The sequence below is a fragment of the Leptosomus discolor genome, chromosome 12 (genome assembly GCF_034619465.1).
Source record: "Leptosomus discolor isolate bLepDis1 chromosome 12, bLepDis1.hap2, whole genome shotgun sequence".
NCBI classification, from domain to species: domain Eukaryota; kingdom Metazoa; phylum Chordata; class Aves; order Leptosomiformes; family Leptosomidae; genus Leptosomus; species Leptosomus discolor.
In genome coordinates this window covers 10,041,298-10,158,458 of record NC_141402.1, presented here as the reverse complement: position 1 = coordinate 10,158,458, position 117,161 = coordinate 10,041,298, and the positions used below count along the sequence as shown (strand labels likewise).

Genomic DNA, 117,161 nt, shown 5'->3' with positions numbered 1-117,161 from the left:
AGGGCTCACCAGAAGACTTCGATGCTAAAACAGAGATATGTTTCTCCTGGTAAACTTGTGAATTTTCCTGCCAAAGCAACCCCATTGATTGCTGCAATGCTTTTTTGGGAGAGAAGACCAGCACCTTCTACTTCTTCATGTGCTGCTCATCTATGAGAAAGTTAATTCCCCCCCTTCATATGCAAGAAATTCCTCTTGATGACTTCACAGCACTTGGAGCCTTAACCAGAATCTGCCTCAAACTCACTTATCTTCTCCATAAATCTCAGCTGCCAACTTTAGAGGTCCTTCAGCAATTTCCAACTTCTCTGTTTGCAAAACCTCCCAGAGAGAGGGCATACGTTCCTACTAACCTCATACAAGCAACAACCTCATCCAGTCACATCCCAGACCCAAGCAACCTATAATTCCTGCAGGTTATTTCCTTTTTAGCTTCCCTCCACACACCTTACCAATCTCTTTATAATTAGGCCTCACTGCCTCAGGAACCTCCTCACTGCTGCTCCCTTAGTTGCTCCTGAAAACTGCCCTTTTCTACCCTCAGGCCAATATCTCCTCCAGCAGGAGCAGCACAGAGCTCAGGCTAGTGAGCCCAGCTGAGCTTATGAGCTATTTGCTCAGTGCTTTGCCCGTACCGCTGGCACACCTTGCCAGCCTCCAACACCCGCTGAGAAAAGATGAGAACCCTCCTGCCAAGAGGGATGGGGTTGGTTAGCCAGGAGACCTGTCCTCTGGGGCCACCCCGCTCTTCTGGCCACCCAGCAGGCTCACACAGTCCATCAGTCCGCATGCCATGCCCGCACTGGGCACCTCACTGGAAGATCCCCAAAGCTAACAAGTTCTGTTTGCTTATGCTCCTGGGTGACATGCCGTGACTGCTAGTGCTGGGCAGGTGGGATACAATATGTGAGGAGAGAGGAGGATGACCAGGACTAATACAAGCCCTCCCATGGTGGTGGAAGGGGTATTGCTAAAGCATTCAAGGCTCAGGCAAAAATCAAATGGGTTGGTGCCAAAGCTTCCCCCCATGCCTATGCTCTTTCCAGCAGGGCCACAGGGATGGAAGGAGGTCCCGTCCTACTCCCCAGCAGCTTTGCCTTAGAAATGCTAATAGGATCAGTGCTAGGAATGAGATTAGAAAACTGAATTTGAACATTTTGTTTCAACTAAATGGATTAACTTGTGGGTTCAGTACAGCCAAATATCCACGTTCACCCTCAGGAGCATAACCATGAAGTCATTGTTCAGAAGTGGTCCTTCCCTCTTCTTAAAGCTACTTAGTTTTCACAATTTTAATAAAATGTTGGGCTACACATTAAGTCATTAAAATTCTTTGAAGGGCTTTATTCTTTCCTGGACTATGAGGAGGATCAAGGATTTTGTAAGGGCTATGGTTAAATCAGAGGTGTTTGTGTCTTGGCTGACCTTACTTTACAAATGCTCATTTAGTGTTAACAGAGCTGGGGAGTCTTTGGTGCAAGGCACCCAATTGTCCCACTCTTTCTAGGTCTGTTTCCTAAGAGTAACTTGTCAGTGCTCAGAAGAGTTAACTACAATCAGATTACAACCGGTTTAGACTATGGCTTCATTTTACGCCTGAGGTGATCAAACAGCCAGATGTCACCAGTGGGGAGGTTCAGCTCCAGACCTGCACGCAGGTGTTCCCGCTGCCTTGTGGGCACTCGTGCTTCCCTGCTCCTGCGGGGAAAGCCAAGTCTGCAAGCTGGGCACACTGGAAACAAGTAGCTCTTCATAGGGTCCCTCAGCTAGGTTCCCCCCTGCCCTGGAGGGGCAAAGGGAAGACAATGCATTGGCAGGGACGGGACCATGGTGGTCCTGGCAGAACTGAAGCAGAAGCACACCCCACACCCTCACCACCTGACATGATGGCTATGCAGCAGCAGGTAGCGAGGAAATGCTGCTGAAAGGGCACAGTCCTGCCTCCCCTCCTCTGGTGCCACATCTAGCAATCGCAGAGCCATGGGGTGAGCTGGCTTGGCAGGCTATGCCACTGCTTGGGAAGACAAGCTTGTTCTCCAAGCTGCTGAGTCACAGCAGCCCCTAGGAAATGCTCCCCTGGCACCTATGCAGTGGCGGTCACCAGCCCCCACCAGCTTCAGGAGGTGGCAGCAGCTATGGCTGAGGGGCTCACCATGCATGGTGGGGAAACTTGCTCAGTGGATGCGATGATGGTGACTGAGTAGGCTGACTTTTTTTTTATTTGCATACCACTTGATGCTGAGGAAGTGGCTGACTCCAATGATCAGAGGAATCCATCAGAAGTGGCTGCCTCTGGAAGTGCCCCAGGCAGCAGCCATCGCCAAGTTAAGATTCTGACATTTGCAATACTAGCAACAACCTGCTTAGTAAACCACAATCAAGCTTCAGGTCTCAGACCATGCCTATGAGTTCTCAGAGTTTCCGTGCCAGCAATTAAATACTACAGCCACCCAAAGCAGGGTAGTTGGTGTTTTTTTTTCCTGATTTGCCTGTAATCATGGGTATAGGAACAGTGTGGAGGTTTTCAGACTTGCCAGGGATAAAGGGCTGGGATTTCAGTATTTTGCTTCTGGTTCAGCTTACTGTGTGACATCAGGCAAGCCTCATAACCTCTTCCTTTCCCCTAACTGTTCAATAGCTCTTTGAGATCCTCCTTGTAGACATGACGTGTTGCTACCTTGAGGTGGTAGTACCCTAGCATTACCAGCTTATAGGGTAATGGTGGTATCACCTGGACAGTTGTAGATTCAAAAAATGATTACACAAAATCAAGATTTAGAAACTTATTGACAGGAACTCTACAAAACAAAGACAGTGCCTGTGATGTCCCAAACCTTCCCAGAATTGAAACGGAAGTGATAAAGCCTTTAAAAATCAGATGTGTGCCAGTACAGACATCATCTTGCCCTTTCTGAGTTGAGAGCCAGGGCACATTTGCTCAGGATATAGCATGTGTCAACAGCAGCACAGTTTAACACTACTTTGTTGTGAAGACAAGCCTTATGCTTATGAAACCATACTAGGTAGTTAACTATTTTACTGTAGTAGCTGTTCTACACTCAAACCATCAACCCCCTCTCCGGATACTGCCTCTGGTTATGATCTCACTATCCTTTTAACAACCTAGTTGCTTGTCCTGAGAATGTCATTTAACATTGCACTCTCATTTATCCATTATTTAAACCCATAGACCATTCTTTCCTATTATCTCCCTGCTCACAGTTTCCAGTGTAATGTCTTTCCTACAGACCGTCATTGACAACTGACAATACAACCAGAACTGCCTCTATACACTTCATATTGTGAAGTCTCCATTTGCTGCAGTCAGTGCAGGTACTCACTGCTAGAACATGCAAGTGGCATGACATGAACAAAGCAAACCAAAAAACAGACACAGTGAAAGAAAAGAAAAAGGAGACAGCTAAAATAAATGGGGAACAAATACAGTCTAGAGAGGTTTCTGGACTGAGCACCAGCCGAAATCATGAAAAAAGAAACAATGTCCCGTTTCATGTTGATTATTTTGAGGATAAACATTTTTTTGTACATCTTACTAAATAAATCGGCTTGCATGAAAAAGAAAACAAAAACACTCTCTACACTAAGAGACCGAACTGTGCAGCTCTGTGCATCAGCAAATACGTTTAATGCTGCTGTGTTGTTAACATGTGCTTGCGACACGTTGAGATCACATGCAGCCATCGTTGCTGTAGCTCCACCAACTTATTCAGGCAGAACGAGACGATCATGTGTCTCAGCTGGCAGCCAACAATCTCCTCCTAACCAGAGGAACCCACTGGGCCCATGGCATGAGGAGGGTTTCTGTTCAGAGGTTTTGTGAAATAAGGACATGCCACCATATGCTGAAAGGTGACAAAAGCAAGGATGGCTCTTAGTAGGGTAAAGCATGCTGTGACCCAATCTTTGGGAGAACCAGTAACGCCTACAGAAAGCACAGGAACCAAAGCTTGCTCAACTGGTAGGAAAGACGTAGGAACAAAAAGAAAGCTGACGCTGTGTCCAGCCTTTTATGCAATGGGCATTATGAAACCAAGCACCTGAGCAGCTGGCAAGAGTTTCTGCTGTGTGAATGCCTGGATAAAACACAAAGGCCAGGACGTGTTAGCCTGTTTGCAGCTATTATAAATCTGACGGCTACCTTTTCTTTAGAAGCAAGCATCCTGTATTTAAAGTGATGAAAAACAGAGGAACCCCAAGCAACCTGTATCCTACTTTAAAGTTCCTGAAGACAATACCAGTGTGAAGTGGAAGATGTGGACTCCCTCTGATCTGCAGGCAAAATTCAGTCCTTACTCTGAGAAGGAGGGTATACATGGAAAGATAAGCACACAGCTTTACCTATTACCTTTGTCCACAAAACACCTTGAAGATGTTTTATGCAGAGACAGGCTCCCATTAGGACCCTACTCTTGCAGCCCAACATTTGAGCCCATTTCTAGCTTGACACACTGTTTCTCTCCTGAAAGAGATGCTCCTTTCTGAAGCAGCACCCTCGATATTTATGTCTCTGTGATATCAGTAATTTTGTTTTAATGGGAACAGATCTGCTGAATTGGTCATTATTTTGCAGTAAAACATAAGTACAGATGTACTGAGCTTAACTTTGTATGTCAGATGAACATGTGAAAGATGTGAAGATACATCATTCAAAGTAGAGTTGCTTTATGCTAGATTGCTGATTCACAATGAAGTCAAAGAAATGCATTGTTTTCCCCTTCCTTCAGTATAGGAAACAAACACAGTAATTGGTTCTACCCTTCAGTTTTCACGCACTCTACATGAGGCACCCACAAGAACTACCCTAGCACTAAACTATCTTTTCATCTCTGTTGTTTCTTCCTGCATTGTAAATAAATAAATAAGTCCTTGCCTTAACCATAACAGACCTGTTTCTCTTCTTAAACATGTTATGAGCAGTAACTATCAGAACTAATATATGTAAATATAAAAAAATCTCCTCATGCATGATTCACACTAACTTGTTATCACACAGGGCTCTCTGCCACCATTCACAGAAAGCGCACGCTACCCTTACAATGGGCAAGGCAAACACCAGCATGATGGAAAATTAGCTTTGGTGAGCCTGGACTTCACCATACCCTCTTCAGCTACTTGCTTACACAGATGGATGAGGAGCCGCCAACACCATGCTGCCATGGCGCTGCAGTGCCCCGAACAGAGCAAGCCTGTGAGAAAGGGAGTGTTTTACAAGTCCATACCAACTGGTAGCAACAAGCTTTCCTGGCTCTGCTACTCTGTTGGGAAGAGATGTCAAGAAGACGGGAGGTGCGGGAGCTAGGGCTTGCAGACAGCTGTTTCCTTGCGCTTCAGGAGGTGACTCACCCCTCTGGTGAGGTGGCCCCTCCACGCACAGATAGGCAGATGTATTACATACGTAAACACTATCGCTGACCTGAACCTTTTAACAAAATCCCAAACACACACAATGCAAAGGGCAGAACTGCCATGCTGGGTCAGGCACGGTGGCTCGGGCTCAGCACAGCTCCCCTGAGCTGCACCTTCCCTCCTAAGGAGACCAAGGTGGGGCTGGGGAGAGGGGACCAGGTGGCAACCAGGCCAGTACTGCTGCCCCAGGGTGTAACCAGACGTTTTTGTCAGCCCCTGCCTTGCTAGTGTCACCTCCGATCAGCAGCCCCCTCCCAGCTCTTTGAAAGCCACATGCAGCAGAAACCAGTCAAAACCACAATGAAACCAGGCAAACACCCATCAAAACCAGACAAAACCAGTTGAAACCAGACACGATGGTTGTCCGATGGCAGCTCTGCCGCTCAACAGATGAAGCACTATTGACCACGGCCAGGCGGTCTCCTCCGGGGACATCCTGCCAGTGACATTGTGACACCTGGAGGGCTGCCCTAAGGGGCAGAGGGGCAGCAGCTGCAGAGGTCACCACCATTTGGGGCACAGGTCATCGGAAAGGCTTTATGAGGGAAGGCCACAGGTGTCCCGGCTGGCCAGAACATGTTCCTGCCTCCAAGCCGCAGGGTGCCAAACACCACAGGAGTGGTGGCTTTTTGCCAGCCGTGGGGCACACGAGGCTGCCTGTTGGGCTATTTGCCACCCGAGCTCCCAAGCAGAGGTTCTGGCCAGGGGGGTCTGGCCAAGCAGGCTTGCGCAGCTGCCACCTCGGCCAGCAGCACTGGGGGCGACACGGTCGGAAGGCGGTGCAGGGCACCCCCGGGTTTCACACAGCTTTATTCCGATGCCCTTTGGTAAAAATACACCGCTAGTTCCTCGGTGGAGTTGGAGGCCCCGCGGGTGCCCGCACAGAGGCTCAACAAAAGGAAAACCGCACATCTATAGCCGGCGGGGATTAATCCCGCCACCTCACCCACGCCAAGCGAGCGCCCTGCGCTCCAACAATCTCCCCTCGTCATCCCGCCTCCCACTTCTCCCGCATGCGCTACCGGGCTACACCACCTCCACGCGCCACTAACTTGTTGCCAGGCAGTTTGGCGGCGACGCCCCGCCCTACGGGGCGCGGCTCTGCGCGCCGGCCAATGGCGAGGAGCAGGGGGCAAGGCTGCAGGGAGACCGCCGCCACAGGCGCCTACCCCTCCCGCCGCGGCCTCCTACCGGGCCTGAGCGCTGCCGCTCTGGATTGGGCGGAAAGGGTTTATTTTTAAAAGGAACCTGCTCTTTCTATTGGGCGAGGGAAACGCCTGTCAAGGGGACGTTTCCTTGTTGCCAAGTCGGGAAGGTGGGAAGGGAGATGCACCCGCTCCATGCGTTGACTGGCCAACAGACAGTCGAAAGCCCGCCTCCATCCTCGTTCGACCCTGTTGCAGTCGCGTAGCTGAGTGACTGACATCCGCCAGACTGCCAGTGAGAGGCCGAGCTCTGTACACAGCCCAATAGAAAGGCGTGAGCCGAGGAGGAGGGCGGTTCTGGGGCGGCATGATTGGCAGACGGGGCGGAGGGAGAGGAGGGCTCGCAGGCGCTGATATGTCCGCCATCTTGGAGCGTCGGTGATGGTGGCAAGCGGTGGCTTTCCCGCCTGAGCGGAGGCAGCCGGGGGCCTGTGGCGGGGGGACGCGCTTGCCAAGGTACGGGTTGGGTAGCGGTGGCCTCTCCCTGCCGCCGCTTCGGGCGGACCGGCGCGCCGGCGGCGGCTCTTCAGTGGTGGCGCGGGCCTGGCGCCTGCTCCCTTCCGCGCGGGGGGCTCTAGGCGCCGCCTGGCCGGGGCTGGGGCCTGGCGGGGCTGCTGGGGCCTGGCGGGGCTGCTGGGGCCTGGCGGGGCTGCTGGGGCCTGGCGGGGCTGCTGGGGCCTGGCGGGGCTGCTGGGGCCTGGCGGGGCTGCTGGGGCCTGGCGGGGCTGCTGGGGCCTGGCGGGGCTGCTGGGGCCTGGCGGGGCTGCTGGGGCCTGGCGGGGCTGCTGGGGCCTGGCGGGGCTGCTGGGGCCTGGCGGGGCTGCTGGGGCCTGGCGGGGCTGCTGGGGCCTGGCGGGGCTGCTGGGGCCCGTTGTGCGCGGTGTCCCCTCGCACCACTGAGCCCGGAGCGCCCGGGCCAGCGGCGGTTGCGGGGTGCCGCGGGCCTGGGCGCCACGGGTAAGGCCCGGGCCGCGCTGGAGGGAGCCTTGCCCGTCTGCCGCCTTTTTTTTTCCCGCGGCCGTGACGTTAGGTCCTTCGGCAGCTGCCTCGAAGCTTTCTCCTGGCGTCTGTGGCGCTTCATCCCGGGTGGGGAGCCGGCCGGCAGCCGCGGAGGGGCGGGGACGTAGCCGCAGGTCCGCGGCAGCTTTTGGGCATGGAGGGTTGGCGGCCTAGCGCGGCGCGGGTCGCGGCGCGGTTGGGTATGGTGGGCGGTGCATTGTTCCCCGGTAGACTGGAGAGGCTGCGAACTGGGTGAAGTGTTCTGTCGAAACGGGGGAAGCGAGCTGCACTGCTCTCCCCCGGCAGTCACTTGTGCCGTTATTGTAACTTTATTCTGGCTTCACTGTTATCTCTCGGTAATAAAACAGATAAGCCTTGCTGGTAGCTAATTTTGCGTTCACTTTCCTTCTTTAAAATCAGTGCCCCAGTATTCCTGTGAGGATGCTACTTTGGGGGGGGTTTTGTTGTTGTGTGGTTTGTAGGGTGTTTATTAGTTCTGTTGTTTTTGACAAGGAAGCTTCTTTCAATTATAATTTTTTAAGAGCATAGCAGTGTTTGGAAAGCTTTAACTGCTGTTAAATACATTTGGCAAAATCTGACTTTGAACCTGCCAATTCTTTTGATTTTGTTTTGCTTTAGTTATTAAGAACTTTTCGAAGTGCAAGAGGGAATTAGTGTTACAGGCTTGTGTCTTCTGTGACATAAGTACAGCTAAGGCTAAAGATCGTCTTCATCAGGAAAAATGTTATTTAAGTTAGAGCAGTACGAGATTTTGAATAGGTGTGTTGCTATTTTTAAAAAGTGTTCTGAGTGGAAGAATACACCAAACTTAGGAGTGGGTGCATAGCTTTAGGAAGTGTTCCTTGTGAGATGTTGACAACTTAAAAATGAAGGGTTGTGTTACTGCTAGTGGTGTTCCATAAGTTAAAAATCTTCAGTGAAGGAGTCTAAATGTACTCTAATGGTGTGTTTTGTTTGGTTTTGGTCTTGATGTTTTGTTTTTTTTAATTGGTGAATGTTAAGCTGGTCTGAAATTTCCAGGTAGTATGTAAAGTAGCTTGTGAACTGCACAAATACGTGTGCTCTTTTTATTATTTTTTTTGTTTCTGGCATGCTGGAAGATGGGAAGCCTCCCTAGTTCAGTGTTCCGCTGAACATGAGCCAGCAGTGTGCCCAGGTGGCCAAGAAGGCCAATGGCATCCTGGCCTGTGTCAGAAATGGTGTCAGCGGGAGCAGGGAGGTGATCGTGCCCCTGGACTTGGCTTTGGTGAGGCCTCACCTCAAGTGCTGTGTCCAGTTTTGGGCCCCTCTCTACAAGAAGGATGTTGAGGTGCTGGAGAGGGTACAGAGGTGGTCTGCCAAGCTAGTGAAGGGCTTGGAGCATGTCTCATGTGAGGAACGGCTGAGGGATCTGGGGCTATTTAGCCTGGAGAAGAGAAGGCTGAGGGGAGACCTTATTGCTCTCTACAGCTACCTGAAAGGGGGTTGTAGGGAGGTGGGGGTCGGTCTGTTCTCCCTAGTAACAAGCTGCACCAGGGAAGGTTCAGGCTGGAGATTAGGAAGAATTTCTTTACTGAAAGGGTTGTCAGGCATTGGAACAGCCTGCCCAGGGAGGTGGCGGAGTCACCGTCCCTGGGGGTGTTTAAGAGACAGGTAGATGTTGTACTTAGGGACATGGTTTAGTGGTGTTGGTAGAGCTAGGACAAAGGTTGGACTCGATCTTGGAGGTCTCTTTCAACTGAAACTGTTCTATGATTCTATGATTGCAGTTACTTGAAATGTGACGTTTATTTTCAATACCACATACATTCTGTGATTACTTAGCTCTGTGTTACTTATTTATGGTTTCAGTAGTGAGGCATGGACTAACTGTAGCTTGAAGGATAATATTTGTATGATCTTGTATAAAATACAGAGTTATCTTTCAACATGTAACTTGTTAACGAGACTTCAGTGAGGCAAATATGGTATCCAGTTGCCATGTTTATTTCTTGACAGTTTGTAGTTCTAAGTACGTGTTTAAGTTCACCGAAGTGATTTGTTTCCTCCGTCTATGATTCTGCTTGCACATAGGTGGTACTTCACGCTTGCTTGCTGTGTGACAACCAGAATGCATACGCGGTGTTGGATCTTGCACTTTGTGAGTTACTGAAGGAATTTATCTTCTAATACTACTAGAAGATTTTATTTTGGCCAGAGGAACTGCTGAAGAGGTCTGATTAGAATGAACTTAAGGAAGACGCTGAGTTAAAATGAAAGTTGTAGTTTAAAAATTCAGGAAAAGTAGCGTGTTTAACAGGAATGTCTTTACAGTTGTGCATTGTAGCTTCTTTGCAAGCAAGTTAATTTGTATGTAAACTCCTGTGACTGTAGTATCTTTGGATTCTTTTAAATGTGAGTCAACTAGCCATTTTTATTCCCTTGTGGAATTCAAGATGCTAAGTAGTTTGTGTGTCTCTTCACAATACTGCCTGCAAACTGTTCACTCTGCTTCTGTGGACTCGCTGAAGTGAGAAAACATGATTTTCCTTCGGAACTCTTCTCTTGCACTTAACAGAGGTGATACTGTAGCCTGTATACCCATCAGAGAATCAGATGGTGTTTTAAAAGTGAAATTCAAGTGAATTAATAGAATGGAATCTCTGTTTAGCAGTATTAGAGCAGATAATTATGTTTTAGTTCTAGTATTAACAGATGGTTAGAGAGTGAACTCTTGTTTGCTCAACAGCTTTGCTTCTCAGCTTAAGCTTGAAGTGCATATCCTATGAAGTGCTGAAGAGCTGGCTCAAAAACCACCAGTATGGGATTGAGACAGTGAGAAGGGAGAATTAATTTGCAGAACTGTCTGGTCCACTTTTCTTTCTCCCCATTGCTGTCCTTTCTTGTCCAGGTGCTTAAAAACCCTTGAAGTATTTCCTAAACTCTGCAGTTAGTTACGATCACTCTGTATCAGTATATTGAGGTAAGAGATCTCTAGCTTCAGCGTTCCAGCATACTGCGCAACATCCCCGTGGGTAGGAGGCTTGCATGTCTGCTCTCCCGTATAACGGGGTTGATTTGTGGCCTTGGGAAGTCACGATGGAAACCATGGCTTTTCTTCTTGGGCAGAAGAAGCACTACTATGAACATAGTGATCTGTTTCTGTAGTGAGGCAGGAGAGGTCTTAAGCATCTTGTCCGCTCTCTGGATGCGGTCTCATAGTAGCACCTTCATCTGTGACCCTTAAGATTGCTGTGTACTCCATATTATTTCATATGCTGGATTTAGGAATAGTTTGTTGTCTCAGAGTAGACACTACATCCAAATTCTAGAACACCAGATGTCTGATTGGATTGTCCTGAGAGGAAGAAGTGGAGCCATTGTTTTGGCAAAACCCTCTACAATAATAAAACAAGTAGGAGTAAATGAGAAATAATATCTCTCTTGTCTGAACTTATTTTGTCAAGTTGGAGGAGAAGACCAAAGAACTTGAGAAGCTATTTAGTGGTCACATTTGATCCTGGTGTTTTTGGGGTGGGAGGCAAGCCTGAAAGATTAATCAGAAAATAAGTACAGAACGTGAACATAAGGTTGAAAGCTTTACATAGCATGTTTAATTGTTTCTGTCGTGTGTCAGGGTGCCAGCATCTGTTTTAGAAACCATATGCTACTAAGCAACTGAAGGAAAATGTTTTTATGCTCTTGGATGTTACATGCAGCTCTCTAGCTAGCTTGGGACCCTTCTCAGGAAGTGGGATGGACTGAATGGATAGGACGGGAAGACATTTGGTGTAAGCTGTTAACAGCTTGCTTGTTTGTGGAATAGTTCTTCACACAATATTGGGAAAAAAATTGTTACTGTAAAATACAAGACTCGTCATGACCTTTGCTTATTTAATAACTTGAAACATGCTTCTTGGCACTTTGTGGAGGTAGTATATGTGATTTGGAGTGTGTGAAAATTTTCCCGACTAACCCTTTGACTGTTTCTTTCTTCTTGCTGTTGTTCTATATAGTCAGCCCCTAATCCTCTTACGTGGCTGTGTCTCTTTCTCTTCCTTGGGACTTAAAAACTTGGAATGCCCAGTGACAAAGTCTGTGCAGTGTGTTGCCTGCCAGCCATGGGTGTGAATGCCGAAAGGACCTCAGAGTACAACTGTGTGGAACCGTGAAGCTGTAACACACTCGCGTGGAGGGATGGGGTGCAGTGCTGGGCGAGTTGGCAAACTGACTCAGGGCAGCACCTCTGCGGTTGGTTAAAGGTCCGAAGGGAGGCGCAGGTTTGGGCACACAAGCAGAAACTGCCCCATAGTGAGATCAGAGGGTTGGTTGGTTTCCTTGGAGGGAGTTTGGAGAACCTTTCGTTTTGCCTGAGATGATTCCAGGCATTTATACACAGGCTCCAGTTGTGCATCGGCAAGGAGATGGAGTATGTGGCCTAGTGGTCTCCATCCTGCGTCCACTAGGTGTTCTGGAGAATGAACACTGAAAGACCACAGACCAGCTCATGTCACTTGTGCCAAAAGATACTTTTCAGCATGAAGAAAACTGAAGCCTTTTTAGGATGACCAGGCAGGTCCTCGGTGAGGCTGGCGAAAGGGCCATGTAATTTCCGGTTTCGTAACAAGTCATAGTTGGGATTGAGGATGAAAACTTCCAAGGTGCTTTTTGTTTGTTTGGTTGTTTTTTTTTTTAGTAAAAACTAGTGACTTTCTGTGTTCTACAACATATTTAATAAAGTCAGAAACAATTCCAGTACTAAAAGCATTCTCGTTGTTGCTATGTATCAAGTGAATCCTAGGCCTCTCCTATTCCTGCTGTGCAGCGGCACAGTCCCTGCTGTCAGTGGCTATACGCAGTATTTCTAGCTGGATCTGAGCATGTAAAGGAAGATTGTGTTGTGCAAATTTAACTTCTACTAGCGCTTTTTGACGTGAATCTCATTATTTTCCAAAATAGTAGTAGAGAGAAAGATGCTTTCTGTAGATGTACCTTATGCTGATCTAAAAGCGCGAAGCCTAACATATTCATTAATGGTCTTGGTGAAGGGACAGAATGCACCCTTAGTAAGTTTGCAGATGACACCAAGTGAGGTGGGAGGCTCTGCAGAGGGACTTGGACAGGCTGGGTCGATGGGCCAAGGCCACCTGTATGAGCTTCAACAAGGTGAAATATCGGGTCCTGCCCTTGGGCCACAACAACCCCAGCAGCGCTACAGGCTGGGGGAGGAGTGGCTGGAGAGCTGCCAGGCAGAGAGGGACCTGGGGGTGCTGGTTGACAGCTGGCTGAACATGAGCCAGCAGTGTGGCCAAGGCGGCCAATGGCATCCTGGCTTGTGTTAGGAAGAGTGTGGCCAGCAGGGGTAGGGAGGTGATTGTCCCCCTGTACTCAGCATTGGTGAGGCCCCACCTCAGTTTTGGGCCCCTCACTCCAAGAAGGACATGGAGGTGCTGGAGAGAGTGCAGAGGAGGGCAACCAAGCTGGTGAAGGCCTAGAGAATGAGTCTTATGAAGAGTGGCTGAGGGAACTGGGGCTGTTTCGTCTTAAGCAAAGGAGGCCGAGGGGAGACCTTACTGCTCTCTACAACTGCCTGAGAGGACCTGTAGAGAGGCAGGTACTGATCTCACAGGTAATTCTCACAGATCTCAAAGGTTTTTCCAACCTGAGTGATGCTGTGATTCTAAGACACTAGTCTTCGGTTAAGTGACGCACATTGCTCGCATGTAGTAGTGCCCTGATTGATAGATAAATCAAGGGTAGGTTGGTAACGTTTCAAGTAGCGCTTTATACAGTGGTTGTGCACAGTGCTAGTACAGATGTGATTACATTTTTTTTTTCCTCCATTGTGCTGTAACTGGTTTGAGCAGTAGAGTTGGAGCAGAAAACAAGGGGTAATAGACGTTTCTAACAGCTTGCCTTGCTTCAAATTGGTACTGCTTCAGGGCTGCTTGCACTGGGAAAGAAACATCAGCCACTGCCTCGCAGGGTGGATTTTTGCGTCTTTGTACCAGAGTGGTTATACAGTCAGTGTTTCTCATGTAGAAACTGTAAAAATACAATGCTGTTTGCTTTTATTTTGTGTAAGCGTAGTGGAAACAAGACTGATGGGATTTTTTTGTTGGATTGGTTGTTTTTGTTGTTTTGTTTTGCCTTTTTTTTTTATATATGAAGAGTTACAGTAAGGCAAAAATCATAGGTAGCATCTTGGTGGAAAAAACGCACTGTAACCTTCCCTCTAAAGCAGATGTAGGGTGCTCTTCATATTCTGTTCTTACTTACCACGTACTAGTTTGACCAGTCTCCAGTCTAAAGAGCTGAGCTGGAAACTTCAGGACTGGTTTGAACTGCAGTAATTCACATTACTTTTTCTGTTGCTACCTTGACAGACTTACCAGATATACAAGTGTCTTTGGAAGTTAACTCTTCTAGAAAATAATTAGTAGATTGCAATTTGCTTGAGAAGTTTAGCTGCTGTTACTAAACATCTTGAAAAAGAATGGGAAGTCTAGAGACAGAGCTGTTGTGGTAGCAGGAACAGACCCACTTCTGGGTGGGTGGGTTTCCTGCTGATGTTCTAAATATCTTGCACCTACAGGAAACTAGCTTTCATTTTGTGTTCATGTGGGTCAGCAGGTGTTCCTGATGGGAGTCCATTTGAAAATTGCAGCAGCCCAGGGGTTGTACTCCCATCTTCCGTGTTTGTGTCTCTCTGTTCTTCCTGGTGGTTACAAAGGAGGAGTTTGTCACTGCTCCTGGCAGTTCTGAGGGCTAGGAGTATATTTTGGTGTGTTTTCCTGCATGTGAGTGACAGTGTAGAAGTCAGACTGAACTGGCTATGAAGTCGTCAGCTCTTCCTTTCGGCTGTGGCAAGCAACCACTGACCAGAGGATCCTTCTGTTTGTGTGCTTGATGCTGATGATGGGCCCTCTGTTATAGCTTCAAGACACATTTAATGGCAAAAAGGTGGTGTACACTGAACACTGTATTTTCATGAAACTTGTCTGATAACAGGCGATAAGGTTAACATTAGTGAGAGTCTTACTGGTCAGCCTAAAAACCTAAGTGTGTCTCTTCATGCGCTTGCCTTTGCTGTAGTGGTTAATGTGCTGGTTTTGTTTCAACAAGTGGTGCTTCAAAGAAGGGAAACGGAGGAAGATTTGTAAGGGAATGCAGATAGAAATCCAGTAGTTGATGAAAGATGATGCAAGTCCACTGCAAAACTTGTTGGGTTCTGCAGGGTGTAAGAAGATAATTGCTGTCATGGCTGTAAGTTGTTAATAGCGTTCAGTGCTTAATTTTAATTAACTGTTAGACACTTGCAGAACTTCACAATTCTTTTTGACATCACAGAGTCCTTCCTGTTGCTTTCCTAGTGGTGTTATGGGATGTCTTTCCTCATTTAAAAGGGATCTACTTTGCCATCAGATTATGAAAGCTGTGTCTGTAATTCTGTAGCTGTATTGTTTTTCAGGCTAAGGCTCTCTTCTAGAGCCACTTATAATCCAAAAGCTTATAAATTTTGCTCTAAAACCAGTAATGTGTGATTTGGGACTAAACTTGCAACTTTACTCTTTCTCAACATATTAAAAATGTTTGATTGCTTTTATTTCCCAGTAGTTGTCTTATTAATGTGCAGGTGCAGTTGTCTTATTAATGTGATTTCAGTCATAGATGGACACAGACTTTTTTTCCTGTGTCTGTCTGTTCCAATATGCTCTCCTGCTATACTTAAGTATTACTTATTTATTTTGAGAGCAAAAAAACCCACCAAAACCAAACCTTGACGACTCTGAACTGAGTACCAGCCACACCTGGCTTGGATGCTTTGCTTCAAAAATGCAATTTTTAAATAGAAATTAATCCCTAACTCTCCAGTTACTGAATAGGGAATTTAGTTGCCCAGATTGAAATTGTGCAGATGGGATATTGAAGGTGGACCAAAAAAAAAAATAAATTCCAAATCTCTTACTTATGTGGGTGTCTGTGAAAAAAGTTTCAAAGTCTGAAAAACCCATAGGTTGTTTGATGTCTTTTGTACTGTAGGAAACACCTGTGGGTGGCTTATCGCTTCCATTCTAGGAAGAGAGCTTCCTTTTTGCGGCATGACAAAGCAATGGTCTTAATGCTTGTACAATAACTTTTTCTTTGAAATACCCTGGTCCAGTCCTCCCTTTCTGCAGACTCAGGAATTCCAAAGTTTAACTTGCACTCCTCAGAGAAGTATGCAAGCCGTGAGGCTGGAGACTAGAATGCAGTGGGTTTGCTTTCTCCCCCTCCCATGTTGAAATTGTAGCCTGGTGCAGCCAAGAATTAAGTTAATAGATGCAATAGAAAATTTGTAACTACGATACTGATCTTAACCTATATCCTTCCCTCTCATGAGGACATCTCAATGTCCTTTTTTTATTTACTGGAAATCGTGAAGATTAAGGTATTCTCTGGAAACGTGAATCGGTAGCTGTGATGTTGTGTAGTGGAGCAACTAAGCAGCAGAATGCAAGTAAAAATGGTAAATGTGTTTTACCATTAAGTGGGTTTTTATAGAGAAAAAAGTGATCTCAGTTTTTTTTTTATAGGAAAAACTGCGCGCGACGGCCAGTTGGAGGAAGGAATGGATGTGAGAAGTGTTTTGATGTGTTACTGTGGTGTAGCCCTCTCTTGAAAGGGCAGGGAGAAAATGCAAGAGGAAACCTAGCCAGTTGCAATAAGGGTCGTTCCAAACCAGCGCTGTATCCCTGAGCTATTGCGTGTTGTTGGAGTGGCTGATTTTACACTCCGTTTGCATGCATATATCAACACTCCGTTTGCATGCATATATTGGTGCACTTTTGGTATTACATGGTTGGTGATCACTTCAGTGTAAAGATTTAGAATATGAAAGTAATCTCCTTTTGAAAGCAGTTTTGAGGTAGACTTTTGAAATATTTGGGGTAGACTTGCCCTGTAGTTTGCTATTTGCAACTATGATCGAGTTCTGAAAGACGCTGTGTAACAAATATACTACTCTGATGCTCCGGAGAGGAGCATTGAAGTAGAGCTTTAAAAGTATTATTTTCAGGATTACAGAGAAAACAGAGTAGGCTTGGCATTTCCATATAAAACTTTGGCTTTTTTTTTGAGTAAGGTGCGTGTTGGTGTTGGAAGAAGGTGGCTTTTTCTGTTCGGCAGTCTTGATTTTTCTAGTATTGTCCATCCGAACAGGAAACTTCCATAGGAAGGCATACTTCTGTTCAGTGGAGGCACCAGAGGCATCTCCACCTGAAAAATGTGGTGTAACTGCAATGTGCATGGTTTATGAAAGCACAGCGTGGCAAAACTTGAGTTACTGGAGTGATTTGCTCCAAAATATAAATTGCCTGGGAAGTAGGGGAAGGAGGAAGCAAGATAATATTAACTTAATGGCCACTTCAAACTCTTACATGCAAAATGCCCTCTCAGTGATCAGTCACTATGTTTCTGGGTTTCTAATTTCTCTTTTAGAACTTATTTCTGCATATACCCAAATAAAAATGATAGTAGTTACATTTATGTAGGTGCGACTTGGTGAAATCTTCTCGTTCAAAGCTGTTTCTTCTTAGTTTTGTCAGCTGGGTCTCTCGGAAAAGTAAAGCTGGTCATGCCACTTTCTGTAGTTTTAGCTGTGTAGTGCTGAGTGCTCATGCTTTAAATAACATGGGGCAGGGGCTTTCTAGCACTTTATATTGCAAAAAATGGTAAAATGCTTGTGGAGGATATTGAATCTCTATTCAGCTGTCTTAATCTTTGAGTGATAAGGTAACCCAGCTCTTTGGCATCCAGTGCTTACTTGACATTCCATATGTATTAAAATATTTTTCTTCTCCAACTAAACTTATCCTCAGGATATCTGCAGAGACTATACAACTGCTTCACCACCTGTTTTCCTGGGTGGCTGCTGTGAAGGAGAGTGTTCTTACTTGGTTAATGGCTCACCTAAAGCCATAACATTGGCGCTAAACTACATTCCAGGTGGCACTAAAGCATTTGTCTAAATGCAGGTACCAAAGTTTAGATAAGCACGTATGGTAAAGTAGCATCACTTCCCTTCTATCCAGGTGCTGCTGCTGTATTTTATTTCTCCTGCTTGACATTGGAGTAACTTTTCTACTTTTGTCTTAGGGGTTATATTGATAAACCTGAAAATTTAGGGGTTGTAAAATTAAGTATAGATGGGACTTAAGCCTTTTGGTAAGTGAAGTCAAAATAGTAATCTTTCCCCAAGAGTAGATAAAAATCAAAGATTTATTTTAACCTGCTTAAAGATTAAAAGAGGAAATGTCTTCATTTTTTCTTTTCATGCTCAAGCCTCTTTGGAGGGTTGTTAGGGTTTGAAAAGCAAAACGTGTTCGTGATACCATCATGTTTAGAAGGGCGTTAGCCTGGGTATGCCTGCAGCGTGGGCCAGCTGGTGCTGTCAGTTTTCACAGGGTAGAGCAGCACAGAAATGGGTAGTATATTTAGTGACTCGCTTTCTGTTATCCTTATTAAAAGGGCACTCCTGCCTGACATTCAGAAAATGTACAACTGTCAAAATTTATTTTAATACTTCTGTAAACCTTAGCATGAGGAAAAGCAGGAAGATAATCTTGCCCATAACCTTCAACTAGTGCAGTTCAGGTAATGGGCAATGAAGATGCAGGTTACCTGAACAACAGGTCCAAGGAACCTTTAACGAAAGTGAAGAGTCAAGCAAGAAGTGACAAACTGCTTTGGATCTAATTTTGAAGTTGCTGTCTTCATGCGAGAGTCTGCTGGAATTCTGGCAGCAGCTATAGCTGGCTGGAGCTTCAGGAGGCAGAACACTCTCAGACTCCTAGAGGCTGTCGACTTCCACTTTGGAACTGCCAGCGATCTTGAGGGCTCTTTTGACCAAGAGTAAGGTTTTGCATAAAGAAGAAAGCTCATAACAGGCTGGAACACGCTGTCTGTGCAGAAGGAACACTGGTGTCCTGGTTAGGAGTTGCTGAAGTAAGCAGCTCTCTCCTACCTCCGTGTGTTTTCTTGTGCCTCAAAAATTGATTTGCATCCAACTTTCAAGGTCTAATCAACAAGGTGAAAAGGAGAATGAACTTGTTTATCTGAACAGTTAAAGGCTGTTCAGAGAAAAATGGGTGTGTTTACACAATACACTACAGTGTCTTGCTAGGAATGCCAAAGCCAATTACGCACGTGCTCTTATTTAGTGTGCTATGCCGGGTAGTGATTGGGGTTCAAGAGCTGTGTGGCCAGTTAGCCTGCTGTTGTACTGGGGTTGGTTAAGGGAAGTGAGAGACAGGGCTGAATGCATGATGCAGTTGTATTGCCTTCTGGTAGCACCGTTAGGGAATTCTTTGTCATCCTGTTGCCAAACACTGGTGAGCATGTTCAAACTGTAAGTCCTCTGATCTCTAGCCTGCTCTTCTTCAGCCCCATCTGGTTGAGGCAGAGTGGGGCAGATTGAGTGAAATACTGAAACCTAAAGCTGTGGCTCAGGTCATGCACAGCACCAGCGCAGCCACGGTAACTGTGTCCCTGTGATCTGATGGTAGTATCTTAGACTTGAAAAAAAAAATCCGAACCCACACGCTTTTTGAGAGTGGAACTGGAACAGGATAGAATAAATGCTTAAGAACAAGAAACCTCTGCTAAAATTCATACTTCTAACCTTAAGGCCATCTCAAGTTACAATAGTTTTTCCTTGAATGTTCAAACAAAAAAGCAAAGGTGCACTGCTGAAACAGTCGGTCAGCCTTACTGATTTTGCATTCCCAGAGTAGTAGTACAGGAATTCAGGACTCATTTAAACTTGCAGATTATCAGGTGGTTGAGACAATAGTAGAACTGATGTGGCATTGTCTAAATTCAGTCTTATGTGTCTTGTTCTTATTTATCATCAGATTCAGCAGAAATTTTACTCTGCATTCCTGCAGCAGGCCTAAGGCAATAGAATTTGGGGCAAAGATAGAAGAGACAAGTTCTGGTTGCTTTGTCCCTAATGGTGTGCTCCCTCTTACTTGGCTATGCTGGCCCTGATGATTGACAGACTCTTAGAGCTGTTTCAGCATGTGGACTTGGCAGAAAAACTCCTTCCCTCCTTCTTCTACTAGCTGCATTTGTCACCTCTTAAAGTACACTTTTCACTCAGAAATGACTTGGCAGAAAAGTATAGCCAGTGTCAGGGAGCCAACGGAGGGAGATGGCACGGCAAGGGGCAGCGTGGAGCTTCTCTGCAGAGCCAGCTTAGCCTCCTGCAGCCCTCCCCTCAGGCTGGATGGAATTTCAGTCCTGGTCCTCGCTCTGAGTGTGCATGGTGCCATTTCAGCATACAAACCTGTCCTTGAAGCAAAGCATTTGGAGCTGATAGCCAAAGCGTTCGAAGTTTTAAGTCATAGCATAAGCGAGCTCCTTCTTACAGGTTTAAAAGGTGGCTTGGTTATCATGCAAGTTGTCTTACAAACTTCATTAGTTCACAGATCGGAATTCTGGGCTAGATCAGATGCATCGATTTCTCTGCCGTTCAGCTATCTCCACCCTACCAAATTCATGATGGTGGGCAACATTTTAAGGCCAAGTCTCTTTTCGTTGAAGACTGTCTGTTCAAGGGGTTGTTTAAATAAATTTTTTTGCGAAGAGATGTTCCTGATCAACTTCTGTAGTAAGCCGTAAGACGTGAGTGTTCTAAGGAGGACATATTACTATTTTTGTGTTTCCCACCAGGCATTTGGAGAGGTGTGGTGAGGAACAATGATGAATCTTAAATGATGACTTCATAGTGCTCTGCCTTGAGGATTAACATTAAACAGTTTTGTGTTGCTAGACTATAACTTCGTTGGGGAATCTTTCTGGGCCAATAAACCAGTGGAAAAAGTGGGGAGAAAAAAAATCTGCTTTTTTTTTTTTTTTGACTTCAGCACAGTGTTGTATAAAAACAATTGCACTTGTTTGGAGTATGGTGTGGCCCACAGAGGGGCTAGAATTGAACCATGCAGTGGCCTGTGCTTCCCATTATTAGTTGCAGTCAAGACACATTTGTGTTTCTGAAGAGATGCTGGTGTTCTGCTGGGGGTTTTGTCAAACTGATTGCCCCCGTGGTGGGGGGGGGGGGGGTGCCCACAAAATGAAACCAGAATTCTTTTGCTGAGATTTTTTACATCACAAAACCCTAATGTTCTGTAGCAACTTTATTTCAGATATAGGAGTTCATATAAGTTAGTCTTTTGACTGCATGGAATGAATTACTGCAAGAGCAGCACTATTCAGTAGTTTGTAGTTCTTGCACTTTTTTACCAGGACACACAGATGTTGTGTTTGTCTCTATAAGCAGAGACCTGTTTAGTTTCAGTGTGGGGGCTGATAGAGATGCATGGAAGTGGTTTTAGAAGTAGACGTGTCCCAGTCCATGCGGCATCAATAAAATTTGTTTAGTCCTGTTTGTGGCAGCTGGTCACAGAGTGGTTAATGTCTCTATCTAAAAAAGTGTAAATAAAGTTAATCGGGTAATACTCTAGAACAGGCTTTACCGTGCTGTTGCACCTCACAGGAAGATGGCTGCTGCCCTGGGTAGCTGTGCCTTGCTTTATTTTTCGAGTATATAGAGATAAATGTGAGCATGGATATGTTCCAGTGACCATGAGCTTCCACAGTCTTATGTTTGGAGGTAATGCATGTGTACGTGACAGTACTTCATCCTGCCTTTGCCTGTTATCTTCAGGTTTAAATTTTTGATCCCTTCCGTTGCGGCCCCACTGCTCCCTGGCAGAAGTGCTGTGCTAATGGGGCTGAACTGTTGCTGGATGTGAGCCATCCCTGGATGCAGGAAGGCCAGATTTAAATAGACTTGAAACTCATTCAATCAGTCAATTCTTTCTCTTATTGTTTCAAGGAAAGGAGTCCTGTGGTTTTTCCTTTACCCATGCTGCATTCCTCTTCAATACATAATCCGTGCTGCGAAGGGGAATGGGCTGAGCCAATAAACCATTTGCACAGCTGAGTGGAAGTCTGTCTTTAAACCAGACTCTCTGCTCTTGTGGATTCAGAGGTGGACTGAAAAGGTTCTGATTGACCAGAGCAGGCGTCTGGTGGAGCACCCTTCCCAGGGTATGCTGTAGTACTTGCACTGCTAGGATCTTGTTATTTTTTATTACACTGGTGGTTTATTTTCCTATATAACCCTACTGTATTGAATTCAGAAGCTGACTGTTCTGTTGCTAAACGATGGTATTTTGTCACTGAAGTTTTCTTTTCAAACAGAAGGAGGAATAGAGAAATATCAGAAGGACAGCCTTGTAAGGGGAGTAGTAATGGTGGTTTTCATTTGGGTGGTTTTATTGGCAGTCGGAGTATCTGTGAGGAGTATGTTAAGAATTCATAAACTCTTCTGAAAGCACATTAAGCTCAGCAGCCTTCTTGTTTTGCTTCCGCGTGACCTAGTTGAGGAAGTGACGTCTCCCTTCCTGGAGTTCTGCTTTGGAACCTAGGTGTGCATTTGAAATGCAGAAATGATAACCAAGGGAACTCTACCAGAGCAATCAAAGTCCAGTGAACTTGTGTACTATTTCTGCTCCAGTTAGTCACTTGACTCACAAGGGATTGGCAAATCTACCAGACATGTAGACCTGAAGGTCTGTGGATGAAAAACACATGTGACCTTTGAAAATAGTGTGGTTGGTATAAGACATTGACCTTCAATTCGTGTGGGTTGGTTACTAAAATAGCCTTAGAGGAAGTTGCTTAGTGTTTGTGTATGTTAAGGCTTGGAGTCTTTGTGCTGTTGTGAGTAAAATGCAAATGTGGTGGCTTTTGTTCCGGAACTGTTGGAGGTAGCCAACAACACGGTATTTCAAGCCTCAGAACTTAATAGCCCTAACAAAGTTAAGAAAAAACACTTTTATTAGGTGATTGTTTAACTAGAATGCAAGAGTTTCTTTTAGTTTAAGAGGAATTTGTTTGTAGTATATACCTTTAGGTTGACAGAGGGTATCTATTAAATCATCTGCAAAGATGAGGAAACAGTCTGGAAGACACAGCTTCTTATCTTCAGCTAAGAAGGTGTACAGTTAAATCAGTCTCCCCTTGGGCAGAGTACTTGAAAGGCTTTTCGGGTGCCTAGCTGAAGATATGTTTGTGACACTCTGATAGCAGAGCTTTACAGCCAAATATTAGGTAGTCGCTGCAATGAATTAACAAACATGCCACTGTATTTGCTACCCTTTGTAGTTGCTAGTACTACTGCTTTTTTACCATGAAGAATATTACTCATGTTCCCAAAATAAGCAGAAGTCTTGTCTTGCTTGAAACCTGCGTTGAAAAGCAAAATTAAAAAGCTTTCTAACTGGTGGAAAGTGAAGGTGAATTTTTGTATTAGGAATGCATCTTACAACTACCAGAAACAGCTAGATCAGGGAGAAGCAGCAATTGATAGGATGCTTTTTCTTGCCGGTTTGGTGTTGGCCAAAGCACAGGCAGGTAAGTGTCACTGAAGCCAGTTATGGATATGTAATTAAGCTCTTTAATGTTCTGTTGCTTTACATTTAAAGGATTAAACTATCAAAAGCAGAGGTTATCTTAGTGTGGATTTCAGGTGACCGAAATGCTGTCTTAAAACAGCTGCTTGCTTTGTAAAGTCTGTCTGTGGACTTGTTTTTTTCCAAGTTAAACTGATTTCAGATTGAAACTGGCAGAATTGCTTATACAGACTTATGCCAAAAGCACTAACATTCTTAATGCTTGTACAGTTATTTCTGTGCAGGTTTGTAGGTAAATCGTGTGTTAATGTGACAGGAGAGTAGTTGTGAAGATAAAAAGACTGCTGCAAAAAACTCTAGTAATGGGTATTTCACATCTTCTAGATCGGAAGATGTTACTTCATATGAAATTGCTCGTAGTTTATAAAAAAGGAAGAAAAATCTGGATTCATGTTAGGTTCTATGGTCAAGCGCAGAATATAAAGGCAGTTTTTATTTGAGTAAGGTAATGAAGTTTCTTCCTTTGTCTCGCAAAAGTAAAAGGGATGTTTAATTAAAGATGGTTTAAAAATAAGTCTTTCGAATGACAACCTGCTTTTGAATTTATTCTCTGAGTATGCTGAACTGAGTGGCACTTTTCTTCCTAGCGTGTTATTTCCTTCTTCAGTTCATGTGTCTTATTCCCTGCAAAGCAATGCTTAGTATTCAAGCAGTTGTTGAGCTATTGAATAGAACCTGTTAACAGTATTAAATCATAAAATTTTTTTTTTGTCTTTGTAGGAAGAAATCTACTTCATCTAATTCAGTCCTAATTCAGTCCTGCTAATCTGCTAATACTGTAAATTGAAAGATTTTTTTGCTGTTGCCAGGATACCCTGTAATGGGCAAGGAGCCTCAGAGAGTACAAATCGTTCTGGTTTTTTAACTTTAAAAAAACTTTTGTGTTTAACAGGTAAGAAACTATTAAACTTCACCTACAGCAGTAGATTTAGCTTCTGCCTCTATAAAGCCTTCTCTTAAAATTTAAGTGGTTCCTGAATGCTTTAAGTTTTTCATGTCCCTGATGTCCGCTAAAGCTTATCTACCCGATTTCTGTAGGGTTCACGTTTACCATCTTCTGCGCTGCTCTTCCCTCTGTAGTTCAGACTTTGTGGCCCTTCCTTCCCTTTCCTTGCAGCTTTCTCCTCTCTACTTTCTAGCTGGCTGTTTCTAACTTTGCTTTTTAACCCACCCTGCAGTTGCACTGTCTTCTTTCTCTACCCTGCTTCGGCCTTACAGTGAGAATCAAGGGTCCTCTAGACACACTGTTGTGGTTCTTCTATTTGTTTTACAGGGAACATGTTTTAAAGTGTTTTGGGTTTGTGCCAGGAGGTGTATCTGCTGCCCAGCCTCCAATTCTTTGGAAGAGTTTCAAAGCAAATGTGTTCATGAACTGACATATATTAGGTATGAATGATGTGTAGCACTACAGGTTATTATATTCAAGTATGGTAATAGTGTCCTCTGCAATTGAATTTTTGGTACTAAACTGCATGCTTCAGTGTAAAATTGTGTTCTGGGTAGCCATGTATTGTTTAGCTTGCTTCTTGTATTACGGAACCATCTGCCTTTCTCAGTGCATAGGTATCTTTGTTTCCATTTTGAAGATAATTGGGAGAATTCAAACGATGAAGAATCTAACTGAATTCCGTTACCAATGAGTATGCTAAAGGTGTAAATGTTTGGTGGAGTTACTGGAAAATGATTGATCTTTTCTGCTTGGGCAGGGGGGGATCAGTGTCTAATTTATAGTTATTGCAGGTAATTAAGATCTGTATTTGTTAACACTTATTAAACCGTGGTTTGAAACAGTGTCAGAATTGACAAGGATACATTTGTTGCTTGGTATAAAATTGCACCTGTAACTTCATTGCAAACTACAGCTGATTTTTCTACTTTTGCTGGACAGCTGTGACCTTGAATTTTGCGGGATTGGTGTCATTGAGTAAACATTAACTAGTTTTTACTTGTTTATGTACTTCAGCATGTCAAAGCAATCAATTAGTGGGGCATTCAGTTATAATGAGGGATGGTGTATATGCACATGATGGATAAGTTATTTATATATTATGTAAAATAAAAATACATATTTATAGTTCTGACCCAGATAGAAGTGCAGCTAGTGCGCATAAATAAGGGTGAAAGTGATTTTTACTTCTATCGCAATCCTCAATGGTTGTGCAAGGATAGCAGGCTCCCTGTTCCCTTGTCTGACAAGGGGGTGAAAGGCCCTACTTATTAGATGATTTACATCCCCATTAGGAGAAGGAGGCAGCAGCTGTTAGAGGATGTTATGAAAGTTACTGTGTCTTCATACTGTTTTCTGATGCGTTTCTCTCCCAGTCAAGAAAAACTACCACATAGTACCAAATTTTGCTTGCAGGAGTGTGTAGTTACCCTCTCAAAATACCATAGATAGCTGAGGCCGTATGTGCTGTAAAGGAGTGTAATGGCTGGAAGGAATGGTATCTGTTACAAGCTTAAATTGTACATTATTCAATGAACATGCTGAAGTGTTTCTCTTGTGTTCTGAAATATTGCTTGGTTACTCGAGAATTCTTGATGATGTCTGGGAGAAGGTGCAGTGTTCTGGGTTTTTTTTGGTGTTTAAGTGAAACTTTACCTGCAAATTGTTCAAAATGCTGAAATGTTGCTGGCTTATGTACAAAGAATGATCCCCCCCAGTTCCTGACTCTTACAGCTTAATGAGGGTAAGGTCTTAGTAAGGTGATTGTAGAAGCATAGAATAGTTTGGGTTGGGAGGGACCTTTAAAGGCCATCTAGTGCAGCCCCCTGCAGTAATCAGGGACATCTTCAGCCAGATCAGGTTGCTCAGGGCCCTGTCCAGCCTGGCCTCGAATGGCTCCAGGAATGGGGGCATGTACCACCTCTCTGGGCAGCCTGTGCCAGTATTTCACCACCCTCACTGTAAAAGATTTCTTCCTTACATCTAGTCTGAATGCACCCCCTTTTAGGGGTAAAACCATCACCCCTTGTCCTGTTGCTACAGGCCCTGCTGAAAAATGCCCCCACCTTTCCTGCAGGCCCCCTTTCAGTGCTGGAAGGCTGCTCTAAGGTCTCCCCAGACCCTTCTCTTCTCCAGGCTGAACAGCCCTAGCTCTCTCAGCCTGTCCTCACAGGGGAGGTGCTCCAGCCCCCTGAGCATCTTCGTGGCCCCCTCTGGACTCACTCCAACAGGTCCGTGTCTGTCTTGTGCTGGGGGCCCCAGAGCTGGACGTCCCACAGACAGGAACGGGAGGTGCAGCCAGCCTGTGCGAGGTCTCCCCGTGCTCCACGAAAGAACTGTTGATTTGTTTTATCTCCTTTTCAGTATCTCTTCTAGTTTTCTTTGTCCGTTTGGAACTGGGAGGACTAAGACTGTTTGTGTTTGAAATATGGGTGCAATGTGTATTGAAGTGTTGAGGTAGAGGTGTTTGTATTTTGTGTTCTATTACATTCCTTTTCATTTGAAACCATCTATTGTCTCCCTCCTCCACAAAGTTTCTTTGAAACTTCAGTAGCTTATAGTAACAAAAATGTAACTGTTAGTGTAAGTAGTGGAGTATTTATCAAAAATGAATTTCCACTAGGGCTCACATTTGTGGACTGAACAGGCTGTTCTGACACTGAAGAGACTGGTACATCTTACTTCGTGTTCACATGAGATTTTTGTTCTATGTCAGATTGATCTTACATTTTGTTTTAAGAAACGTGGAAACTGTACCATGAAAAATCTCCTGCATTACTGCTTTTATTTTTTATTTTTTTTTTAAATTTGTGATTGCTGGATGTAAAGTAATGTAGTTAAATCTAGGGACTTGGAACAGTAACTTTTATCCTTCTAGCTAAAAACACTATGAACATCACTGCTTTAATTGAAAATAAATTTATTTTCAAATAGATTACTGGGTAAGTATAGTCTTTATTGTATCATTTGAAGTATTTAGAAATAAAACTAGGGAATAGTTCAGAATAGAGCGGAGTTTTTACTTTAAAAACATACTATTTTAATGGGATAGAAGATAAAGAATTCCTTATTTTTCACCTGAACTCTGAATGCAGAAGCAGCAATGTAAGTGTCTTGCTGTATATGAGAGATTCTTGCATTCATCAAGTGGAAAAAGTGAGGAATTTAGTTATGGCATAACTGTATATGGCTATAAATTACCATTACGTTATTGAAAAGACCTGTTTTGGTCCAGATCTTCAACCTGTAACGCGGGTGTCTTATTTTTCTGTGTTATTTTGTTCAAATTGCCCTTGATTTCAGACTAAATGCGTAAGTGCTTAATTTTCCCACTGGCTAGGTCTTGGGCTGTTTAATGCTTTGAGGAGCAGTGAGGGATGCTCTGGGTGGGTGAAAGGGGCAGTTAAAAAGTAGCCCTGTGAGTGCCCTGTCTGTCAGTCTGGGTGCCTGGAAGGTCTGTTTAGCTCTGCAATTTTGTCAGACATGCGCTAGTGCTTAGCTTTGTTTTGAACAGATGGGCCATTTCCAGTATTAAAATAAGCACTTTATAGCTGCCGGTATGGTGTCTGACTGATGTCCACTGTTTGGAGAAAGGGGGGAAAAAAACCCAACAAAAACCCCCTCAAACCCAAACACACAAAAAAAAACCCCGAAACAAAATTGGAAACAAACATACTCGGGGACTACCTGGTTGAGGTTCTGTGATGGTGGCCAAAAGGCATGCTTACCATTTTAAAGAAATTGCTTAATGCATTTGAAGGTCTTAAAAATGTTAGTAAATTCTCTTTTAATGATAAAGAGATAAATTTATCTTCATCATTACTTTGTCCTTCCGCAAACCCAACTGTCTTTTTGGGTTTTGTAAGGCAGCGGATTGTGTGCGTTGGAAATGATTTTGCCATTAAGAAATGTAAGACTTCTTGACCGCCTGTGGTGGCACAGAGGACCCTTTGGTGATCGCTCCCCTTGCATCCAGCAGCGAAGTTGCCCTTTGTTGGTTGCTGCACAGGAGTTGTAACTGCCTGTTTCGCTGAGGCAGGCTAGGCTGCACAACGTAGGGCGAGTTTCCATCATGGGAAAGTTCCTTTGTGCAAAAGTAACTGTTGGGGTTTTTTTAATCTGTGCACTTGACCGCTATAGTAAGAAAATAGGATGGTACATAAAGAAAATTGACAGTTATATGCTGAGTTTAGTTTTTTTTATGATGCCATCCTTGTTACAACTCTGTGTAGCATTTCTCAGACTTTCATGTATTACAGAATCTTCATCTTGACACTGATACACTTTTTTAAATTAAAAAAAAAAACCAAAACAGTTTCCCTTGCTTGAAAAATGAAACTGGATAGCGATGTAAAATCTGCAGAGTTCCTACTGGAAGCTCTATATATGCTTTTAACATCCAGTCATCGGGTGAAGGGCTTGCTGAGGGCCTTTTGTCTTTCTTCCTGCACTGGTCCCAGTGTCTGCTTGTAGCTACCGATACTCAACTGTTAGGTAGCAGTATCAGGTACCAAGCTGAAAATAACTCCTTGCAAAGGGTGTTTCTCATGTTTGTTTTGCCCATGTATGATGTTTAAAAGTTTAGCTTAAATGACCAGCTTACTTTAATAGCTTTTGTATTTACTGAAAGGACTTCTGAGTGCTTCAAAATAACAAGTCTGTTTTGCAAAAGGTTCAATGTAGGAGACGTTGTCCAAAATTAAACTCTATGCTTATCTGACTGGAGTTCACATCTGCCTCCTGTAGCTCGAGAGCAGGAATGGCTGTGTTCAGGAAAGGTGTTTGACAGAGGTGTCTGCCTCAAGCTACAGAGAAACTTACTGGTACGATTGCTACAAACTTTTTTTAATGGAGATGCCAATTGAGCATTTGGCCTCTAGAAAAACCCACAGACTAGTTACTGTTAAACAAAACAGAGTGTTTTCTTCAGCTGTAGTAGGTGAAAGACTTTTTCTGTCTGGAAGGATAGGTTCTAAGCATTATTTCTTTGCTCTGGCAAACAATTGGAGTGAGAATTTCGGTTACCTGCATCTCAGAGCAGTTGACAGGCTTTCTTCATTTTGGTGAACCATTTTCTTTCAGATTTAAGTCAGGGATTTGATACATGGAGTGTTATTTTAGCATTCATTCAGAGAAAAATGCTGTCAATATTAACTAAGAAAACAAAGCAATATTTCTCTGAATTCCAGGTGTTCCTTAGGATCTTGAATTGTCATAACTTGTACATCAGCAAGTTGAGGTAAACTTTCAGAAGTATTGCTCCTGTGAATTGGAAGTCTGTCAGTCTTGTTGGGAACTTCCAGAGATTATCCAAAGCTAACTCAAGTTACAAAAGACAGTCAAGTATCTGCAGCAGCTTTACTGTCTTTAACAATCTTTCTTCCCACATCTGAAAATTTCTAGTATTGTCCTAGATTATTTTGCTTCTTGTAGTATCTAATCTTGAGCATGTGTCGTATTTGGCAGTCTTTTGCATCCTGCATTGAATCCAAGTTGTGATTTTTTTTTTTTTTTTTTCCTGCTCACCCCTTGGCAGTAACACCACCCAAATGACCTGTGGAGATTATTGTAAGTTTGCAGACAGCGAAATGTTGGGAAGAGCACCCCTAATTTGTGAACATAAGGCCTAATTCTGAGACTGTTAATGGGACTGGAATTTGAAAAAGCATTGAAGATAATTGAAAATTTAAGAATTAGTAGGTTTTGGGAGGGAGGGTAGAACAGTAGGCTGTGGGAAGAATAACAATAGCTTTTGGGTTTGAAAACTTCCAGTCAGGACTGTGGTAGGCTGATTCTAGATTGTTGCGAGTGATAATGCCTAAGAAAATTCTCTTCTCTTCAGGGTTCCTGGACTTCCTCTTTGGCACTTTTTATGTTGTTTATTTTTCCTTATTTCAAAGGACCTGGGCTCCTGTTGAAAAGTGATGGAATAATCTGGCCGGCACCTGACATGTTGAGGGAGCAGCCCCTAAAAGAGCTTGCCTGGGAGACAGTTTGTGAAATAACGCAGTAACATGTTTGCAGTAGTATGCTTCTTTTTTTTTTTTTCTGTTGTTGCTATTTTCCATTGTTGAATTTCTCTTGAAATAAGTAACTGAGAAATACATTGAAGCTACTGAAATGAGCTTTAATCACTGCAGAGGGATTTACATCTGGAATTAGCATTGATAGGGGTTACTTGCAAGGATGCTACTTTCACATTTCACTAACTGGGGCAAGGGGAGGGATTCGATCTACTTTGTAGAGGCTTTAAAAAAAAAAAAAAAAATCCTGTGACTTTAATAATATGCTCCTTTCACTTGCCTACAGTAAGTTTCTGTGTAGCCTGAATACCCACAAGCTAGTGTTATTAATAACATCTTTGTATAATTTGATTTAAGCTAATTTATGAGATCAAGTGTTTTGAATCCTGCTTGTAAACTTGCTAATACTTGCAGTAGAACAGAATTTTTTCTCTTTCTTTTTTTTTTTTTTTTTAAACCACTTAATCCTTGCATGGCATCTCAAGTGACTATAAATACTGATAGTGCAATTAAAATTATCTAGGCCTTTTCCTGATTGATTTTTGACTCAGATATCTTTAAACAGGGGCTCTGTAATCTAGGGGTGGTTACGTGTGCTTGACGAAAGCCTAAGCAAAGCAAAGTGGTATTCAGTGTGTAATGGTTAAAGCCACAAAAACCCTAAAAGCAATCGAAAGCTCTCCATTGTGAATAAACCAGCCTTTTCAATATTTGGGCCAAATACTGGAAGTCTTGCTAATGAAGAAAGTCGTAAGGGTTTTGCTGGATCCTTGGACTTGTATCTGTTTTCTAAACTGCTCAAGTCCTAAATTTGACACTTCACTGTTCTAAGTAGATGTAGTGTGCATGTTGAATCCATTTTAACCTGGAAATAAATGCTTAAAGCTGTCTGCCTCTTAGTTTGCGTAAGAATTAGATATTTCTATTTCAGTTTTTGTAGGTTTTTGTAAGACTGTATGACAAAAGCATAGTTTGATTGTTGTCTTCAAGCTTGCCCCTGCGTACAACCTGCAGCTTTACAGAAGTGTTCTCACTAAAATAGTGCTGTTCACCTGCATTCTCTGTGGTATCTACCTGTGCTGGCAGCTGATTGTGGTGCTAATACACAGCAGTAATTAACATATCGAATTAGTCCTTCACACTTGGAAGGCAATTACTAAAGGAGCAAAAGGAGTGTTTCTTATTTAAATGAGTACTGCTCAAAACTGCTGCTTCCAACTGTAAGGAAAGCTTCTTGTGCTGTTCTCTAGCATCTGTAGTATCTCTTTCAATTCACTTAAATTCTGCATTCACCTAAGACCAGCTGATACTGTGTCAGAGATAAATGTCATGCAGAAGCCCAGTTTTGGGGGGAGGGGCGGTGGGGTGTGGAACAAATGCTTGGGTTGAGCTTAATGAGAGGTGGAAGCAGGAGTTTATTTGATGTATCATAGACTGAAATACTCGTTTCTGATTGCACAGTTGTCTCAGTAGCAGCTGCTAGCAAGGGGTCTTAGAGCAACAGAATTACTGTGGTGGTGCCAAAGCATTGTCTGAGGAAAGGTGAAGTTGCCCATCCTAACACATTTCTGTTGCGGCCTCTGACGATGTTTCAGTGGTTGGGGCCACTGCTCTGTCACATGTTTGCATGAGATATTTTATTGCCCCTTGTTCTTTCTCCTGTGTCTAGGTTTGTGGAGGGAGGTGCAGTGAGAGAGTAGGTCCTGTGTTGAAGTTAGCTCCAGCACTTTGACGTGTGCTGCCTGCAAGTTAAAATTACTGTAGTTTCTTCACCTTTATAGGCATTTTCTTCAATGGTAGGTGTGGTACTTTAGTGCATTTATGCAGCGCCCATTTTATCTTCTCCCAGCTCTATTAATTGTTAAGCAAGTTGTTCTGAGTCTGAGACGTAGTGCATAGATTAAAAAAAAAGGTTGGGAAGAGCTAATTCAAGAGATTGAAAACCAAAGTGATCCTTTTTTCTTTAATGCAGATTAGCATGTTACTTTCGTGTAAGTAAAGCTCTGGAGGTGGCTAACTTTCTCGTTAGACGTTAGAATATTGGCTGTTGCTAAAGGTACAAAAATTTCTGTGGACTGTTCGGTCATCTTTATTGAGCCTGATCTTGTAGCTTCGATTGTCAGCATCTACTGTCATTGTCTCACTTAAGTTCTAGAAAGTTTCTGTGCATGCAGGTACCTTTTGGTGTTAGAAGCTATGAAATACTACTATGAAGTGTTACTACAAATAGTGCTTAAGTAGATTTGTAAACTTACTGATTTGTGTCTGTTCTTCTTATCCAGACCAGCATGTTTTGGAAATTTGATCTCCATTCGTCATCCCACATAGATACACTTCTAGAGAGAGAAGATGTAACGCTGAAGGAATTGATGGATGAAGAGGATGTTCTGCAAGAGTGCAAGGCTCAGAATCGCAAACTTATAGAGTTTCTGATGAAGTCAGAATGTTTGGAAGACTTGGTTTCATTTATTATTGAAGAGCCACCTCAAGACATGGATGAAAAAATTCGATATAAGTAGGAAAATTTTTGGGGTGGGGAAGACTTGGGCAGGTGGAAAGAGGGGTAACTTACTGCAGTTAATTTGATAGTGTGTTTTGAATCCCTGCGTGCTGGTGTGTAGTACAGTACTGGTATCTTTAGAGTAAGTTTGTTTTCAAGGGGCTTTGTAGAACTTTAAAATAAATCATGCTAATATTTGCATATTTTTCAAATAGAAGCCTCTTATCCACCAATGGTTCCAAAACAATTTTCTGTCCAAAGGAGGCTTAAAAAAACCAGAACTCACGTGAAGAATTTCTTAGTTGTCATTATTAAGAAAATAGTTGAATGAAAAACCCTGTTTGGGTAATGCAGTTAATTGCTTAGCTTTGACTTATTGAGGATTGCCAAGGTATTTTGAAGATGCTTATTAGAAGGTCTGTAGCCCTCCTTGGAGGAATGCACTTAACATCTAATTGCTAGTGCTTTCCTTTGCAGAGCTAGAACTGTAAGAACTGCGTATGGCCATGACTTCAGCTAGCTTGCTGAGAAGATTCAGACTCAAGTCAGCCTAGCAATTTGTATGGAGGCACTCTGACCTTTTTTGGCCTATTTTAGAGTTGTCTATACAGAAAGCTGCCTTTTTTTTTTTTCTTTAAACAGTATGTAAAAAAAAAAGTGAAATAAGCTACACTCCTAGTTGCAGTACTTCACCATTTCTGGTAAACCAAGACTCCTGTAAGTGTTGCTAGTAGAGTTTACAATTGAAGCATGTTTCCCTTAAATACCTTAAGCTGCCGATGCTGTCAAAATTACCTTTGTGTGAGTGGGCGATAGTGCTGTCAGTTACAGGAGATTACTGGTCTTGATGGCCTGTTAGTTTAGTTACTCAGTGTTCTGAGCAGTACTTCTGACTCTGTGTCATGAAGCAGTTACTAGCTAGTTTTGCAGGCTTTGTCAGACTTTTGACTAATTTACTGAATTTCTGCATAATTGAGATAGGTAGATATCTCCTGAAGCTATTTTGGACCTTTTTAATATAATCCCTGTTTTTATTGGGAAGGGGCAAACACTGCTCCCTCTCCAGTATTGATCCAGTACTATCAGCCTGCTTAACTTCTTGTAACTAACTTTTTCCCCTTCAAAAAAAGTGGCTTCTGAAATGAGAGATCAGTACTTGAACAGACAGATTTAACAATAGATCTTAAAAGAAAAACTTGTCCTTTCCTCTTGCTGCTTCCCTAGTGTTGTGCCATGGCTGCTGAAGAACAGAGTAATCTGTTTCTGGCGTGAAAGAACAGAGCTTGTAGTCTGAATCTGCAGTTATGTTACCTTGTGGTGGTTTGGTGCTTTAATTAGTGCAGGCCAACCCTGCTTGGAAACTTGGTCAGAAGCCTTGCCAGGTTCTGAGTTCAGAGCTGAAGTATGACAGCTTTGACATAGGAGTTAGGGATAATTTTTTTTCCTTTTCCCCAGATATCCAAACATATCGTGTGAGCTGCTTACATCAGATGTCTCGCAGATCAACGATAGGCTGGGAGAAGAAGAATCCTTACTTATGAAACTGTACAGCTTCCTCTTCAATGAGTCTCCTCTCAACCCTTTACTGGCCAGTTTCTTCAGCAAGGTGCTAAGTATTCTTATAAGCAGAAAACCAGAACAGGTGAATATTTACAAGGTCTCCAATTTTAACAAGTGCTCTAATAAAGTTGAGGTATTTGGCAATGCTGCTTTAAGACCACACATTTGAGGGGTAGCAGTGGAGGCAGAGCAGAGCATTCAACTTCCATACTAGCTGAAGACACTAACTCTTTTTAAGGTATGCACAGGATTAAAAAAATACATCTGGATGAGAAAAATGTATTTGATTCAGATTTTCCCGAGCTATTTGTGCACTCGGTGTGTGAGTGCTTACCTTTTGGCTTAGCTTAGCTTGGTATTTTACGTGGTGGTATTTGCATTAATTGCTATTAGAGGTAAAGTTAATTGAACGGAATCAGTGAGCGTGGGTCCAGTTTGGTGTGAAGAATTGTTACAGAACAAGGCGAGAGAGATTTGGAGTCCCTGTTCAGAATGTTGGTGGCCTGTGTTCCTGTGTCCCCGTGCTACAGATGGCTGCAATGACCGATGCTTGTACCTGAGCAAATTAAGTTTGTGACTCTGTTCTGTATCTTTAATTTGGCGAGTTCTGTAGTTGTTTGTGTTATGTTAAGGTTTTGCTGTGTCAAGCTCTGTTGAGTAATTCATATCTAAAAGGAAAGCTGACTGTGTGTCAGATAAGTAGCTTATGGTCAGCAAGTTGGCCTTGAGAGGAGGCCCAAGACACACTGCATGTGGTATGGATCTGTCCTGGGCCACTTCTGCTACTCTGTACATGTGTATTATCTTACCTTGCCTTGTACTGCAAGCTTTTAAGTGGAAAAACTGTTTGAGTTCTTGGGTGTTTTTCTCCATTTGGTAGGAGAGAGAGACTAAAACTGGTTGGTATAATTTACCGTGTAAAATACAGATAAGCCAATGTAAGCTTGCTTCTTTTTCATCTCTAGATTGTGGATTTTTTAAAGAGGAAACACGATTTTGTAGACCTCGTTATTAAGCACATAGGGACCTCTGCTATCATGGACTTGTTGCTCAGGCTACTGACTTGCATAGAACCTCCACAGCCCCGGCAAGAAGTGTTAAATGTAAGTTAAATATCTCAAATGATTTTTTTGGCTGACGTGTGACCTGTAAGATGGCTTATCTTCTGCTGCTTTTACTAAGTTTATTTCTAAAATGTGCTGAATTTAGATGTGTGGATTTGTTGTGGGGTGTTTTGTCTTTTTTTTTTTTTTTTTTCCCTTTGTTTGGAGCTGCAGCTCTGATCGGGACGATTTAGAACCCGAGTGGCTGGTCTCTTTCCCTGGTCTTTAATATCTAACTTACAACTGTAAGAAGCAGTGTTTGGAATGTTTTGGACCTTACTGAACACTTTTTGGTATCAGAAAGTTTATTTAAAGATTATACCTGAGGCTTTCTTTTTTACCTTTGCTCAGAAGCACCAGTTTTACCTTTTTCCTTTTTTCTGAAGTATTGTTAGTCCTTGTTTAGAAATACCGACACTATGACTTGTGGCAATTGCCAAACTAGTACTTTTAATTTCATTAATTTTAATTCATTTAATTCATTCACTTGGATGACGTTCTAACACCCACAAACCCTTTTACAGTGGTTAAATGAGGAGAGGATTATCCAGCGGCTTGTGGAAATTGTACATCCGTCTCAAGATGAAGACGTAAGTACTGGTCTGACACTCTTCTTGGTCGATCTGTTCAGCAACTTGCTGTACAACATTGTGTTAGAATGTCTGTTTTTACTGTTTTCTGGTTGCATTTTTCAGTAAGCTGATTTTGGTATTTAAGTGTGGTCATTTGAGAGAGAGTGTGTGTTCTCCTTCCCCCTTGCTTCCCCCCCACCCCTTCAACTGAAGAATGACAGTCTGGCATGTTATTACTGTGATAGTGAAAAGCTGTATTTTCTGTTCCAGAGGCATTCAAATGCGTCACAGTCGCTCTGTGAGATTATTCGTCTAAGCAGAGACCAGATGCTACAAGTACAGAACAGTTCAGAACCAGATCCACTGCTTGCAAGTCTAGAGAAGTAAGTTGGTTTGCTGAAGTTCTGATTTTATTTTCAGATCATAAAAGCATAGTTTTTAACTCTTGACCTTGATAACCTTTAGAAATGGCAAGCACCACTTTTCAGGAGAATGTTCTTGGCTTCTCGTCATCTGTCTGTGTAATTTAACTAGGCAAGTGAGCAGAGCCTGCCTGGAGGACATCTTGGGGAGCGGTTTGACTCATTAAAATATTGCCTAAGCTGCCAAAGTTAGTGAGATCAGGCGTGTGGAGGTCAGCTTGCTACTGTGCAGAGTACTCATGGGAGACTTTGGCTTTGATCTGTTACTCGGATCTGTTACTTGGTTTAAGTTAATCGAAGTGTGTGTTTCTGCCAGAGAAGATTCTCCTGGGTTCCCTTCTTCCCTGTGCTGGTTATAGGTTTAGGTTTATGTGGCCGTGATGGCAAGCTGAATGAGGTTTCTGAACTCCATTTCTGTAGTGTTGGCTGTCAGACAAAAAAAATGGATCAATGGAAGGAACACAAAAGTATGGTTGGGGCACTGAGGCTGGGAGTGATTGCCCTAGTGGTACCTGCTAGCTTGAAGTAGCTATGGGTCGGCTTTGCATTATCCCCTTGTTAATTTTATGTGGCCAGATGGCAGCTACTTCTGTTAACAGCTGTATACTGAAGCGGTGTTACATCTGATGCCAATGCTTTTCTTTTCAGACAAGAAATCATAGAGCAGCTGCTGTCTAATATTTTTCATAAAGAAAAAAATGAATCTGCAATAGTCAGTGCAATCCAAATACTATTGACCTTACTTGAGACAAGGCGACAGACGTAAGTGTTCTTATTTTGCTTAAATTATGCCTGCATGATTTAACTAAACTACTGCTCAGCAACAGCAAGTGTTTTTCATGTACTTGAACCATTTTTGCGGCCTATTGTAGCTGAAGAAGTAAAAGATTCACAAACCAAGCGATTGCGGTTGGCATTACTACACTTTCACCAAAGGACATATCTTTCTGCATTTTTTTTCTAGAAGCCAGTTGAAGTGCCACTTGACAGATCAGACTAATTACATTTCATCAATTTGTTTCTGCATACAGGGAGTAGAGTAAATATGCACGGTGCAGTGAGTGGATATTGACTTTTTTAAAAAGTTATTTGGAATTTTATTACAACTTCACTTTCTCAAAGTGCTGAACAGTTATCTCTGTGGTACCTTCAACTCGTTTATGTTGTTCAGGATAGATGAGTGAAGCTCTTTATCTGCCTCAAAAGAGGAAATAAAACAGGTGTAATGTTTATCTCAAAACCATATTGGAGAATTCAGACACTAGAAACCTAAAAATACTAGGGCTAGTGTTCTGAAAAATCTTGTTCAACCAGTACTTCACAATTTGTATTTGTAACCTTATGTTTTTACTTGCCCCTTCATTATTTTCACATGCCTTCAGAACCATTACACCCTCAAAAGCCTACCTTAAAGATGTTTTGCAGCTAGCTTTGATACTAATTATCAGATTTTGCTTGTGTGTTTTAGATTTGAAGGCCATATAGAGGTCTGTCCTCCAGGTTTGAGCAATTCAACATACTCCGTCAATAAAAGTGTTTTAGAAGCCATAAAAGCACGGCTTTCATCCTTCCATGAACTCCTACTTGAGCCTCCAAAAGTAAGCGAAACCTTGTGTTACCACATCAACTGAAATTTAAGACTGTCACTGTGTGACGCTATTTTAGGCAGCTTATAACAACAAACAAAACCCAATTTGACATCTTCTGGGCAAGTGCCCAGGCTCCTTCCCAGCCTGCTATGAGCTTTTGCTGTTCATTATTGTTGTCCCTGAGCCAATGTGTTGTGCTAATTGATATGCTTTTCCAACTTAAACTTTAGTTGGCAGAATAGTCTTGAAGCAATTACTTCTTTCTGAAAGCAATGAAAAGAGATTTGCTATATATTGTCAAGGTGGGTCCTGATTTCTGCCCGGAGATCCTGTCTGGGTGGGAAACACAGACTGGATTTCTCAGTTGTTCGGAACTTCGGCATGGCCCTCCTGAGGCCTGCATCGTTCCTCTAGGCGTGGCCAGGACCCAAGTAGAGCAGCTGCACAGCATGCACCCTGGACTCTAGGCATGTTAAATTCTTTGGGATTTTTAACTGATTTAAGCAACTTATGTATGTCATGCTGTTGCAAAAGATAAATACGAGATGTATAAATAGGGGCTTTACCTATTTCTGGTTTTCCACTCCAACTTTCACTGTCAGAATTTCAGCTGGAGTGCTGCACCCTGAACTGGGTGCCACAGTTCATAGGAGGGAAGGACCTGTGGGCCAAAGCGAAAATAAAGACCAGAGGTATATAAAATAACAGATGAGGGGGTCGAGGTAGTGTTAAACTTTATTTTAGCCTGGGGAAGATGAGCCCTCAAGATCTGCAAATGCAGCAGAGGTAGTAAAATGCAAAGAAGCCATCTTACCTTTATTGCAACAACATGGCAAGGTACAGGTCTCTATTACAGTAAAAGCAGGGTCACGTAAGGTCCTTGAGTATTTCTGATGGTTGGACATACTTAGCATTTGAGTAAGTCGTCTATGGAAGTTACCGAATCTGTTACTCATTTTGAGCACTAGTTTAATGAGATCCTGAGGTGGGTTTTTTGCCTTGCATCAGGAATAGACTAAATGAACTAGTGGGATGTTGGTCGTCTTTTTTTCTGACGCAAGGGTGGTGCTGGTCAGGTAAAAGTGACATCCAGTGTTACAGAAGGCAGCAGTTGTCTCCTTGTTGAAATGTGAGTGTGCCTTAAGGTAGACAGACGTTGTCATTGTGAATTCTCCTGCTCATTGCCTGTTTGCTAATAGAATTTTAGCTCTTACGGTAGCTAACACCAGATTTTTCTTATTGACTGGCACTAAGTTATATGACAACAGTTCTGGTTTGTTAACCAGCTAGAATTTCAGTGTAAGAACCATGAAGCTTCTGCTTGTAATACAAGGACCCATTAGTGCATGGAAAGAGATTCTGGCTGTGTTGGAGGTAACTCCTTCAAAGGCGACAGGTAGAGCTTGTTTCATATGTAACATTAGAATAAGACACCAGAGAAGCTTGTTGCTTAATGAAATTGTTTTCAAGTATGAGAAGTTAGGGTGATTGAGGCATTATAATGTATTTATATTATACTGTCCTCCTAGCTGTTCTGTGTGTGTGGTAGACTACAGCTGTACATGGATTAACCAGTGAGAAGCATTTCCTAGGAAGTAGCTCCTAACTCCTTTCAAGGTTCAGTAGAACACATCTGCTTTGAGATCCAGTAGTTAACAATCAATTTTTGCAATATCATTTGCTTCATGTGACTGGTTTTAGTGCTTCCTGTCTGTGGAGTTAAACTATAGTGTTCAGACCTAAAAATAGCTTTTTTGCAGTGTGAAGCTAAGACTGTGTTGTTCAAGGACTGATGTATGTATTTTTGCACAATGACAGAGTAGTGCTTATAGTAACGATGAGCTGGTTTTTCAGAGATACTTTAATGGGGTTTGTGTATGTACATTTTTCTTTTCAGAAAAGTGTCATGAAGACAACCTGGGGTGTATTGGATCCACCTGTGGGAAACACACGTTTAAATGTGATTAGATTAATATCTAGCCTTTTACAGGCAAATACAAGCAGTGTGAATCAGGAGCTTATAGAGCTTAACAGCATAGGAGTAATACTGGTAAGAACTTTATGCTACCTCCTTTATTTTTATGGATTGCTGTTAAGACCTTGCCTGACTTTTCTGTGACTGCGGATAATTTGTAGTATATTTTCTGGCCTAACTTTTCAGCCTGTTTGTGTTGTGGCTTCTGTTGCATCATTGAAGAACTTTTAATATCTGATTTTACTGTTAAACTCATCTGTCTGAAGTCAACATTTTCCTCTGATCACTTGAACACAGCTATGGCTGTAATGTCTTCACCTCAGTTTCTCTGCACAGCTTGGGTTTGCAGACAGGGGCTAACTTAAATACAAACAGCTGGCTGCACCCAACTGACGTTTTTCCTAGATGCATTGTCTAAGGGAATGTACATGCTGTCAATGCTTGCATGTTCTTCTAAGATTACTTTGTAAATTAAGTTCTGTGAGGTTTGTGCATGCTTTTCTATTACAGACTTTACGTAAGGAGAGGGGGGAAAGAAGTAATTATAGCCATAAAAACTTCTTAGTGCTTTGTGCTGTTTGCTGGAAGAGCACATGCTTTACTGTGCGGACTTGACTGTTAGGACAAGTAACTGTCTAGTTCCAGTAGCATATCTTTATGGGACGATGTCATTAGTTTAGGAGGACTGAAGGAAACTTGGAAATTTTTAGCTGTATTTTGAATGAGACTTATACTGTTTAATACTGTTCCAATCACTATTTCATAACCATTTCATCTTGCCAGTGACAGCAAGCTTTTTAGTTTTGCGGTGAGAAGCAGTCTAAAATAACTGGACGTAAAGCTTGAAAAAAAAATTGTTCCTATGTTTAAGAGGAAAAACGTGGAGAACCAGGAACATGACTAAATGAACACTATTGTATCTCAACCTCAGTATTTGTCTGTGTCTTGTGTAAGGCATTTTAATCACCTTAAACTGCATATAGATTGCCTGAGGTAGCTTTCTGGAATAGAAGAATAAAATTAGTAGATGACAGCTTCAAAACAGGTAGATAGGATTTTGTAAGGAGCTTCACTGAAGTGAGGAGCATGTTATACCCAATACTGTAGATGCTAGAAGGTTAAGTGAACTCAAAAGAGAAACCCAGTATGGGCTGCTAAGGTCATAAATAACTCTTGACTCTGGGGCTCTCTGGGCTGCAGCTAGCAGAAGGAATGCAAGTGGGGAGTGTCATTCCTCCCTGTCTTTGTTCTCTGAAAGTGCGTTGTTGGTTACCCCTGGGATAAATGCAGTTACAGTTGAGTCTTTGTTCTGTATGATAGTCCTTGTGTTCAGATAATAACAAGCACAAGGATTAACTTTTGTAGGTCAAAAATTTTCTCTTGCACAATAATACTTACTGTAAAACTTGAGGAATTTGTTCCAGTGTAGTCATTCAGATGACTGTCTGGGATGAGATGATGGATTATGGTGGTTATGATCAGTGAAAAGACTTTGGTCTGTGTAAATCTTGTTGAATTTGTTTTTCAGGATATGTTTTTTAAGTATACGTGGAATAACTTTTTGCATACTCAAGTAGAAATCTGTGTTGCATTGATTCTTGCAAGTCCTCTTGAGAGCACAGAAAACGGCACAATTACAGATCAGGATTCCACTGGGGACAATCTCTTACTGAAACATGTATGTTGTCTTTTTCTTGGGAATATCTTCAATTTTCCTGTCTCTAGGCTATTGTAACAGTTACTCTTACATAAAATATACCCCAATTTTACTTCATGTATAGAATGAACAGGAGTATTTCTCCATTTTTTTTTTTTTTCTTAAAATGTCAGTTCAGGGTGTTAAACCTGAAAGTGCCAGAGAGTAGATTTTTACTGCCCCAAGGTGAGCATGTGTGCAGAGCTGGCAAGTATTTGTTTTCCTTGAAGTTCCTCTTATTTTTAAGAATTAAAACTGCTATTTCAATAGCTTTATGCTACCGCAAGTCAGCAGCTGTAATGAGCAGTAGAATTAGTGTAGGTTTAGCTTTTAAGTTTCTTGTTGGCATCTACTTGCTGCTTCTGAACTTTAAACCCTTTAATAAAAGTATTTATCATGAACCTGAAATTAGTTGTCTTGTAAGACTTCAGCATGTGTTAAAATCGACTGTAAAATGATTAATAGTGTTCTTTATGGCTACTAAGCATGTTTTGCTTTTTTGATAGCTCTTCCTTAAGTGCCAATTAATAGAACGAATACTTGAAGCATGGGAGATGAATGAGAAGAAACAGTGAGTAACCACTTTTCTCATTCCCCGCAGCTGTCTGCATAAGACTTGAATTGCAAAATGAATGTGTGGCCAATTCATAACTGATCTGGCCAGTTCTAGAAACACGTGTATGTTAATGTTTGGATTAAAGCTTTCTCTCATACTACTTTTTGGTAGCATTCTAGTGCTTTTTCCCGTGACCATTTGAGAATACAATAGCTTGTCATTTTGCCATGTAAAGTTATTCCTGTGATCCTTAAAGTCTACCTGTCTTCAAGTACAGAAACATACTGTGAGTTTTGAGAGGACAGGAAATACTTTTTCCAGAAAACAGTTGAAAATTATTTGTAAACACATCAAAGCATATTACATATTGGGGAGCAGTGGATTCCGAAGTAAAAGCCAAGTCCTCAGCAACTGAATGCCTTCTAAAAGCATGTGTTTGTGGAAGGATGGAAGTTTCAAATAGCAAACGTTGTCTGAAACTGTGTTCATAGCAGGAGAAAAAGCCCCTCAGTCTTCACCCGAGGTGTTAAAACAGCTCTCTGAAGGCTCTTTAAGTTTGGCTCTGGAGATACTGAACAGTAAATGTTATCTCTAACTTGTCAAAATACTGCATTAGCTGACTGAGGTAGTGTTGCTGGTTTGCTGATGTATTTGAGATGTTTCTACCTCCCAAAATATGCCTCTATTTGATGTGAATCAGATGGTAAATATATGGCTAATGTAACTGACCTGAAAATAAGGGTGTTGAAGTAGGTAAAGAGGGTGGTACAAAGAAAGGGAATATGACTTAATTTAGCCGTAGAAGATACGCTTTCCCAAATGTCTTCTATTTTGTATCGTTTTCTCCTGAGACTATAGAGCACTGCCAACTTTGTCAGCAATTAGACACTTACAGGAGAGAAGTATGGAAAGTTATATCCATAGATCCGACCTAAAACTATTCTTTGGTTGGCTAAGAATGTACTTGATCCAGTGCTTACCATATGGATAAATGAAATATTTATAGTCTCATGTTTGCAAATACTGCTGTGGAAAATACTGTTGTAAACCTCAGATTGTGCTTTTATCTGGAAAGAATTGATTTTTATTTTCGAGAAACGAGCAGACTGTGGAAGTAATTTACCCTTTATCCAATTTTGTACAGGTATGACTCCAGATATCAAAGATAAGTCTTTAAGGTATTTTTAGTTTAGCTGCTTCAGGAAATTATTTTTTTTTATGTTTTTGTATTCTGTCAGTGTTACTTTGAGCAGCTCTAGAAGCTGGAGGGTGACTGCTTTCTGTTGATAAAAATCTGACATCTGACACAGTAAAAAGCTGTTTGATTCACTGGATTAATAAGCATTTGCTGAAAGAAGACGCAGTCGTATTCTAGACTTTTTGGCTAGGCAATGACCAGTCCATCCACTCTGACAAACACGAGCGCTTGTTATGGCGTATCGTCTATTGGAAATGGGAACCTTTGCCATCATCTTGTGTTGCCTGTCTTGAATGCACTTATTGCCTGAGCAGTCGAGGAAATAAGGCAGGAAGCTCTCAGGTTCCTGTGAACAGCATGATACTGCTTCATTCATGACGTCTTGCATTGACATAACATAATTTCTGTTACCTCATGTGCTAGATGATGACGGTAGAAAACCAAGTCATGTGATTTGTGTTTGCGTAACGTAAGCTACTTCCTGAACTGCTGTCTCTTTACAAAGACTTCAGTCACGTTCATGGGAGATTTGTCTATCCAGTTGAGTGGGTCTTTCTTGATTTATCGTTTAAAAAGCACAAAACCTTAGAAAGCTGACTCGGCAAACATCTGGTAAGCTTGCAGCTAAATGCTGGAAGCTCAAGTCAAAGCTGGAGCTCTCACTTTAGCTCTTTGGTCAGATCTGGAATGGTTCCGGCTGATCACAGCTACTCAAAGCACTCTTAAACTGGTAGTTCCTGTTTCTACAAAGCAGTTCTGCAGTTTGTGTAAGGCAGTCTTTGAACTGCCTTATAATTGTGCCTTTGGAATGCACTTAAATGTTGTTCCTGAACTTAAAGAAAGCAATGATCCTAACTTGAATCTCAGTTGATCATACCATTCCAGCTCTGTATGCTAAATATACTGTTAAGAAACTGCAGTACTGGAGCACACTTAGAATTTCAGAGGTTTTTCTTTGATCATGGACTCAAAGCCCTGAGAGAATATTCAATGTATTGGGGTTTTGAAAAATACTCTCAGCAACAGAAGTTTCCTAAAAACTGTGGATCTGTTGTTAATTTTGTTATCTTGATACTACCGTACATTTTTCTTTCTACGCAGACATAAATGTGAAAGCAGAATCTGTTCAGATACCCTGCACTTCCTTCTTGGTAGTTTAAATGCTTGTTAAGTCTTCTAAATTGGCTGAGTGTAGTCAAACCAGTTGGTATCTTAAATTCTTGAGTATTTTTGTGAACTTCTGGTTTTAGGACACAATGTTTCTGCTTAAGAACCCCTACACTGTTTGTCTTGTGTAACTTCTTGACTCTGGTAGTGTTTTATAACAAAATATGTTAATATATTAATATAATGTTTATAAAAAAATATAACAGCACAGTTACTCAGAGTTGGCCAGTTGAATTCCTTTTGTCTTTTACAGAGCTGAAGGAGGAAGACGGCATGGCTATATGGGTCATCTGACAAGGATAGCAAACTGTATCGTGCATAGTACAGACAAGGGGCCAAACAGTACACTAGTCCAACAGCTCATTAAAGGTAATGTTAATGGTCTTAAGCTTGTCTTCATGGCTTTCATTATCAAATGTTGAGGAAATTAATCAAACTTAAGTTAAAAGACAGCTGTTAGATGAAAGAAGAAAATATTTCTGATGTGTTCAATTTAAAACCAGCCTTCCTTAAACATGTGCTTAAGTCTTTCTTCCAAAGAGTATCAAAGCTGTCTGAAGTAAATGCAAAGAGATACTGACCTGCTTAGTTTGGACTTGTTTGCTAGATGGAGCAATCCTTATTTAGGAGGATGTATATGTTCTTTGCAGTATTTCTGGTAGAGCAGAAGAGAACAATTAAAAAGTAAGTGATGCTCCATTGTCAGTGGTATCAAATTGGGGTTTTTTTCCTGTTTCTTACGCTAGAGCTTCCAGAGGAGGTCAGAGAGCGATGGGAGACATTTTGCACAAGCTCTTTAGGAGAAACTAACAAGAGGAATACAGTGGACCTGGTGAGTAGTGCTGGGGGAGGTACTAAAATTGCTGCTATTCACTTGGGCCCCAGGGTTTTTTTGTCAGTAGCACAACCGGTATTCCGTGCTGCTGACCTTCCTTAAGTCAAGTAACTTTGCCTACTTCTGTTGGGTGCCTGTTGTATTTCTTCTGTGCACAGCAGAAGTCATTACGCTTTCAGAAAACTAAATTTAAGTAGCAGTGTGAAGACGCTTTGTGTAACATGTTAGACTTAAGAGTTTGTGAGAGTAATCAGTAGGAGAGTATTAAGCAGAGGCTGTTGCCAGTGTGAGCAGACAAAATATTGAATTTTAATATACCTGACTTCTTGAGGAATGCAGTGCTCTGCATGTGGCTTCGTTAACTTGTCCTGGTTCTATATTAATTGGGCTATATGCCTAATAGATTATTAAGTTTGCTATTTCAACATATTATAGTAACTGGAACGTAATGCTAACATGATGAGTGTGGCAACAGAAGTAATAGAAAATTAATCTGAAACTGCAACTTGTGGACAGGACCAAATGATGCGTGGGTGGTATTTTTTCCATGAGCTTGGAGAATAATGGTATTTTCCTCTCGTTAGAAACTGCTTCTTGGTCAAAGCCAAAAGAAGAGTCATCTAAGGAGGCAGAATTTTAAGCTGATTTGTAATTAATAACACTGTAATTAGCTCTTTAGATATGTAATCATTTACTTGGCCATACTTGATTTAACAACAGTAAAACTCATTTAAAACATCAACCTATCAATATTCAGTTGAATAGAAATAAGAAGCATTAAAACAAATTCTTGTATCTAAAATGCCACTGAAAAATACCATGTCTGTGAATTTATAAAGTTACAGGATTTGTTACTGCTTGTGTAATCAATTCTCATGAGCCTTGGATTAGCATTTAGTTCAAAGATAGTCACAGAACCACAGAATGGTTTGGGTTGGAAGGGGCCTCAAAGTTCACCTGTTCCAACCCCCTGCCATGGCAGGGACACCTCCCACCAGACCAGGTTGCTCAAGGCTTCATCCAGCCTGGCCTTGAGCACTGCCAGGGGTGGAGCAGCCACAGCTTCCTCAGGCAACCTGTGCCAGTGTCTCACCACCTCAGGGTGAAGAACTTCTTCCTTGCATCTAGTCTGAGCCTGCCCTCTCCCAGCTTCCCACCATTAGCCCTCGTCCTGTCACTGCAGGCCCTTGGGAAAAGTCCCTCCCCAGCCTTCTTGTAGGCCCTCTTCACGTGCTGTAAGGCTGCTATAAGGTCTCCCCGGAGCCTTCTCTTTCCCAGGCTGAACAAGCCCAGCTCTCTCAGCCTGCCCACACAGGAAAGGTGTTCCAACCCTCTGCCCATCTTGGTAGCCCTCCTCTGGACTCGCTCCAGCAGCTCCATGTCTGTATTGTGCTGGGGGCTCCAGAGCTGGAGGCAGCACTCCAGGTGGGGTCTCACGAGGGCACAGTAGAGGAGCAGGATCAGCTCCCTCCACCTGCTGGCCACACTTCTCTTGATGCAGCCCAGAATACTCCTTTGGGCTGCAAGCGCACACTGCTGGCTCAAACAAGCAGTAATAAACGATAACAGACAGTGCAGCATGATTTAGGAGATTTTAAAAGACACATCTCATAGAAAACTCAGCTTGTTGTTTTACTGAGTCAGGTTTAAGTTACCATTATTGTATGGGTGAAAGCACAGCCCCACAGTATTTCTTCCCATACTGTCCCCTAATATCCATGCTTTTGATCCATGCTTTGATCTTCATAGACTTGTCCTCTCCGTCTGTAAACCTGGGCAGTTTGGTATGTCTGAGTGTTTGAGCTCATCTGTAAGTTTATAAAACATCCTGGGTTAAAACAGCAACTTACAAGAATTAATGTTTGTACGTGAAAAATTATATACCTGATCTAAAGTGCAGATTTTCAGTGTCCCCAGAGCAAGATCTTAAGCACACCTCTCTTAATTTTCTGTGGATTGGCCTTGCGTTACTTGATTCAGAGTTTTCCTATCAAAAGCAAGCTTTTGAGCAGAATCTAGTCATGGGTGATCTAATAGTTAAGCACACAGTTCCTGACCTGATGTCATAACCACAGTTCTACTTGATCGTCTTCAGTCAACTTGCTGGGTTTGCTAAGCTCAGATAATCTGATCTTTATGTGTGTGCATAGTCTTATGATGTGAAGTTTATTTAAAAGTATGCAAATAAGTTAGCAGTGTGAAGGCTATGGGAAAAAACTGATTTTGTGAGTACATCCAGTGCTTCAGTCATTTGGTTCTCAACAAAGAGAGCTCTTTTACTGTAGTGGAACAGGGTGTGTGGTCCTGGGGTCCTGTGCATAATGAACTGCTGCTGCAGTCGTGAGACTATTCTTTCCATTGTTTTATATCAGGGGTATTGATTGCAAATCTGTTGTCGCTTTATCCCCTTCATTCTCTTTCTTCTTCTTCAGGGCTTTCTATCTTTCAAGCAAGTTCTTGTTACATCTTCTAAAACAACAGTAACTGCAGACTTGGAAGCGAGCATGTAGCAGGACTATCTCAGTTTCCCCAAAACACTTTACAGACTTTACAGGAAGTTTCTTTTTGTTTTTCCACTGCTAGTTGTCCTGATAGAAGGTAGGCAGTATCTCACTAAGCTTACCTGCTTACAGTTATCTAGCTGAAGATTAAACAAATGTGGAGAAATTGTTCATTCTCTTTTTAGACAAGGTGCATTAATGGTGCTGGTACAGTGAAGAACACCATACAATTTGTAATGCTAGGTTTGTACAAGAGACTTTTTATAACTTCAGATGTGTCACTTTACGGCATCCTTCCAATATTAGTCATGATACTGAATGTTGGTGAGGTGTACTCGAAGACTGGGTGAGGAGAATATACCTCCCCTAAGCCTAAAAATAACTCTCTACAGGACAGATTGTTTATGGCTGCACTAAAAATCACCATGTAGTTCCTTTCTCTTAAGGAAAATCCTTCTCAGTATTATGAGGAAATAAGGCAAAAAAATCCCACACATTAGAATGAATTTGCAAGAAGTGCCCATGCTGTGTGTTAGTGTTAGAAAGCAACTGGTCTGAACAGTGAGGAGCTTTTATAAGTAAAGAATTATTTGCTGGAATTTCAGTGGTCATTCCCACTCCCTTCCCTGGCATGATTCTGCCATGTATTTATTAGGGTAGTAATTAGCATTAGCAGTAATGCTAATTTCTTCTTTCAGGTTTATGCTTCAAATACAGAAGCTGTCAAAACTAGAAGTAACTTGTTTTGTCAACGAGTTTTTTGGGGGTTTAACTCGTTGGTATTAGCTAAAACTAAATAAACAACTTTTCTTGGTTTTGGGTGTCTTTTCACCCAAGTTGCAGTTGTAGAAGGAGTAGGCATATTAGCTTACGTCCACATGCCCAGGTGAGGGGGGTGGTATCTAGGGCAGCTCAGGTTGTGGTATGGAATGCCCCATAACTACCTTGAAGTGTGCAGCCTCTGCAAGAATATTTTCATAAACATACACTGAGCACTAACCTTTGATGGACTTGGTCCATCATTTGATACAACAGTTCTTCTCCAGGTACACCAAGCCCAGGTATGTTGCTATTCTTCCTGCTTACTGACAGTTTTAGTGTTGATAGGCCAGGCTTCTGTCATTAATTCACTAGCTTGAAGCCAGGGTACTTCTGGTATGCAAATTACAGTGCAGGGCTGGGTGGTAGATGTGAAAGAATAAAGCACTCCCAATTGTTTTTTATAAAAAAGTGTTATACTAACAGAGGAAAAAGCATAAAAGCACAGTACACTTCAGGTGACAGCTTTCTTCATTTCTCTGTTGCCCACGTGTCCTGACTTGTAGCATTGTCCTGCGATATTTGTGAGGGCACAGAAAGTGTCTGTCTTGTACGAAGCCTTATATGGGTTCCAGTCCTCCTTTTGTGTAGACTGGTATTTTCTTCAAAAAATTGAAACAATCCCTGAACCACCTGACTTCACTTGCGAATCTGTGCCATGGAGTTCTAGAGGTGTGCAGAACAATGCAGAATATTATAGTGCAGTACAAATTTTGTCATCTGTCGATTTGCTTTATACTAGTGATCCTTCATAGAGCATGTCTTAAGGGTCAGCTGTTGCTTTAGCTGATCGCTGTCCCAGATGAAGGTGGAGTGCTGTTCTGGTTGGAGAGGAGTACTTCCAAGAAGGCTGCTTAGACAGCAGCGCCACTGAACTAACTGTTCCCACCAGCTGTGTGTCAGACCATCAAAACTTTTTTTTTTTTCTTCAAGGGTAATGTTTAAAACAGCAGTTGCTGTGGCAGCAACTCCATGTTTGTTTCTGCAAGTACACACTGGTTGCAGATTTCTGAGGTCTAATTCTTTTGTCTTTTTGTAAATACTGTAGATACCTCAGACGGTTTCCCTTTTAATTTGTGTCTTTTATGTATAGGAAAGGAGGAGGATCTCTGTGTGTGTGTTGGTGATGTCGAATTCACTTGCTGCTCAGTGTATTTCATGAAGGACAAAGATGAGATGCGAGTTTTGTCTCATTTTTAGATAACTCTCAGCTGTAGCACTGACTTTTCTATGTTCAGTAGTCATTTTGTAGTCAAAAGCTTTGGTACTTTTGAGCTAATACTCATGTATGTGTTAATGCTATTGATGTATTTCAGTGACTGTTTTACGTGGTATAGCAGTTGAGAAAATTGAAAGTTAATTTAGTTTCTTGTTTTGGTATGAAACTGAAGATTCAGCCAGATAGCGTGGGTATGTTGAGTGGCTGTTGTATACTGTGCAAGTGACTACATTCCTTTCTGTAGGTTACTACCTGCCACATCCATTCTTCCAGTGATGATGAAATTGATTTCAAAGAAACAGGCTTCTCACAGGATTCTTCTTTGCAGCAGGTGAGTTGAATTCTTTTAACAGTGCAAATTGCTCTTTCTGTAAAAATAAATAAGAAATTTTCAAAAAGCAGTGGAACTTATATTTGTCACAAGCAAATATGAATCTAGAAGTTTTAAAATAAAATTTAGACATCTGTGCATGCACACAACCATGTTTTATCAAATGCAGAGATAGGGTTTTTAACACAAGCCACAGTATCTTAGCGTGCCTTCCAGTGTTAGTCTTTGATCATGCTGGGCATGCAGCTCTCCTTACACCTAAGAACACATTTTCTATGCCAGCTGTCTGGCTAAGCCGAACACAGTTTCTGTGTTAACTTCAGCTCTTCCTAGATGTGGCAGTTCAAAATGGTGGCTTCTAGTTGTGTGTGCTGGTAAGTGTGAATTGCCATGAAAGCAAATAGGAGTTTCCGTTTGGTTTTGCTAATGGATTTTTTTTTTTTTGGTTGGCCCTTATTTTGATGAGGAAACAAGGAGGATTGGCTGATTGTTGTTACATGCTTTTAGGTTTTGGCAAGATGTCAAACTGTTCATCTGTCACAACAGTATAAATGAAGAGCTAAGTGTGCTCAGGTTGTATCTAGCAGCTTGGATATTTCTAACTGAAGTCCCTTCATACCTGGCAAGAGTCCATAGCCAAACCTTCCTGAACTAAATTTCAGATTAACTTGATCACTTATTTTTCAGTTCAGTATATGCTTTTGACAACTCATTTGTGAGTATTTCAAAGATAATTATTTATCATTTGATTTAATGAAAAAAGAATTTGAGACTGCTTAGGGAATTTTCAGATCAACCAGCCTGAAAGCTTCAGTCAAAGCTGTGTCCACCTTAAAGTTTTAATGCTTTCATAGCTGACTAATTGATAATGATCCCGTGTTAAACGCGGTTATGGTGTTAAGAGTGTTTTTGCAGTGAGTGATTGTGGAGATCATTGGTGCCATTTCGATGCAGAATGATGGTGTTTCTGTAATGGTGCTGTCCCATCTGCCATACACACCTCCCAGTTCTTCCACTGGTGGTGAAACAGTGGGAGCCATGTGGCACCGGACTGGCAATGATCCTTTATACGGAACACGTTAGTTATCTGGGTTATTCGCTAGGCTTTCAGCTCACACCAACAGCTGTGTAGTAACAGCCTAGACTGGTTTCAGTACTTTATGCATCTTTTATAGTTTTTATAATAAGTAATGGCTTGTCTATGTTAGAATTGTGGGTGGTGGCTCAAGTTTTAAGAATCTGATGCATTTTTATCTGGTTAAGTGCCTTTGTGCATGTAACGTGCACCTGAGTACAGACTTGGTAAGCTGAGTGCTGTCTGTAGCAGCTCTAGTAAGAAAGTAAGATCTTCTGATACTGGGGAATCACTGATGGGAAATGCATTGAAATTACTTAAAGCATTCTCCAGCTGCACAAGTTGGTTCATAAAGGGGTGTAGAATACACAATTCCAGACCAATTCTAGACCAAAGGAGGAAACAGGAGGTAAATTCCCAAAATTCAAGTGGACCTGTTAGGAATTGGATAAGGGAGGAAAATAATGCTGAGGAACTATTCCTCTTTGGTTTATTTTTGTCAAATTTAACTGCTACTCGTGCAGTTTGCTATGACTTCTTTCTTCTGGCATCCAAATCTAGTTCAATACTATTTTCTTCTAATGAAGACCCTTTTGTTCCAGAAGGGAAGGTTTCTCCCTCCCCCTTTTTTTCACACCTTTTTTTCAGAAACACTTTATGTAAGTTTCTGAAGAACATTTCAAAACTGACATCTTTGAAGAACTGTTTTGTCACCCAGTTCTGGGTTGTAAGGTTTCTTGTGCCAGCAGTACTTAATGTGCTGTCTTGCTGTGGCTCTGGAAACTTTGACTCCAGGAAGGCATTGTGGTTGTGTTCTCCACCAGCTTAGTGCCACTTTTTGTCTCTGAAACATAATGAAAATATATTGGAGAACGGGACAGAACTGCCTAGGGTCTGACTTGCGCTAGCAGTTTATAGCTGCGTGCTGTACTTGTTGTAGACAGTCTGGATGTAGTGATTTCAGGCTAGTTTCATAACTAGCTGATGTCATACACCTCGTGGCTTAATTTTCTGTTTCTCCTGGTACATGGTGTTCTTCATGGTTGCACCTTTCATACAAGTCTGTTTAACTTCTTTGTTTTTATTCACAAATGTCTTTCAGTCACCAGTGCTTTTTAATGTGCATAATAGTGAAAACACTTTACAGGAAAGGAGAGCTCAGTAACCAGTGTAAAGTGAAGTAATTATTTTATAGGGAGGACAGTCAGTAATGGATTGTCTACCTGTGTAATGCTGATATACTAATTGTGTTTGTATCAAATCCTGCAATTTTTCAGAGCTATCTATCGGATTTTAAAACTTAGGATCAAAATGCAAAAGAGTTCTTGCTTTGGCCTGGCTTAGCGTATTGACCCTGCCAGTCATGAGAGTGTTTTCAGACCCAGTCCCAGCCCTGATAGTGTCTTGCTGTATAGCTCATCCTTCTGTATCTCTTTTCTTTTTCCTTCTGTTTTCATATTGCCTTAATCCAAACTTGCTTTTTTTGACCATTCTCTTGTTTTCTTTTCATGTTCACTTTGTTCAGCCTTACCACCTTCTGCAGAGGTTTTACCTGTGTACTGTGTCCCTTCAGCTACCTGGGCAAGAAACCGAGAGTGTTGACATGGCAGCTGTACTTCCTAGAGTATCTTAGCATGGCTGACTTTACACATGGAAATAACACTATTAAAAGTCCCTAGAGAATGTGCGATAATTTCGTCATAGTCCTGGGAAGTAAGGGAAAAAAACCTATTGTTATGGATAGGAGAAAATGCCCATGTGTACCTTAATATGTATATACCCGACTACTGGCAGTTGACACTGACATATTTATTTAAAGAAAAAAAAAAGCATCGTTGAGTCAGTGACACTGCATCAAGATACGGAATGTTCAATAATTTTCTTCTAGATGTTGTATAGACACTGCTAGTGTGTGTGCCTGAGACTTATTTCGAGTGACAATGTTCATGACAAACATGCAACTGTGCTTTAATATCTATATAATGTACTTTTCTGGTTCTTACCATTTGTAACTTCATGTTATTTTGAACAAAGACAGCTTTTTCTTCTGTCTAGTATGCTGTGGTGTTTTGCTGTTTCTTTGGGGTGCATTTGGAAGGGTGCTGATGAACACATGGTTAAATTAGAGATTTAACTTTCTTATTGATAGCTGCTATTAGAATGGCTTTCAAGTCAGTAATGTAAGTAGGTGTGTAGTCAGTGCTACCATTTAAAATTCAAAGGTTAAGACAAATCCTTTTCCTGTCCTTTATGTTTAGATTAGACTTTTATTTCTCTGGAGCAAAATGGGCAAATAGGATTTAGAGTATTATTAGAATCATTATATCACTGTCGTTGGTCCTGGGGTTGCCAGGCCTTTTCTGATTATCAGATGCAACAAATGACGTCCAATTTTATTGACCAGTTTGGCTTCAACGATGAGAAGTTTGCTGATCAAGATGACATCGGCAAGTGAGTATAATGTTATACTGGCTTTGACTATAGTCTTGGGAGTACTTGTGTATTTGGCTGAGGTTTTACTGATGATAAATACAAGCCTTTACTGATGTGAGGCAGTTGCCCATCGGTCCTGTCTCTTCATATCATCTGTGTGCAGTGATAGAAGCCTCCCTGAGCAGTGTATAGGAAAAGTAACAGCTTATTTCCCTTTCTGATGTCCTGGTTGTATCAACATGAGAACACAGTGCTTGCGAATAAATAATGAAATTATAAATCTGCTTTCAAAAGCTATGTCTGTCTGATGACGTGGCATTGTTGAGGCACTTTCACTTTCTCTGTGCCTCAAAGTGATTTTTTTATTCCCCTCCCCCCTGCTGAATCTGTGTACCAGACCAGATGAATAGCTCTGCTTTTAAGTTTTCCTGGAGAAATGACAGGAACAATATATCTGAGTGTCCTTTTCTGTAGGGGACAATAGGGAAGTGCATTGTAAATCTACCTTTGTTTTCAAAGTCAAGGCAGTTAAGACTTGTCCCTACAAATAGGGTAGGTGATGAGGAAATGAGAAATCTTTGTCAGGTGTTTAAAAAAAAAAAAAAAAAAAATCCCCCCACAAAAAACAATCTCTTTCTTCAGTTCTAAGTACACTGATGTCATTATGGGAAAGGGAAAGACTAGGGTTTCTTGCTGAAAATAGAGTTGATCTTGATTTTTGGCTTGGGATGCAGGAATATACAGATAAGAGTAAATAGCATTACTTGAGGATGGTTTCTAGAAGGGTAAAATACAGTGAAATCTCTCAGTGTTCTTCTGTAAGACATGTCTAGTAAGTGATGGTTGACAGCAACTTGCACATCTAATGTAAAAGCTTTGCTGCCTCTTTACACCACATAATTTGCTGAGGTTATAGATCAGGATATGATGCGAGAGGAAGCAGCTGAGGATGCTCTAATGTTGTTAGAAGGAAGTGGGGTTTGGCAGGGATAGGAGTTGGGATTCCTTTAAGGTTGCACCTTTAGTAGTGTGTGGTCTTGGTGGCAAGAAAATGCCTACTTGTGTAAGCAGATCTCCTGGGATTTGCACTAGGTGTGCTGATGATGTACTCATGAGTTGAATTAAGCTATGAAGTTACTTTAAAGTTATGCCTGTTGTGCAAGAATCAGTTATGTCTTAAATGACCTGCTTACTATTGTCCAGTGATTGAGATGGTGACTTGCACAGTAATTCAGTCACACTTAGAACTTAGGTGCCTTTAGACTGCTTACCTTGTCCTTCCCTGCCTTGTAACGCAGTCAGTGTTGGAGGAAGAGCAGTACATGCTCTGCTGAATGCACTGCCACTCTTAGCTAGAGGAAGAATATATTAACTCTTCTGAAAGTCTAGTAGTATTTCCCATCTTTTCCTCCTCTGTTTCTTTTTGCTTCCTCTAGAGATTTAGTTTGCCTAATGCTATTTTTAGTCTCAGACAAGTTTGTAATTACCTTAGTGAAACCACTCGATAGCGTAATAGATGAAGACGTGCAAAGCTTTATATTTAGTGCTCAGTTTGGAAAAAAAAGACTTCAGTGATTTGTTTAAAAAAAAAGTTTCACTTTTTTTTCTGTAGGAGATGGAAGTTGATACTACATTTTTCACTTTTACTCTTCCTCTTGAGAAGGTCCTTCTATAGAGTGGTGAAGTCAGAAGGTATAAAAAGTGCTAATGCAGATCTCCGCAGGATTTTGAGCCTTGTCTTGATAGACGATAGGCAGATTAGGGGTTCTTTAGGCCTACTTTTTTTTTGTACTGCATAACAGTATTTGAGATTTGCATCTATCGTTTCAGTTATACTTCCTTAGCCTTATTGCATCTTCACAGCTAACTATAGGGTAGAGACAACTTTGTTTTGTGTTTTTGTTTAAAATATTTCACAGTTGGAAAAATCACATGAATGCCAAGCCTCCTCAATGTGGAATTCAACTGTTTTATGTTGGAAACTACTTTGGTTTTAATCTTATATTTTTAGATTATTGGAAAATGAGAAGCCTAAGAGAAGTGAAATTTTGTCATGTCATAATACAATATCTTGTTTTATTGCATACATCTCCTTTTTTTTGTAGTGTTTCTTTTGATCGGGTCTCAGACATCAACTTTACTCTCAATACGAATGAAAGTGTAAGTATGTGTTCCTATACTGTCAGAAAAATTAGTCTTTTAAACTTTGGTGTGACTTCAGAGTTTTGGTGGTGGCTGTTATGTTTACTCCTTTGACATCTTTGGAAATTAAGTACCCTACTTTGTTCCTCTATCATGAGGTTTTCTGATTCGAAGACACTATGGTTGTCCTTTGTGATCAGTATTAAACAGAATTGCTTCTAATTTGTATGGCCGGGTGCAAGAACGGGTGTGGATCTGATTTGTGCATATTGTACACTTGTGGTTTATGGGAGGAAGCTACTTTTGTCTTCCACTGAGATTGTGGTGACAGGAAAGTAAGGACAAAGCCTTAAACCCTGGATATTATTTGTCAATTGAGCCAAAATGAACCCCACTACAGAAAATAAAGCTGGAGTACTTGATGGTCAGGCTGTCTTAAAGACTCTTCACTGTCATTCCTGCGTGCTGTTCTTAAACACGATGGAAACTCCTAGCTGTTCTTTGACAGCCCACTCAACTTATTAGTAGCCCAGTAAAACAAGCGCCACTGAATATGCTCTTGACAGGCTTTAAGTTGTTAAGACATTCTGGGTTTCTGTTGCTTTTAGAGAAATAGTTTTTTCCCTTCTGGTTTAAGATTTTCTTCGTAATAGTCATATATTTCCAAAATTTTACTAATGTAAGTAGAGTGATTAATCATAAATACAGATTTTATACTTTTGCTGAATCTAGGGCAATATAGCTTTGTTTGAGGCATGCTGTAAGGAGCGGATACAGCAGTTTGATGATGGTGGCTCTGATGAAGAAGACATTTGGGAAGAAAAACATATTGCATTTACATCAGAGTCCCAAAGGCGTTCCAGGTAAGACATGTGGTTTTTGTCTAAATAGCAGTAGAGTGAGCCCTCAGTCCTGAGCATGTCTCTTGGTACAGGTGTAACTCTCTTTCCAGTCTGCGGAGGAATGAGTGGAGGGACAGCTGTAGTGTCTGTCTTCCAGCCATAACTTGAAGACGACTGCAACAGCTGCCCTGCCTGCTCAGCTCTTCCTGCACTTCAGCTTTTGTAGCTTGTTTTTTTTTCCCTGCTGCTTGTTCTTTCTCTTTGCTTTTAAACCTGCTCAGGTGTTCTTGCCTTGGACAAGGCAGTCTAGCTTCGCGCCTCTGTAGACCTTGCTGTCCTCTCTGCAGTACCAGTTTGGTTGCATAGGAAGCTGCATTGTGGGGAAGGAGCATCTGGTCCCCAAAACTCTTCAGGGCTGTGCAGCCTCCATTGATAGCTCCTGAATTTTGTCCCAGGGTAGTCTTGGCTTTTCTGACCTTCTTGTGGCTTGAGTCACAAACCCGATCTCTTCTTGCCTTGCAGCCTTCAAAATGCACGTTGCTAATACCTTCTGTACATACCAGTTGTTTTGTGTGCTGGTGGTGTGGTTACTTTATGTGATGTGTTCTAGGGACATCCTTGCCTTCTCACCTCACCTTGCTTTTTGTGTTAGTTAGGATGGACTGGAATACAGTTGGGGAGACTTTAAAATAATTTGATAGATTTTTTGTTAGATTTTAAAATAAACCAATTTATAACTTGTTAGACTGGTGTTGAAGAGTTCTGTATGTCAGTGCTTCTGTTTAGAGTGAAGAGACTAACTAGACCAACAGTCTCTGTACACAGATCTGATTCCTTCCTTTCCTTTTCTGCTCCATTTTTGCATGGCAGAAGTAAAGCCAGTCTTCGTCTTTTACTGGCAAATGGGGGATACACAAAGCCTTTTTATGTGACCGAGTGAAAAACCTTAAACTTTGTTTTTTTGAGATAAATGAGGGGAAGCCTAACAGCTAACAAATTATAGCTCAGTTAATCTATCAGAAATTATAGTTGTTGTAATTCTTTTTTAGCCTCAAACTCTCCAGTATTTCATTGTGCCCAGGATCTGATACTAAACACAGAATGTAAACTCTCTCTTTGTATTTTAAGTTCGGGCAGTACAGACAGTGAAGAAAGTACAGATTCTGAAGAGGAGGATGGGACAAAACAAGACTTGTTTGAATCGCACACTAATCCAGAGGACAAAATGGAAGTAGACTTAAGTGAACGTACGTAGCTTTTCTCCCAGCTGCTTTGAGTTGTAGGAAAGTGTTAGATCTAGCAGCCTTTGTAGGAGTTTTCTTTGTTTACAGTTTTTATTCCAATAGTCTTAATTGTCTTTCCCACTGTAAAGGCTGCTTGCGACAGAGCATGCACATGTTAAGAAATTTGAATTCCTTATGTGTCTTGAGTCAAGTTACTTAGTCTCTATAAAAGTTGTGTTTCTACTTGTCAAGAGGGTGGAAAAAAAAAGAGGACAAATCAGAAAAGGAAGGATGAAATGTAATCATTTATACATCTTGAATGCCTGCAAAACTAATAGGCTGTTAATCTTCAAACCTAAAACATGGTGGCTTTTACTGGAAGCCTTTCAGACCAACTTCTCATCTAAAAGCTCTTTTGAGACTTGCTGCAGAAGCCGAGTGAATTTCCTTTGTTCTGGGTTCATGTGCCAGTCAGAGAAGCGCATCAGTAGACTCCTATATGGAAACTTAACTGATACCATTGGTTTAAAAGTTTTCACGTTCAGGTCTCAGTAGACTAAACTGGCTCTAGTTAAACTGGCAATATCTGTGGGGAAGAGCCCTGTGTTTATCTAGACTGTAAGGAATTAAATTGAAGTAGAAGGAAAAGTTAAGGGTTTTCTTTTCTTTTGTCAGATTGGTGTCGTTGGCATCTGTGTGTCAAACAAGTTTTGATCCATGTGGGTCTCCTCCCATATCTGCCTGGGTTGGAATTTCTAATTGCTAGTCAGAGCTTCCTTTTCAGCCTGTTTTTTTGTATGTAAGTGTTAATGAAAAACATGTTTCCCTTGGGTAGGTGAAGTATTTTGAATTGACCTATCCTAAATTAGATGTTCTTAAGTCACAGTTGCTCCAAAATTTAAAATTCCAATAAATATTTTATGTTGTAAAAAGCCTTAAACTTTTCTGAAACTTAGTATTGGTGTTAATGCATGAGAAATTATTTAGAGGCTGCCCATACCTAAGTAGACATGCTCATTTTCTCTGTTCAGGAAAATGTGCATAGGAAACTGGAAAAGGGATGAAAACTCTTTAAGATATTTTTTTAAATTATAGAAATTAGTTTTGAAAAATGGTAACAAATGTTACAAACATATGTCACTTTAAAGAATAAAGTTGGATTATGTTTGTGATCTAGTATGGATTGTTGGTTTTGTTCTTCAGATAAGCTATATTGATTTTTAGCAGAATTCTGAGTTACTGTTTTTAAAATTCTGCCTTACTAGCAGAATTTCCCTATTAGGGAATCCATTCATTTTTTTAACAGTATATAGAGGATTCTTCTGCATGTGCTTTAAAGTCTCATTATGAATTTTGCTGCTGTTTTTGGAATGTACATATAGAGAATCAGTGTGTTAGGCATATGTGCACTCATGTTCTTAATTTAAATTTGTTCCAAATGAACTTGTTGGTGGTTTTTCAGCACCAAACTGGTCAGCTAACTTTGATGTACCCATGGAGACTGCACACGGTGCCAATCTGGATTCTGTTGGGTCTGATGTGTGGAGTACAGAAGAACCTATGCCAGCAAAACAAACTGGCTGGGCTTCCTTCTCTGAGTTCACGTCCTCTTTGAGGTAAGAATGTTAGTGATTCAGTGCAGGTTCCTCACTACTCAATGTAAGGGCAGCTGCCATCTGGTTTTCCTGGGGTGTCCATCTGTGTGCTGGTAGCATTCTGGTGGAATACAAGGTGTGTGGTGTCCAGAGGGCCCCATGTGTTACAGCAGTATGACTTTGTATGGTCTACCTCACAGTAGGCTTTTGTAGGATGGGTGGGTCCTAGTGTATCACTGTTCTAGAGGGTTTTTGAAGAATATTTTGGTCCTTTAATGTTGGTCTCTGGCCAGAAATTGGACTATGATTTTTTTTTAATTATTATTTTTATTTTTATGTTTCAGTATAGACTCAACCCAGTAGAGGGTTGAGCATGAACTGTTGAATGTAAAGAACATAAAATGTTTATGATGATTCTGGTCTGTGGATGCCATAAAACAAATAGGGGGGGGTTGTGTGTTGTTTTTTTGTTGTGGGTTTAGGGTTTTTTTTTAAAAAAAAGAAAAAAACAAAACACCAACTTGCATGGTTATGCAGCTGTGATACCCAGGTTAGGCAGTTATGCACTATTTTGAGAATGCCTGAGATGCTTTCTTTTCTTGGCTTGAACTGTACATAACAAAAAATAAGTAACTGAAGTCCTCTCTGTAAGTACCTAATCATATAGAGGTAAACTTGGAGTTGCCAAATACTAGCAGTCAGAACTGGTTCCCTCTCCAATCAGAACATTCTTCCTTTTCTACATCTGGCTCTCAATTGTCTCTGTGGGCATTAAACAGCTCAGTTATAGAAGTATAATTTTCCAGCATAAAACAGTGTATTGTTTCATGCTTGAGGCAGTAAGTTGATAACAAATTATGGGTTTAGAAAATGAAGACTTGGACTTGCCCCATTAAGTGGATGGAAAAGACATTATTTTATAAATGGTGAGAAGTGTCTCAAGTGGCCAGATCTTGCCTTTTGAGTTCCTTCAGAGTGAAAAACTTGTAGCTTATACTGTATATACGATTGGTAAAATTGCTTCTGTAGTGGATGATGAGGGCTGCATTGGCAGTCTCAGCAGAGAACCATATTTAAGTTGCAAAGAGTGCATTCAGAAAGTCCCTTAAAGCTGCTGGAAACACTGCAAGGAGCCAGTGATATTTCTATGCCTTATTTACCAGGGACATGTCCATTACTACTTGTGATCAAACCAAATAAAACAAGTGAAAATAAAACAACCACCAAACATGCTCAGTCAGCTCGGTTCTGGTTCATTTTGCATTCTTAAGCTTCTGTTCAGAATGTGTTCCCCAGACTCCTACAAACAAACTTGCTGTCATTCAGGAGTAGAGTTCTAGGTCTCATAACTTTGATAAAGAACTAAAAATACTGGTTTAAGAACATGTCATTGTGCTGTTCAGAAATGTTTTTAAATCCTTTTTACTTTTTATATGAAGCTCAAAAGATTCCTTAAGAAGTAATTCTCCTGTGGAAATGGAAACCAACACAGACCCAATTGATCCCTTGAGTGCAAACCTAACTGCTCTTGCAGCACAGCCTGAACGTAAGTACTCTGCCTTCAGAAACACAAACATTGATTTTAAGGGTTGTACCCAAGAAAGATCTCCCTGAACATTAAAATTTAGGTTTCCAGAGACCTCTCATCTAGCTCTGCTCTTCTGCCAGTTAATGAATATGACTTGTCAAGGAATTTCTGAACTCTTTAAAATAGTTTCCTATTTAAAACAGGAGCCAGTGTTCCTGTTTCCTTTAAAAGTGTGCACGACATGAACAGAAGAGCATTGCAGAGAGCGAAGTGTGTTCTGTTAGAGAATCCTCCCCTGCGTCAGCACTTCATTGGCTGAGCTGATGCTTGAGCAGAGCGGCAGCCTCTAGTCTCTTCCAATGTGGCACTAGGCCAGTAGCCTCTGTGTGTTCAGTGTCCCCTTCCTGCATGTTCCTTCCCAAGTCCCTTCGCTACACACACAGTGGTTCTTTCTTCTACATGTATGGACTGGTTGCAGGTTAAATATGTGCGAAGTAGCTTTTTGTGTATATTATTAACAGACAGAACAAGAAGTGGAGATGAGAAGTCCAGGGAGACTGGACTTCCCAAAGGCTTGTCTGTACTTGAAAACTTACGGTCAGATTTTTGTGGGCTTGTGTAATGGATATGACTGTAAGGACCTGAAAAATAATACATCGCTATAATCCTACTAAAGTCTAGTTCAGACAAACCTGTTGCAGTAACCATTGTCAAGCTAAATCACTAAGTGGCTTGCAAAAGAAAAAAAAAAAACTGACAGAAGGTGGCTTCTCCTTAAGCCAACTGTAAGAAGTGTTTATGCTCTGTTTATGTGTATAGTGGGGTTGCAGAAAGGTGACTCTCTGTGTAAGGAGGAATTCGAGAAGCGTACAAAACTGCAAAAACACCGTTCTGGTTATCTTGGCTCGTATGCTTGCTCATGAAACAGAAACATAACCAGCCATATACTAAGTTACTTCTATATATCTAGCCCCAGGAAGTGTTGCGATGGAGGCCAGCTCAGATGGAGAAGATGATGTAGAAAACGCAGACAAGGTAACTGAAACAGTAATGAATGGCAGCATGAAGGAGACGCTGAGCCTTACTGTAGATGCTAAGACTGAAACAGCTGTTTTCAAAAGGTGAGAATACCGAGTTACTGTCTTGGCACCCTTGTAAAATAAGCACTGTTGATGGAACGCTAGGTGTCATCAAAAAGAGTTCTTTGCAAGGATAATTCCGAAGCTTTAACTAGAAACCTTCTTCCAAAGTAATTGTTTTGAAATTTTACTTCCAATTAGTTACTGTAGCACATGACTTTCCTTATCAAGCCTTAATTTCAGTGGAAGGTTCTTAATGGAAGAGTGATTCTGACTCTTGACCCTGATGTGCATTACTGTGTGTCGTTTATGTACAATTATTGGTTTAACATACAGTTAATTGCACGTCAAAGCTAAAGCGTTTCAAATTTTACTCAGAATTCTTAGACTTAGATTGGAAATTCATCCTTCTCATCCAGGAGGATGGAGGACAGAAGTTGAAGGCCAGCCAGGCACTGCTCTTTAGAGCAACTCATCAGACTTGTGCGGTGATCCCTGTCGGTGGTGTGGATGATGGTGTCAAATCTGTTCTGACTACAGGTAGCACACAGAATTCTAGAATAACTGGAAGAACAAACTCAATTCTGATATCTTCTGATACAAAGTGTTTGATTTGGGAATAACTGTCTTGCAATATGGTTATATTCTATACTACATATATCAACACTACGATCCTTTTGAGGGAATAAAGCACACGTCCATTTTGCCCGCTTGAGATCTCGTCTCCTAAGATCTTGTGATCTTGGATTGAATGATCAAGTGTGTTTTATTTAGTATCAAGCCATTGTGTAAGGAAACAGAGGCTACAAGCAGTCTGACCTGCAAAAATAATTTTGCCTTTATTAATTGAAGCAGGTGAATCTTGACAAATCAGAACGTACTACTAGCAGTTTGGCATGCAACCTTCTTCTCATTCTTTTAGAATAACTTCCAAGTATCTGTCCCTATTCTGGCTTTAAATACTGAAAAGAAATTGTCCATATGTCTTGAAAGTTGCTTGAGGAAAATCCCAGTCCATTTCAGTCAAAAAAACTTCCCAGCATTAGCCGTTACATTGCCTTTCTTTTAAATGCATTTTACTTTGTCCTGTTAGTGGTAGTAGGTAAGTGCTGTTCATTCTGGATGGTTCAGGAGTTGAAACATAACAGCTTTCTGTCACTCTTGCTTCCATTGTTTTGATTATCAAAGCAATAAATAACAACTCTGATCTCTTTTGACACCTGACTTAACTCTTAGTGATTTTCAGCACGGAGGAGGGAGCATTTGTGGCTGCGCAGCGCTTGTCAATCATTGAACCAAAGCAGTTCAGAGAGAGATTGTGGCACAGTGCAGACTCATGTGCCATGGAATCATAGTGCCTTGCCGACTTAGTGAATGATTCATCTGCTCTCCAGTTTATTCTGTATTTTGGGGAACACATTTATCTGGTCTGAACTCCTATTGTGTTAGATGTTTACAGTTGGAATTAGTTATCCATGGTGGTTTGGCACTTCTTAAACTGCCTTAGTTCACGTGCTTTAAAGTTCTGTGACTTCTGATACTGGTGCAAAAATGAACATGAGGAGACGGCATGCGGTGGCAGTTCCTGCCTGCCGTCATGGAAGTGGCTGCTTGAGGCTGTGGAGTCAGCACTTCAGTCCTTTTGGTTAAAAGGACACAGAAGTGCAAAGGGAGGCAATATCACAGAACTGCCCGGGTCAGAAGAGACCTCGAAAGACCATCTGATCCAGCCTTCTGTGGGAAGGGGAGCCCAGATGAGATTACCTAACACTATGTCCAATTGCATCTTGGAAACCTGGGAACTCTGGGATCTTGGTTTGGAAAGGGAAGGTTAAGGAAACTTATGAGGAGGCTGAGAAGTGAGGTCTTAAATATGGAGACTTCTGCACTGATAGAGGTGTGTGGCCTCATACTGAGGCAGTGCTTGTGTGGCTTTATTTAAAGCAACATTTTGGTACACCAAAACAACAAATGGGAGAGAAAAGTAGTATTTCCCTTGGAATAAATGTCTAAAATAATGCTAGAGGAAAAAATAAGTCTAGATTAAGGGACAATTAGAGTAGCAAGAGGTGGTGTTACTCTGGCCTCCATACCTGGCAAAGTGCATGCTTCCAGACCAAAGTTTTATGTAGGTTTCTACCAATAGGAAATTGATAGTGTTGAAGTCAATGCTGAGGGGAGGAGCAGCATCATGAGCACAGTAGTTAATATGTGGAAAGCTGTAAAGGACAAAATTGTGGTTTGTGAACTTAGTTCAAAATGGAGAGCGAGAAGGGAAGAATGATAGCAGAGACTACCCCTTTTTATAAAATAAAAGAAAAATTAGGAGACCAGTTCTGACGGTGGTGACAAGTATTTTATTTTGAACAAAGAGTATCAAGGCAAATGAGGTGGGGAAAACTGGGTCTTGATGAGAGATTGCCATGCAAAAGACACTGTTTTTACAGGCTCTGCAGATATAAGGAGGCATAGGAGGAAAGAGAAGGATTCATTGCAATTGAAAGGATCCATTGAAAGGAGAACTGTAAGAATAGGAAGAAAGATCAGCAAAGGAGAGTGGCTTTAAAATGTTCCTGACTTCTTGTATAAATAGATTTATTGACACAGAGGTATAAGATTGATGTTTGTCTACTTCAGAGCTACCTTTAACTGTCTCTCTCTTGTGGGTACATGGTCAAATTTGTGTTTTGGTACACTCCTGATGGTGCGGCCTGGGTGGGAGAGGGTGGAATAGAGAGGCAGAAAACCTTTGATTTAGAGGCAAAAGACAACTCTTTGTTTGCTAACGACTTGAGGCTGCCTAGTTACATCCTAATGTCTTTCATAGCATGAGTGTACTGCTATTTCACTGAACTATGTTCGGTTTTGCCTCTGAGAGGAAGCTAATGAAATGGATTGGGCTGCAGTCTTAGTACCACGTAACCTCTGCATCGTGTTTCACTGTGGAGTTATTAGGGAGTTTAATAAAGATGGCGATGAGCTAACGATTCTGCTGATACGTTTCATGGACAGACTTTATTAATGCCAGTTTCTGAGGGAATCTTGAATTTCTTTTATACTTTCTTCCATTTTTGCATACTTCTGGCTTCAGAGTGTTGAAATCCTATCGGTATGTATAGTAAAGGATCATGACTGTGATTGTTCCCACTTCAGGCATCACACACATTCCTTATTTCCTTTATAGTCTTATTTGTAATCACTGTATTTCCTGCCCTTTTATCCAGTCAAGTTTTAATGGACATGAACACTGGTGCATTGTTAGGTGTTTGTAAAGTCTAGAGCCATGTGCTTGCTTTCCATGTTGCAACCATAACCCAAAGTCATTTGCATGTGAAATATGGACTTGTCTCCCAGTTTTCTCCTGTTGCCTGAAATTTCCCTGTAAGTAAACTTAAAAATTAAATAACTTCTTTCCTTTTTTTTTTTAAGTGAGGAAGGAAAATTGTCTACCTTGCAGGATGCTTCTTGTAAATATGTAGTAGAAGAGAATGCAGAGGTTGCAGAAGAGCAGCCTGCTAACAACAGTCCAGACCAGAGGTAACTGCGTTAAGGATGCTTTCAGTCCTCCAAATAGCAGTTTGCATGTTTTTCTAATAGGGTTGATCTAAAGAGACTAATGAATTCCTGTTAGTTATCAGCTCTGAGTTTAGCTCAATCTAAGCACGTGCTTGCATCTATTCTATAAAATTCTCACAAGTTATGTTTTCTGTTGTTTCTAAGACTCTTGAGTTGTCAAAAATGTATTTGCCTTGTACTATTTGTCTTGCAGAGTGGTGTGAGTATCCCCATTCTCTTTTGTGATATGTTGTCACGTTAGAATAGTGAATTGATACACTTATGAAAATTATTATTAAAAAAAAAATAGGGGAATAAATTTGACTTTATCCTGAAAATTTACGTAAGTTAGGTCTGCCATTTTTTCATTCTCTATTCTGTGCTGCACAATAAACAGTTTTGGGGGAGTCCGCTAGTGTAACTGTATGGAGAGAAGCAGGTGCCTAAAGTCATACTTGTTTGGTTGTGAATTAGTTGTTATTTGCACCCTTGTCTTCATCAGGTATTAATCTGAATACTTGTAGATTTGGAGAAGATTTTTGAAAGTACATAAATAATTTGTTTCAAATAAATTTATCTGAAATACGGAGCAGCCTGGATTGCTCAGCATACTTACTGGAGGAAAGAAAAGACCTTTTTCTTTGGCAGCTTGGCCAGTATTGCAGTATTGGAGAATAGTAATTCAAGATGCAATTCTGAGTGGACCACCACCAACAGAGAAAGCTGCTCTTGCATAAATCCATTTCTCTTTAAGTGGTGAGGTAGTACTGCTTTCCTCTGGTAAAGGTGTTTGACAGTCTTTCTCCCCTTTCCTTTCTTGTTGCAGTACATGTTGGGGGGGGGGGGGCCTCCCACTTGACAGTGGTATGGAAACACACACAATCAACTCTTTAGTCTAGCATGGCTTCACCAAAATCAAATGTACGTAGAGTGACATTGATCACCAAATGTTAGAAATGCTTAATGCAGGTGTATCATATGTGAGCTAGTTTGTAAACTTTAGTCAAAGCAAGATTCGTCTTTATCTTAAAAGCCTAAAACAATGAAGAGCTTGACGTAGGTGAGATGATTTCCACCCTTGAAGGCAGTATTCAATGAAGATCTTGCTCTGGAACTTAGGTATTCTGAAGTACTTTAATATCTAGGCAAGAGTTCACTGGTGTTCTCGCAGAACTAGTGGCTTTTGAACATCAAGTACAATCCCACAGGCTTGATTCCTGGTGGTCAGGCAGAGGGTGGTCTGCTGTCTGCTGCCATTTCCTGGTTTAGATGTAATTCAGGGGTGCCCAGAGGAACTGGGCTGTCTCAGAAAGTCCTTGTAAAAGGAAAACCAAAATGTGTATTTACTAAACCCTGAGTAATCTGTAGGGTCTGCTCCTCTTCCTGCAGGGCAGGGCTTGGGAGGTCAGAGCTATGCATGCTGCCTTCTTGTTGGGGAGCTGAGGAGGTTCTGAATTGGGAGCATGTTCTGGGTGGAGAGAGGAGTTTGCTTAATTAAAAGCAATTCCAGAGTCGTTTTTGCCTTGCAGTGTAAACAGGGGTATGATTCTGAAAATCATAATTCAGAATATATACACACACGTGTTTTCTGAATCTGTATTTAACTAGTTGTTAATAGTTTAAAAGCTGTTTTGTTTCTTGACTTTAAAAGATTTTAACCTATTAGAGAATTCTCATAAATCCTGTGAAAGAAGTACTAATTTCTAAGACTTCATGGATGCCATATTACATATCTAGCTTTCTAGCAGAGACAAAATTGAAATGCTTTTGTAAGCAAAGATTTGGAGTATAGCTCTAAATACAACACAGAACTCTGCTACACGTTCTGATTATACTGTGTGTGGACTAAAAGATGCAAGCATTTTTGACAAATTTAGATTCTGGTTTTTGGACTTGTTCACGAGCTAGTATGTCTTACCTCTGTGGTACGGGGTGTTGCACTAAAACATTGCTACCTTTTTCTATAAGCCAGAACTTTCTACTCTGTATAAATCCCATAAATTTAATCAAGAAGTGGATTCTAATCAGAAAAAACCCAACCCTGTATACTTAGTTAAAGTGGGAAACCCAGAAACTGTCTTTCACAGCCTCTTCTAGCTCTTGAGGTACTGTTTTTATCCAGACAATATTTTTCAATGCCGCTAAGCATTAAGTTGTAGGGAAGAAGTCTTTGGGTGCCAGGTGATTGCCTTTTGAGTAAAGCTGCTTGTCTAAACCAACAGAGGGCTCTCGGAGCTAGCAGTTGAGTGGATTGCCTTTGAGTTGCAGGGAATCTCAAGGAGCTCCTTTCATTGAGTCCAGCCTGCTGCAGCGGAGCTCAGTTCTTTCTCTAAAGGTGGCTGTCACAGCAGGTCCTCATGCAAGCGCAGTGTAAACAGAATTGTGCTGGTGGGGCTCCATGCATGTGTGACTAGTGGGAGGAGTCCCCGAGGTAGGTCTTTGGCTGATGGCCAGCAGTAGCAATCTGCTAGGAGCCCTGTGCTGTCAGGGACTTTTCCAGTTGCCACGTGACGTACTGCTGTGCAGGCTTGTCAGGCCTCCTGTCCGTGTGACACTTGTTTCTTACCTGCCAGGCTTCTCTAAAGTGTTTACTTTTTTCTAGTGCTGTCTGTCTCTTGTCTAATGTGTACGTATCTTTTTTAAAAAGTGTTTTTAGAGCTTAGCAGCCAAAGACTTAGCTAGGGGACTCCTGCTGGTCATGTGCATGTAGAGCACGGACCCAAGAGTGGCTTCTCTGTGATGTACACCATCAGAGAACAGGAATTACAGGTAACTTTTCTCATGTGTGGTTCCAAATGGTATCTGTATTCTTTAAGAGAAACTTCAAATGTATTCAGTAGACTTGCACTGAATGGAAGTTGAGATTTTTTTTGCCTTTGTTGCTTGCAGTTCTTAATGTTCTCATGCACTACTCATTAAATCTCTTTATTTGTGTTTGTCCAGAGCAATTGAGTCCACGTTTACACTAAACTTATCTAGAAATGTATATACTGCTATTGTTTACACTCCTGCAGGTTTGCTCCTTATTTTCCTCCGTCCTTCCTGAACCTTTCACGCTAGTGGACTGACACGCAAAGTATTTGGGCAATGGCAGTCTGTAGATTACATTAGTAACTAAAGCAGGTTTTTTAAAGACACTGTTGTTTTTCTTGTTGTGTCTTAGCTGCTTACTTTTCCGTGCAACCTTAAATACTCCTGGTATCACATTTTGCCTCACAGAGTACAGATTTGGAGAAATAACAGAAATGTGCTATTTATTAGTGATTCTCTTGGGGAAACGCCGCATCTCTAGAGATCACTTAGTAGCTCAGTTAATAAAGATCAAATACTCCTCAGTGGTGTGCTCAGGTAGTTACAGTGCTGTGCTTAGCAAGCAATAAGGACTCCAGAAAATGGCATGAGCACGTTATTAGCTTGTATTTCTTCTCTTTGACTTGGGGGTCATGCTGCAGATGATCCTGGGGTTGTTGGTTTTGGGTTTTTTTTTCCACCTGCCCAAATTTGTTTTGGACTCTTCTTGTTTCTTATATACTTACGTCCTTTTTTTGGTCTCTTAGGACTGATCAACACACCCATTTAGGAGAGGCATCTGTAAATGGCCCTGTATGATACGTGATGTCTACTACTTTGGCTGAAGAAAATGAACTGATATCCAGGTGTTTGAGTGTTTCTTGAGGATTTCATCTAGACCCTGTTGAAGCCAGTCACTGCTGCACTAATTTCACAAGGGATCAGGACCAGCAACATTTATATTCTAGATTTTAAGACATTGTACAGAAATTCATAAGTGTAAAAATATTGCACATTAAGAAATACCAATAATTTTTGCGTATGTTTATATTGTATTGTTCTAAATAATGGGTGGCCTGTGAAATAAGATCCTACTACCCATGTAATGATGACAGTAGTGTTACTATAGTTAAAATGGCTGTAAGAATAGTTTTATAAAAAAGTGAATACACAAATCTAATGTATTTGAGACATAACTATTTGACGATTAGTGTGACCAAAGTATTTAGCAGTTTTCATACATTTTTCACCTTGTAAAAAGAAAAGAAAAAAATTAATTCATGTTTCTTCTGAAACTGAAATGCCCTATAAATGTTATTTTGGTTGTTTTAGCTTACAAAAGTGATTTAATAAGAATTTTTTGGTGTTCAGCATTTTACAACAGGTTTTTTAATTGGTAATTGTTTTCTGTATTGTTTAAAACAGATCAAAAATGTAAGTCTATTGGTAGAGATTTTAAGTATTTATTGCTACAACTTAGTTGGCAAATTGATGTTACTGTAAAGCCATATGTTCTGTTAAGTCTTGTTTGCTTGAAACGATACCTTACAGGTGAAACACTAGAATATTTGAAGTGCACATGGCTTGTTGTGTTTAAGTGATTCACCTGCCTTTTAACCCATTCACCAAGTTTTAGTTTAATACCAAACATTATACAATGGAACATTTCAGAACAATCTGCGTATTTAAAACGCTATAATCCTTTCAGACAAGTAAATGAAATGCCCGTGCTGCTAATGTAATTACAGTACATGCATTTTAAAAGTATATAGTGTTTTTAATACAAATTTTGGCAGCAGAGCATGTTAATTGTTACTTTCACTGTACTGATCTGTGCGAGGCTTTCATTTGTATGTTCTAAACCAGTTTTTTCACAGCTGGTTTGTGTATATATATATAGTGATTATGGAAACTAATTCTGTGTAATTTATAATTTTCTATGTCAGTGTAAAATTCCAACAGCCTTTTCAAACAAACAGAAGCAATATACTGTATATTGCCACATTGTCTGGTGAAAGGGTTAAAGTACTTCACCTCCTGCACTTTTAGATGCAAATCCATTTTTGTTTCTGTAATAGTTATATTCATTTATTTTTTACATCATTTGTTTTCCTGACCAATATTTAAAGCCAAAAGGATACTCTAAACAATGGCCAATGATCTATTTTAGAAGGCGTCCCAAGCAACGTGCCTAAACATTACATTGCATACAGAAATAAAAAAAAAACCTATGTACATATAATGGCATTGCCCTTATTGCTTCCTCTCCTGCATTTTCTGCAGCAGATTTCAGTGATGCTTGTCATTGCAAACTGTTACAAACTGGTCAGTTATGTGAAAATTGAGGGGAAAAAGCCACAGTATCATAGGTGGAATTGGTAACTGTGGTTGCCCTTTTATTGGTACTTTACAAATGAGAGAATCCAGTCAGTTTCCAAGTTGTTTCTTCTTCAGTTTAGAATTGCTTCCAGATCAGCTGGACCAAAAGTGCCCTGTATATTAGCTGTAAGGTTGGCAGCTGTCCTTTTAACACTTTGTGACCTGTTACTGAACAAGCAGTTTGGAAACAAAACCACTCATTTCAACAGGTGAATTCCAGTCTGTCCTTCCTTCTACTAATGAACTGTCCTATCAGCCCGCTATCCAGTTCATTCTGAGCTCAAAACTGGAAAGGGCAGTATTTTTTTCCCACTCCCCTCCATTCCTGATAGACAGTATCAGTTGAGTGGAGGTGTGAGAAGTGGTGGTGAGTGAAATTCACCCTTCAATGTAGTTTGCCTTTTAATTAAAGGGTGCAATAGAGGGAAGCTAGGTAGGCTGGCTTACCTAATGCTTATTCCAGTGGTCTTGAGAGTTCTTCCTTGCTGTTGCGTTTATTGTTAGTTTTAACAGCTAGTGTGGGAGGCAAGTTAAGCCTGGATTTAACCTAGATTTGATGTCGTGTGACCTTGTTCTGAGGAGGTGTAGGGTGTGTTTTACTCACTAGCTGCATTACTTATACAAGGAATCCTGAACTTGAAGGGAAAGCTTTGGAGGTGTGGTTTTGGGCACAGGCACACCCCCATACACCCACACACACCTCTTGCTGTCTTTTGCTGATGCTTTATGCTGCTCACATACGCTTAGGAAGGTTTGAACATACTTGGAGAGTTCTGAATGGCTGTCAGCCAACCTGTTTAATCAAATTTGACTTGCATGCAATGGAACTTGAGTCTTTTACTAAAAGATATTTTAATGCATTTGAGATGTACAAATGTATTAGACTTTAGTCCAGGTTTGACTTTTACAGTGCATTTAGCAGCAGTTGGGATGAAATAAGCTTGCTTGGAGCAGCTTGTGCTGAACATATGCATTGCCACATGTCATAATGCTCTTTGAAATGGCTAGAGGCTCAGTCAGTTGAAACTGAGGAATAGTGCTGTCAATTGATATCAAAGGACAATGGAATTAACCCTCAGGACTTCTCTGGTAAAGGATTTTTTTTTTTTTTCTACTTAAGAGCATGTTGCAAAAGTGGCCAGACCAGCAATATGTGCAATAGCTCGTTGCTTCTTCAGACCTGTGTCTGTTACATGCAGAGTGGATGGACCATGCCCTCTTGACCAGTTAAACCGTTATTTTTAAGTGTAAGCCTTGTACTAGATTTTATAACAAGGTGATTCCATTTAAGTAAAAGTGTAAGCTGTCATCTTGACGGATGCTATTAATTAGGCAAGCATTCCCCCGGTTCAGTGAGCTGACAGGTAGTCACTGGGAAGACAACAGAAAAGTTGAAACAATCTCATTGTATCATTGTAATTGCAGCCCGGCATGACCGTGATCTTGAGTGCAACCTACCTTTTTGCTCCTGTTAAGCCTCTATCTACCTCTTGAAACCAGTGAGTTCTGTATTGTCATCTGCGTACTGCTGTGTACACGCTTACTGTGACATTCATTCCTCGTGTGAGATCCAATGGGGAGTTATGAAAGACTTAGGAGGAAGCTGAATCAGGTTGTTACTGTCATTTGTTATAAACATATCTTCCTGTTTAAATTAGCTTTAATTGCCATGGAGGTGGTTTTGTTTTCTTACATGTCTTACACATTTTTATCAGAAAGTATTTATTGTATATAACTGATGGCTCTAATATACTTAAACAATTACTTCTGTCTCAGAATAAATAGTGCTTTCTCCAGTGTAGTAAAAGTGCTTCAAGTTTCATTGTAAAAGTGTCTGTATTGTTTCCCAAACCAGGATGGAAAATGGAAGTTAAAGCAGCAGCAACAAGCCTTTTCCATTAAGTTTTTTAACTTCCATCTTTTTGTTTCCATATCTGACTTCCAAGCAGGTAAGGATTTGGGATCCTTCTATTCCATTATTGTTTGAATATGTGAGGTTACAGCATGGAGGAAAACTAAGGCAATAAAATTAAAATAGAAAATACTCTTAGCGTAAAAGCAGAGGCATCTTACTGCCTGCTGTAGTTAGGACAGTTCATTAAATCTTTTGGACTTGCCCAGACCTGGCTTGGCCTTGGCTTGGTTCAGATGGTTCCAAGCCTGTGATTTGCCCTGTGCTTAGTCTTGATTAATGACTTGTGTGCCGTTATGCTTCTGTTATGACATCGCAGGGAGGTTGGGGTCTGCTGCTTCCTCTCCTGCTACGAGCTGAAGCAGTAACAAGGACTGGACTTCATCTTGTGTTTTGCTACTGGTATCTCTTATAGCTGGGTCTGGGCTTAGTGTTTGATGCGTCTTTTTCCGTTGGAGAGGGGAACTTTTTCTGCATTTTTATCTCTAAATTGGTAAGTACCTTGCAAAATGAGGTAGGGTTCCCTTTAGTTCATTGTTTTGGCAGTGGTGTAAGTACTGCATTTCTGATTCTGGGACCCCATTCAGAAGGAGTGTTCTCCCTTCTCGTGCTGGCTGTCTTCTGAGCGGTGGTGCTTTCCTGTGGTCTGCGTTCACTTCATCTCAAAACACAGATTCTGAAGACTGTCATTTAGATCATGGTCGTTGGCACAGCCGTCCACAGTAAGAGAACCAAGGCTTGCCTGTGGTTGAGTAGATTTTGTCACTCATGTCTCCTGAGATTCAATTTGCCCATTTGCTCAGGTGAAGTTTATCTGGTTGTCTTACTGCTTTAGTCTGCAAATGATAATTGGGTCGATTGGTGGTTGATTCTCAAGGGTGTAATAGAGATGCTTCATTTTTTTTTTTCAGAGGGGACCTAGACCTGCTACTTACAGGTCTGTTGGAACTGCTTTTGAACTCCACTACGTGCTATTCTTCCTGTCTTAACTGGAGCAGTTGTTCCCTTCCCCTCCACACCAGTCGTCTGTCAAAGGTTGTCACAATTTCGTCTTGGGTGATAGATTAACCTATCTCTTTTGCCAGGACACTGAAGCCTGGCTGCATACATTGCAAATAAAACCTGTTTTTCCTTGCACTAAACAGAGTTAAGTGTTTGAAAAAAATCCCTCTTTGCTGCTTTTTTCAAATGAAAGATTTGAAGTGTTGACTGTCTTCTACTGGTTCTCATATCAGACAGTGGTACAAGATTGCTGAGATAAGCCTCCTGACTGCTGAAACTCAAGCGACCTTGCTTCTGTTGTCGTTGCAGTTCTCAACCTTTCTTGCTGTATCTTTATAGAAACCCTCGTTGCTAATGTTGTATTTGTTAAAAAGGGTGGTTCTGTAGTCCCTGATAAACCACCATTCTGAAGTGAGCTTTGAGATGAGAGGGGCTCTGCTCTGCAGTGTGCCGTAGTGGGTTGTACGTATTGATCAGCCAGCAGTCAGTAACAAGGTGGTAACTAGGAACTGGGAGATGTTCATGGGGCTGGGGGGTCCTGTTCTTTCTCTGTAGTCCCTTTCAGAATTGAGTAGGTTGAAGAGATAAAAGGACTGAGGAAGTATGCAGCTCTGGTTTTTTAGTGCTGGTATTGTGCAGATCTAGTTTGAAGTACTCTAAAGACAAGTCTCTGTACTTGAGAAGTGGGGGGTGACTACCTGATAACTAAATTGTTTCAAGTGTGTAATTTACCTGATTCATATATAATTCATATCGATTGCTATGCCCAAGCACTTCACACCATTTTTAACTGAGCTGTATAAATACATACACACTTGTGTGCACACACGTCGAAGGTCGGGATACATTCTCCTCTCAAGGCAGCTAGCCACAGTGTGCATGATGCATTTCCTAAACACACAGAACTGTAGAATGCTGAGGGAGAATAAAGAGGTACTTGTGCATATGGTACAGCCCATTCTGAGGCATTTCAGGAAACACAAAGTGTTTTTAAGCTCCTGTCCCTGCATGTGTAGACACTACCAGTGATCTCTGACCAGCTTGAGTGTAATTTGGCGGGAGGAGGAACAGGTTGCCTTTGCTTTCTGAGGCCAACTTCAGTTTATGTCAAAGACGACTTCTCTGCTTCTCTTATAGTTCAACTACTTGATATATTTGAGACTTTTTGCTGACATAGAATCATAGAATAGTTTGGGCTGGGAGGGACCTCTAAAGGCCATCTAGTCCAACCCCCTGCAGCGAGCAGGGACATCTCCAACCAGATCAGGTTGCTCAGAGCCCCGTACCACCTGACCTGCAATGTTTCCAGAGGTGGGGCATGTACCACCTCTCTGGGCAGCCTGTGCCAGGGTTTCACCACCCTCACTGTAAAAAACTTCTTCCTTGGTTTAAAACTATTGCTTCTTGTCCTATCACAACAGGTCCTGCTAAAGAGATTGCCCCCACCTTTCCTGTAGCTGCCTTTAAGCACCGGAAGGCCACTATAAGGTCTCTCCGGAGCCTTCTCCTCTCCAGGCTGAACAACCCCAACTCTTGCCAGCCTGTCCTCTCTGTTGAACCAAATAGTATGTGTTAACTGTCTGCATTGCTGTATTCCACTGTAAATGTGATGGTTCACTTCCTAAGGTAGATTTAAAATAAAATTTATAGCTTCCCCAAAACTGAGGCAAGAATTCATACTGCTGTGCTTCTGCACGCTGCATTAAGTTCTTCTCGATATAACAGTGAGATCTAGCTGCTTCAGCTGTCACCAGCACTGTCCTCAGGAATACGCTGACAGGTTGACTGCAGCTTTGAATTTGGTGTTGCACAGACCACGTGTAACACACTGTGTGAGAGAGGTAGGGTCTCTGATGCGGTGGGACAAGCCTCCAGCTGCTCTAAGGGGTTGTTTAATGCATCCTGAAAACAGTCCAAAGGAGGTAAACTCGCCTCTGTGGTTACCTGCTGCTCACTAGGATCTTCCTGGCCTCTGCTGGAGGGACAGGTTGCCCTTGATTTTGCACGGAGCGCAGACAACGGTGGCTACAGTGCGTGCAGGACCCCTGCCTGCCACCCCAGTGTCTGAGCTGAGCAGGCGGCACACAAGGGTCTTTGTGTGTGACTTGCCTCTGAAGGAAGCTTTTTACGTGGGGCAAAGTCCTACCTGGGGAGACTCCGGTGATGATGTAGAACAGAGAATCTCAGGAAAAGGCTTTCATCGTAGAACTAGGTGCAGGTTGATGGTTCTGTTAAGTTTGAATTTTTTGTATGAGGGCGCTTGTGCTCTCATCTGGGCTGTTCTCCAGCATCCTTTTCTGTCCTCTGAGAAAGTGTGGACTATGTTCTAAAGGACTAACCAGTTTCTTCAGTGAGAGGGGTAGCTGCAACTTCCAAATGCGTTCTTGTGCCACGTGTCTGGAGAGAAATAAGGAAAGCAGTGTTGGGTTGGAACGATAGTCACACAGAAACTGGATCACCTAGTTACACTGAAACATACTTAGTAGGAGCAAGAAATTCTTCATGTTCACAAATGTGCAAAAAGTGTCACCAAAAGTTTATAGGTAGGCTACAGCATCACTGGGATGATCGGCTCCATTGCACATGGCAAGATTGCTGGCTTGGAAGAAATAAAGCAGATAAATGACAAAGTTAAGCTGTGAGTGCAGGGAAGGGGATTTGGAATTCTTAATCTTTGAGCAAGCTCTTGTTTCTCTTTTTGGTCACTGCAACACTTGAGTAAGCTAGAAAAAGGAGGTTAAAATCTTTCTGGCTGGCTAATTGCCCGCAAAATAATGGGCTGCTGTAAACCAGAACCTCTGAATGGCCTTGTGCTCCTGGGAGAATCTTTTTCAGTTGGTTCATGGCCATGATGCCTGTGTCAAGTTAAGTCATGAGGGGGGAAAAGACGAAGTGAGCCGCACTGGAGAGAAGCAGCAGGATGCACAGTAACTGAATCCTCTGAAGAAGTTGTTAATATGAAGTCAGAATTTATACTGATGGTGTGGGCTGAGAGTCACATACTGAAATCTGACCCTTTGGAGTGTGAACATGCAGAAACTCAAACGATTGCTGCTGCTAGAGCAAAATGATGGGGTTATTAGTTTCCTGTTGACATCAATTGTTTTAAGAGACTCTTCTGTCTAGACTTGCTGTGAGGACTGCAGGTTTCTTTGCATGTAATGAAAGACAGACTCAGGTAATATGGCATGTTTAAAAGGGCAATTAGTTAATTTTTAAGATTACTTTTGAGACTGTCGTAACACACAACCATGTATATCGTCAAGGTATTCCACAGGCTCTTATCTGACTGTGAGACTTAATGTGGTCTCCAGACTTTTGATTTGCTCTGGCTTTGACCCCAACGAGTATGTCTGCTTGAATACCACTACCTCTGACAGTCTTCACAAAAAAAGCTTTTTTGATCTCAGAGTGGAAAGGGTGATGGGGGAAGAATGATTCTTCTATAAACAATGGATGGCTTGATGTGTGCTACAGACCTCTAAGCATTCTTTAGAAGCTCAGGAGTAAGCATAAGCTTTTCTATTAGCTACAGCTTTTCTGTGGAGGAGAAATAAAGGCAATGATGTTTACTCCTAAGCTGACGTGCATTTATTAGGCTTTCAGCTTACTGGATGTACGCATAAGGATTGCTCGCTGCTTTACTGCTGCCAGAGCAGCTTCTGTAGAGGCTGTGGCTGGAACTGGTGAAACGCTGCGGTAACTTTACTTGGAACCTTGAAACGAACAGCTCTTACGTAAGAAGTGAAGGAGAGAGCAGGACCTGTGTCAGTACTGCCTAATACTCCTCATTACAAGAGACTTGTACCATTTTGTGTAAGAGCTTTAACATCAGGTTAATTTCTTGTAGAGCTTAAGGATAAGGAACATTTCTAGAAATAAGGGGTTTTTTTCTACACTCAAAACATGACAAATAGGCTAGCAGACAAATGACAGCTTTGAATTATTTTTACAGTACAAATAGCTCTTGCTCTCTATGCATTAAGAATCGTGGCAATCTTATATCTGGCGTTCTCTCTTGCCTGATGACTCACAGAATGAACATGCAGGGCTGTGCAACGATAGAATGAACTGTTATTAGAACTGCAGAAATCACATACTCAAGACATGGATATTTATGAAGTAAATGTTCCTTTTTCATAGATGTTAGAAGCTAAATAGAGATGAAGGCTGATACGTAAAAGCATGGATGTCTAAAGCTGAAAGAGGCAATTCTAAACAGCTCTTCTGTAAAGCTGGGTAACAAAGACTGGAATTTTGTTTAATTCCTACTGGTGTTGCTTTGAGTCCAGTAATTTGCTTCTGACTGGTGGACGTTAGTTAAATTAATTGATAGAGTTTAATAGATCTGGATAAAGTAACTTACTGGTAGCAATCCAAAAAGCACAGCACTTCAGTAGTCTAGTTTTTAATTGAGCATAGGTCTAAAATGCCAAAGTGGCATATGTGATGTAAATCAAGGCAGTAAATCTAGTGGAAATAAAGCTATTCTCGCCCTGTATTTGAAGAGCTAAATGATGCAGAAAAAAGGTTTTTGAGTCTTCTGTCTTCAGCTTACTACCTAGCTGTACAATTGCAGTGCCTTGCATGTGAGATTGGATTTTTACAAAGCGAAAATTACGTACATCACCACATCCGCAGTATGGTGCATCACCTTTACTGACCTTTTTCTTGACTGTCGCTTAGTGTACTGCAATTTTAATTGTTTTGGTTGCCACAGTGAGGAACTAGGTCATAACTGCTTGCTTTGTTTCTAGTAGTGATGTGACATACAACTAACTTCTAAGCACTGATTGGGAATCCTCTAGCAACCCAAACTTCATCTACTGGTGAGCCTTTAGACTCAAACTTCTTGTAGCCTTGTTTCCCTAGGTGCTTTTTTTTTTTTCTTCACCCTCTCTAGCCCCCTTCAGCATGCTAGATCAGCTCGAATTCTAGGTCTGTCACATGCTATGTGAATAGCTCAGCTTGAGCCATATACAGTGTAATTCCAGATCATCCATGCTTAAATTCTTGTTCTAGTTCTTCTCCCTCCCCTTGCCCGCTTCTTGACGACTGGCAAAATGGTAGAAATCCAGATGGGATATATTTTTCCTCTCTGGGATGCTGAAGCCTGTCTAAGGAGAAGGGCCTGTTCTGCTGCAGGAGGGGTAAGAGCTGACAGCTGGGGAGCGAGAAGAGGCTTGCTTGAAGCCTGGGCAGCAAGAAGAGGCTTGCTTGAGGCCTGATGCCCAAGATGATGCAGAACACGGAAGGGGCAGATTCCCAGCCCCCATGGCTGTCAGTGCTCAGTGTGAGTCTTACTGTGCAGGGTCTTCGTGCCCTGCAGAAGCTGAGGCTTGACAAAGTTCCATATCTCCCTGTAGTGGTGGCCAACTCTTCAACCTCCCTGAGCTGCACTGACAAGTGGTGCTGTAGCCAGAAGAAGGGGAAGTAGGACCACTCGTCTCATCCCATGTCACTTGCTGTTTTCTACCGTCTGTTTCTACCCACTTTCTAAGGACTTAGAAGATTCTAAAGCATTTCCTATAATATATTTTACTACTGTCACTCTCTTTAAAGGAAGATATTTAGTCAGTTTGAAGATAGAAACTTGTTTGTAATAGATGGCAGGTGTTAAATAAAAATATGAATGCTTAAATGGGTTTGAGATTAAAGCTTGTTTTATTTTCATCAAGTTTTACAGCTGTTTATGACCAGAAAATCAGTAGTGGTGACATGTTCTCAAACAGCTGTTAATGTGAAATTAAGAGACACAGCTGCCCTTTCAAAAACACTACAGGGAAAAAATGCCCCTTTTTTTCATAGATGTGAGCACAGCTAATAAACAGCACAGTAAAACTCAATTACACTTGTCATCCCTCACACTGGGATCACTAATAAATCTATGACTGTTGTGGCTGTGAAAGGGTAAGGAAGGAAAAGCTGGATAATTTTATCTTAAAAGAAAAGTTTTTATTTTCTTAATGATTAAGTACACCAAAATTACCTTACTACTGTGGACCAACTCCATGTTAAAAAAAAAAAAAAGAGAGAGAAAAAAAAAAAACACAAATAAGCAGTCTTGGCTGCAGTACTGGAATTCTGTCAGGGAATTTCTAATTCTCCCCATGCACTTAGAATAGATAAACCCCCTAACAATTCATTAAACTGAGATTTAGTCAGAATCGGGCCCTTTGGTATTGGTGAAACATTTGCTATAGGAAATGCGTTTGGATGATGACCAGGATAACACTTTTTGTAAATTCCTGGTATTGTAGTGCTGGTGTAAGACTGGCAGTGTTAGTTGATGTAATACTAGCTCTGATGCCTAGACCTTAGATTGGCTGTGCCTGTCTGTTAATACCTTCTTGTGTTTGCTTGGTCTGAAAGAAGTGACTTAACTGGGGTTTGTATTAGAGCAGGCAGCACTGCTGAGCTGCAACAGGTACAGCCAGAGTGTTCGTCTAGAGGAACCTGCCTCTCCCATGGGCAGCAGGAAAGCAGCAGGAAGGGGCTGGCTCGTGTAGCTGTATAGCTGCGTTAACTTGGATTGAATGGTACAGGTAGTCCTTTATCAAAACCAGTTTGGGTTTTCTTTCCCTCGAATACTCCTTACTCCTGTTCCACCAGCCTTTTGATAACAGACTGGCTTAGTGTCTACATTGGGGAAGTTCTTGCTTACTAGTCAGAAGAACAATAACTACAAATGAAATTTCAGCGATGCTCTTTGGTGTTGGGCAGCAGTAACATTGGTAGCAGCGTATTCCATTTCTTTCTCAGGAAGGTTACCTTGCCCCTCACTGCTCTACCTGTCCATTAGACCAGTAAACGATACTGTGTAGGATGTGAAATCCAAAGTGGGGGCAAGAACCATAAAGGTTTGAAATGACAAAAAGACAAAACTTCAAACTGAGAAGTGAAACGTGAAGAAGCAGTGACAAGATAAATGCACAGGAATTAAGGAAATATCCTATGACTTCAAGTAGTACCATACAAATGAAGTGCCTCAGTTGCACATCAATTATCAATAATTTTAAAACCCTGAATTTAAAAGTGTGTTGCATTTCTATTATTAGGATTAACTTTCTAGGGCATAACACCATTTGTAACACTGTCTCTCAAACTTGTGAGGCACAAATTCCATTTAATTTTCTGTGCTTGCCCAAAAGATCACATTTATCTACTTATTTTCTAATTTTATTACTTGTTACAATTCTGTTTGCTTGTTATTAGCTTGATCCCCTTAAAAACACCTAAAAATAGCCCAATGTTGACGATTTTTTCAATCCTCTAGTATGAAATAGCGTTCATCATCTTGTACCAAGAGCAGTTATTGTCTGTCCTGCCCTTGACAGGCAGCACTGATGTCAGAGGACTTCTCCCTGTGTGAACCTTCTGGAGGCAAATACAACAACATAAACGTCGCTGTTCTAACCGCTGCTGAGTCCCCACCCACCATCCCTGTGGATGACCATGAGGAATTTGGTACAGCCTCCTATGGCTTCTCTTCATAGTCAGTCTGTGAGGTCTCAGGATTGGTTTTTGGGGTTGCACCCTATTGCGTCATGCCGCCTCTCTTATGAAACGTTTTCTGTGAGTCTCTTGGCACGAAATGATCCACCTGTTTGCTGCAGCGACCATGCAGCAGTAGTATACTCCTGCAGCTGAGGTGGAAGAGTGTCCCAACTTGGGTCCTGAAGTCTTTGGTTGTAAAATATTTTTGCAAAGCTTCTATGCGCAGGCAGGCACAAGAGCGGGAGTCCTGACAGGGCTGGTGAGTGTGTGTGTTGGTGAGTCCACCACACTGGACAGAAAGGATGAACTGGTTTTTAGGGGTGGTGATGATCTCTAAAAACCCATACATAGTACTCTTGGATATACCCAGGTAAAAGCCTGGGGCTTTTTTCAGATTTCACAGGGGTGAATTACTGACTTTATGTGCCTGAGAAAACAGGATGACTGTTTCTTACAAACACAAGTACTACCGCCATTACAAAGGAGTTGGGTACTTGTAAAGTTATTTAAACTGTCAAAGATTAAAAATCTCCAGAGTCTATTTGGACCACTTTGACTTCTCAGAAAGGGGAAGATTTTACCAGCTCAGCCATCTAAATGTTAAAGAATTATTTTCTGAAATCCAGAAGCGTAGTGAAAGTGAGACAGTATGATAACTGTCCTCTGAGCTCAGAAATAAGTTGCTCGACTCTTTTGAACAAGGTATCATGAAGTTTGTGGTGTCAGCTGATAAAATGAAAGTTAATACCTGCAGTTCCAGATGTGATTCAGATTTGTATCTTTGGTTTCTACTGCATCTCTCAAAAAAACCAAGAAAACAAAGCCAGTTTTGTGGTTTATATAGGCAAAACCAATCCAAGAAATCGAATATGATCAAAAGTTTGATGTTTTGATATGGGTAAGGATCAGGCTATTTATATCTTTATCTTACATTTTGTGAAACTTAAGACTCTTCTATGATGTCACATTAACCACAGAGGCGGGTCATAGTGGTGAATATAATTCATCTGAGTAATATCATGGCAAATTCCAAAGTGATGAGGATTTTTATGAGTAGATCTGGAACTTCCTCTTAGAAACTGAAGAATGATGAACAAAAGTCATGACTTGATCATATTCTGAAATGGGATTAAAAAAACATCACAAGCAACTAAGTAACTTTTTGAGGAATGGACATACACCTGAAATCCAAAGTGGAAAAAGCCGGCTAAATTGCTGTAAACCAAAAAGGGATCACCAGAGCTGTTCAGAGAGCAGATATTCCCTTTGATTTTATCCATGCGTCTCTGTGTAAGCTGGGATCAGTTGGTTTGCCTTTACTGATCCTGAGATGACACGATAGCTCCATGTTTTTACGTAGTCAGTGAAGCTGAGGCATGAGGCCAAACATCAGCTGAACATAAACCAGTAATTCCACACAACTGGATAAAAGCAAACAGAAGTGTAGCAAGCCCAGTAACACACGAAATAGTTGCTCCATCCAGCACAGACGAAAAGCCTCAGCTGGAGAACCTGAGAACACCTTTGTGGTTTCAGAAAAATGTCCCCGTTTGGACAGAGGACATAGAAAGCTGTGTGAATTGGAGAGGTCTTGTAAATGGAACTTGTGAAAAACCCTCATAGAAATTACTGGTTAGCTGTTATGGAGCTGAAAGGAGAAGGAAATCTTCAAATAAGAAAAAAGACTGCTACAAAAAAAGTCAGCAGTGAATTTTGGTCTCACAAGATGCATTTTCAGCCACCTGTTTCTTGATAATTTAATGTCTGCCCTTTTGGAATGATACAGCAAATAATTATTGTGCTACTTACAGCTAAGAGTTTGTTTATAATAAATGGTGTAATAGCCTGGAAAGTTTGTCTTCCTGATAATGATTACTTGCAAATCCCCAGAACAAATACAAAATGGATCTTTTGACTCATCTGTTTTACTGTGAAATTCAGCTCGTGGCCTAAACTAATTAGATGAATGTTCTGTTGCAAATAATCCACATCCTGTAGACGGGGATATCAGGCTATATGCAAAGGAAGGAAAATGAAGATTTATTAATTTAGCTGAAATCAAACACTTATTTCAGAATAAGCGACTTGGAAATGGTTCATATCTCGTTCTTTACTGTGCGGTTGTTTGGAAAAAAAAAAATCAACTTTTCTATCCTCTGTTGTAGCAAGAGGATCTGTGATACAATAATATAGGAAAGAACATCACTATAGACAACAGGCAAGTGATTTAAAACAGATGTGAAATTCCCTCTATGTAGGAAATTATAGGCACTGGTGATGACATTAGATGCATATGACTAATCACAGTTAATGCTTGCTGTTGCCAATTAGCTTTATTAGCACAAGCAATTTGAGCACAGGATGACATTACTTTAATTACTGTAAGCAGCTTGTTCGTTCATTGAGTAGTGTGCATTTAGGAAAGGGTTATTCTGTCTGCAAATTAATCATAACCCTCTTCATCATTAGAAACTCAGGAACACTGAGGAAAAAAGACTTTGCCATAAAAACAGAAAAAATTGGGTGATGAAAGTCTGGCAGTAATTTTAGTATTTTGCTACTATTTTATTTTTTGATAAAAAGACAGAAGCTATTGTATGATTTCTATCTGAAAGCTGTACATGAGTGAGACAAAATTACTGCCATTAGAGTTAAGGCAAGACATTATGACCATTAGGTGGTAGCAATGCAAAAAAAAAAAATCTTGTGAGGGTGTAAAGCAAAAATAAGGCTAAAGGTATCTGGAAAAAAAAAAACAACCCACACTCCAAGCTGCACAAGAAACACAGAACTTATTTTCTCCTTTTTTATCATATGACAATATGTTTGTTGGTCTGTGGCACAGGTATCAATTTTTCGTACAAATTTACGTATGAGAATATAATCTTCAAAGGGTGGAATATCCATAATTTAATTAGCAAAATGCAAAAAGAGTCATTGTGCAAGTATGTTTACTCAGAAACGCTAAGCAAATGAAGCAGAGCTGCAGCTCTGAGCTGATGCGTTCGCACCACCACACTGGTTCCCAAAATATTGCTGCAGAAATGTCAAAATCACATTGATGTTTTGTAAACAAGAATTTAAAATAAGATTTTTTTTTTCCTTTGTAGGTTTCTCCTATGTCTTTATTATACACCAGAAATTGTTAGTTCTTAATTCAAAAGCTAGTAGAGTCAAAAGACAAAACTTGAAATTAAGTCTGTAAATAATCTGAGCTTGAATCAGGAATCATGGTCTCCGTGTTTTACAATATAACTGCCTGCAATTTTTCTTTCAAGCTATCTGTTGCAAATCGTGTTTTGGATAAGAAAACTGAATTTTGAGGGGTCTCAAAAGAAGGGAGAGTCCTTGGCAGTTGTGGACTTCTGCACTGTTGTTACTCTTCTTGCGTGTTCGTCTGCAGCTCCCGCCGAAGCAGCACTGACAGGGAGCACAGCCCGGCTGTGGCTCCCAGTTTGTGGGCTCCTGTGGCACGGCCACCGCACGTCCTCAGCTGTGGGCTCTGCTGTGTGCAGGCTGCTCAGGCGTGAGCATCCCAGCTGTGGGATAAAACCCAGCACGTTAGTGAAGGCCTGCAAGGCTGATCACACCGGCTTGGCCTCGGCAGCACAACCAGCAACGGCTGGTGAGATGCTGGAAGAGGTGGTGCAGAGATGTGGAGGTGTCAGGCTGGGCAGAGCTTTCAGCAGCCTGATCGAGGAGAAGATGGCCATGCCTGTGACGGGGGTTGGAGCTAGGTGTTTGTCAAAGGTCCCTTCCAGCCCAAACCATTCTGTGACTCTACGAGTCACAGGTTCATCCTGCAGTGGTGTGGAGGAAATCCTCAGGAGCCACTGTCTCTTTTTGTATGTCAGCTGCTGCTAGAAGTCTCGTCCTCCTCAAGGTAATATATGTGCCTTGCAGGCTTCTAAATAACTTTAATGCTAAATAATTTTAGTAAGCGCAGTGTCAGGTAAGGAAGGTTGGGTGACATAACATTTTGGTTTCCCTGTTGCCTGTGTCCACAACCCTTCTGTGAACTGTCCTTGAAATGAAAGCAGGCACTCAGGTTACATCACTGTTCCACTGCCTCAGCTGTGTGGAGTGTTCCATGACTGTCTTTCAGCCCCAGGACATCTGCAACTCAGAATTTCCACCAACTTCTGACAAAACTGGTTTTACCATCTTCTTTTCCGTGATGTAGATGGCTTTATTATATTGGGATGAAGGTTTAACTCTCCTGATATACCTGTGTCCACAGGAGAAGAATCTTGATGGTAGAGCATGCCAATACTGCATACTGCTACCCTTTTCTGTAAGCCATGGCACTGAGCAGGCTGACTGATCCTCAGCCAGAAGGATCCAGACTTCAGGCCTCTGGTAACAGTCATCAATGACAGAACATGAATTGTTTAAAATGCACTTTGGTCTTTTTAAACTTACCTTCGTTGAAAAAAACCCTTATCTTTTTTTCTCCGTAACCTTACTATCACTTTCCATGCATGATTTGATTCAAGGAAACCTCTCCAGCATGCATGAACTTCTATAAAATATCTCCGTGAAAAGCCCCAAACCCTTCATTCTCTTCTAGCTTTACATCATTTTCAACTTACCTGACTGTATTCAGCATTCAAAAGCGTTGTAAATACCGAGATACAGCTGTCCAGACAACGTGCTCTGCACTTCCAGAATGCCAAGGTAAGGGTATCAATAGTTGAAACTGCTGGAAATACGGAGTTGGTAGGTTTGAAGTGTTCAGTCTTCATAGCAAGCAACTTAAAGTAGTCCCAGGAACTGAACTGACTGAATTGACAGAAGAAGATAAACTGCAAGCATCATTCAGATATGCTACTCAAAAAATAAACACGGGAAAATAATTCAAATTATTAGATGGTTATACAAACGTTCAGCTTTGCGATGTGCTGAATCCCAGGCTACGTTTCGTTAGTCATACGCCCATGCTTCAGTTTCTTCTTAGCACGATGAACTTTTTTTCCTCTTTTCTGGAGCAACAATTGCTTGTGGCAGACTGTCACAACTTATTCCCAGGATGAGTCCTTTTCTATTCAGAATGGAGGCTCCCTTCTTAATTCTGTGCTGAAGATGATGCTATGGAGCTCTCTAGCAGTACAGACGAAGGTGTCAAAGGACAGAGGTACATGTACACACAGCAATGACCCAAGGGAAATCCTGGGATTTCAAGAAACGATAGCATTTGGCAATTTGTATCTGGCTTGTCAGGTGCTGCCTGGTTCGTTGGGGGCAGATTTTGTTTGTTTGTTGTTCGTTAAGGTCACAGTTTGAAAGTTTCTTTCCTATGGGTGCATACAGTATGCAGGATTGCCTGAGAGGTTACGGTGCTTGCCAGAGGCTGGGCTTACAGCGTCATTCTATGAGAACAGCATTGAGAGAGCTGGGAAACAAGGGTGAGGTTGAAGAGAAAATGCTCTGTCTTCCTGGCTGCAGAAAGTCTTTTTTATTATTCACAAATTCTTTGAATTAATTTTGTTTTCATTTTTCTATGTATCAGTGATGTTTTAAACCTAACATATGTTTGCAACCTGAAGGATACAAAAAATGCAAGGCATATTTAGCAACGACACACCGATATCAGCAAATGTTGGTGGGCAGTAAATTTTCCATCGTCGTCGTTTTGGTTTTTTTGAGAAGCTGTGAGGATACCGCTACATTGACACTGAGCAATTCTGATCTTGTCCTGGGCTTTCCACATTTCTCCTGGGCCACAGGGATTATTGAAAAAAAAAAAAAAAAAAAAAAAAAAGAGAACTTTGTCAACGTTCTTTGAGAGTAAAGCCCAAAGGAGAATGAAGTAGCAGTTGAGGCCCAGTAGTGTATCAGCCATTTTAATAGGAAAAGGCAGCCCTTGTCTGCAGAGAAGAGAAACGTGGAACAGCACATTCATTTCAACAGATGTTCTTCACTGACTGTGAGCATCCCAGACTGATGAAACAGCCTGGCACAATAGCTCTGAGGAGATAAAACAGGTCTGTTCTACAGGAAAATATTCCTCTTCCCCCCTCCAGTCCTTGAGCTGCAGCACTATTCAGAGGACTCTCAGATACACAGGGGTTTACAGCATGTTAATGACCCATGAAGACCCAATATTTTGTGTGAGGACCTCAGTGAACCCATGATGCCCAGTTTGCGTCACTGCAGCATTCCCACCCTTCCCCCATAGACTAAGCAATGTTATTTTGATCAGATGGGGGGAAGGCAAGAAAGGAAGGGGCAATTGTGCCACCATAGTTAAAGTTGTTCCTAAACCTATGGATTTAGGAAAAAGACCTACCAACGGTTTTGATATTTTGTGATGAGATGCATTTACTATGCAGTTGGTGTTTTGTTCCAATGCAGCCAAAATTAGCTATTGGCACTATTCCAAGCAAACTTTATTCTCTGTCCCTGCTGATGGCTCTTCCCGTAGTGCTGCCAGCTACTTCATTCAGGTGGGTGGTTGGGGCCTCCCCCTGCATTTGGCTGGTTTTGGATCTAGATATCCCTGTTGCCTAAGTACAGGGAAGAGACTCAAACCCTCCTAGGCCTGACCTTATTCCATCACTATTTGATATGCCCCTGGTAAACTTCTAACTCTCATCAGATTGCATTTGCACAGGCTATAGAGCTCTTTCAAAGACAACAGTCAACGTTTGATCTTCAGGTTTAGGGTGACATAATGTAGAAAAATAGAATGGGTTTCTGTGTTTCTCTCATGATCTGAGGTACTATTTTGGCTGACTAAAGTAGTCGGCAGCATCCTGGTCAATATGGACCATATGCAAATCTTATTTCTATAATGGATGCATTTTTGGGGGCTGAACTACCCACCATACTCACATTAGAGTCATAAATGCCTCTTACTCTGCCACACCTAACCACATGGCTCATGGAGCTAACAAGGAGCATGAAGCTAAGCACAATTTTAACAGGGCCTGTTGTGACAGGACAAGGAGTCATGGTTGTAAAGTAAAAGAGGGCGGATTGAGACTATATGCAAGGAAAAAGTTTCTTTCAACAAGGATGGTGAAACACTGGCACAGGCTGCCCAGAGATGTGGTAGAAACCCCATCCTTGGAAACAGTCAAGGTCAGATTGGACAGGGCTCTGAGCAACCTGATGCAGCTAAAGATGTCCCTGCTCACTGCAGGGGGTTGGACTAGATGACCTCTAAAGGTCCCTCCAAACCCAAACTATTCTATGATTCTGTATTTCCTTAAATACTGCTGATTCTCCTATTTCATTAGTGCTGATCTTTCCAGAATCTTCTACCATCCTCTATTTTTATTAATACAATTTTCTTTGGCTGTGTCCTTAAAGTAAAAATCTAAATAAGCATGTAAGATTCAGAACAGTCTGAAATACTGTACCTTAAACCACTTTCGTGCAGAGCAGCAGGAACACTTGCGAAATGCAAGCACAGAGAAAACCAAAACGTGTAACTCCCAGTCTCAAAACGTGAAGGAGAGCTTAAACTCAAAGCATGTAGGTATTGTTCAGAACAGCTGAGTTATTCTGAGCCAACTATTGAATTGTTCTCTTGCCTTTCTGGGTCAAGCTATTTGCAAATGTGCTGGCTCACAGTGGAGTCTAAGACCTGTTCACATACGTGCTCAACTCCGGTTTATTAGTATGCAGACCTTTAGCTATTGCTTCTCCAAAGGGAGAGCAGGTACTGACTACTTCTGTAGGGTACAGGGACACCAGCTGGTATGAGATTTTCTACCTAACTGTAGTGTTTAGACATCTTAGTCTTCCATGAGATCGTATTGGTCTAAATAGCGATCCTCTCTCTCTTTCATTCCCCTTTTTTTTTCTGTCCTGATTTCATTATGTCAGTTGATTATTGCCCCCTCTTAGGACACAGCAGAAGTTTGTCATTATTAGAACATCTGGATACATGCTGTAACCTAAACTGTGCTTCTGAGTGTCTCAAGCTCCTGTCACCCTGGTGAAGGGGATCCCACCCAGGCTGCATCTTTGCTAACTTTTAACACATGGTTATCAACCAGTGGAAACCCGTACAGAGCTATTATGGGACTGTGGTTCAGCATATTCATAAGTGATGTGGAAAAGGGCATGTGTGGAAAGTTTGTCCTCTAAATTTAAGTAGTAGGGAAGCAAAAATGAAAGGAACTTGCAGAGTGTTGCAAAATGATTTCACACTACTGAATAAAAACAGGCAATAAAGTGGCAGATAAAATTCTATGTTAATAATTTCAAAGTGATAAGTTTGGGATTAAAACAACTGGCAACATAGAGAGAGAATCTTACAATAGGCTCTAATCTAGGTACTGCACTGGAGAAAAAGTCTTGGGATTACTCTCAGGTTTTTTTTAAATATAAACTTTATGCTGAGTGAGTAGTTAAAAAGGCTAGAAGAATTCTAGGAATTACTAGAAACAAAGTAAGGAACTTAACTCTTCATAAATCCAGTTTGCACTTGCATCTAGAATACTGCTTCCCCCACAAACACATAAACAAACAGGGCAACAATAAAAGGGTCCAATAGCAACAGCAGAGATCAGAAGTCAGAAACAGCGTATGTGGAACTGAAGTCTTTTACACTGAAAAAAGGGACTGATCCGAAGTCACGAATAGAAAATGATCAGTTTTCTATACGACAAGGTCATTGAGCTAAATTATTAAACCACAAATTTAAGAAAAGGAACTACATAGCTAAATGCAGAACTCGCTGATACAATTTGTGGAGCAAAAAGCTTGGACAGGTCCAAAAGTGATTAGACAAATTAATGGCAGAGAATAAAAAATCAGGTCTATTCAGTACATCGATACACGCCTCTACTCAGGAAGGTCCCATGCCACAGACTATGGTGAATGGGGGGACATCAGGAGTGGGACCACTGCACGTGTCCTTCTCTTTTTTTCTTCCCCCAGCCATCTATCACCCTCTCTCTGAGTCCGAGCAGCGGTAGGTGCCTTCTTGAAAGGGTAAGCTTTGAACAGAATCTTTATTAAAAAGAGATATTAACGTGTAAAACATTCCTCATTCATGTAAACAGACTTGTCTATTAACTGTGGAAATGCTGGCAGAAGCAGACATTTTAAAGTACAAATGGAAATTGTCTATCAGCCAGTTTCAGGTTTATTAGATGCGATACGAATAGTGCTCCAGCACCATCTCCTGCTCAGGGGAGTGAGTCCCAGTGCAATCTGCCTAATCATTGTCGTGTTTCATATGTACATCTGCAGGGTTAAAAGGTGTCTTGAAAGTGGAGGCTGACTTTTCAACACTGAGACACAGTCCTTTCTCATCAGCTGGTTGATTTTGTCAACTACAGCTGAAGAAATATTTCAGTTTGAAAGTTTCCTTACGCTTGAGTTTTACAGCTGCTTAGACTAAATCATGCCATTGTGGTATAAGTTAGCTGTGCCAAAATTTGGATAAATTGATATAAAAGCTATTTTAAAAACACTGGCTCTTATCCATAAGAAAGTTTCCCCAGGCTTTATGACCTCTCTGAGATTCTACATACTGGTTAGAATTTGGAATCAATATTACAATATACTTCTTTATAACACAGCCTGGCTTTATAGCAAACCCCACAGCAAGAACCATTTTTTTTTCCTATTGACAAGTTCTGTATTACAACAAGAGTTACACAAGGCTGATCTTTACATAAGAATAATTTTTCTCCTTTTCTCAGTGCATGTGCCCTTTAACATGCAAATATCTATGTTTTCATTCAATAAAAAATTTTCCTGTTAAAAATACTTTTTACATTTCCATCTATGTGATGCAACCACTATAGAAATATTATATATTGATGTTCAATTGACATGAAATATTTCTTTATTTTGATTTTTTTCTGATATTCTAAATGAAATTATTCTGATATACACTGATTTCCCAAATCTTGTTACAGAGCCTACCTGATAGTCTGCTATAATGTTTACCGAGGTCATAGGAATAACTATAGTTTATGAACATGAGTCCACAGAGTAGTGGAAAGAATTTCCAGGCATTCTATTTACGTATTATATCCCTTTTTCAAAAAGCCATGTTTCTGGAGAGTACGAAGTCGGTTGAGGGTTAAGGACTAGGCAGGCAGCCTCGTTCTTTGATACTCATCCTTCATTCAGCACATCAAAAAAAATTAACATTGCTGTTAATTAAACTATTTGCCCTAATTTTTGTATTGTATTTATACATATTGTGTAACTTTGAGTAAGTGGAAGCGTAATCATAAGTAAAAAAATATTTCTAGGAAACTTGGCACCGTGCATTAAAATGTCTAATTCTTTAAAACACACCTACAATATAAAAGGAAAACGTGCCGTTACGGCTGAGAAGGAAATTCCCTGTCCAGAGCAGGTGTGCCAACAGGTGACCGTTAACCAAAAAGGCAGAACAGGTCAGGGTCTGACCTGCCGTCTGAAGAGTGCTGGAATCAGCCGAGGAAAAGGCAGGAAGGAAGGAAGGGAGGAATGGAGGAAGCTGCTTGTGTCGTCTTGAAGTCAGGGGCGGTAATCTGCTAGACTTCAGCAATCTCTTTTTGAAACACAAAGCAGTACCACTAGCACCCACATGTTTTTTTCTGAATAATTATCTGAGCCCAAGATACCATAGTTTCATCCTTAAGACAGGTAATGGAAATACACTGATTTGATAAACTATTTCCAGAACTACATGTTTAGTATTTGCTGAAAGGCCATGGATAAAGCTGATCTGCTAGTTTTGCAGAACCAAATTGGGGTTGCCAGGCCCTTTGGTCTCTAAGCAGCCATCCCACGTGAAGACGGGGGAATCACTGCCTGGTTCTGTGGACTCAGATCTGTGAAAAGAGGTTAATTGTAAATGCTGGTGAAGAGCTGTAGCAGCAATTAGGTTGCTAAGCATTTAAGAACTGTCCTTGGAGAGTGGAGGTGGTACTGAAAATCAGATATACAGCACATGGGGTCTGCAACCAGAGGAAAGAGTCCCACCAGACTTCTAAAAATAATCAGGGTTGAGGGGGGAAATAAACACCAGCGACCACCAACAGAAAGCAAATGAGCACAGCTGACGCTTCACTGGGCAGCTGCTCATTGTGAGGCACAAGAAGTAACTCGGGATCAGCACCACAAACGTTTTCTCTCATTGCATAAGCTGTCCAACAGGCATGCCGTGAAATGGAGGATACTGAGGATGGAATAAATGCATTTCCAGATTTCTGTGTGAACAGATCTGGGAATAGGCACAACAGTGTTGGGGACTGGAGATAACAAAGCTAAGCCTTAGAGCTGTCATCTGTTACTTTTCATATACCTGAATGGAAGGCATGTGTCATGGAACAGTACCAAGGTGGTAGGTATTTCCTCTCTGATGAGGCTTGCTGATGGAAAATGGAGATCAAGATCTTGTCAGAAGCCATCCCCTTGGTCAGCAGTATGTCACAGGCTAATGCAGATGGATGGTATTGCCGCTCATAGCAGTAAGGAACGTCAGCCCATTTGGGGTTACACATGCAGGAAGCCACCCAGCTAAAAATGGAGGAGGGTTCAGTACTGGTGCCGTGGATGGTTGGCTTTTACATCCCAAGATATTTCTCAAAAAAGTATTTCTGGATGGTTACCAAAGACATTTTAATTTCCTGGGATTTACAGACTTGAAGGGGGTCTGAATTCCAGTCCTCACTTATACAATACAAAGAGTAAAAATGAGCCTTTATGATGGGAACATGCCCATGACAGAATGGGCAAGGTTTGATGACCTATGTAGGAAATGGAAAAGCCACCAAGCAAAAGACAAAATGAAAAATTAAAGAAGAGGAAAACTGGAAAGAGGAATATATCTATCAAAAAACAACAGAGTAGGAAAAAACTGGCATGGAAGACAAGAGCTAGAGGCTCACTGTCAGTTTTGGTAGGAGAACAGATGGTAAAAATGAAAGGTGTAGGGGAAAGGCGGTTTTAAGGGAAAGTCTGCGATGGAGCTGCACGACTGGAGGGAGCTCAGCCCATGTGGCCAGCACTATGGCTGTGTTTGGAGTACCTGGAGAGGCACAGGTCATGCCTACCACCCGCTGCCAAGGCAGAGCAGCTACAGCCTGACTGCCTGCTGCGGGAGGGGAGAACCCTTGACTTAAAGAGTAGGTTTAAGTTTAGTAACTTGAAAGAGTTGCTCCTGGGGCTTGTTCCTGACTGAGTCTGCATGGTCAGCACCTTGTAATCCTCAGCACATGAATGTACCACGGGTTTCTGTGTTGTGTTCAAAGGCCAGTTTGAGCAATTATGGTTTATCTCAATTTTCCCGTGCAGTCTCTACTCAGATATGGTTGTCAATAGCCTAACAAAGACATATTATGAAACGATGTGCTTTTATATATGTGCTGCATCCAGGTGAATGTATGGTTGAAAAAGCAACAGCAGTGAATGCAGTTTATAAAATATAACTACATAGGGAACTGAATCCCCACCTGATTTGCCTTCTTAAAAATCTCTGCAGGGGGGCAAGGTGAGGAAGACTGGGAGATTCTTATGATGGCTTTCCTTACAAAGCTGTATTTAGGAAAGGAACAGCAATCACTTGTTTTGGCTTAGATCTGACTGTAACAGTTTTAGATTACATGAATTATAAATACTTGACCAGTGTCACAAGGTGAAACTCCTTGGAGAGTTTTCCTAAATAAGGCTGGTATATGTTGAACATTTGGATTTTTTCAGTCTGATCCCAACTAAGTACAGAACCACAAACAATAAGCATCCCAAATTTATGAAGACTTACTATCACAGGCAGATGGATGCTGAAGATGCTAATTAGAATTTACAGTCAGTCAAATAGTATATTAAGGTATCCAAACACAGAGTTAGAACCCTGAATTTAGGAGTGGGTTTTCTTTTTCTTTTCTTTTAATTTAAAAAATATTTAAACACTGTTTAATAAGGAAGCTTGGTGGTTAACCCCTCCACTTACTGCATTTGGTATAAGGGTAATGCTTATTTAAAAAGAACTGGTGTATGACTGGGACAATAGTTCCACCACCACCACCCCGCCCTTACCAGTGGGAATACAGTCTTAACCAAGTCCTACTCGATTTCCCTGAGCTTTATAAACAGTTTCATTGGCAGGGTGGGGTTGAGGGGTGGAGAGGTAAAAGTTTAGAACAAAGAAAAGAGAAAGAAAAGGGCAAAGGGTGAGAACTATTTCAGCAAAATTCAATATAAAGAATATCCAAGGAATCAGACTGAGCAATAAAACAATGTCTAGAAAAGAGAATTATAAGGATACGTGGAAGTGCACACAAATGAATGTAACTTGCATTGCTTACAGTGGAACTGTTTTGCTGATGAGAAGACTATTTTACTATCTAATGTTTTCTGAATAGCCCATGAATTAGTACTTTGTTTTAAAAATGGTGCCTTGAGAAAAGATGAGTCTCCTTCTTAATAGCCCCGAATGACTCACAAGGCTCCATGGTTGACACCAATTGCATTTTAAAGGTCTTCGTTTTACAAAAGTCTAATAAAAAATATTTTAGACACCTCTAAATACTGAAATGGCTTTCAAAGCATTAAAATTTCCCTAAATATCACATACATTCTTCAAATAGGAGTTAATGCAGGAATAAAATGCAAATAAAATAGCAAGCTAACCATAAATATACACAAAATGAGTAAATTTCATTTATATAAACTATGAATGTCATTTTCTAGCTGTAGGCCATACAGAGATAACTGACTGAACAATGTGATGCTCTTCAAAGATAGGGTAACAATTTCTGAAACCAAGAGCAAGATCTCTGTGGTGACAGAAATGATAGAAAAGAAAATGATCTAGCTATTTCTGACACCTGAGCTTCAGAACAGACAAAAGCAGAACTGCCACTTCAAAGGGTGAGTCCTTTCTTAGTCTTCAAAAACTGTGGTGATTACTAGTAGTATGCACACAGTAACTATAGGATCTTTGTAATAAAAGAAACTGACTATATTATGTGGCAATTTGTGCTGGTTTATGCAGCCAATGAAATTTCTTGTATGTTTTTTTCTTTTTTCATTAGCTGACTTTTTCATACCTGGGTTACAAGTGAAAAGGAAAAGATCACATTTTGACAAGCACAGTTTGAAATCTGAAACCACATTCATATACAGAAGCAATTCAATGAAACCTTAGGACAACACAAAATGAGTATTTTCAACTTCATGGTTAGGTTTTTTTGTTAATATGCCAGTTTTCTTCAGGTTGAAGTCTGTAACAGAAATGGGATTTAATCAACAGTAACATTCTTCAGAATTTCTTTATGAAGGTATTACTTATTGTTGCAGTTCAGCTAACTTGCATGGTAAATGAATAAAATAAGGAAAAAGTCGTCAGTCATAGTGTCAAGCCAAAGATACACATGCCATTTAGCAGATGGGACAGAGATCATTTTTCCACCCGGTTCCTTTTCTTCAAGTGTTTATTTTCCCAGTGAGAACCTCGAGTGACCTAATTCAAAACAGGCATCTCAGTTTATCTGAAGGGGAACAAATGAAAAGCCTATGTCTCACTTTTACCTTGCAGCAAGGTCAATGAAAGTTCTCTAATGCATTCAGAAGACATCTGATGCTAAATAAGGTAGCCAAAGCATTTCCAGTTTCCCCACACTATACCGTGAAATCTTCCAATCTCTTATGCTCTTAAAATACCAAGGATTTCATCAAGTCCTTACCAGCTGTTTGCCAGTGGGACTCGAGATACTGTTTTAATGTTACTCCACAAAACTTGAAAGGTTATAAGCTGAATCCTGAAAATTCCCTTTCCAGATTTCTCATTTCATCATCTTTTATCCATCATCTTTCTCTACATTCAGCTGAATTTCACCTCAGTCTTGAATTCATCAGTGAGAATAAATGCCTCCTTCGGAACATACAGTGTGTGCTTCCTATAGCAGTCGACAGCTTTACTAATCCTACATACGAGGGTAAGTAGGTTACCAAGAGGGTGGTATACAGGACCTGAACATCAGTTACCAGCAGAAATTTTTGAAAGGAGGCTACATTTACATGAACTAAACAAACTTTCTGACAAAGTCATTCAGGAAGGCAGTGCAGACAGTCTGCCACACCAGTCAGAATATTGAAATTGAATAGAAATAGAATAGAAAAGAATATTGAAATATTTTGAACATACTTTGAAGCTGAGGATAGCTGTCCTGGCTGTGTCCCTTCCCAACTTCTTGTACACCCCCACGAAGCAAAAGGGGAAATAAAGAATGCCTTGTTACCATGCAAGCACTGCTCAGCAATAGCTGGAACATTGGTGTGTTATCAGCCATATGAGCTGCTATGAGGAAAATGAAATCAATCCCAGCCTGAACCAGTCCACTATAAAGGTGAAAAAAAAGTTAGTAGACAACTGAAAGCTGATGGGGCACAAAAGTCCTCCCCTTATAAACAAGTACTGTATTCTCATTTTCCGTAAAGTAACTAGATTTGGCAGATTGCAAAATACAATTCTGACCACTTGGTGAGTAACTATCCATGTCCACAGTGTAGATGTTTACATACGAATTAGTTTTTCAAGCTGCCACCACAGTTGAAAGACAGCTAGTCAATGGAGTCCAGAAAGTGACCTGTCTCGTTGTACGGAACACAGCTGATCATAGTGAGAAGTATTTGCACTCCAAATTCCAATGGCCGTATTGAAGAGGGCTCTGAACTCTAGTGGAGCTCAGATAACTGACTAGCTCATATGCAGCTGCCTAAAAGTAGGTAGGTGAAATAAATCCTACACCCATTTTTTCCACATATTTTGACAAAGGAACTTTTAAAATATGTTTTTCTTTAGATTAAAGAGATGTCTACAAGTAAAAAGACAACTTTTTTCCTTATTTCCCCACTGAATCCACCTTTGCTCACCTACCTGTTGTTCCTAATTCAAAACACCAGATACAATCTTTAACATCCTCAGTAATTTAAAACCTCCTGTTGGGAAAATGCTTTCCTTCCCGCAGAATATCATTGTGTAACTGAGAGGTCTGTCAGAACATGTAGTTTTTCAGTATTGTATTAGGTCTTTGATTATGAAACACTTCCTTTTAACCTTCACCCGAGGCTCTGTTTACCAGCTCCCAAGGACTAGAGTAAGCCATTTTGATTGGCAAATGATCGATGGGAAAGCAAGGCTCTATTTTTATGCATACGTGCATATCTTTACCCAATATTGGAGCAGTCCTTTTGGCCACCCATGCTATTTCATTTGTTTATTAAATTGTAACATAGGGGGTCATGCCAGATTCCGCAGCAATTGAAACCAATTATTTTCATAAAGACGTACTAATAATACCCAGGACATATAGGGAAAAATAAACTGGAAACAGAATAAGCATAATTATTCCTATTTTTATTATGCTAGCAAAATCTACCTTGATACAGGTGTTTATTACAGAGAAATGCTTATGAAATTGCTTGTTTTCTTCTTGAAATGCTAATGCTAATTCACCTTTTTGAGACAGTAGATATGTAAAGAAAAACAGACATAAGTATTTTAACAGTCTGTTTCTTGGTTTTTTCAGTATATACAAAGCTTATTTGATAAATATTATTCAATTATACAAGAAAACTAGTAAGCTAGCTGTCTGTCAGGCATATTTCTGCATTTTTCGGGTTTATTTAATTTGCTTTATTCAATTATTTAGGGAAAATGGAGCCTGTAAATTTTCAGTAGTAATTGAACTGCTGTGCTGTAAGAAAGACAGAATGAAAGAAAGAATAAACACACAGAGAAGTATTTAATGATTGAACTAAACTGAAGAAAACCTACCCATTTGTTTTAGCTCAACATTTGTACACTTAGAGAACTAAAATTTCAGATGAAGAAAAAACTTTTTATATTCTATGTAAAAATTTAAGAAGTACAGTCTTACAGTGAAGACTGGTTTATAGTCAGGCATTCGTAGCTGAAGTTCTGAAGAATGAATGTGTACTTTTGTAAAACATTTAAATCTTTTTTAAAGGCTTCTAGGTAATGTAGTCAAGTGTCATTTTTTATTTTTTTTTTTTTTTTATGAAGAAGGTTTCACATCATCTACCTTCAGCATCTAACTAAGACTTTTAGGACAAGATCTTAGCTCCTCATATTTTCAGCAGACAGACAGAAATTACTAACAAATAGTCAGGATCACTTTCTTGAGACCTCAGTGATTCCCGATTTAGGTACTTAGGCACCTGAAGGTAGCTGGTGTGAAACTCACTTCATGAGAAATGCAGTGTTCCACTTCTGAATACAGCCATCAAGACGTGCAATAATGTCTTCTTGAACCTATAAATACCTTAAAATAACAGTTCCAAAAGAGGTATGAATCACTCTTATTTTACTGTTATTGCCAAATGAATATAATATCATAGACTAAGAGGATAATCACTTTACTCTGAGTTGCAACATATCAAAAAGTGGTCCAGTAAGAGTGACTTGGAAACTACTAAACTCAATATTTTTTTCCTCTTACATGTCTAAGCAAGATAAATTAAACTGTTGGTTCAAACTCTGCAAAAACATGAATCACCAAACCTTCTGATGGCATTCTTACACTGATAATAAAGAGGTGAAAGCTGATTAAAATAGCCCATAGAACAGTACTGCTAAACTTTACAGTCCAGCTGAAGTGCTCCACTGAGTAATCACAGAATCATAGAACATATTGGGTTAGAAGGGACCTCTAAAGGTCCTCTAGTCCAACCCCCCCTACAATAAGCAGCGACATCTCTAACTAGCTCAGGTTGCCCAGAGCCCCATCAAGCCTGACCTTGAATGTCTCCAGGGATGGGGCTGCCATTACCTCTCTGGGCAACATCTTCCAGTGACCCACCACCCTCATATTAAAGAACCTTTTCCTAATGTTCAACCTAAATCTACCCTTTTGTAGCTTAAAACCATTACCCCTCGTTCTATCACTACAAACCTTTGTGAACAGTTCTTCACCTGCCTTCTTATAGGCCCCTTTCAGGTATTAGAAGGCACTATAAGGTCTTCCTGGAGCCTTCTCTTCTCCAGGCTGATCAACCCCAACTCTCTCAGTCTGTCCTCACAGGGGAGGTGCTCCAGCCCCCTGAGCATCTTCATGGCCTCCTCTGGACCTGCTCCAACAGGTCCTCATCATTCTTGTATTGAGGGCCCCAGAGCTGGACGCAGCACTCCAGGTGAGGTCTCACCAGGGCAGAGGACAGGGGCAGAATCCCCTCTCTCGATCTGCTGGCCACGCTGCTTTTGATGCAGCCCAGGAGGCCATTTGCCTTCTGGGCTGCAGTTGTGCATTTGTGGCTCATGTCCAGCTTCTCATCCACCAGTAACCCCAGGTCTTTTTCCACAGGGCTGCTCTCCAGCCTGTCTTCTCCCAGCCTGTGTTGATACCAGCAGTTGCTCTGGCCCAGGTGCAGGACTCAGCACTTGGCCTTGTTGAACCTCATGAGGTTCACGTGGGCCCACCTCTCCAGCCTGTCCAGGTCCCTCTGGATAGCCTTCCCATCCCTCTGGCATATCGGCTGCACCACCCAGCTTGGTGTCATCTGCAAACTTGCTGAGGGTGCACTCGATCCCACTGTCAATATCATTGATGAAGATATTAAACAGCACTGGTCCCAGCACAGACCCCTGAGGGACACCACTTGTCACCCATCTCCATCTGGACATCAAGCCATTGACCACTACTCTCTGGACGTGACCATCCAGCCAATTCCTCATCCACTGAACAGTCCACCCATCAAACCTGTATCTCTCCAACTTAGAGATAAGGATGTAGTGGGGGACCATGTCAAAGGCCTTGCAGAATTCCACATAGATAATATCCATAGCTTTTCCTTTGTCCACTGATGTAGTCACTCCATCATAGAAGGCCACTAGTTTGGTCAGGCAGGACTTGCCCTTGGTGAAGCCATCCCCATAGATGGCTTTTAATCCCCCGGGTACAATAAACTCCCAAGGTTCTACAATTATCAAACTGGTTTGTTTCTTTCTCTAACTTCTTTTTGATGAAAGAAGAGTTATGGCAGATCTAAGACAAGACTTAAATCTCTCACCTCTTTCACACTAAGAAGCAGGAACAAGTAGACTCCTGGAAACTCTTATTCGATACTGAAGAGTTGATATCTAATACTCAAATTTGATGTCTAGAAGCAGCTAGAAAGTCTCTTTCACTTGTTTCTTGGGATGATAAAATAAACTGAACAAATGTGTGAGAAACTGTAAGCCAAAGAATAGAGAGTATGATTTTTCCTGGATTGCATAACAGAAAGCGAACCATCATGATCTGCCTGCCTGCACTGCTGACAGAAAACCAGACCCTCGATATTGTGTAACCCTCAGAACAATGAGGTACTAGTTAAAAAGCACAAGTGGAAGTCAAAAGAAAGTAAGAGAACATACTTACGAACATATGAAATTCATTCAGGACTGATCTATTAGACTTGATGCAAGTATTATATAACTTTAATACTGAAAATTTTGCAAATAGATTAGAAAAACGATGACATTAGCAACAGCATTGTATATGAAAATACACGTACTTAAGTGTGTCATAATAGATCTTAAAAACTTAGACCCAGGAAACATGTATCTTCACTTGCAACATGTTGCTATTACAAGCTTTCAAGTAAGGACATACTAAGGATTTTTTTCTTTCTTGTGTGCCTCTGAATTAGCCGTACTGTTAGTTGGTTTGATAACTTGGCTGATGATGTTAAAGGCCAAGTGAATATTCACTGTGTATCTGACTGGATCTGTATGACTTCATTGCTTTTTGTCAGTGACAGCAATGACCACACTTCCCACAGAAGGAAAAGGGCTTGCTTTCATTAAAAACAGCCCTTGAAACAACTTGAGTCTGTTTCTTTGGTGTTTTCTTCATAGAATCTTCTGATAATGAAGTAAGGATTGATTGGTAAGTAAACAATATTTCTCAGAAGAGAATACCACATTGGAAATCTTTTTTGTCTTAAACAATTAGGTTGATTAGTGTCGTAAGTACAAGAAATTGTAAATATTCTGTGTTAAGGAGAAGAGTATATGGACTCCAGTAAGGAAAAGTTTAGAAAAGACATTAGGGAAGAGCTAGAAACACAATTTATTCCCATTAAATATATCATTAGCAGATGTTTAAATTATACCTTCTGCAATTTTATTAGTAATGATAAGCAAACTAAAAAAAATATAGGATCTAAGATGCCAATACAGACAACTGAGTGGCACATGAAGCAGTGAGACTTCTGGTAATCCATGACCAGCTTCTGTAATCAGTTAGCTCTTAATAGTGCCTTGCTTTTGGGGACCTTTTTAATTTTTACTTTGTATTACACTGGGAAAAAACACTTCAAAAATATTTTCAACTAAATATTGTTAGTTAACAGCATATATTTTTCAGTTTATGATGATAACGTATAAGGCAAAATGATTGACAGGATGACAGACAATTCTGTGAAATTCTGAAAGATAGTTTGGAATAAATTTTGATTCAAGTGTCATTATCCAAAAATGAAAACTACAGTTGCTGTTTTCATTAAAGAGCTGCTAATTTACAGTCGTACGTAGCATGGCTATGGTTGTTAGAAAGGCAAGGGGTAAGGGCAATTGCTAATATTCAAATGGCATAACCTGCAGTGCTCAAGAGTTAAATCAAAGGACTTCTCTTCTTGTCATCCAGACTCAGGTTCCAGTTAAGACAAACAATCTCACTGGTTATTGGTTTTGCAACATCTTAGGAGGATCTGTGAAACTACAGACCTGTCATTCTGACCTTGGGGCCAGGGAAGGTCATGGAGCAGATCATCTTGAGTGCCATCACGAGCACTTATAGAACAACCAGGTGATCGGGCCCAGACAGCACGGGTTTATAAAAGGCAGGTCCTGCTTGATGAACCTGATCTCCTTCTATAACAAGATGACCCGCTTCATGGGTGAGGGAAATGCTGTGGATATTGTTTACCTTGACCTCCATAAAGCCTTCGACACTATTTCCCACGGAATTCTAGTGAAGAACCTGGCTGCTCATGGACTGGATGAGCACACGCTCTGCTGGGTAGTACACCGGCTGGACGGCAGGGCCCAGAGAGTGGTGATCAATGGGGTTAAATCCAGCTGGCAGCCAGTCACAAAGGGTGTTCCTCAGCGGTCAGTACTACAGCCGCTTCTGTTTAACATCTTTATCAATGATCTCGACGAAGGGATAGAATGCACCCTGAGCATGTTTGCAGATGACGCCAAGTTAGGTGGGAATGTTGATCTGCTGAAGGGTAGGGCAGCTCTGCAGAGGAACTTGGACAGGCTGGATCGATGGGCCAAGACCAACTGTATGAGCTTCAACAAGGCAAAATGCTGGGTCCTGCCCTTGGGCCACAACAACCCCAGCAGCGCTACAGGCTGGGGAGGAGTAGCTGGAAAGCTGCCTGGCAGAAAAGGACCTGGAGGTGCTGACTGACAGGTGGCTGAGTATGAGTCAGCAGCGTGCCCAGGTGGCCAAAACAGCCAATGGCATCCTGGCTTGTATTAGGAAGAGTGTGACCAGCAGGAGCAGGGAGGTGATTGTCCCCGTGTACTTGGCGTTGGTGAGGCCACACCTCAAGTACTGTGTTCAGTTTTGGGCCCCTCCCTGCAAGAAAGACATCGAGGTGCTGGAGAGAGTGCAGAGAAGGGCAACCAAGCTGGTGAAGGCCTAGAGAATGAGTCTTATGAGGAGCTGCTGAGGGAACTGGGGCTGTTTAATCTTAAGAACAGGAGGCTGAGGGGAGACCTTATTGCTCTCTACAACTGCCTGAGAGGACATTGTACAGAGGCAGGTGCTGGTCTCTTCTCACACATAATTAATGACAGAACAAGAGGGAACGGGTACCTGCACCAGGGTAGGTTTAGGCTTGACATTAAGAAAAATTTTTTCACTGAAAGGGTTGTCAGGCATTGGAACAGGCTGCCAGGGAGGTGGTGGAATCACCATCCCTCAATGTTTTTAAAGGCCTTTTAGATGTGGTGCTTGGAGGTATGGTTTAGGGGTGTCCTTGGTACAGTTGGGTTGATGGTTCGACTCGATCTCAAAGGTCTTTTCCAACTTGAATGATTCTATGATTCTATAATCTTGATCATACAAAAATTGTGATAATTTTTATATATATATATATATATATATATATATATATATGAGGGAAAGAGGAGTTTAATGGAGGCTATGTGCTGTGTTTCATAGAAATGCTGGGTCACACAAAGTTCTAGCAGCAATTAAACTTTCCTCTGTGCTATGACTGCACACAGTTTAGGATATGCAGAATGGTCGGATGAAAGGGAACAGACAGAACTTGCAATACAGGAAATTCCAACTAGATAAAAGAAAGAAAAATCACCTTGAAGATAGTCAAGCACTGGAGCAGGGGCATACAGAGGTGGAGGAGTATCTCCAGCTTTGGAGATACTCAGACCTCAACTGGCCAAGGCCTGAGGAACAATATCTAGATGGACATGCTACCACCAGGAGCCTGAACTAGGATGACATTTAGAGGATTTTTTTCCAATTTAATTACTGCATGAGTCTATGAAAATAAAAAGAAATTCAGTAATTCAGCCATCATTAAAGTCAATGAAACCTGGTTTGCTACAGATTATGCCTTATGATTGATGGCATGCTTCATTTTAAGCTTCTTTTTCCAAAACCATGTGTAGGAAAAGGACAAAAGAGAAGGCAGCAGAGTAATACTATAAGCCTTATTTCTTTATGACAACAGTAAAAAGAGTGGAAATAAAATGAGACTGGGATAGAGAGGAAAGGAGTGATGATCCTACAGCAAAGTAGAAGAATGTCAGAGGAAGTAATAAGGGAGATAACAAAATGTAAGATGACAACACGTGAGGGTAGCTAGCTAGGTAGTAAAGATGTTGAATGGGGTGGGAGAGTACAGGAAGTTAAAACGCACAATCAATAACAACAGTAAAAATACAGATTATGCCATAGCATAAAAAGATCTGAAATAATTCTAAGAAACACTCTGTCCCTGAGTTTTGTTGATACGGACAGAAACATGTAGGTAGAACAGAGAGATTGTGTAGTTGACATGCTACTTTTCTGGAGTATTAAGAGTACCTGTATTATTCCTCACACAATCTCTGAACCTGTTTGCTAGAGAAGCCGCCACATAAATCCTCTACCATTATGTTTCTTATGACATAGTTAGAAAGTTTTTCTTAATAACTAACCTCAACGTTTTTTCTTGAAGATTAATCCAGCTCTACCTTCTTCTACCCCCTATTAGGCATGGATAACAACTAATCACTGTTTTCTAACATTTTTTTCATAACAGTCTTCCATAATAGCCAATGGATAGTTAGCCAAAATGGTCACAGGAATCTAGAGGACTAGCCAACTAATGACATGTATGCACTCAAATCAGCAGTGGAGTCACTCTTGATCATATCGATTCCCTCGCCACTGACTATCATGGGAGCTTGACATCTTACTCGTCTCTAAGTTCCTAGAGCTAAGCAGCTGAATCCCATCCTGGTCTAAATTAAGAGCCCAGGCTCCCTCTGTAGCCAGTGGAAACAATGGGCACTTCACAGGGCAAAAATCCACGTGCAAACAGCATGTAAGTTTTTTCTTTTTATATTGAATTCGTTTTCAGCAATACAAGCACGTGCATCTTATCTAACCTATCTTGTGCATGACATCATTGGCATTTTGTTCTGCAAAGCCATGGAAAAAGTCACATGCAGCACAGACATACTGACTCCCCCTCGTTCCACTTAAAATAGTAAAACATATTAGCAAAAGCTTTTCAAAGGCAAAAAAAAGGCCAATATGTCCACCTTTGTATGTCAAAAAATATTGATGGAAGCTAGGATACTGAAAGTTGTTCAGCACTTCTGTTCTGTTAAGCATTAAGAATCAGAAATGTTGTGAGTGTTCAGCACACACCCCGATCTCAGTATATATCCTACCACATATAACAGAAGTTTTGACTCCATATGGATCACAGGTGAGCAACAATAACTGTAGAGTAATTTTTAGCTTTACATGATCTCTTTTGAACCATATGTCTCAACATGTCATAAAACTCTTGTTTTCTATCAGAGCTGAAATTCCACATTTGAAAGCTGGACCACTGAGAAATGCTTTTAACCTGAGATCAAATGATTCTGGTTTTGGAGGGTTTTTTGCTTGTTTTGGTTTTTTTTTTTGGAAGGTTTATTGTTGGGGAGAATAAATTCTGCCTCAGAGGCATCAGGTGAAAAGACTTCTAGAGGAGAACAGAAGCAAGTTTTCTCCCTATTTATTTTTCCATTGGGAAGATGTGGGAGAAAAGTCTGTTCAGCTATACTTTCAGTCTTCCTTGCAAGACACCAAATGTTCTCAAGCCTTTCCACTTCTGGAATACAATGCAAACCACCAAATTTTCCCTAACCTGTTTTCAAATTACACAGTGGGCCTGTAAGATGGAATGGGTTCTTTCTTGTCAAAGCAGAAAAAGAGTAATTGGATGCATTTACAGTAGGATAACGAAGGCTGTGTAATATCATCCCGCTAATTCCATTGTGTGCTTTAACAAAATAAAAACCAGTAACAACAAAGATACAAAATTGTATTTTGTAACTGAATATCTATCTTTTCTGCCTAATTTTCTTATACTTGAATTAACTTAACATAAAAATATTTTTTAAAATAGTAGATGTAAATATTATTATGTAGTTCCTTTTTGCATTACTGTGAAAGTGCTTTATGTCTGAAATTCTACTTGTGAGGCTTTTTGTATTATAATATTGCAACATATTTGTTAATGAAGCAATTAGCATTGCTCACTGTTATAAAATAAAAGCCATGAAAGCACTGACCTGTTTTCCTTTGGGTCCTTATTTTAGTACACATAATTGGATAACTCGCTTATTGTAACTTAGAAATAATATTTTAAGTGGATAATAGAACATAGAACAGCCCAGGTTGGAAGGGACCTTGAAAAAAATCATCTGGTTCAACCTATTATCTAGCACCCTGTCCACTTGGGTCTTTAAAACCCCAGTGACGAGGACTACACTGAATCCCTGGGAGATTGATTGCTTTCACTGTAAAAAAATATCTTATATCAAGATGAAATCTTTCCCAGTGCAGCTTGTACCCTTTGCCCCTTGTCCTCTCTGTGTGACAGCTTGTGAAGGGAGAGCCTCCATCCTCTTTGCAGCTACCTTTTAGGTATTGGAAAACTATGATGAGATCCCCCCCCCAAGTCACCTCTTCTCCAGGGCTGAAAGACCTAACTGCTTCAGTCTGTCCTCATCAAGTGGGTTCTCCAGCCCTTTGATCATCTTCATGGCCCTCCTTCAGAACCTCTCCAGTCTGTCTGTTTTGCTTTACCATATCGTTGGTGCCCACACACAAAAGTATTGGAGAGCAGTCTGTGCCTGCTGCTGGCTGGTACACAGAAGGAAGGAGAGGGAAGGCACAGCCTGTTCCCATGGGTCACCAAAGACCATGGTGCCTCATTCTCCAAGGTATGAAGGGCACCAGTGTTTCTTCTTGCAAAGTCTAGTTATTTCTTGTTTCCCCTCCCTAACACAGAGTATCCTGTTGACTTCTGCATTTCCTCCACCCACTGCCTGGGGGACTCCACCACAGCACAGCTTGCGCTTCCACCCTCCTCTACCCAGGAGGGGAGGTGCAGACCATGCAGCCCTTCACCTGCAGAGCAGCTTCCCTCATGGGAAGTTCTGTCTGGGTGGCTGCCTCCGCTCGTCACAGGCTAGCTTGGCTGGGGACTTGATCCCTGCCCGCTGCAGAGCGCAGTCCTTGCCTGATCTTGACCACCATGCGGCTGACAACTTCAAAGCACTGCCTAATGAGCCCTTTAATGCCCTGGCGCCCTCAAGCTGCTGGGTAGGCTTGCACAGCCACCAGCGAGCTGGGCTGACCATCAGGGCTGCAGCCAAAGCCTGCGGGTGAGGAGAGCAGGCGGAGTGCGCAGCCCTTCCTGGGTGCCTTTCCACAGGAACCACCACGCTCTAATCTAATGTTTAGCTTAATCTACTTTAATCTCCATTCTAAAATACAGTTTCAGAAAATGTGTGGTAAATATTTATATTCTGCAGACTTTGTTCATCCAGTGATGCTGAAACAAAGACCCATGCAAAAATTACAAAATTTGCAGAATGTTGGTTTCATTCTGATTTAATTGCAAAGCTGTAATTTAATAATAGGAACCTTTCACATCATGTCTCATAAGCACATTTTAAGAGCTTTCAAAGCCACTACAGAAATTCTAATTGAATTATGATGTTGTTTTCAAATAAGGGACTAATATTATTTTCTATATAGGCAAGATTTTTAAAAGCAATTATTCTTCAAATTAACATTAAAGTGCACAAAATATACAAAGATTATTTTATGTGATTAAAAAAAAAATCTTACATGGCGTGATGCATCTGTACAGAGCTACTCATATGTACGCTCAGTATTTAAAATGAGAAACAATATACTTCACAAAATACTTCAGAGCTCTGTTGCCTCTAAATAAGAAAGCTTCTCAACATTTGGTGACCTTCGAAGTTGCTCACTGGGAGGTGGGTAGCTGTCATCAGCTGCTCCTGACATAATTTCTTATCAGTAGGTAGGCAGTAATTCCTCCTGAGATCTCGCAGGAGCAGAAACAGCTCCCTTGTGTTTGGTAGGTGTGAGCTTCTACTGAATTTACTGCTCAGAGGAGGTGGAGTGAGTCAGGAATTAAATGGAAACTTAAGGCAAGAACCAACTTCCTTCAGGCAAGCATTTGAATTCAGAACTTGGGAAAGGAGCTTCTGCATCTAGAAGTCCTGAACCTGCCCCCTGAGCAGGGGTTCACAGCTGTTGCAGGACTCAGCCAGAGCTGCTGCCTCCCAAAAAGCTGAGCTCAAACTTTAGCAGGAGTTGAGAGCCAAGCTGTGTTGCCTCTTATAGAGCTGAGATATTGTGTTTGCTTCTGAGAGAGGCAGTGGCTCTGAAGCCATCCTCCTCGGCCCACGAAGAAAATTGCCAGACCAGTGGGTCTCCTGGAATTTCAACGAGGCTTCTGCATGTAGCCACTTGGCCCAAAGAGCAGCAGTCTGGGGATGCATAAGGCTAGAAGGGGCTGTCACGTGTGCAATCTGTGTGGATCTGCTACAATCAGAACTGGCAACTCTTGCAAACGTTATTTCTTAGAGTATTTCAAATTCTCAGCACTCTTCTCAGACAAACCCTCACCAAGAGAGTCTGACTTCTTTAAGGTATGAAGCTTCCATGACTGTGCTGGCTAGCAACCTCTCCTTGATAGATTTTAAGCTATTGGCTAATGTTAACCAAATGGGACAGACATATTATTCTCCTGTAAGTTTTACGATGCAGGAGCAAGACTAAGTGGATTTTTTATTGTTTCTCACAATATTATTGATGTATATAGTAATTAACTTTTGGAATTTTTCTCTGAAGTTTTTATTCTGTTGGGGTTTTTTACACACAATTAGTCTGAAATCAATGTTCTTCTTTAACCAAAAATAATTTTTAAAAGATATAATGTGTTCTAACACATCACAGTTTTGTTGCAATGAATATGAATAGTAGCTGTAGTAGCACACTGATGGATGAAGGAACAGGAAATTAGTTGGTATCAGTGCACTTCAGAACAGAAAACAGCCCTTCATTCAGAAGGCAGTTATAATATTTAGTTATATTTGACACTAAGCTGCAGGTGGTAAAATGGGCAAGAGATTTACCCAGTGAAAATTGCCTGCATTTTACAGAAATTACAAAATGTGAAAATGGAAATAAAACAATAGCAAAGCCTTTGGAAGGATGAAGAAAATGACCCTTCTCCTATTACTATTTTAAAAAAAAAAAAAAACAAATCCAAACCCCATGTTCTCTCTTCTACATCCATGAAAGAAGAAACATGTTCTATACACATGAGGGAAAAAATAGTCAAGAAGTTTCTCAAAGACTCAAAGAGCAATCTATTATCAAAATTATAGTTGCACATTGAAGTTCCACACCATCTTCAGATAAACACTGTGTCACCTTCACCTTACCTCTGCTAAGGTTAACAAGGAGCATAGAAAGATTGAAGGGTGGGGTAATGCTGCTGAGCAGAAAGAAAAGCTCTAAATAACTTTTCAGCTCTGTGACAGTGTCCCCATTTACCACCAAAATAGCATTAAATCTTAGATCAGTGAAGCAATTCACAGCCTTGCTGGCAACTAGAATGCTCATTGCTTCTTGGTATTCAGATCTGTCTGTGTCCATACTCTGCATGAAAGAAATTTGTGCCTTTCCCACTCTGATGTAGCTACAGAAGGCCTTGTGTTTGTGCTCTCCATGCTCAGTTACGGTAAACCTGTATATTCAGGGTTAAAACACCCATCTCAAAAATCCTAGCATTGTTTTCAACACAGAAAAAAACAGTAACACAACTTACTGGTGTCACTGCATGTTAGTAGTCCCCTGGTAAATACTGAGTTAGGTTCAAAGCTAGACATCTTCTAACTCCTGCAAGGAATCATTTCTAGTTAGCTGGATGATGACACTGCCCCGATAAAGCCTTTGCTTTCTGTAATGTCAGTGTTTCACTCGAATTACTCCAGTGTATGGGAGACAAAATTTTCAGAATTCATTGCCATCACTCACATAACACTAGAGATTTTGTGTACATACCTGAGGATGGTCTTAAACAACATGGTCGTGCTTGTTGTTACCTGGGAAGCAGGAAAAAACTTCTCATGCAGAAGGACATCACTTTGCAAATGCAGTGGTTTTAATATTTGATTTTAATATTCATTGGTGAATTGCTGAAACCAAACCTGGCTGTACAACTTCAGCGCAGAACTAGCAGACATACTTTCTCCTGCTCTATCCATTATCCCTCAGTAAACTTGACAGTGAAGGAAGCCACTGCAACTCCAGACTCTTCCAAAATATACTGCAAAATACACTTGTATTCAGTGTTTTTCCTGAATATTATGCAAAGTAGCCATTCTCGATGGTTTATGCTTTTTGTTAATTAAAAACAAAATAGGTGATCCTACATCATCAATTTTATATAAGGGAGTTTTTTACCATTAAACACACAGCAGAATCCTCAGGATTTACCACTTATTCTCAAAACTAAATCCTCAGTGACAAAAATGCAATTAATTTTTTCACAAGCCAAATGTTTCAATACTCTTATTCGTCTAATCCATATTATCATTTCCTTGAAAATTTGAAGCTTTTTGCTCTGGCTGAAAACAGTGTTCTCCCTTGTGTTTTCATTTAATTATTATGAAATGCAGTTACAATTATAGAACAAGTACATGTTGTTATGTGAGACAGCCAACGGTAATCCTGACTCTCATGTATCAGTTTAGAGACAACAGAGACAGTTTTGTCATCAATGCTTATTGTTCTATAGACTTGAGTAAATTTTAGATGAGCTCCACTGCGAGTTTGTCTGACGGTGAACCTCTGGTGAGGACTTGGCATAACCTGAGAGCTGCTGCAAACCGCATGAAGCCTTTACAATTAACCAAACAACAAACAAATCAGTTGAGGAATTAGTACATTGAAGGGTCACCTCAGTAAGAAAATAAACCATGTAGTCAGGGAGATGAACATTTTTCAAGCTAAGCTAGAAAAGGCAAGCTTTGGACTAATTCTAATTCTCCTGTCTGAGCAGTGGGATTTAAAATTCCTACAGAATAAAAAAAAGACTAATACCATTCTTGACAAGGAAAACTGAGGGAATGAGAACATCAATTGTAGGAATGACTGATAAAATTATTTAATTGACACTAACCTAAAGAGAAATCGAGACAAAAAGTATGATGGGCAAGTGATGGATTAAGCCTTTGAGTACACAAAGAGTCTTTCTTTTCCATCTGATATCTAGTGGAGATTAAGTGATCATTTTTCTCTGTAATTTGACAGGAAGATGCAAGTATTGTGATGAAAAATTGGAATAAAAATTACAGGTTAAAATACATTGTTTCAAATACTTTTTACAGGAACCTGAAGAACAACCTGCAGTCAAAGATAACAGAATTAAGACATTACTGTAATATTGCTTGGATGCAGATTTTGACACCTCTTGATCTAATTTTTGTAGTTTTATTCAAATAACACAAAGGAAACATTTTGTGTCAAGGAGAAGCTTCAAGTTTCAAAAATTACTTTTGGGGATTTAACAGTTGAAAGCCAAGAAATTTCAGCCAGAAGAACTTTCTCAATAAGGTAAACGAAAACAACACTTGGCAAAAATTATATTGCTATTTTCAAGGTCTATGTAGTCTGAACAGTGAGGACCAAGCTGATAGACCATCTTAAGCAAATAATAAAAAGCATCAAAAGAAATCTGCAAAGTTGAGCCTCCCATTTAAGTACATCAGCATTTAAGAATTGTGTAAAATAAACTTTATTGAAGCAGTTTTAGATCAGCGATCCAATGACATGGCCAGACTACTGCAATCCTACTGCTCCTGACAAAAGAGGGTAGAAAACAGAACTACAAGATGCAGCTTCTGCTTCTAGCCGGGATTATGAACATTATGCTACAATGAAGTAAAAAGAAATAATTTGGCTTTAAGCTGGTGAATGGTAGGTGTACTGCATTGTTTGACGGCTACATCTCCTCCACGTTCCAGTTCACACAGACACACTGGGTAAAAATTTGCAGAGAATCTTAGGCAGCTTCAGGAGAAGGAGCGGGAAGTATGGCTTGTTCTCGGCAACAGCTGTAACGCTGTTCTTACCGAAATTTGAATTTGAGGCACTTGTGGTGAATAAACTCATCTGTTGCGGAGAAAACACAATTGGCAGGGAAAAAAGGGAACTAACATTGGAATCTCTGCCTTGTAACTCAGTTTTGCACATCCCAATGCCAGCTGTAACCACAACTATGATAAGCAAACTGGAGAGACTTCATCGGTGGTTAACGAGCAAGCTGGGGCTAGTCTGGGAGAGCTGCAGCCCTGGCCTTTCACATACGGGATCACAGGATCAGGGAATGGTTTGGGCTGGAAGGGACCTTTAAAGGCCGTCTAGTCCAGCCCCCTGCAGTGAGCTGGCACATCTTTAGCTGGATCGTGTTTCTCAGAGCCCCGTCCAGCCTGACCTTGGATGTCTCCAGGGATGGGGCATGTACCACCTCTCTGGGCAGCCTGTGCCAGTGTTTCAGACACCCTCATCATAAAAAAATTCTTTAACCGTATAACCTTATAAAATACAGCAGCAGCGGTGTGGCCCAGGTGGCTTTGCCGTGACGCCCGAGAAGAGGAAAGGAGCGGGAGGATTTCACGGGAGGGCGAGGGGCCGGGCCCCGGGCTGCCCAGCGGGGCGGGGGCGAGGCCCTCCGTACCCCCCAAGCAGCGCCCAGCCCCGCCGCGCCCCGCGCATCCCGCAGTGCTCCGCTCTGCCTCCGCGGCCGCTTTACACCTCCCCCGCCCCGGGGGAGGCGCAGGGGAGGGGGGTGGGCGGCTCTCGTCCCCGTCCCGTCCCCTCCGGGCCCCCCTTCCTCAGCCCATAAAGCGCGGAGGGAGCGGCGGGGGTCGCGCAGTCTCGCACCCGCGCAGGGCGGCCATGCAGTGAGCCCGAGCCCGCCCGCCCGCCCGCCCGCCGCAGCCCCTGACCCGCCGCCCGGCACCGGCTGACGCGCCGTGAGGGAGCGGCCGCCGCGCCCCGTCCCAAGGTACCCCCATCCCACGATACCCCTGTCCCGCCGCTGCCGCCTCCTCCCCAGCGGGGTCTGGGCGCCGGCCGGCAGACTCAGCCGCCCCGCTGCCCCGCGCCGGGGTGCCCGCACAGCAGCCGGGGTGCCACGCCCCCGGAGGGCAAAGCGGCGGCTCGCGGCGTTTACCCCCGGCTCCGGCTTCTCCCCAGATGCAGAGGAGCGCTGGTTTCCTGTTCCTGACCCTCATCCTCGGGGCCGCCCTGTCGGAAACGTTCGGGCTGGTTTTCTCCGTAAGTACGGATTCCGCGGGGGGGTCCCGGCCGTCGGGCAGCGCCCGCGTCCCGGCTGGTCGGTAACGGCGAGCCTGGCAGGTGCCGTACTGAGGTACGGGGCTGGGCAAGAGGCAGCGCTCACCAGCACTTTGGGCAGCAAACAGGTTTTAAAGGAAAGATTTGGGGCTTTTGAATGCTGGCTCCTTGGTAACAGATGGTATGGCTGAGGGGGGAAGAAGAGAGTCTCATTGATAGCCCTAAATGGAATGGTGTCCCACCTGACTCAGAGAAGGTGCTGTACACACAGACTTCATTTATAAAGAGGCTGTCGTGTAAATCCAAGCAATTAAAAGACAGCATTGCTGTTTGACTATCGGGTGTTAACGTAAACTTGGAGCACAAAGTCAGAATTCCTGCCTCCAATGTGTGACATGCAGTTTCACTCCTGCGGTGTGAAATCTTCCCACCGCACGGATGTCAAGAGCCAAACCATTGCCTTAGGCAGTGAGCAGGCAGAGTTCAGCATTAGTATTTGCTTTGGTATTATTGGCTTTTATTTTTTACAGTATTTCTTGATTCCAAGCCTTCAGAAGACGCTTTCTGCTAAAAGAATGTCTGTCTGGGTGCTGTTTGCTTTGTCTTCAGAAAGTGCTGTGCTGTTCACACAGTAACACACTTGCATTTTTTATTTAAGGCAAAAGAAAAAAGGGGCTGGACTTTGAATAGCGCTGGGTACCTACTTGGGCCACGTAAGTCAAGCACTTTTTTTTATGCAGTGTTTCAAAATGCAGAAGATTCTTTTTCTTGTAAATCAGTTTGCTGTAGTGTGCTGCTCACTTTTCTGAAAAACACAGCAATTTTGTCTAAACCTGCAAGGCTGAAGAAACTCATTCGGGAGAAGACTTGTTCAGATATTTGTTACCTGCCTATTGCAGAATTGAGTTGTCTTAGACAATAACTATTCTTTTTCTAAAGCAATGAGGCTTTATGTCCAGAAGTATGTATGTATTTGAGGGGTTGGAACTAGCTGACCTTTAAGGTCCCTTCCGACCCAGATCATTCTATGATAAGTACATCTGGTTGCTCGTTGTGCTTCTGAACCGTAATTCTCATATGACAAATACTCCCCACTCCACCTCTGGAAGCGTTACATGATATCAGAGCATCTTAGATGTCAAGGGAAAAATGACAAAATGTGACACTTTGGGACTTCTCACTGTATTTCAGATTTCACCTTTAAATCTGTTTGAAAGTGGCTTTGCTACCTGGCTTTATACTACTATTTTTGTTTTCTTTTAATTAAAGCAAAACAAATTAAAACAATAACATGCAAACTCATGACTGTAAATATTAATAGTTCACTGTGAAAAATATTTAATGTACAAGGTGTTTAAAGTACAGGAACACATTGGTTTACAAAGATGGAGAATTACAAATGTAGATTATAAGAAATTGAACCGCATGCTAAGCTATCTCAAATATCTGTCCTTTTACCATTATTCTTTGGTAATGTGTGTTATTACATTAACAGTGTTTCTATATTTTCAGTCTTAGTAACACATGACAGATACTACAGATACTTCATTCTTTTTAATGAACCTTAAGGATTCCTAAAAAAAAATTAATGCGTCTTAAATGTATTAACTTGTTCTGTAAATGCCTGGAAGTATATTTGCCCCAAAGCAGATCTAGCCAAATTGGCAAAGATACTGGGGGAAATGTACTTGTCAAAGTGCCATTTGTCTAAGACTGGATAATAGGAATCATCCTTTGTTGCAGGTCGTATTGATCAGCTTTTACTGATAAAGGAAATGCCCATTGCAAGGGGGAGAGAAGATGCACCAGGGGCATGTAAGATAGTTTTACATGAATAACCTTCAAAAAGCTCTCTGCAGTTTTCTTTTAAGCAAACTCATCAGCAACGTTTCTCAAAACAGAGGAAGGAGTAGCAAAAACAACTTCCCAAGTGACACGTGAATGTACAAACTTACATTTTCTTTCAAACTTACTTGCTGAAGCTGTTACTGAATTCAGAGTATGTAGCACAGGATTGGGTCTGTAAATGGTGCAAATCATATGCACAAATTCAGAAGAAAGATTATTTTATTTAGTGACACATGAATTGCTTCTTTGTCATTTTGTACATCAAAAGTGCCCATCATGATCTCTTCTTTGAAATCCATGAAAATCAAGCACTATAGTAAAGGTTGGTGTTAAGTCAATTAATTCCTCTAATTTTTAATTAATTTATCAGATGCGGTAGATAACCACAGATCTTTCAACGACAAATATGGCTTCACTGGTAAACGCGAAATACAGCCTGATGAGGATACTGAAGCAGGTAATGAAGTTCTGAAAGCCAGTATTGTTGATTTGTTTTTTACATTCAGTAATTGATTTACTGTTATTGGGTTAGGTAACTACCTGGGTACAAGGCTTGTCCTGCTCTTTAGCAAAAATCCTAATAAACACATGAAAGGAAGAAAAATGAAATTTGGCAGTTCAGCATGCCCCTTGTACATGGTCGTAGTTTGGTGCCTAGGGAAAAATACCACTGTTGTGTTGATTTTAAAGTATAATAGAACATATCACTTTGTATAAACCTAGGATTTTTTCTTTTTGTATGTTCAAATAAGTATTTCAGTTGTCACCCTAGACACTCAGGAGTTCATTATTTTCAGCAAAGTGAGCACATAAAGGACTGTTTCAGTAGGGAGGAATACAGAAACTGGCACATATTTTTTTTATTCTGCTACACCAGAGCTGAAACTAGACCTTAGAACTGCATGGTGCTGTTTATGCTGTAAAAGTCTTTACTATTTAAAAAAAAAAAAAAAAAAATCCATGTTAAGTCTCACCATATTACCTATGGAAGATGGATTGTTTTCATTAGAAGATTGAGAACCTGGTCAAAACTCAAGTCAGGTCAACATGTTGTTTTGAGGTTGCTTGTATCAGAATGCCGTAAATGGCTATGAAAAGGATACAGCTGCCTTCTACCTTCATTACCCAGAGCTGGGCTCGCATGATATGCGTCTAGACTCCCTAGCAGCTGGTGCTTTTAAGATTTAATTTGAACACCTACTTCAGAATGATCTCTAGAAACTTCTAGAAAAACCTCTTAGTTTCTCCTGAGGAGAAACTAAACCTGCTGCAGACATCTGAAGTGAGCTGGGATGAATCTCTCCTTTAGCCTGGCAAAGAGCGACGTGCTGCTCACGGCCAGAGGTGCTCACGCTGCTGCACTGAGGGGGGAGGCAAAGCCCCAGCCCCAACGCTCTCGCAGGTGGCTGTAATTCCGCCCAGCACAATGCAGATGTAGCCAATGCGAAATCAGGTCATCAACAAAAGAAGTGTCTTTCATTATGTCATGGACATAATTTAAACAATAAAAATAATAATTTAAATAATATAAACTTTTAATTTAATTATGTCATGGACAGAAGGGTACCATTAATCCATTTCTTAGCTGTTACCACCTCAGAATGACTGCTGGTGTAGCTGGTGCCTAGTGATAGAGCAGAGCGCTGGGTTTTGGTTTGGGTTTGTTGCTTTTTTTTCCTGTTGGTGGGTTTGGTGTTTTGTTTGTGTGTTTTTAAGAAAAAAAAAAAAGGGGGGGGGGTTGTAGAGCCGACTTCCTCAAACACTGGTGTCAAAATAATATTGTGCTAGCCAGAAACCATGTGAAAGGAACGTGTTTGTAACCTGACAGTGCAGCTCATGTGGCAGCATGTTGCCATTTGTGGGTATCCTGCCAGCTCCTCTACAGGAGTATGTTCTTTAGGGGTTATAGAACTCTTTTGCCAGATGCTGCTGCACCTCCACAATTATAAGTAAACCAAACTTGTCTGGATGGGACCCTGAAAATTATATAACTGCCTCTGTTGCGAGCCTCATTTAGATGCTCTTCTCTCATCAAAAGTTTTCTTTGAAGCTGAAGTTTGTTACAGAGCTCCTATCCAAAGGAGATTTGAATAGAAAAAATGGATAAGATAGTTAGAATTCTTACTTTAATTGGAAATGAAGGATTTTTTTTTTAGTTAAATTCTGCTGATTATTTACAAAAGTATCTCAAAATGGCACTATACATACACAGCATTACTGTAAAAG

General features: G+C 41.3%; 2 protein-coding genes across 15 annotated transcripts in view; both read left to right on the top strand.

The window, feature by feature from the left end:
- Positions 1–7,014: 7,014 nt before the first annotated feature.
- Positions 7,015–72,591, top strand: PPP6R3 (protein phosphatase 6 regulatory subunit 3). 12 transcript variants are annotated; one of them, XM_086472088.1, is made up of 24 exons: positions 30,064–30,103; positions 32,383–32,615; positions 34,056–34,242; positions 35,126–35,263; positions 35,788–35,853; positions 36,106–36,218; positions 36,906–37,019; positions 37,726–37,855; positions 39,744–39,896; positions 41,350–41,499; positions 42,024–42,088; positions 44,692–44,807; positions 45,185–45,270; positions 50,057–50,143; positions 53,572–53,669; positions 55,757–55,811; positions 56,526–56,656; positions 57,764–57,882; positions 59,321–59,474; positions 60,893–60,999; positions 61,952–62,102; positions 65,152–65,169; positions 65,490–65,597; positions 69,173–72,591. In XM_086472088.1, exons 1-24 carry the CDS (start codon positions 30,092–30,094, stop codon positions 69,222–69,224), a joined length of 2,643 nt encoding a protein of 880 aa, XP_086328214.1. In that variant the 5' UTR covers positions 30,064–30,091; the 3' UTR covers positions 69,225–72,591. The 12 variants fall into 12 exon arrangements, with proteins under 12 accessions (XP_086328211.1, XP_086328212.1, XP_086328210.1 ...); XM_086472085.1 differs by lacking the exons at positions 30,064–30,103; positions 65,152–65,169 and adding an exon at positions 7,015–7,088; XM_086472086.1 differs by lacking the exons at positions 30,064–30,103; positions 65,152–65,169 and adding an exon at positions 24,003–24,023.
- A 40,397-nt stretch (positions 72,592–112,988) lies between these two features.
- Positions 112,989–117,161, top strand: part of GAL (galanin and GMAP prepropeptide) — an 8,156-nt gene continuing 3,983 nt past the window's right edge. Inside the window, exons 1-4 of one of the 3 annotated variants that reach the window (XM_086472298.1) lie at positions 112,989–113,069; positions 113,746–113,800; positions 115,306–115,400; position 116,498. In XM_086472298.1, the coding sequence (XP_086328424.1) occupies positions 112,989–113,069; positions 113,746–113,800; positions 115,306–115,400; position 116,498 (232 nt within the window). Of the gene's footprint in view, positions 113,070–113,745; positions 113,801–114,830; positions 114,903–115,305; positions 115,401–116,497; positions 116,499–117,161 lie in introns of all 3 variants that reach the window. The other 2 variants (XM_086472296.1, XM_009950598.1) reach the window with 2 other exon arrangements.

What these genes read in the sequence shown, in the direction of transcription:
- PPP6R3 (XM_086472088.1), top strand. An exon ending in GATGAAAAAATTCGATATAA is followed by an intron (nt 32,616 to 34,055) that starts GTAGGAAAATTT and finishes CCTTTTCCCCAG; the next exon opens with ATATCCAAACATATCGTGTG. An exon ending in GAGTCCCAAAGGCGTTCCAG is followed by an intron (nt 56,657 to 57,763) that starts GTAAGACATGTG and finishes TTGTATTTTAAG; the next exon opens with TTCGGGCAGTACAGACAGTG.